The following is a 144179-nucleotide window of genomic DNA, read 5'->3' as shown; positions in this document are numbered from 1 at the left end:
AATTTGGTTGCAACTTGTGGCCTGCATGATAAGAAAAGAGAAGACATAATGGAAGTGAAGAGGTAGTGGTTTGCGACCTTGTAATTATAATTAATTATGTTGTAGTGGTATAGCCGCTAGCATTTTCAAAAATTTATACGCTTTCATTATGCATAATCAATATTGACCAAACTAATCTTTCATTACATTCATTCATTCAATCAATCTCCAATTTTCCATTTTATAATTTGTGAACCTTCATGCATCGATAATAGATTAGATGATGGTTACGTTTAGTGGTTTATAAGTGGCTGCAGTACTACTGGGATGCTGCATCACCCTGAATTACTGCCCACTTGTTAATTATATTAATTCGTGTGGTAAGTAAAAGTAGTCCACCTGGCAAATGGGCGGTTACTTCAATTTTTATATTAATTCCATGGAAATTTAAACTGTTCCAATGCAATGAGACCTGTTCATAACAAAAACTGTTCCAACGCCATCCCAACATGATATGTATATGATATGTGAGGTACCCATTTGTGAGGAGTAGATCTCATTTTCGATCTCGAATAAATCCGGCTCTCCTCTCACCCAACTCCAACTACCCTTTATATGATATGATATAATCAAGATTTATTCCTCAAAAAATGTGTCCCACAGCACATCCCACCATGAATTAGAAACATCTTCCCATAAATACCAAACACAAATATAAAAAGATATTGAATAAAACTTATGAATTACAAAATAGTCCATGAATGCACTTTCACCACCTCAGTTTGGAAGGAGTATAACCACAAATTTTTAGAATACAAAATCTTGTATTTTATATTATTTATACTATTTGTACTCGTTCCGAAGTAAGCCTAACTAATTAAATAACTTGTAAGAGAATGCAAAGCCGAAGAAGGTTCGGATGATCGGATCGGTGAGAGGAGAGGCTGAGACAGAAAGAGGGGCAGATTAATTAATTAATTAATTAAATGTTGTGGCGACTCCCACTCAACTGCAAGCTTTATATTATTTAATTTTGGAGTAATTAAAAATACAAATTACAACCGACATACATTACATGCATCGCTTACCAACAACCAACAGTATCCAAGATACTTATATTTTATTCTTTTCTCTCTCTCTCTCTATATGTAATTTTATTTAATATATAGTGGGTCGGTTACTGGATCAATCATTCCAACTTTTTAACCTTTATTAGTCATTTAGCCCTCGCCCACCTTATATTCCATTCCATCATTCTTCACGTTTTACATTTTCTTTGAATGTAAGTACTCCCAAATCCTAATCTAAGCTAATTAAATCCAATCCCGACACAAGCTTTTTCACCCCTTTGGCCATGGGTATCTTCATAGATAAATCTTGTTCAAGGTTTTCTCCAAAAGACCCAACACAATTGTTCTTATGCCATTCCTCTTTAAGTCCAACCTCAATGCTGGACTCCTCTTTTTGACTACCAATGAAATATTGCATTCGTGTCAACTATAAAATATATATCTTCTCACGTGTTCCACCTTTTTAGCAACAGCTTTAATTTTGGTTGACATGATAGCAGCACTTGCTGTCTACTTGTTTTGAATTAGACCTGGATGGGATCTATTGGTTGAATGGGGATGGTGTTAGTCCTATTTCTAGGGTTTTCGTGTCTCACTTTACTAAGCAAAAGTAATGAAAAGGACCCTCTTTTTAATTTGCTTCCAATTTCTGATCAACATCAACAACAACAACCAATCCAACACTTGGGCATTTGTAGAAGTTCAAATTTCAATCAGGACCCAGTTGGGGTTGGTCCTACTCATGACCATATATACTATGAACTGAATTCTCTGCTGATTCATGTACCTTGTGTTTGTGTCTCGTCAATGTCATTTTTTTTTTTTTTTTTTTTGTGAAAAGAGAAAGACCTTCAAACAACTTGATTACATCATCATCATCATTTAGAATAAACCAAAATAAATGTTCATTCGAATAAATATTTAGTTTACACGAGTGTCACATAAGTGCTTATTCTGAAAAATAGGAGCTTATTAGTCATCTACCCAAAATTTGGGCTTATTATTTCTTTTATAACATATCTCAACCCATTGTGTTCTTTTGAAAATACTTACATGGTGTTTGGAAGCATGTGCGCTTTTTGGGACCGATTTTCAAAAAAATAACATCTATGTTTTTAAGACCAGTTTTTCATAATAATAATAAAAAAAATGCTCCTACCATGTAGACAGTGAGCAACACTATGTTGTTTGGTAAGATGATTTTCATCGCTGTTTTTCATGCATCGGTAGGGTTCTGATTTTTGAGACATGCCCGATTATTTAATAATCGGCTAAACCAAACAATGAGATACATGAGTGTTTGTTGAAATGCCTATGTGGATCTGATGTGGCACCGTTTTTTTGAAAAACGGCCATGGTTCCAAACATCCCCCTATACTATCTCTATTTGAAATAAGTGATTTTTCATCAAATTCTTATAAATCATTTATTAAAATAAATACTTATTTTTCAAATAAATTAACATAAAAAAAATGGGTGCTTATACTATTACTGGTAGCAACAAATGGGAACTCGTCAGAAGTAGACAAAATTACAATAAAATAAACGAGGCGCGATATTGTGTGAAGTTCTTTGCATTTTTTGCTGAGTCCAAACATATAGGATTTATAGTACAGGCAAACCCCAGGCCCGCTCAGCCCAACCCAGCAAGGAAGTTTGATCTCTCTCGGGACAATCTGGCCTGGGACCTGGTCCAACTGTCAAAATATATAGGCTACAAATATGTGTGATATAAATACATACAAAATAATGTAAAATATAAGGTTTTACAGTCAATACAAATATTGTAAAATAATACAAACTGGAAAATTTTGCATTCTACATATTTATATTTATACTCCTTTCAAATTAAACTATAATATCAGATACAGATACAGGATTTGAGACAGGACAGTTCTGAATGTCTAAACTCTATTAATACCCTTGGGCCCGACGTGGCGAAGGTGGTGATTTAGGTTAGGTCGCATTTGATACTATTCCCGTTTTCAAATAAAATAATTTGAATTGACAAATACAAATTGATGAGAGATATGTATTGTTACATCATATATGAGAGTGCAATTATAGGTGTCAACTGTTCCAAAATCCCATTGACAAATTATGAATCTAACTTGGATAATTTGAATATCATAATTGGTCGAATCTGGACATTGTATTCATATCATTTAACTAATTAAATTGAATTCAGATATAATCTTATTTAATTCAATAGTTATCTGAATTGGACTGATTATTTAATTCTTATATAATATATAAAATATTTAAATATTATATATACTTCATATAAATATAATATTTATTTTGTATATTCATTAATTATCTAAAATAATAAATCAAATCAAATATTTGCATTTTTAATTAAATTCAAATTCAAACATTGATTTTCAATATTTATTGGGGATTGGATCGAATTCAAATATCAAATTTTTTAATTGGATTTGAATTCATATATTACCCAATTTGATTCGAATTTGATTCATTTACACCCTACCTAGGTGTAATTTTGTTCAACTCAAGTTGGATTTTTGTCAAAATTTGCATTAACTTGGGCCAACATGAGTTGCACCTTTCAATACATAAATTTTTATGATGGAATGGGATCTGCTCCTCACAAATGGGCGCCTCGCAGGCACATCCACTGTGCATCGGGAACATCTCCCATGAATAATAACTTATAAGTACGTGAGATGTTCCCAATGCATAGAAAGATGTGCGTATGAGATCGGTGTGAGGAGCAGATCCGGTCTTTTTTATGATATGCTTATTTCAACTATAAAACCCTTATTACCAAAAAAAACCTATAAAGGCCCTCAAATAACAGTTATTTTACCAACTTGTACTGATTAACCTAAAATAATGTTTAAAATCATTAATACAACCAAGCACGACTTTAAAGTATAATGAATTAAGTCGTGGATATATTGTATGGAATCCTGATGAGGATTGGTATCTAGCCAGTTTCAAGGGTTCAGCTACCTCTCCTGTTATGTAAGTGGATGATGTTTTCATTAATGCTTTGTCTGTTTTGTAAAAGTTTTTTTACATGTTTTTTTCTTTCTTTCCCTACCTTTTCCTTCAAACCAAAATACAACCTGAAGGGGAGATGGTGTTGACGTTGTTTGTGAAATTTGGTCACGATACGTGATTGATAGTCACCACCTCTAGAGTAACCTTTAGGACATGTTTATTTTCTAATAAATGGGGGTGGATAAGTGATGGGTCCCACAAAAATGAAAGAAACTTGTATTTGTCTTTTAGTATTAGTGGATCCTACAGAATCCCAAGTGACTCATTTAACGGGAGAAGTAATACCGTCCTGAGACTTGAGTAAATCCAAGGATTATAAGTATAGGTATCGGATATCATATTGAACACTTTGGACATAGATATGGATATGGATACGGATACGTTATGGAACACATGTATACAGACGAAAAATATGGAAACACTTGAATATGTTAGGAAAACACATACAAATTCCATAAATACATTAATAACACTAAATGTAAAATCAAATTACCACAAATAATGTATAAATACAATTAATATAATAAGATGCATAGATTTCATATAATTTTATTGATAATGCATCAATCAAGAGTCCAAGACATATAACATATGCACATACTATATTTTAATTATTATATCAATTATTTTCTATTTTACTATTTTTACTTTTTAATACTAACAAAAAAAACCAACTAAGTATTAAATTATCAAATATAAATTAAAATATCAATTAATAATTTATAAAAATAATATAATTTCAATTTAAAATATATAATGTCTACTAAAATTTCTAAGATACATATCATATGCAAAATTTTAATTTTCAATTACTAAAATAATTATTCCATTATTAATATTTTATTTCCTATATTTTTCTGAAACTAAAATCCATTTTTTGAAGTAAAAGTTGATTAGTAGATTTGATAGGTTCTACTTAATATCATATTATCAAATATTTATAAACATTTTTTATTTTTGTAAATAGTTAATATATTGTTATTTAGTGTAATTTAAATATATATTAGTTTTAAGTACTAAAATAATCATTTTGTTATTAATATTTTATTTATATAATTTAAAATCATCTTTGGATTTTAATGTGAATTTGATAGAATGTTTATTTCAAATTAAATTTAAATATTATTCTCTATAATTTTTAGCTTAAATTGTTAAACATAAATATGCATTATTTATTTAGATTACATGCAAATACCAAATTTAATAAAGGTTATTTCCTTTTACTTGTTACCATAAAAACTTAGATGGCTTAGTGGTTCAAGGCTTAGTTTAAGGTTAAGGCATGCCCTAGGTCAGGTGAGCGACTTGGGTTTGAACCTCTCTACTTTCACTTTTTGATAGGAGGGCGTGGCATATCGATGGATATTGGTTGATATAATGTGATATTGACAGATATGCACTCTCTATATCTATTTCAAGAAGGTTTGAATTAAAAAAATTTAGAAATTATTTAATATTCTAATGAAATTATATAATAACCTTAAAATATTTATTAAAAACACAAAAAATGGTTATAATAGATTTAATATTATTAATAATTTTATATTTTTACAAAAATATTGTTTTCAGACTATTTAATTTAAATGTTATCCAATAAATAAATATTTAACACTAAAAAATAAAATATTGTTTAAATATTTCAATAACTAAATATCTAAAATAATAAATTACTAAAAATAGTTAAAATAATTATATAACAAAATATTTAATACTATGTAATAACTTTAAAATAAATAAAAGTCAAATAATGAAAATTTTAGATAATATATATAATATTTAAATAAGTAGATATTTTAACTAACGAAATATTTAAAATAACTAGATTTTAAATAGTTAAAATAATTAAATTATGTAACAAATTTAAAAAATATCTTAAAAGAACAAAAATAATTATAACATAATATTCAAATTAATAATACTTTATATTTTATAAATTAAAAAACAAAATTATGTAATAATATATAAATTCTATTTTTGTTTAAATAACTATAAAATATTGTAAATAACTAATTTCACTCATATCAATTAATATTTCTAGAAAATAAGTTTCAAAAAAATTAAAGTTTAATAATAACAATACTAATAATACTAATACTAATACTAATACCAATACTAATAATAATAATAATTTGAAAATATTAATCTATATTTATTATATACTTATGTATACTAAAATCAATATTTCTTGTACTTCAAGTAATTATTTATTGTTTTCCGTGATAAATATATTTTCAATAATTATGTGTAAATCTATTTTTGTTTTGTTATTTAACAAATTTTTTTCAATAATTATTAGAGATTAAGTCAATATTATTTAACATTTTAACTTTAATTTATTGTACTTACGGTATTTTTTGTAGTTTATGTTATAATTTATTGATTAATATTTACTAGAGATTAAACTATTATTTGATATTACAATATTTATTAAATAGTTTAATAGATTTTTTAGTATTTATTGTATTTTTATTATTGTTTATTGTATTTTTATTACCAATATATTTTCAATAATTATGTATTTTTGCTATAAATTTTCAATAATTATTGGATATTAAACTATTTTTATTTATTAGAGATCACACTATGAATTTAGCTAATATTAAGAGTATTCATGAGTTGGTTTGGTTTGGTTGTAGGCTGTTTGGCCAACCAAATCAACTTGGTTAGGTTGAGGAGTTGATCAGCCGAAACTAGGGATGCAAACTGATCGGATCAAATTCAAATCAGTGTATATCCTAATTTGATACTATTAATTGCAAATCCCAGATATGATACACATGGATCTTGAATTCGAATCCGATGAGGAAGTCAGATTTTCGGATCCTATTTGATTTTAAAAAAATAGTAAATTATTAAAATGAAAATAAAATATAACAATTTAAATAAAAAACAAAAATAGGTATATACATAATTATTGATAATATATTTATCACAAAAAAAACAATAATTAATTACTTATAATACAACAAATATTGATTTTAGTATATATATATAAATATATTGTAAATATAGATTAAGATTTTAAAATTATTATTAATAAACTTTAATTTTTTGAAAGTGATTTTCTAGAATTATTAATTGATAAAAGCGAAATTAATTATTTACAATATTATTTAGTTATGTTGAAATTATAACTTAGTTATTCTAAAATCAATATTTGTTGTATTTCAAGTAATTATTGATTTATTTTTTTGTTATAAGTATATTTTCAATAATTATGTATAAATCTATTTTTATTTTGTTATTTAACGGATTTTTTTAATAATTATTAGAGATTAAACTACTATTATTTAACTTTTTAAGTTTAATTTATTGTATTTTTGTTATAATTTATTGATTAATATTTATTAGAGATTAAACTATTATTTGAGATTATACTATTTATTGAATAATTTAATATTTTTTAGTATTTATTGTATTTTTGTAATAATTGTATTTTTATCGTTATTAATTGTATTTTTTACTAATATATTTTCAATAATTGTGTATTGTTTCTATAAATTATCAATAATTATTGGAGATTAAAACCATTTTTATTTATTAGATATTAGACTATGTATTTAGCTAAAATTAAGAGTGCTCACGAGCTAGTTTGTTTCAGTTGTAGGCTATTTGGCCAACAAAAGTCGATCTAGTTAGGTTGGGGAGTTGGTCACCCGAAACTAGGGATGCAAATAGTTCAGATCAATTTTCACTCCTACCCGAAACCAACTTACCATTTGTGAAATCCGCCTAACTCGTGTTGTATCAATTTGAGTCGATTTTTAGTTTGGTTACTTAAAAAATAAATTTGAAAATTAAATTCATGATTGATGTAGGCGCACATGGCAGGCCCTAGATTGCGCCATGTGGCATCAGCTAGATGGACTCTTAGTCGTCCATCTCTAACTGCCTCCAACCTCTCCCTGGCAAGGTCAATTAAAAAGGGGGTGCCTAGCTCAAGGTAAAGTCATCTTGCTCACTCTTGCTCTCTTGCATTCTTAATCTTGAGAGACCTCTTCTGAGCTCTTCAGGACTAAGCTCTGAGCCCTTGTCTCAAGCCTCGTTTGACCCCTCTTCAGCACTTGACTAACTTGACTATCGGAGTCTCTACCCTTGGGCTAATACTCGGGGCATCTGACGTGTTCTCTTCTCTTGTTCACAGGTTGGACCCATCGGCCTCGGATGTCATTGAATTTCCCTTGTTGCCCTCAGCCCCATCTTTGGCGGCAACAATGATGTAAAATATTTTAGACTCAAAAATATGAGAATTTTCCCACTTTATATATATGGTCGGGTCGTTCAATTTTGGTCAATTTACAAATGGCCAAAACTTGGGAAATTGTTGAACCAAAGCCGATATAATACTAGAAAATTGACTGACTCGAGTCGAGTTGGTTGGTTTCATCAGTATGATGAACAACACTAACTGAAATTAATTATTGTTATTTTTGTGTCGTAAAAAATTATTAATAGTAGTATATGAGGAGAAATCTATGATGTAGGAAAGAAATGGTATCGGAAGAGTTTCGACCAATGGAAATTCGCCCATGAATTTTGATAAATAACACCTATTTGCTACCATGTTTATGATACAAGTTGATTGTTCAAAAAATTTCAGGTATCATATCTTTTCTGTCATTATCGAATTCAAAATATAAATAGTTATTAATTATTTAAAAATTAAAAAATCTATATATATATATATATATATATATATATATATATTAAAATTGGTGTATCCATGTCAGCATCCTCTCATTTGAGAGAAGCTATTTATCTATTTTCTCCATTTTTTGCATTTTTTATTTTTTTTAATTCAATGTCATTTTTGAAACAACCAATGAGATGCAGGAAAGATATGGTATCGGAAGAGTTTCGACCAATGGAAATTCGCCCATGAATTTTGATAAATAACACCTATTCGCTACCATGTTTATGATACAAGTTGATTGTTCAAAAAATTTCAGGTATCATATCTTTTCTGTCATTATCGAATTCAAAATATAAATAGTTATTAATTATTTAAAAATTAAAAAATCTATATATATATATATATATATATATATTAAAATTGGTGTATCCATGTCAGCATCCTCTCATTTGAGAGAAGCTATTTATCTATTTTCTCCATTTTTTGCATTTTTTATTTTTTTAATTCAATGTCATTTTTGAAACAACCAATGAGATGCACTTTCCCAATAATCTAAATAATCTCTTCTCCTAAACTACCTCCCCTACTATCCCTCACTTTCTCCAAAATTATCTCTAATTCCTATTTATCTTCTAAATTATCTCTAATTCCTTTTTATCTCCAAAATTATCTCTAATTTAGTAGAGAGTTTCTCTCCTAAATTATCTCTAATTCCTATTTATCCTCTCCCCAACTTTTTATCTATATCTATCTAAAGAAAGTTTGGATTAAAAAATTTAAGAATTATTTAAATATTCTAATAAAATTATATAACAACTTTAAAATATTTATTAAAAACACAAAATATAAATTTATACTTTTACAAAATATATCACAAAATTATGTACTAACATTTTAAATTTTGTTTTTCTAGATTATCAATTTAAATGTTTTTTCAAATATTTAATAATATGTAATAGCTTTAAAATATAAAATTCAAATAACAAAAAATTTAAATTATTTTATAAATTATTTAAATATTTAAATAACTAAATATTCATCATAACTAGATTTTAAATAGTTAAAATAACAAAATTATGTAATAAATTTAAAAATTTTCTTCAAAGTAGAAAAATAATTATAACATAATATTGAAATTAATAATAATTTAATATAGTACAAAATTAATAAAGAAATTATGTAATAATAGTATAAACTATGATTTTATGGATAATTATTTAAATAGTTAAATAACTAAATGTTTTAAATTACAAAATATTTGGCATAACTAGATTCTAAATAGTTAAAATAAAGAAATTATGTAATGAATTTAAAAAATCTCTAAAAAGTAGAAAAATTAATTATAACATAATATTGAAATTAATAATAATTTAAAATTTTTACATAATATTGTAAATAATTAATTTCACTTATAACAAGTAATAATTCGAGAAAATAACTTTAAAAAAAATTTATATTTATTAATAATAATTTTAAACTCTTAATTTGTATTTATAATATAATTGTATATACTAAAATTAATATTTATTGTCTTTCAGTATTTATTTATTGTTTTTTGTGATAAATGTATTTTCAACAATTATGTATAAATTTATTTTGTTTTGTTATTTAACAAAAAACTTCAATAATTATTGGAGATTAAACTATTATTATTTATTAGATATGAGACTATTAATTTAGTTGAAATTATGAGTGTCCATAAGTTGGTTCAGTTTGGTCATAGGCTATTTGTCCAACCAAATTGACTTGGTCAGGTTAGGGAGTTGGTCAATTAAAACCGATTAATCTTTTGTGAAAATGACGCACTTAAGTTGTATTGGTTTGGGGCGATTTTTTGGTTTGGTTAGTCGGTTCAAAAGATTTAAACTTAAAAATTAAATATAATTTTAAAAATTACAATGTAATTATCAAAAAAATAAATTTAAAAATTAGATTTATGATATAAAACATTTTAGACTAAGAAATATGAGAAATTTTCCACTTTTCCATATTAAAAATTATATTTAAAACATAAAATATTAATATATATCCATTGTTAGGTTGTTCAATTTTGGTCGGTTTACAAATGGCCAAAGTGAAACTGATCCAACTTGGTTGAATTGAGAAAGTTTTTAACTAAAGCCAACCTAAAATACTAGAAAATTGACCAACTTGTGTTGAGTTAATTGGGTTGGTCAGTTTCATTAGTTTGACGAATAAACTTAACTAAAATTAATTATCGTTATTTTTGTATTATAATTTTTTTTAAAAGTAGTTTATAAAATATGAATAATTATTAATTATTGAAAATTTTGAAAATATAAAACAATTGTGTACTCTTATATGTTTCTATTAGAGGCGTTTACTAGAACACACTTTTAGGGATGGCAATTTTCCCCATCCCCGACGAGGACCTGACTTCCTCGACCCGATGGGTTAAATGTTATTTATATTAAATATACTATTATATTATATATATATATATCAAAACATTTTTAAAACATTATTTATAATTTAAAATTTTTATTTATTTTAAATAAATTTATTTAAAAAAACATATTATCTGAAAACATTTTGGGAATTCGGGTCCTCACGAGGAACCCATCTCCGTCGGGGATCGGGGATGGGGGTTAATTTCAGAATCGGGGTCGGTAACAGGGAATATGATCCCCGCCCCGTTGCCATTTCTACACACCTTATAGTTTTACATATTTACTTAAACACCCCATATATTTTACAACTTATTTACTTAATCAACCTTTCATTAAGGAGTGTTTGTTTTGCCATTAGGCCCATGATTTTTTATTTCAGAAATACCCTTAACACTTTTTTTTGTATAGAAAACAAAATTGACCAAATATAGCCAATAGTGTGGTTATTCGTATTTTATTAAGGGAAAAAAGGTACTTTTATTTTTATTTTCTTTTGATTAAATGTATTTAAATAAACATTAGGATCAACATTGTCATTTTCCACTATTATCTAATGGAACATTGATTGTTGATAAAATCCATTGCAAATTATAAATGGTGTTTTATTAAAATGCTAACTATATGGTAGATTTTAGTAAATCCATGAAACTATATGGGGTGTTTTAGTAAATGACCCTTTTCTATTATTTAGCTTTCGCTTAATAAATCCCGTGCATCGCACGGGTCCCCGCTAGTATAAAGTAATTGTATACACTTATGTATTTCTATTATTTAACTTTCGCTTAACAAATTCCTTGCATCACACCGGTCCCCACCAGTTTATAGATGAAATTAAACTAGTAGGAACCCATGTGATGCATGGAAAAATTTGAAAGATTTAATAATTTTATTTTTCATTTAATATTGATTTATCAAAAATAATTATTGTTAATTGAATATGAACAAATATTTTTAATAAATTTATTTTTTATTAATAATTATCTTAGCGGGGACCCGTGCGATGCATGGGCTTTATTAAGCAAAAGATAAATAATAAAAATGGTCATTTACTAAAATACCCTTATAGTTTCATGGATTTACTAAAAATCTACCCTATAGTTAGCATTTTACTAAAACACCACTTATAATTTGCAACGGATTTAATCAATCTTCCATTAGATGATAGTGGAAAATGATAGTGTTGCCCCTAATGTTCATTTGAATAAATTTAATCAAAAGAAAATAGAAATAAAAAGTACCATTTTGCCCTTAATAAGACACGATCAACCACTCTATTGGCTATATTTGGCCAATTTTGTTTTTATATAAGAAAATGTTAAGGGTATTTTTTGGAATAAAAAATCATGGGCCTAATGGCAAAACAAACACTCCTTAATGAAAGGTTGTTTATGTAAATAAATTGTAAAGTATATGGGATATTTTAGTAAAATGAAAACTATAAGGTAGGTTTAAGTAAATATGTAAAACTATAAGGTGTGTTATAGTAAATGACCCTAATATAAACACATAAGAATATACAATTGTTTTATATTTTCAACATTTTAAATAATTAATAATTATTCATATTTTATGTACTATTTTTAATAATTTTTTTATAATATAAAAATAATAATAATAATAATTAATTTCAGTTAGGTTTATTCATCAAACTTATGAAACCGACCAACCTGATCAACTCGACCCGAGTTGGTCAATTTTCTAGTATTTTATGTCAGCTTTGGTTCAAAAAATTCCCAATTCGACCAAGTTGGATCAATTTCACTTTGGCTATTTATAAACCAATAAAAATTGAACGACCTGACCATGGATATATATATTAATATTTTATATTTTAAATATAATTTTTAATATGAAAAGTGAGAAATTTCCCATATTTCTTAGTCTAAAATGTTTTATTTCATAAATCTAATTTTTAAATTTATTTTTTAATAATTGATTTGAGTGAGGTGGTTAGGCTATGTATGGAAGTCTCCTTAAAGGACAAAAGAAAGTCGAGTGCAGGAGGTAGGCTAAAGGCTAGGGCAAATGAGGTGATAGAATGATTATCTTGTTATGAATTAGACCCCTATTTATAGGGAGGGATTCCAAGGTCCCGAAAGGAATGAGCCAAAAGTGTTTGGTTCCCATTAGGAAAGGGAATCTTGGATTTGGTGTCAGTTGTTAGGGAATACTGTTAGGGTTTCGGCATGTGTCTTATGAGATATCTGAAGGACGAACTTTCCTTCCATCTGAGGATTCTCATAATACATGTGTATGATTTCCTTTTGTGACCCTTTTAAAAAGATGTGGCATGGGTGACATCACTATTTAGCTTGTGCACCCTCATTATGCTTACGAGGTGTCCCGTCACGCGCGTTATTTAATGATGCACAAGTTTCTATTATTTGTTTCTGATCTGCAGTGAATCTGTGCTCATCGCGATTATGTGATGACTTTAAACTCATCACAAGTTTGCACTGATCCAAGCCCATCGCGGTTCTGCAATGAATTTAAACTCATCGCAAGTCCGCATGAGTCCAAAGTTCATCGCAACCTGTTTTGGCTATGAGTTTATCATAGATGTGTGATGAGTTATGAATTCATATGCGATGAGTTTAAGTGACCACCATGTACCTACAATTGCACTGTAATTTTTTAAATTAAATTAAATTTTTAAGTTTAAATCTTTTGAACTGATTGACCTTTTGTGAAAACCGACCCAAACCAATACAACTTGAGTGGGTCGGTTTTCACAAAAGGTCAGTCGGCTTCAACTGACCAATTCCCACACCTGACCATGTCAATTTGTTGGCCGAATAGCCTACGACCGATCCGAACCAACTCATGAACACTCATGATTTTAGCTAAATTAATAGTTTTATCTCCGATAAATAACAATAGTTTAATCTCAAAAAATTATTACAAATTTATAGCCAAAACACACAATTATTGAAAATATATTGATAATGAAAAAAATATAATAATTGCAATAATTACAAAAATAAAATAAGTACTAAAAAGATATTAATGTAGTCAATAAATAGTATAATCTCAAATAATAGTTTAATCTTTAATAAATATTAATTAATCAATAAGTTAAAACAAAAATACAATAAGTACTATAAATTAAATTTAAAAAATTCAATAATAGTAATTTAATCTCCAATAATTATTGAAAGTTTTATGTTAAATAGAAAAACAAAATAAATGTATACATAATCATTGAAAATACATTTATTACAAAAAAACAATAAATAAAAACTAAAATACAATAAATATTAATTCTAGTATATATAATTATATAATACATATAGATTAAGAGTTTAAAATTATTACTAATAAATATTAATGTTTTTGAAAGTTTTTTTCTCGAATTATTACTTGATATAAGTGAAATTAGTTATTTATAATATTATGTAAAATATTAAATTATTATTATTTTCAATTTTATATTATAATTATTTTTCTACTTTTCAGATTTTTTAAAATTTATTACATAATTTCTTTATTTTAACTATTTAAAATCTAGTTAGGTTAAATATTTTGTTATTTAAAATATTTAGTTAGTTAAATACTTAAATAATATGTAAAATATTAATTATTTATTGAATTTAATTATCCACTAAATCATAATTTATACTATTATTACATAATTTCATATTAATTTTGTAACATATTAAATTATTACTAATTTCAATATTATGTTATAATTATTTTTCTACTTTGAAGATTTTTTTTTTAAATTTATTACATAATTCTGTTATTTTAACTATTTAATATCTAGTTATGATAAATATTTAAATAATCTATAAAATATTTATTTTTTTGTTATTTAAATTTTATATATTTAAAGCTATTACATATTATTAAATATTTGAAAAACATTTAAATTAATAATCTGAAAAAATATAATTTAAATTGATAATCACGAAATATATTTTGTAAAAATATAAAATTATTTTTTGTGTTTTTATTAAATATTTTAATGTTATTCTATAATTTTGTTAGAATATTTAAATAATTCTTATATTTTTTAATCCAAACTTTATTTAGATAGATATAGATAAAAAGTAGGGGAGAGGATAAATAGGAATTAGAGATAATTTAGAAGATAAATAGGAATTAGTGATAATTTTGGAGAAAGTGGGAGAGGTAGTTTAAGAGAAATTTTAGGAGAAGAGATTATTTAGGTCTTTGGAAAGTGCATTCCATTGGTTGTTTAATCTAATTAAGATAAGGAATGATTATTATTTTATATTTTTAAAAGAAAAGAAAATATAAAATATAAAAAATGAAAAAAATAAATAAATAGCTTCTCTCAAAGGAGAGCTAAGCTGACATGGACGGACGAGTTTTAATATACATATAGATGATGATCATTACATAACTTTATATGTAAAAAAAAAAACACTGGCAATTACGTTTATCCATACAATTGTTTTCTATGAAACAGTTGGGCAAATAAATAGGACTTGCCGTTTAACGAACTAGGCTTTAATAACATCCATCCTGTGGTCGATGTGTCCCCACTACCCCGAGGAGGAAGTGGAGCGGGTGCATCCATTAGTTTTGAAACTTTGGCAGGTGTTCTTAACGTCTTGTGCTAATCATGCACCCAGCGTAGTTCAATGCAGACATTTCAATCAAATAGTCACAAAATGCATACTGAGACATAAAGCTTTTTCTATATGTTACAGTCAGTGTTTCAGCCACCAATATTTATTAGGGAAAATTCTTGATCAGTATCCTGTATTTTGGCTCGAGCGATAATTTGGTTCCCAAACTTTAAAATGCGACAATTCAGAATCCGAATTTTTAAAATATGACAATCCAGTATCTGCCGTAAACTAGTCTATTAATCAGTCGTTAAGTGACATTTAAAAAATTAAAAATATCATCTAATTCTCTTTATCAACCATTCAAACATTAACAATAAAATGAATAGTCCCAAATTCTAAATTCTTCTAAACAGTCACCAATTTTTCCCTATTTATTATTCTCACCGTATAGAGAGAGGCACACTCAGCTCAACCTAACAGAGATATGAGAATTGCAGTTACGTCAACAGCCAAAGTTATCTGCACTCCTGTCCTGCTTTAAATTAATAAAATTTTGCACTCATACACCAATAAAATGAAGACAGCCGTACACGCAGCTTGAAAATGCTTGAAGGTTGAATGAAGCAATATGTATGATAATTCATTTCATCCCTGCAGAGTGCAGAATCCCATATAGTCTCCGTCCTCTACCTAACTAACAACCCTTTTGAATTTTATCAAAAAGGGGTCAATGGTAAAGACTCATCGTCCACGATAATTAGATTAGCTAGGCCACATCACATCCATTTAGGTTTAGGCTTAGCCATATGCACTCCTTGGTTCCATCCAATAGGGATAGGGGCAGACCCAACCCAGACCTCAATCAATGGCTTCACTCATTCTGATTTGATTTGGCCACCTTACACTTGCCTAACATTAGGTCTAAAAGTTATTGCCTGAGCTAGCTAGCTAGCCTTTTTACTTTTAGGAGTTTTGCCTATTTTATTATTCTTTTTTTTTTTAATTTAGTGCCAGCAAATTTGGATTCGCCACCAGTCATACTTCTCGCTATCAATTAATGAATAATTTCAATTCCCAATTGGGAATTTGATTGAGTTGGATTGCTCTATTGGGCTATCTGGAATTCAATTAACCATTTCAATGTTTATCTATAATTTTGTACATGTAGAGAGACTGTTTCAATTCCCAATTGGGAATTTGTAGAGAGACTGTTTCCAAGATTTGGCACCGGTGCCACATCTTGTATTTGGAACTCCATTCCTCTGGATTATATTGTCAGATCTCTACTTGAGAGCCAACCTTGTAACCGAGATAGTTAATTTGTTGAATGAGTTTTTGCTTATTAGCTCCAAAAAGATATCATGTATAAAGTTGTAAGAATTCATCTGCATAATAACATAATTAAAGATTAAGATTTTATGTTACAATCTTTGGTTGATAAGGTCTCCTGTTAGTTATAATGGAGATTTGGGGTCAAATCCCGCCTGCACCTACGTTGGGAGGGTTTTATTTTATGGATTGTGCCCCATGTTGTGTAACCAGTAGGAAGTAACCCTTCAAAAGAAATAAACAAAAAACGAAAATTGTACCCATCGTCTAGGATTAGTCCAGAGGCTTTCGGCCCATTCTAGGGTTGGGCTTAAGTCCTCTTTTTTTTTTTTTTGTTTTGGTAACAGGTTTGGGCTTAAGTCAAAACATATCAATATCAATACTTCCCTTGAATTAAGTAAAGTTTACTAAACTCTATCTTGTAAGGACTAGTGTCATGAATATAATATTAAACAACACTCTCAGGGAACTCGTTCCATTCACGAGAATTGAAGTATATGAGAGCTTGTGAATGTATTAAGGAGGTCCCAGGTGGTAGTACTCCACTTAATAGTGGACATGGAAGTTTTATCTCTCATTTGCTTCATGAAGCTCAAAAGATTAATACGATTCAAAGGGATCAAATTGGGCAAAAAATGGTGGAACACCAATAAATTGTTGGGTTACTTTTTACTAACGCTTGCATAAATTTTTGCAAAGCAGAAACAAGGCAACTTAAAGCATGTTTTTCAGCAAAAATGTTCCAGGAGACACCAACGAGAGATGCTACATCTTATGGGAATGAAGAGGATGTCAAACAATGATAAATTAAATGCTCATATGATGAGCTAGAAAGGAAAACTGCTCTCTCTCAGTCTGGTAGAACATCATTGATTTACACCATGGGAGTTATTACTTGTATTCCACAAAGAACACTGAAGCACTTGGCGGATTAAAAGCGACGTCAGTTTTGGTGGCAAGGCTCCAACCAAAAAGACACTCAATATACTTAAATAGGAAAACATTTGTAGACCGCGAAAGCAGAGAGTGGGCAGCTCTTTTATCAGCCTAAATCATCTTGGTGGGTTCAAATCATAAAGGCTAAACATATTGCTGGAGGCATCCCTCATAAAAAGCAAGGAGCTGACTCTATTGTAGATGAATGATATCAATGCGAGTTTTTGAACTCTGAAGGACAGTGGGATGATGCCATGATGGCAAGCTACTACAGGTTTTTGAGGAAAGCGCCATTAAACATATTAAAACAAATAATCCCAAGCAGAGAAGAGAAGGAGATAACTTATTGTGGAAAAGAATATATAAGTGGAGGGTCTCTCATCTCTGAAAGAGATGATCTCTGTGTTTTGTGTTCCTCACAAAGAGACGCTTATTCATCTCTTCTTCAGATGTGCTTAACCGCTTATGCGAAAGCTATTTGGATTCAAACCCAAATCAGCATTAATCTTGACCAAATAGTAGAACAATGGTAAAAACACAAAATTAATGATAAGAGCAAATGTGAGAAGCAAAATCTCTTTTGACAGTTTTGCCATAATTATGTGGATGCAACTTGCAAGAAATGATAAATTTTATGATAAGGTGTCACTTCCTCCGCAATCTACATTCTTAGGCTACAACTACAACAACTAGAAGTTGATGCAGATACAACATTCATTCAGAGTCCGGATCTCTGCTCCTCACAAGGGGCGCCTTACAACAGCTGCGCCCTACGCATTTCTGTGTTTGTGGGAACGGGATCTGCTCCTTATACATGGACGCTTCACGGGTACATCCATCATGCATTGGGAACATTTCCCGTGAATAATAACTTATAAGTACGAGAGATGTTCCCAATGCATGATAGGATGTGCGTATGAAGTCGGTGTGAGACGTCCTGTGTGAAGAGCAGATTCGATCTCGTGTTTGTGTGGGAGCAAAATACAAAGAGGGACAATACGTCCTTAACAGTAGCAATCACATTTACGGTTTACCCCCGCATCTGCTCTTGTTCAGGTCAGGACTGAAAGCCCTTCCTCCCTCCCTCCACCGGTTGCAATTCCAATGGTCTCTAGAAACTGAAAGAGCAATGGTTGATTATATTTTATTTAATGCTCAAAATCTGTCTTTCAGCTGCGGGCAAGGTATGCAAAGTTACCAGCAGTTCACATACAGAACTATGGACAATAAAAGCAGGTTTACAAGCTGCTGTTGAATAAGGTATTAAAAAAGATTACTTATGTAGGCGTTTGGCATCGGTTTAGGGAACACCTCCCTGTTTTCTCATAAAAATGTTACTGGGCATGTGTGAGTTGTAAGCTTATTTGGAAGCTGTGTTTCCACATAGGCTGTTTTCTGGGAAAAGAGCATTGGTTTTGTTTGGTACTAGTGCTATAAAACCGTCTTCAACATTGGTCATATTATCCAACGTCCAATATGATGCCATATTGATGCCATATCATTCCACCGTTATCAATACCCAATTTTTACTCAGTCCCTTCACCCTACCTCTTTGTACTCTCCTTTTAGACCCCAAAACTAAGAATCACAACCAAATTAAATTGAGACTTTACAAAGCCAAAAAATTCCTCTTTTGACACAATCCATAAGACAAATGAAAACCACGAAATCAACATCGACATCCACTCAAATATGGCCTATAAACTTAGGAAACTATAAATTAGTCACACATCCACTAACTTCATTTCTAATGGCCTTGATCCAACGCATCCATCACCTCAAGATCACCACAATGCAACCAACTAGAGAATTCCACTGCAAGTCTACAACGATCAATTTATAAAACACGAAAATTCCATTTTGACGGCACTACACAACTAGATTTGGAAAAGTTAGACTAACCATTTCTTTTTTAGATTAGAACCATCCACTTGGCTTCTCACCTTAATCCATGTTTATGCACCAAATTTCATCACAAAATTCTCCAGTTTGACCCGCCACCAAACCTAGATCCTATTTCAACAAATCTCATCAAGTAGAACTTATCACCTATTGTCCTAATTTCATTTGACCGATCAGACCTCACAACTATGTTAAAAAAAACTCTAACACGTTAAATTTCACGACCATATTCCTCCATTTAAAACTTTCTCGTTAGTTGATAAACAATTAGCTAAAATCTTGACCCAAATCTACACCTTTGATAAAAGATCCATAACTTCCATTAGATTCAAAACATTCAAAAGTGCCAACACACCAAATTTCATCCCAAAATTCCCCCATTTGACCCTTCATTAAACAAATATTCTATTTTAGCAAATCTCGTTGATCCTAACTTGTCAGCCATAGATCTCCATCATTCCGGCCCTAATTTTCTAATTAGACCTTATTACTGTGTTTAGGGACTCAAAAAACCCCAGCACGTCAAATTTCACAACTTGGTCCATCCGTTTGAATGTTAAACTAAGAAGATGTCATTTCGACATGCCAAATTGAATCGCTACATCATTTATCCCAACCTGAAACATCAAAAGGGTCATGGCTGATGCCAGATCCATTTTTAACATGTTAACACACCTGGACTAACGAATTTGAGCCTAATAGACCCAAAAAGCCTAAAAACCCAAAAATATTCCACATAAAACTAAGAAAAGACAAAACCATTTTTAAAAGTTCATCAAATTCACATTTTCTACCACTAACAGTCCCAAATACGAGATTATCATGATAGACACGCACCAAACTCCCATTCGACGCACAAAACCCATGAAAACCACCCCAAATCAAGACAATCTTTCACCAAAGAGGAAACATTGACCGATCACCATCCTTGCCTATTTTTTTGTAAAAGTTTTCTTGAAGCCCAAGCCTTGGGATTGGGTGGAATTTCAAACCTCTTCCTCTTTGTTCCTCTATAAATATAGACCAACTCAAGCATTGAAAGGGAGAGAAAGCCTAAAGGGGGCTCTTAGAGAGGAGAGATCTAAGAGGGGAGAAAATGAGAAAGAGAGAGATCTAAAAGAGAAGAAGATGAGAGAAAGAGCATTTCCCCAACCTCTGTAATGTTTTCATTTTACCTGAAATCCCAAAGTCCTTGAAGATCAAACTTTAAATTCACCCCTCTATTTTCAGTTGCGAGATTTGAAACCAACAAGCGTACCATCCATCCTGGTATCTCATTCAAGCTTCTTTGAATTTGTTCCCACTATTGAAAAACTTCCGTCAAGGCTGCACACGAGAGGTAAGTCTCTCATTCCATCATCTTTTCTAAGTTTGAATTCGTAAATCTTTATTTTCAACTTAGTTCTAGTTTGCTTGAGGTCTATAAACCATGCGAAACTTGCATTCCCGATTTCATCCAAACTGAGAAAAAGAGGAAGAGAGGTGAGCATCCTAGGGAAATTAGTACCTAAGACCTGATAACATCACCTCAAATCAATTTTCAGTGAAGTTAGGAGCCTTTGCACTTGATTTCAGGAGCTCAGAGCAACTATTTTCAGTGGTGTTTCGTTAGAATTGAGCTTGAACAACTCCCATATTGGGCTAGTATAGCAGCTTGGAGAGAGAGGTGTCTAACACCTTCCCTCTCCCAACCCTTCTAAATTTAGAATCTCTTGATTTGGTGCCATTCCCATGGAGAACGGAGTCACTTGCAAAGCGAGTAAATCGATTTTTCAGATTTAAGGAGAGCCCATTTCCTCTAAAAAATGGGTGGTGATTCCATTTCTTTGATCCGACCATGAACTTTCCGGAGCTTACAACTTCTAACAGCAATGAGTTGTTTTCTAAGAAAACACCAAACCTGGCATTGCTTCATACCACACTTTCCCAATTTCCATAGTGTGGTCTGAAGCAACATTTTTTATGGAAAAACGGTACCAAATAAGAAGCCATTTTTTGAAGAACCACTTTTTCTTATGTGACGCCTACATGACACCGTTTTCTCATAAAACAACATTGATGCCAAACACCCACCATATTTTTTATGCAAAAGATTAGGTTGTGAAGCTTTTTAAGGCAACAAAATAGAAGGATCATCGTGGTCTCAACAAGGCTTTATAGAAAATAGTTTGCATCCTTTTACATGTTTCCAATCTGTAATAAGCATAATCCATATATCCAAAATCAACAATCATATGGCCATAAATGGGCTACATTTGCATGCTTTGGTCAAAACTCAAAAGGGTTTCATTGTATCTTCTACTCATTCCCTCTAGAGCATATAAAGTTTTTTTTTGATAAATAACATAAGGGCAAATTATAAAAACCTCCCCTGAGGTTTCTGACAATCATAAAAACCTCCTCTGAAGTTTTATTTTAACAAAAACCTCTCATATAGTTTTAAAAAATCCTACAGTTACATCCCTTCCATCATTGTCCCAGCCAGAAAACAAATGTTGGCCTAATGAATTAATCTTTTGAAAATACCCATTTTATCCCTATGGATATCAATTCAGATAGAGGTTTACTAAAATACTCCAAAAAAACTTTTAATTTTTAATGAAAAAAATTTTCTAGGTCAGATTAAAGAGTAAAGTAATTTAATTTTGTAAACTCACTACGATTGAGTGAAGTCTAAAGGGCAAATCTAGCATTTTGATTATATTGAAAGATTTACTAATAAGTAGTAATGATGCTTTTGTAACTTCAAAGTCTCTATTATGGAGTTTTTTTTTTTTTTCGTGATAATGAACTAAAACAATGACAGAAGGGAGGTAACTACAAGATTTTTCAAAACTATAAGGGAGGTATTTGTTAAAATGAAACTTTAGGGGAGGTTTTTATATTTTACCCATAAAACAATATAATTAAAATTTTGATGTTGTAACATCTAATTTTGTTTTAAAAAACAAAATGAATCATATTGTGGAACACCTGATCCTTAGACTAACACAACCTAGTGTTTCAAAGTACATTATGGTTAAATCACTATAATTTTCTCTTTACATAGAGAGGTTGTTTAGCTGCATACATTTATTTAATAAACATTTTATATTGTATTTCTCTTGAAAAATGAGAAAGTTGTTGATAAACATTTATTTGGTGATAACTAGTCACCATTAGATGCCACTAAGTGCCACGTAAGCTGAATAATAAATAAACAATTGGGTGTTGGGGGAAACATTAATAATAGTGTTTTCCCCAACAGTTGAGTCTCACACAAATAAAAAACATTTATTTAATAAATAATCTTATCATATAACATTTTGGAATCTATCTATATATATTAAAGCGGGATGGGCCTTCGTTAAGGAATTGTGGCCTTCTCTTCCTGCAAGAAAAGGTATCCATACATGAAATCATTTTTTCATGCGAAAATAGTAGGATGGGCCTTCCATATGACAAAATCGAACAATCTGATATAATAAGACAAACTGAACAGTCTGATATAATAAGACAAAAAAACATATTTGGGAAGACCACAGTTGGAACCAGAGCTCGCAGAAGAAGTGTAGATGAATCTCAGAAGACTCTATGAGAGAAATAAAAAATGGATACCACTGAGCTGTCGATCGCAAGTAGTATTGGCGTCACGTTGCTCAGAAAACTCTGCTTTGCCCCTTTATTCTAAATATCAACTGTTCATTAGGAAGAGAGAAGGGTCAAAGAGGTAAAAAATGTAATCATGGATGTTGTAAAACCCAGACTTCGAACAGAGAAGGTTAAGAGATGAAAAGCATAACAAGACAAGTGGATATTGTGAAAAAGCTACAAAAAATTTTTATTACCGAATAAATTTTTTTTGCATGTTTACAGTTGATTGGCTTATGTGTTATCTTTACTTCATTATACAGGTTTATTTTATAGATGCCCTGCTAATCTCAAATAGGTTTTAAAAATCTACCACATGCATGCTATAGATAATGAATATTAGTGTAGAGATACTTTTTATAAATATGTAAGGAGAGGTTTTTCATCTGTGTGTTTAACTATGCTGATTTTTCTTTACAAATCAATTTTGTTTTCTTGCTTTATTTATTCATATTGTTTTTAATTTCTTGATATTGAATTTAGGTTGATGTCTTTGTTTTGAACAATTCAATGCTATTCATGTAGGACATAAATCAAACCCGAATTCTTATTACTCATCGTGAATTCATTGGATTTGCTTGTTACCTTGGATTTCATACAGCATTTGTACTATCGTTTAGTTTCCGTTCTCTTTTTTGAATTGCTTATTATTCGGTGTAAAGATATATAATCGTTTAGTTTCTATTTAAGCTTGGAAATTTTGGTGTAAAGATATGTAATCGTTCAATTTTAGCATAAACTCACTTTTCATTATATAGGAATTTCAATGACAAGTAGGGGGTTAGGGCTATTAACCAAAACCAAACCCAATTCAAAGGGTTTCATTCATTTGGTAAGGAAGGAAAATAAAATTAATGAATACCAAAATTAGGCTACCTGATAATGTTAGTGGGAGGGGGACAAAATAATTTATAACATAGCAAAGTAAAAAAAATCAATGTTTAAATTTCAATCTATATATAGAAGTTTTGCAATATGTGCATTTTGTTAAGGAATTCTATCAAGTAATGCAAAAGTGCATCATCTAACTTAAATCATTAAACAAGATACTAAAACAATTTCTCCTTTTTTCTGATCAATTTAAAAGATTTTTTTTCTTAATCTATGTTAATCTTCCTTAGAAAAGAATATTTAAGTTCTTGCTATTATGACATTGAGAAAAAGAAAGCATCAATTGTTATTGTTAGTGTTTTTTCTGTTTCCTATGATGCAATGCATTTCTCCTTTCCCATTTTAATTTCATGATTCCAAGCTTATGACTGAACCAATAAAATTGAACCAACAATTTGAAAATGACATATCTGACATGTTTATATTTTCTATTATTTACTTAAACCAAAACTCAAACATTTTAAACATCCATTCTCAAGTCCCAAGACTAAACTCATGTCCTGCTAATCTCAATGAGGTTTTAAAAATCTGTCACATGCTATAGATAATGAATATCAGTGTAGAGATACTTTCTTATAAATATGTAAGGAGAGGTTTTTCTTATGTGTCCAGGTACGTTGATGTTTCTTTACAAATTAATTTTGTTTTTTGCTTTATTCGTTCATGTTGTTTTTAATTTCTTGATATTGAATTTAGGTTGATGTCTTTGTTTTGAACAAAATAATATAGGATAAATTTCTTAAACTACCCTTATGGTTTAGTTAATTAACTAAGTGTACCCCTATTGTTTGAAAATTGACTGACAGTACCCCTATTGTTTCTGACAATTGACTAATTCTTCTTAGTCATTAACACACGTTAACGGAGATGATAAAAAGACTATTTTACCCTCCATTACTCGGAGATTACTCGAATCTCTCTCTCCTCATTTTTTCATCAAAACTACCAAAACCGCTAAAACTGTCGAAACGTCAGATGATGCTTGGATCTCAGATCTAAGTATCTCTCATATCTCATATTTGAGTTCCTTGCAGATCTGAGAATCTGAGAGATAGTTAGATATGAGAATCTCTGAGAGATAGCCAAATTAAAAGAGTAGTGGCGGCTGCAATTTGGGCATCGAGAGAAGGCCCATCCTTCAGGAGCTTCAATAGAGGGGGAACCCCACCTTCCTCATTGATACTTTTCCTGTTGCAATCATTATCGCTAGCAAGGAGATTGAAGAGTTGTTGAGGAGTCATTTCATAACGCCGATGGAAGCATCAAGGAGATTGAATAGCTTGCGGAAATCAGTGGCACTTTTGATGGTGACGACTCTGCGAAGGACGCCGTTGTGCTTGCAACGTCAGCGACGATGCAACAGACGGGGCGCTTGTAGCGGGAATGAGTGGAGTTGGCAAGGCGGAGGGTAGAAAGAAGCATTTGGGAGAGACGATCAACCTGTTTCTCCACTTCTAAGCAGTCAAGTTTAAAGGACTCTGCTTCCTCGACAACTTTCCTTACTCTGTCCGCCAGTAAGACTGAGAACTAAAGGGACGGAGTGGAGTTGGTGAGGTGGAGGGCAGAACGAAAGCATTTGGGAGAGACGGTCAACATGTTTTCCCACTTCTGAGCGATGAAGTTTGAAGGACTCTGCTTCCACAACAGCTTTTCATATTCTGTCTGCCAATAAGACTAGGAACCAAAGTTCTTCAATGTTCTTCAATACTCAGAATTATGTTTTCGTCTCTCATAATCAACCAACCACACCAAGATTAATCGTTGTCGTTGTCTCTTCGGTGTTGCTGCTCCTCTGCTTCCTTCTCCTTATTTTCTTTTTCTGCTTTTCCTTGATTTTACTCCTCTGAAGTCTGAATTCTTCAATCAATATTTTATGGGTAAGAGGAGCCGAAGGTGGAGAGGGTTAACACAATGGTAGGTTAAAGACAGAACCAGTTCGGTTTGCTATTGAAAAGAAGAAGATGGGAAGGGTAAAATTGGATTTAAAAAAAATATACGCCATTTGTATGCAAAGTTAATGGAATACTAACAAATGCAAACGGTAAGGGTAGTTTTAGTCAATTATCAAAAATAGTAAGGGTAGCGTCAACTAATTTTCAAACAGTAGGGATACACTTAGCCAATTAGCTAGACCATAAGGGTAGTTTAAGAAATTTACCCAATAATATATAGTAATGATGAGAAATTACAGTTCTACCCTAACAACTATTTTTTTCTTTTTGGGTGCTTCTTATAAAAAAAAAACTTTAGTAATACTCTGACTAGAGATGACTTTGCTATTAGTTTTGATTTAGCATAAACTTCATTTTATACGACGGGCAATTTCTTTGTATGTAAATTTTTATGCTTCAAATAAAGCCTCTTAGATTTTTTTTTTTTTTGCATGTGTAGAAGTTTCTCTTTGGAAAAATGTGTACACTGCTATAAAAGATGACTTGTACATGCGCATATGTTCCTATTATTAATAGGAAAAAATTTCTTAATGTATATCCATTAAAAATTGACTTCAACCCACAACGTTGGCAAGTAACAATGATTCAACCTCATAAGAATACAAGTGTCATAATTGTTAGGATCTTTTGTCAATTTAAGTTTCATTCAAAAACATAGAAGCATTCTTTCTCAATGAGATCCATGATTAATGAATTTGATGAGGGATCACTATGGGAGGCATGACTACCAAGTGCAAGAAAAATGAATTAATCAGATATGGTTCCAAACAAGATTCAAATTGCAAGTTATTCATCAATCAAGATACTTTGCTGGAATTTTTGTGGAGTTATAAGTTCACAGAGATTACGAATGGTCTAATTCAAGATTACAGACATACTATAATTATTCTTGTTGAAACAAGGGCCAAAAAATTTGAATATGAAAGTATTATTGAACAATTGAGAATTAGTAATTGTCATATAGTTGAACCTGATGAATATTTTGGTGGAGGTTGGTTTTTATGGGAGGGTGCAGATGTCCATTTAAGTTTCACTAACATTTCTAACCAGTGTATGCAGGTGCAGATAGATTTTCAAAATTCTTAACCAAAATCTTTATTAAGAGGTTTCAGAGAAATAATGCAAAGTTGGTACGTGATACAAGCAAAAGGAGCTCTTCTTGATACAGTGGAAGAGAATGAACATAGTGCAAATGAGGGAGAAAATGAAAAGTACTCTTAAAATCTACAATTTAACTTTATCAGATACTTAAAAAGTGTAGTGTGAAAAGGAATGTAATTTGTCTACTTTTTAAATTAGGTCTAATGAATGTTGAAAGAGCATTACTTGAAAAGTGTAATTAGATGTATTGCTTATCCCTTTTGCGTGTGAAAAGAATAGTACTTTAGAAAGTGTATTTTGATGTTTTTGTATAAGGGTGGCAAATGGGTGGGTTGGGTAAGGGTTGAATATCAACCCACTCATATTAACCCACCAGCCCACCATGACCCATCATCAATCCTAGTTAAAGGGTCATAACCCATCCTAACCCTAGCCCACCCTGACCCACCCATATTGACCCACTTGATTCATCATATTGACCTTTAACCACCCTCGCCCATACTAACCCACCTACCCTCACTTATAAATACAAAAATGGGTAGGGACGACCTGTATACACAAAATAATAAATTTTGAGAGAATAATCTCTCTCAAGACTATCACGTGACAAAAATGAGTCGGGTTAACCCGTATACCCAAAAATGCAAAAATTGTAGATAAATGCAGAAAATTGAAGAAGATTTACAAAAAATACCAAAAAATTGTAGAAAATAAAAAAATAGAAAAATTATGTAAAATACAAAAAATACTAAAAAATTATAGAAAATTCGAAACTCTTTTAGAAAATATGCAAAACAATACCAAACAATTGTAGAAAATGTAGAATAATACCAAAAAATGCAAAACTTTTTATAAAAGTGCTTTCGCAAAAGTACTTCTATAAAAGTACTTTCATAAAAGTACTTTGTGTAAAAGTATAAAAGTACCTTTATGCTTTCGTAAAAGTGTTTTCGTAAAAGTGCTTTTGTGTAAAAGTACTTTTGTAAAAGTGCTTTCATAAAAGTACTTTTATAAGTGCTTTTATGCTTACATAAAAGTGTTGTAAATGCACTTTCATAAAGTGCTTTTGTAAAAGTACTTATATAAAAGTGCTTTCATAAAAGTTCTTTTCATAAAATTGCTTTTGTAAAAGTGTTTTTGTATAAAATTGCATGTGAACATGAAAGGTAATAAAATCTATTTTATTTCGCTTTTCATTAACAAAATGAAATTTGGCATAGCGGTTTGGAAGTGTAAAGAAATGTTTGCATGCATTTTTTGAGATTTGGCGAATATAGATAGAATTAACTTTGACCCAACCCAACTTGCCCCGCACGACCCAACCCATCCTAACCCTAATGGGTATCCTCGACCCAACCCACTGTAACCCTTTTCCACTGACCCTAATAGGTTGCTTGACCCATATTGACCCATCAATAGATTGGATGGGTATGGGTGGGTCAAATGGGTTGGGCTCAAGATTGCCAGCCCTATATTTGTATATATAAATGTAAAGGAAAATATAAATGTAAAAATATTTCTCTTCTTTTTTGTTGTGCCTCTTTTTCTTTTTATTTCTTTCAATTTGGTTTAATTCATGAATAATCCATATTAGGGATTGAATTAGTTTTATGTTCTATACTACCCATGCCCAATTATGATACGGTTGACTTATTAATTAATTAGTACTTTTTCCACAAGAATTAGTATGTTGAATTTGTACTAGATCAAAAAAATTGTAATGGGAGTGAGTGCGGAGGTGACTAGTAGAGCAAAGGTGCAAAGAAAATCTCAATTTGTTTATTCTCCTAAAGGTGCAGTGCAATGGATATTACCATCATAATCTCAAACTACTCCTCCAATGACCGCTGCTCCTGTGTTTCCTAGGCATGTCTATTTAAAATGTCCTAAAAAACCACCTCTTCCTAATTGGAGAAAACCCTTGATTTACTTTTACTGATCAATAACAAACAACTTTATTAATTATAAACTAGAATATTGTATGTATGTATGTATAAGCTTACGTTTAGAGATAACATCTCTTATCTACCCCTCCATTTTTTTTTTATTTTTATTTGAATGCACCCAAAACATTTAATTTCTCCCACCCCTTAGTTTGCAAAGTAATCAGCCATTTTATTGGCTATTCATTGTACCCATTGAATTCTAACTTCCACGCCTTTAATAAGCCACCTAAATTTTTTAAATTCATTTTCATAAACCCATAAATCTGCTTCTCTATTCTGCAACCACCATGTTACTAGCCTGAAGTCATGGTGATGATAATCCATAGAACAAATGTAAATTCATAATAGTGATAATCTACATCAAAAAGTTGTAATTATGTATAGGTAACATTAAATAGATAAAACATAAAACATATGTCTTGTTCTTCAATTTTTTGGGTTTTGCTACAAGTAGATAAGGTAAATACATGGCCAACTGTAGGTACCATAAGAAAACACCTCTTCTTGATTGTAGAAAACACTTTTTGACTTTTGTCTTACCATTTGCATATGCAACTTCTGTCATTTATTAGATTTCTCTATATTTGATTTGAAGAGGGAAAAAAGGAAAAAAACAAGCAAAATTTGTGATTTCTTTTTCACCTGTAAGTGTTAATTCTATCTACTGATCAATAACAAGCAACTTTATTAATTATAAACTAGAAAATCGTATGTATGTATAAGCCTACATTTGATCTCTTATCACCCCTTGGTTTGCTAAATAATCAGCAATTTTATTGGCTATTTATTGTACCCATTGATGTCTTACTTCCACATCTTTAATGATCTAATTGAATTTTTTAAATTCATTTTCATAAACCCATAATGTATTGGTACCATTAACTAGATAAAACATCAAATAGATGTCTTGTTCTTCAATTTTTTGGGTTTTGCTACAAGTAGATAAAATAAATACATGGACAATTGTAGGTACCATAAACTAGATAAAGCATAAAAGAAATGCCTTTTTATTCACTTTTTTCGATTTTGGTACAAGTAGATAAAGGAAATACATGACCAGCTATCCTTTTATCTTATAGTTTTATCCTCTTTCACCGAATAGTAAGTATTCTTGACTTTTTTTTTGCTTTTCTTAAAATAGATAAATCATGATATACTTGTTAGGTTGAGATTGTTATTGTCACACAAGTGACTGAAATAAAGTGTTTCTACTATAAAATATGTAAACCATCAAACAACTGTATTGTTATTAACTTTATTCTCTTCTTTTTCCTACAAGTGTTGTTTCCAATTATACTTAGGGGTGGAGCCAAGGGGGAACCAGGGGAGCCATGGCTCCCTCTATGATCCAAAAATCTCCACACTTAATACATTTTTTCATGCTAGTTTCTTCCCTGCCCCCACTTTCCACCCAATGGTTGGCCCCTCATGGCCCATCCATAAGTTTTGGCCCCCCTTATAAAAAAATTCTTGTCTCTGCCCTTGATTATACTTGTTAATATAATACATGACCACCTGTTTTTCTAGATATAGTTTTATCCTCTCTGCCCGAATAATAAGTTTTCTGACTATGTAACCTTCTATATCTATTATGTTTCTTGCTACTTATGTCACTCCTTTGGTTGGAATTCTATATTATAATAATCTCAATCTTATACTTCAAGTCACACTCTTCTTACTTTCTCTGTATTGGAATCAATTCATTCATGCACAGAAAATTTATTTCTCACACTCTTTTTCCATTATTAGTTCACCTCTTCAAGTATGTGCCTAATTGGTCAAATGTTATTAACTCTTGCATACTTTATTCGTTGCCCATGTTAATAATTGTTCTCTTTTTAAATTTAACAATGTTTAAACATGGACTGTATATGTGACTTTGAGGATTAGTAAATACATTCATGCCGTGATTAGCATGATTATAAATGAAAAAATATTCAAACAAATCCATAAATCAGTTTGAAGATTATCATACTTTTGAATTCTGATTACCATATTATTTCCATTTAGTTGCATCATTAATTTACATACTTTTGGGACCATTTATGGAAGAAGGAAAAAATATTTAATTCGCGCTGTCCCAATCTATTTCACAATAGATCCTAGATTGATCCATAGATGCATAGCAACTTTCTTGGAAAATTTTACTACAATCACTTAACTCTTAGTATAATCTATTCTTATCCACAACAAATAATTTATTAAGAATTGTTAGTTTTCAATTTCCCTATGAACCTTTGCAACTCCTCTATACCTGTTTTATGCAAGTTCAGAACATGTAAGCAAATGAAATCTGAAGTCAATATAGTAAGAGATTTATGCTATCTCTTATCAATGTTTTCCACAAGTAGTTTAGCCACTCAAAATTTTCATCATCTTCTTTTATTATTACAGAGACAATTCACAAAATCATTAATGATCTCATGTTGTTCTTCAATTCTTAACTAGGATAAAGAAAATCAAGGAGGACAAAATGGCTATCTCATGTTCTTCAATTCTTAACTGAGATAAAGAACAACGAGGACAAAACGACTATCTTATGTTCTTCAATTCTTAACTGAGAAAAAGAAAATCAAGGAGGACAAAATGGCTATCAATATAACTAAGAAAAATTAGTGTAGCTTCTTAAAAAAATTAATGTGAGACAATGAAATCTGTAAAAAAAATCAAAACCTAATCTATAAAAGATTAATGTTAATAGAAAAGTATTGTTTGGGTTAGATTTGCTTTTCCAATGCTCTTTTATTTATGATGATTGATTAGCAAATGTTCTGCAAGAATCTAATAGGTTTGAACTTCAATTGCTATTGTTGTCCTATAAGTTATTGAATAATGTGCTATGAATTTCTGTATCATAGAATGACATATAGATATGTGACTTGATCTTACAAACTATGAACTTCATACACATCATATCACATTCTTCCGATGTATAAAATAAAAATTGCAATGGCCTTTGCTACTATGACCTTCCCAACTACGATTTTTTATTTTTTTTGGGCATTCCCCTCGAAATAAGAAATTTTATTGATACTAGAAAAAATACTAAACAAAAAAAATAATAAATAGTGGGTTTCATCGTTTCTATGGTTACTTCTTAAACATATTTCTGTTTTGATTCATCACTGGAGTTGAATACCTCATTCAAGATTTTTGTATCCAATCCATAGGAATCAATAGAAAAGGCAAATCCCTTATGACACACCAGATCCGACTCGGTTATTGATAGAGTGAATAGATCTACCATTTCTTGAAATCTCTCTTCTGATTCAAAATCGTGGTGTAACGTATATCCCCTTTGTTCCGGTCATGGAATAGATGAAATAAATCAAAAAATGGATTTTTTTGTTCAAGAATGAAATCTTATTGGAACTATCCATATCCGGTTCATCCTTCAGAACCATATTACATCCCGAATATGATGAAATAGGATGGATTGAAATGGTATTTTGTAAATACGTAATTATCTTGAACATATAAGCCATTTCTTTATTTTTCGATCGCTTGGAAGGGACAAAAGAAACATCTTGTTGTTTCTTCAACAATTTTTGATCTCTAGTGCACCTCTTAGTAGGATTCAAACCCAGATGAAGTTTTGACCACCTGTCAGAGAAAAAAGAATGAATTGATCTTGTAGGATTCCCAAGAAATTCTTCGATTTCTTCTAGATCACGTTCTGTGAATAGCTGGGACATTGAGGAATATCCATAAAGGCATTTCGGGAACCAGTCTAATTCTATCTCTATTCGTTCCGCTTGAATAAAGGAATGATCCCAATGAATCGAGCTTTCTTTTAGTTGTTGAATCTTTCTTTGATCGATCAATGTGTGATATTCTGAATCCTCATTACTAATGGTAATGAAATCAAAATGATCTCTGAATTGATTAGAAGATCCTTTCAATTGGCTAGAATCTGTTACTTGAATGAAAATAGATCTTGTAGAATCATATTGAATATTTGATGATACATTCCGTACCTTACTAAAAAACCGATCATTGTTTACCAATCGTATATTGTCTAACCAAATCTAATTATTTCTCGATATGTTCCTCAAAAAATTTGATTCATGTGGATTCTTCCCCCAACTAATGAAGAGATCTTGGCAAAATTGCCACATATGAAATTGAGCACAATTTTGCAAAAAAATACCCTACTTGTTTCTTGAGAAGATGGGAAACATGCTCAATACCATTTGATTGAATAGTTGACTCAACTCCTTGTTGTTTGAAGAAATCCTCCACTTCAATTGATATCTTTTCACGAAAAACAGACATGAGATAACAAATCCAGTGTTTCACTAAGATTTCAAATAGCTGTCTCGAATTCAAGTTGATTATGTTTTGCTTCTTCCTCGGAGAAAGATGATCAAACAATTCCCAATCATGGTCCTTTCGGATCGGATCATCAGTATAGGATACAAAAAGAAACTCCAGATATTTAATATCTTTTTCTTTAAATGAGATCTCAATTTTATATATGGTTTCATTAGATATCTTACAACCAGAATCCCTATTTTTTTCAATCCAATTCCTCCACCACCTCGAACCCTAGTTAGATTCATGCATGATACACTTTTTAGTTATTGGGAGAACCCAAACACTCTCTTTCAGATCCATGAAACAACTCTTAGAGATCTTATTCCCTTTTGGAAGATATAGGAGTGAAACAATCAACCTATTGATATTGAAAGACCCAAAAGATTCTTCTAGTGTATCATTTCTGGGTCCAATGGAATTCATAGGTATAGGAAGAAGCCTCATCAAATAGAGATTTTTTCTTTCGACCATATTTTGATTGTTAATACGATATAAAAGGACCGCTACTGCAAGCAACACTACACCTTGATCGTGAAATATCGATTGCTTGTAAACACTTAGTATATGTTTGGCATCGATGTTGCATATAGAAAACGGTGTTGTATATGTGCAGGTTGGGAGCACCATTTTCTAAGAAAACAATGTCTTTTTTTTTATTTGGAAATGTTGCTGCCAGGTAGGACGTTTCCTGGGGCAGAACACCTTTTGTTTGGTACTAGTGCTCCATATTTCTTTTCAACACTGGTACCCATTATAGGAAGTCTACGTTACTGCCACATCATGTCCTCGTCGGCAACAATGAGCTCCAAATTGAGAAAATGTTGAATTTAGCGTTTCCCCAAACCACGCCTTCTCGATTTCCAAGACGTGGTTTGGAGCACCATTTTTTATGGAAAAACGGTTCTAAACATGTTACCGCTTTCTGGAGCACCGATTTTTTCAACGTGGCACTGCTGTATCACCATTTTCTTGAGCAATGTCATCAATGCCAAACACTACCTTACATACGATGAGCTAACATTGTTTTTCAAATAAACAACCATAGAAGCAAACACCATCTAAGTTAAAAAAAAGGGTGAATTACAAAGACCCCCTATACTATGGGGTTTGTGACAAAGACCCCCTGTACTTTGTTTTGCGACAAAGACCCCCTTGTACTATGACTATGAGGCAAAGACCCCCTTGTAATATGACTATGAGGCAAAGACCCCCTTTTGTTAGTTTTCCGTTAAAATCCACCATTATAATATTTTTAATTCCCATACTACCCTTATAAAAAGAAAAACACTGTTCATCTTCCCTGACCTCACGATACAGGAACGGGATGGAAAAGGCAACGACGAGGATGGAGTGCTGGCTTGGTATGTAAAAAACTCCTCCAATCCAAACCAACCAACATTTGGTTGACAGAATTGGCCTTAGAGTTGCTATTAATTACTGTTGTTTCTTCCACGAATACACCTTTGTGAATTCAACAATTACACTTTGTAGGCTACAACAAGAAATTAAGAGTCTAATGAAGGGCTTTTTCTATAAATCAGCTTTCTAGCTCAATAGTTAATTGCAAATCCAAGTTATTGTGTGTTTGACATCCACGAGTCAAGACCGAGATTGCTTTGATCTTTTCTAGTTCTTTTTATAGATTAATGTTCCTTACTTGTTTCTCTTCTCCTCTACTCCTCTCTCTCTCCCTCTCCCTCTCTCTCTCTCTCTCTCTCTCTCTCTCTCTCTGTTTTTATCTTTTGTTGGTTTTGGCACGAAATTCAGATTACCGTGATTGAGTTCTTTCTTGATCTGGAAGTTATGGTTTTACCAGAGTCGTAAGAACCAGGGCAGCTGGATTTAGGGTCATTATTGGCGAGGGAAGAACCATTGCTTTTCGATAAAATTAGGGTAGTTTTGATCAACGAGAGGAGACATGAGGGGCATCAATAACACCATGGACACTATAAGTGTTGTTGCGTTTGCAATCGTCACCGCTGATGCTCGAGCCTTGCCAGCTACAGTTCAGGTAAAATTTATTGACTGATTCGTTAGTTTTGAAGTTTCTTTCTTAATTATAATACTATGCGCTTGTTTCGGTTTATAGTTAACATTATTTTTGGTTGAGTTCTTTGAATTTGAATTCTTGGACTTTGTGATTTGCTTCTGGGGCTCGAGATCTGTTGAATTACTTAAGCTTGTTTTCGTTATTTGATAATCCTTTTGCCTTTTCCTCTACGTTTTCATTTGAGAATTTGGGTTCTAATTTGGAGGTGAAAGGGAGAATTCTCTTGAATTGAATTCGGTAATTAATTTGAAATCTTCCTTTACTAGTTCTTGTGTTTTCGTTGCATTTCCACTCTCAATTTCTTTAGTTCTTTGTAAGACTTCAAACTTGCCTTGCTTTCAGAAATTACAAAACTAGTTTTACTAGATTTCTTTAGTTCTTTGTAAGACTTAAAACTTGCCTTTAGAAAAACAAACCCCATGCCTCTTTTTATCAAAATCCCACCGTAGTTGAGGTTTCTGGGGTTCTCTTCATCGTCGTTGATCTGATGAAATGCTTCAAGTTCAACCTCTGCTTCCTTGTCATTCTCAATTTGATCGCTCAATTTCTCTATGGAAGGTCTCCGATCTCCAGCAAAATCTCAACGATTGGTACCAAAACCACTTCCGGTGTTTTTTCTGCATGGAAATGGATTGGTTCAGACAATGATAAAGGTTCTGGATTCCTTGCCATCATCTGCAGATGTCACATGCCTCGTCATTTTGGAAAAAAGTTGCTGCCTTTTTAGGGACATTCCATCAATGAACTCCAAGAAGTGAATTAACAACAACCCTGGGGCCAATTCTGTCAACCAAATGTTGGTTGGTTTGGATTGGAGGAGTTTTCCACATACCAAACTAGCACTTCATCCTCGTCGCTGCCTTTTCCATCCTATTTGTGTATTGTAAGGTCAGGGAATATGAACAATGATAGAGAAGATGAACAATGCTTTTCTTATTATTAGGGTAGTATGGGGATTAAAAAATATTATAATAGTGGATTTTAATGAAAAACTAATGAAAAGAGGGGTCTTTGTCTCATAATCATAGTACAAAGGAGGGTCTTTGTAGCAAAACAAAGTACAGGGGGTCTTTGTCACAGACCCCATAGTACGGGAGTCTATAATTTACCCTAAAAAAAAAAGAAAATAAAGAAGCTAGACTAATTGAACACATCCAAAATCATTGAATTGGATGAAGGTTTAAGTTTGACCTCAATCCGATCCAACCTAGTCCGACTTGCAACCCTGGACCGTAACCTTCTTTCAGAGTGGAAAGTTGCATTCATATTTATGTATAACAATACCGTAGACTTGGAGATAAGCTTGTGATTTGTGAACGATACCCGAAAATCATCTAACCGGATCGGATTTGAATTCTACTTTTGGTGAATCCGAACCGATTACAGCCCTACTTCGGGATAGTGTTACGAGTTGCTCTTTTGCAACCTTGAACCCGCGCCTCTCGACTCAACAGTCATTGGCGTTTGGCGCGGGTTCAAGATTGGCATCGTTCAAAGCCCTAAAGATTCACTTAAACCCTCAACCTGACTGTAAGCAGCAGCCAGCCGATGGTAGCATCGTTCAAAGCCAACATAAGAAGAGGAACAAACCGTAGCTACACCGGGCTATAGCAGCGTCGTTTAACGGTAACTTGCTAGAAGAAGAAGAAGAAGAAGAATGGGCAAAATCCCACCTTCATTTAAAACAGCCAGACTCCCTGTAACTACTCTACTTAGAAACCCCCGGTCTATACCTCCCCATGAATCTTCTTCCCCGTCTGTAACTCCAACTCCCCATCCCCACCATTTCCCATCCACAAAGAAAACTGCCAACAAGAAAAAACATTCATCCTCTCGTCAGAAAACTGACCCATCATCTCAAAACCCTAGTCCCATGATCTTCAAATCCCCAAACCTCTCCGACGCCAAACAGACCTTCAACTCCATCCTCTCCACCTCCCCGGCCTCACTAGATCTCCGCTTCCACAATGCCCTCCTCCAATCCTACTCCCAGATCTCCACCCCGCGCGACTCTCTTTCTTTCCTGCGCCACATGATCGCTAAACAACCCTCCTTCTCCCCGAATCGATCGACCTACCATATCCTTCTCTCCCTGTCCTGCAAGTATCCCTCCGACGACCTCTCCCCTGTCCTCGAAACCCTTGACCTAATGGTACAAAAGGGTTTCCCTCCAGACCACGTCTCTCTCGACCTCGCCGTCCGATCACTCTGCTCCATCGGTCGCGAAGACGAGGCTGTTGAGTTGGTCAAGGAGTTATCCGTTAAATACGCTCCACCTGACTCTTTCACCTACAATTTCCTTGTTAGGCATCTCTGCAAGACTAGGGTTTTAAGCACCGTTTACAATTTCATCGATGATATGCGAAATTCGGTAAATTTGAAACCCGATGTCGTTACTTACACTATCTTAATCGATTCAGTTTGTAAACGCAAAAACCTCCGAGAGGCCACTCGATTGCTCGGAGTCCTCGACGACGAGGGATTTAAGCCGGATTGCTTTCTTTATAACACAATAATGAAGGGTCACTGTTTGTTGGATCGTGGGAGCGAGGTGATTGCGGTTTATAAGAAGATGAAGGAGAATGGGGTAGAACCTGATCTTGTGACGTATAATACTTTGATTTTTGGGTTATCGAAGGATGGGAGGGTGGATGAAGCTAGGAAATACTTAGATATTATGGCTGAAATGGGGCATTTCCCTGATACGGTTACTTACACATCACTGATGAATGGCATGTGCCGGAAGGGAGATGCATTAGGAGCACTGGAGCTGTTGGAGGAGATGGAAGAGAAGGGCTGTAGTCCAAATTCATGTACGTATAGTACATTGCTCCAAGGGTTGTGCAAGTCACGGTTGTTGGAGAAAGGGTTGGAATTGTATAAGATGATGAAATCGGGCGGAATGAAACTTGAGGCAGCTTCTTATGCTACGCTTGTGAGGGCACTGTGTAGGGACAACAAGATTGCAGAAGCTTATGAGGTGTTTGATTATGCGGTGCAGAGTAAGAGTCTCACAGATGTTGTAGCATATTCCACATTAGAGAGTACCCTCAAGTGGCTAAAGAAATTCAAAGGACCAGAATTTGCTTCTTAGCTTATTCTACAAATACGGTAATTTTGTTTGTTTCCATTCTCTACCCGTTTCAATCTCCTTTTTTCACTTTGTCTTGATGAGAGGTTACTTCATGCTGAATTTTGATATCTGATAATCCATTCTCGTAATCCTGTTCATGCATGGGTTGTCCTAGTTATTTTAACTTCCAAAGACAAGATGCAGTATTGCTTATGATTTTTTTATAAACTATATTTAACAAATTATGGGATTGTCTAAGGTCTTGCTTTTTTTTTCTCCATTGTAAAGGGAGTAGAAGTTGTTTTTCTTTCCGAATAAAAAATATATATACAAAGGAAGTGGTGTACAATACTTAGTATGTCTCATCCTTTAGACGGTGGAAGGATGTAAGAGGGTAACATTGTTTTCAGGAATGATTTCATTATTCCAAATTTCTTCCCATTCACTGTTTCGAGGAAATGAAGTACAGTTGCTTGAAAGGGGCGAAGATACTGCTTTGCCAATGATACCTCTCTCTCTGCATTTGGTTTTTTTCCTTTTCCTTTTTTTAATCATTGATCTAAACTCAAATATATGGTATCTAGCAATGTTTTTTTTTTCAAATAACCTTTGATTATGCATGTGATTTATGAGTTCAGCACCATTACTGAGGCGGCTCTTAATTGTTGGACCACCAAAGGTATGTCTCGCTCAGTTATATTTTTCTTAGAAATTGAAGAGTTAATATTACTATAATTGCTTTGTCCCTTTACAAACATTAGCCAGGCCAAGCAGATACAAGGCATTTAAGGGGTGTTGTTATTGATTGGTCTTGAAGAGTTTGTTGGTATGTAAACTATAATAGTGGGAGCTCATGGTATAAAGGTATTAAGTATTACTTACATGGTGTATTTGTGAACAAAAGGACAACTATTTATTCGAACAATATGTTACTTAGCTAATATGCATAACCAATTACATGTGCTTGTGTTGAACTAATGTGGAAATAATAGAAGAAGATGGTATTTGAACAACTGGACTCTTTCATGATTACACACTTACACTTGAAAGGAAGAATGAGTTGGATAGTTTTTACTGTACCTAAGTTGTTAGAATGTATGTATTATTCAAAGAGTGAGTTGGAGATTGCATTTATTGAACTGTAATTTCAGAGTGAAAATATATATTTGTTTGTTTGCTTTGAAAATTAATCAGTTTAGGTAAACTGTGTTGATAGCAGAGGAGCTGATCTTAGGTCAGCCTTCTCATTGAAAACTGGCACATTAGAATGCAATAAAGGAATGTGTATATATATATTTATATTTTGATCAATAATGCATTCATTAGCAATTTCATTAATTCAGGATAAAGATGATTACAAAGAAGAAGACAAGCACTCTTGTCTTCCACATACAGCTAGAGCACTTAAGAAAAGAAAAGGAAATGGAAACAGTAGTTTACAAATTGGACCAAAACATTGAGTCCCTTTCTACCCCTTGTTTAGCTAATCTATCAGTCAAGGAATTAGCCGATCTTTGAACCCACCTCATCTTCACTTCCATCTCCCTCACCAGCCACTTAAACCTTTTCCTCTCATTACTGTAATTCCATAGGCTACTGTTATCTTTATTCAGCCACCCTATTACCACCTCCGAATCCCCTTCAATTATGATTTTTCTGATATTCATCTCCTTAGTTTTCTGTATCCCTCCCATAACTGCATAAATCTCAGCTCTAAGGGAGTCCCCAACTCCAATTGGACCCAAGTATAATGCAGAAATGACCCCATTCTCATCCCTGAAAACACCTCCAATCCCTGACTGTCCTAGGTTCCCTCTACTACTGCCATCAAAATTCAGTTTTAAGAATCCAGCAGGTGGGGGTGGGGGGTGGGGGTCCAAGGCACACTTATTGCTGATTTGCTCTGCGAACAGTTTGCAATTTCTCCCCACTTCCTCAGCATATCATCCACTATGTAATCTGTAAATAGCATTAAGGATTTCAGCCACTGTACAACCCTAATATGAATTGTGGCCCTCAGTTCATCAACCCCCCTCTTGACTTTTGAGAAGATCCTGGAGTTTCTTTCTTCCCATAGTGACCAACATACTACAGCCTTAGTCCCTTCCACATAATCTTTCCTCTTTTCACTGTCCACTTGAAACAAGAAGGGGAGAATAGACTCTGCATGTTTGATGGTGGATTCTAGCTACACCCAAAGAGAGCAAAGGCCCACTCCCAAACAGATTTTGCATATTGGCAAGATACTAGTAAGTGGAAACCAGTTTCCCCCTCCGCATTGCAGAGAACACACCAATGAGGAGGCAAGCAAGTATTGGGTCTCTTTTTTTGGAGCAAATCACCAGTATTAATTCTTTCCAGATAGGCTTCCCAACAAAAACTACCAACTCTGGGAGGAATTGGTTTGCACCAAACCTCCTTAACTAGGAAAGGGAGGGGTAACAGGATTAGTGGACTGGCTTAAAACTTCAAAGAAGGGAGCACAAGAAAAAGATCCAGTTGGGGTAGGGGTCCAAATTCTAGAGTCCATGTTTGAGGGGTCTAAGAAGACATTATCAAGGAGATCAAGGAGGCTCGAGATACTGTCTAGGTCTGAGTCCCTCACAGCCCTTCTCAGACCCAGGTTCCACCCAGGCCTAGAATTGGAAGAGGAAGGGGTGATGAAAGAAGAAATTGGCTCATTCTTAAGGTCTGAAAGAGCATACAAAGAAGGAAACTGATCTTTTAAAGGTACAGAACCCACCCAAATCTGTTCCCAAAATTTTATGGTATTACCTGAATTCAATTCATACCTGATGTAAGGGGAGAAAACTGGTAGCAAATCATGAATTGCTTTCCAAGGAGAGGAACTTGTGGTCCTAGCTTTGATTCCAGCATCCATCCATTTTGCTTCAGCCCATGTATGCTTGCCACTATCCTAGCCCACAACTTCTCCTGCTCCAAAGGAAATCTCCACAGCCACTTCCCCAAAAGAGCCATATTTCTTTTTTCTAATGTTCTCAAGCCCCAACCCACCACAACTTTTGCTCTTGGTCACCACCTCCCATCTAACTCTATGATTCCTCTTTTCCTCTCCCAGCTCCCAAAGGAAGTCTCTCATCATCCTCTCCAACCTGCTAGACACCTTCAATGGGACTTTAAATATTGACATGAAGTAGATGGGTAAGTTTACTAGTGTCAGTGTAGTCCTTCCACCAAGGGAGAGGTAAGTCTTTTTCCAAGATGCAAGTCTCTTTCCAAATCTTTCCACCACTGGGTTCCAAAAGCTCTCTCTCTTAGGGTTATCACCTAGAGGCAACCCAAGGTAATTTAAAGGCCATTCCAAAACTTCACACCCAAGCACTTATGCACATTCCCTAATCTCTCCCTCTTCCAAATTCACACCCACTCTACACAGCTTTTCCCAAAGTTTACCTTCAAATTTGACATTTGCTTAAAAAATTGTATCACCAATTTCATGTTCCTGATAAAACCCACATTACCTCCTTCAAAGAATAGGATCGTGTCATTAGCAAACTGTAAATGGGTGAGGGGTGTTTCCTCCCTTCCAACCCTCCATCCTCTGATAAGACCTCTAGAATCTGCCCTGTGTATCAACTTCCCCAAAACATCAGCAATCAGAATGAACAAGAAGGGAGAAAGGGGGTTTCCTTGTCTTATTCCTCTAATGGCTGGAAAGAAATCTACCACTGTCTCATTCACTAGCACTGAATAATGGCAGTTCCGAACACAACCCATGATCCATTTACACCATCTAGCCCCGAACCCAAATTTAGTCATAACCTTCCTCAAAAACTCCTAGTCCACCAAATCATAAGCCTTTTCCAGGTCCAACTTACACACCATCCCCTTCTTTTTATCCTTCTTAAAACTCTCCACATTCTCATTAGCAATGAGGATTTGGTCTGTAATCTGTCTTCCATTCACAAAGGCTCCTTGATTTTGTGCAGTGATGTCTGGCAATACCTCCTTCAGTCTTAAAGACAACACCTTTGCAATAATCTTATATAGGCTATTAACCAAACTGATTGGTTTGAAATTCTTTGGGTGGGAGGTCTCTTTCTTTTTTGGAATCAAAGCTATGAAGGTGGAGTTCATTCCTGGGTTAACAATGCCTCTCCTGTTAGGTACTGCCTAACTCGGGGACTCTTTCGAGGGAGCCTGCCTCTTGAATGAGAGAGAGAGAGAGAGAGAGATTGTATTCCCAAATCGATAATCCCCTCCTAACCTCCTTTCCTTATTTATATACTGCTGTTACAATTCCGTTATACCAGCTTCTCCACTTGTCCAGTCCACTTGTCTAGTTTGTTATTTAGTTTGTTCTAGTGGTTGGCTGTTAGCTACATTCTTTAAAGGCTGGTGTGGCCTTTTCTTGTACACTTGTATTCCCTTTATTTGTGTCCCAACATCTCCTATGAAACTCCTCGAACACCAGCAGAAGGTCATCTTTCAAAATATCCCAACAATCCTAATAAAAAGCCATTGTGAATCCATCCGGCCCTGGGGCTTTTGTTCTATCCATAGAAAACATAGCCTCTTTGATTTCTTCCAGCTCAAACCTTCTTTCCAGCCTTCTCCTATTGTCCATCCCTACATCTGGCCAATGCAACCCTTCTACCCACACCCCACCACTTATAGGCCCTCTTAGAATGGATTTGAAATGCTCAACACATGCCCCGACAATCTCCTCTTGTTGTGTTAGCTCCACTCCATCTACTACCAATTTGGATATAAAATTTCTCCACCTCCTTCCATCTGCCAAAGAATGGAAATATCTGGTGTTCCTATTTCCCTCTTGCTGCCATTTACACTTGGACTTTTGCCTCCAGCAAATTTCCTCCTTATGTAGGCAGTCCTCTAACTGCTTTCTCAAGTCTCTTCTAAGTTCAGTGTCTCCCTCTCCAAGTTCTCCCCCTTCTTCTCTAGAGTCCAAGCTTTCAATTTGGTCCATCAAAGCTCTCTTACTTTCTTCTAGCCTCCCAAACTCTAAAAGATTCTACTCCTTAATCTTTGCTTTCAAAAATTGTAGTTCAGTGTCTCCCTCTCCAAGTTCTCCCCCTTCTTCTCTAGAGTCCAAGCTTTCAATTTGGTCCATCAAAGCTCTCTTACTTTCTTCTAGCCTCCCAAACTCTAAAAGATTCTACTCCTTAATCTTTGCTTTCAAAAATTGTAATTTCTTGTGGAATCTCATCCTCTCCCATTCCACCATTGGGTTACATTCATACCACCACTCCCCAACTCTCTCGATAAACCCAGGATGAAGTAGCCACATATTTTCAAATCTAAACGGGGCAGGGCCTCCACTCCTTTCTTCCTTGCCAATTACTATGGGCCAATGACCAGAGGTCACCCTATTGATAAAAAAAAAAATGACCAGAGGTCACCCTAGGGAGAGCTCTAGATGCCAGATTTCCCCAATGTTCTTCCCAGTCCAAGGAGAACAGGAACCTATCCAGCTTGGAACAGATGGGCCTAGATTGGAGATTGGTTATTCTCAATCTTGTTGATACAAATTATGATCGGAAATAAAAATGCTGAGCATAGAGACATGAGCAGGCATTCCAAGTTTGTAACAATGATCAACCTGTAACTGGAGTAATTAGAATCTAGCTTTTACAGCTCCTGAGTACTGACATCATAAGAACGAGTAATGCATACAATATTTTAAAGCAAGATATTTTATAATTGGTTATTTAAAAGAAATATATCAATCTTGTTGATACATATTTTGATAGGAAACAAAAATGCTTAGCATAGAGACACGAGCAGGTATTCCAAGTTTGTAACAATGATCAACCTGTAACTGGTATTGGAGATAAAAGAAAAGGAATAATATGAATACGACTCAGATCTAATTTCACATCTTCCACCACCGAAGCTTACATTGAACCTTTTCTAAAAAGGCCAGGAATGAGTAAAAAAAGAACATTGCATTCGGTTGAAGAAAAAACAAAACTAATCAGGTTAATGCATTTAATCAAATGAGTATATTGTGACAAATGTCTGCCTTTTCATGTATTCAGTACACAGGAATAAAATCTTGGTATCTGACCATTTCATCTCAAGGGGTTGTGACCTATAAAGTCCGTGCATATTGTTTAACTCTTGCTAGAATCAGTTCCCCACTTGCTTATTCAAAGTATAGAACCAATTTGTTAATTTATTTGGTAGATTGTGGATTGTGATTGTCCCGGGATCAAAGGCTGTTTTGATAGTATTGTGGCTAATAAAGGACTACAGCAAGTTGAGATAACCATTCTCTGGAATCTGATTGCATTTGTCATCTGTTGCAACCTATTAAGAGAGGAATATAGAAACTATTGAAAAGAAAAATAAGAAAATATGGACTGATGTCTTGGGAAAGGTAGACCAAACAGCACAAGTTTGAACTTTTCACCTTTTCTTTCTTTTGTAATGAATAAGAGCATATGGTGTTTGAATCTTAGTGGAGGTTTCAGTAACGAGGCACAATGCTTATGCAAGTATCTGCCGATCAGGTTTGTCTCAGGTGGAGAGGTTGAAGAGTGAAGTGGTGAGATCAGTAAAGCAACGCCTGATATTTGGTGGACAAAAATTAACAGGTGGTGAATCAACTGGTGGAGCTCAGATAGATTTAAAGGAAGGGGCAGAAATGGAAAGGGAGGGTTCTCAAGTGGGTAACTAATGATTTTAGATATTCCAATTGGAGGGACAGGATGTTGACATATGCATAACTGCATAAGAATAGGGGGCAAAATGAGACAGTTAGAAGAAAGATTCATCTTCATCAAAAGTGGCAGGTTAATGATTTGAATGATTGGAATGATTCATGAATAAAAGGGCCTTCAGCCAATGCTCATCCTAGCTTTCTGAGGTCTTTGGAGTGGTAGGCTGGATGCAGACCTAAGTCCTACCCTCTGGCACTTTCTTGCACAATGTGGCCCCCCTCAGACTTGACCTGGGATCTCATTCATCTGACCCAAGATTTTACCAGTGAACAATTCAAGAATGCTTTTCTCCTTTATTTGTTGGGTGGTTGTTGAACTGTTGAATATTGTTTTTATGAAGTTAGAAACTGGTAATTGTTTCAGTATGGTTGCTTGTTTCTTTGGTTGGTAAATTGATGTAGTCTTAAAACTTGGGATTCTGATTTAAGGTTTATAGTTCAAATGGCATGAAGAAGTAACATGTTGGAAGAGCTAGGGGCAAGCTAAAATGAAAACTTAGGATTATGATTTAATCAGTCTGTTTTGTCAGTAGATTTGCTGCAATTAAACTTTGCTATTTTAAACACCAAAAGATGTTAGCATTGTCGTGTTTTGAGACAATTTGTAGTAGAAGTTTTCAGTGGGTTTTTCAAGACTTGTGTAGATTGGTTTTCTGCAGGTTGACTGATTAAGTACATGCATCATGTTTTCTCTTCTTCTTTACATCCCATGAAGATTAATTTCACAGCATTGACTTATACTAGACTCATAGATCTTCTGTTATTTTGAATTCATTTCAGATTTAGATTATGATGCTGATGAATAAGAGCTTGTAATTTTTGCAGCTTTCGCCACCTTTAAGGTAACGAAGTTTTCAAGTCCAGGCAGATTTTGCCGCCTGCATTTGCCTATTGAGAATCTGCAACACATCCCTTGGCTAAGCTGATCCATTTTGAACCATCTCAAACGTTGGGGCAATCTGTATTAAACTGAAGCCCAACAATTACCAAAGATAATTGAATCCAAGGGGCATTTGGAGTCAGCAGACTTGTGAGGGAACTTCTTTGGGGACAGTTGGGAGTGTCAACTATTCCATTCCCCACTAATAAACCGTCAGTTGACAGAAAATATTAGACGATTTTTAATTTTTTGAAAAAAGTCTATTTTATCCTTTTTTCTAGCACCTTTTATATCATATGTATAAAAAATACCCTTGTTTTTGTCAATTAAATGTACTATATATATATATATATTTTGCTGTGAACATTGAGGTGCAAAAAAAAAAAAAAAAAGTTAAAAACAAATTCATAAAATAAAATTGAGATGATAAAACTCCTGACAATCAGAGATCGCGATGTAGAACAGAACGGGGAGGGCCAAATGGTCTCTCTTCCCTTGCTTTTATATTCTTTCTTACAGTGTCTATGGTACATAGAAACTCCACAAAAAAATCAATGATCACAATCTTGTTTCGTAAATGTGGTTTTCGCTGAGACCACCTTTAGCCCACCAAGCTACCCAATCTGGTCTTAAGGGCGTTAAGGTGAATGAACATGAACCTCATAAATTAATGGTTTCCGGATTCACGAAATACCTTTTAGGCTTTTACCGCTGGTGTTGTTTGGGCTAACATATACATAGTCATTCCATCGATTCACCGTGGGCCGGTTGCTATTGCTGGGTCCACAAATCCCACCTCATCATTTGGAACATGCAAATTGCAAAACAAGGTTCTAATTCTGGGGGTCCGTGCGTCTTTTAGACAAGAATTTGGAATTCATTCAATCTGAATGGTTGAACATCAATTGAGATGTCCAAGTAGAATATGAAAATGTAGATTTCATCTGGACTGCAAGGTTAAACACATGGTCCATTCAGCCCGTCAATACCTTGGCCTTAACGGACAACAAGGCCGGATCCCATCTCCTGGAACTTTCATGAGATCTTCTTGGAAAGCTATTTATATTATAATTAATACAGACATGAAATCTTAATCTCACCTTAAAATCATCAAATGTTTTGCTTCCGAGTTACAAATTGCAACAAGGTACAGTTGTACGTGATCCCATCTCCTACACATATATATTCCCTCGTGCACAATCTCATTGTGTCCCCCCTTTTGACTTTTGACCCCCTCCCCTTGTGCGGTTATCCCCAATTGGCTAGTTTGCCACGTGTTCGCGTCCCATGTCCCTCCCTAAAAGGTTACATTACCTCTCTCCACCCCTAACAACCCATGTTGCCTACGTTACATCTAATTACACAATAATTTAACACTAATTAAGTGTTTATGTTACTCAACAATGCTGTGTGCTATGAAGACATGACAAGCTGGCACCCCCCTGCATCTCACTCGTGTATGTTTATTCCGCTATTTCTCTATTCAAGCCCACACAGATGACGAATACGAATACGATCGATCGAATCGAACAAACCCCTCATTCCCATTTGAGCGAACGGCAACGTAATCCCTCTCTCTGTCTGTCTCCCAAGATTCCTTGGCCACCTCTACCCTCCGCTGTTATTGACTTAACCGTACCAGTTTCGTATTCAGGAGAGTTCGTCGTCCTTTCCTCAACATCCAACATCCGACATCCTATTCAGAATTCTTCTCTTTAAAACAGAGGAGCGGGAAGTTGGTGATAGATCTCAGGAAACCATTCATTAACCAGGAGCCCACTACAGACTTCATCTTCATTCTTAGCTATCATTGTTGTTCCTGCCGATTTAATTTCGATAACAATAATCTTGATTAGAGATGTTGCGGCACAACTTCGAAGCGCTTAGAAGCCTGCATGACTCTGCTAATGATTTGCTTCAATCGCCCGTTACCCAACAAGCACTAGTCCACCATCGAGACGAGAAATGGATTCACGAGGTCACTGAAGGATCTCTAAGAATGTTGGACGTGTGTAGCATCACAAGGGATGTCTTGTTGCTGGTGAAGGAACACCTGCAAGATCTTCATTCTACTCTGCGGAGAAGGAGCGCCAGAGAACCAGATTTGGATGATAAAATCGGGGCTTACAACTTCTGCAGAAAGAAGATGAAGAAGGAGATGATCAAGTGTCTACAAGCATTGAAGAAGATGAACAAATGTGGGTCATTGCCACTCTCGGAAATGGACCAGAATCTCGTGGCGGTTGTCGGCATATTAAGACAAGTACGAGTGACCACCATCTCTATCGTGGAGTCCATCTTATCCTTCATGTCCAGATCAAATAGAAATTCCTTCATTCCGAGGTGTCTTCGGGCGAGACGAGTAGGCAGTGCAGTAGTGGAAGAGAATGAGGTGGAGAGGGTGAATACAGCTCTGTGTGCCCTTCATGGGAACACTTGGCGTGATGAAAAGACGGACGCTATTGGGGTTCAGACTGCAAATAAACGATTGGAGGCATTGGAGCTTGCTATTGAAGACCTAGAATTTGAATTAGAGTGCATGTTCAGACGATTAATACGAACCAGAGTCTCACTTCTCAACATACTCAGTAACTAAGGACTGGGATTTGGTCTACATATCCATTAGACCTCCCACAGGCAGTCACCCGGCCCATTATTAATATTTAATTAAACTTTTAACATAGAAACAGATGTAACGAGTCACTGATTAATTCTTGATTAATATCGACAGTTTCAACCGTTAACAATCCTGTAATTCTTTTTATTTTTATTGCGCGTGCGAGTGCTATAAGAATGTAACTCTTTCTCCAAACAGAGGCTTTATGATGGTGCATACAAAACCATGAATCTTTTGGTTTTGGTTATGTCTGCAAAAAAATAATTAATAATAATTAGGTCTCGAAGAACCCTTCAACTAAAATCTTACTTTACACCGGTGTTAGGTTAGGTCATTGAATAGATTTTTATTCTCTAACACCCTCCTTCATACAAAAACCCATTGGGATTTAAGTATAATGGGGCAACGAGGATCAAACACTAGATCATGATCATATGGCCAAACAAAACAGGCTTTGATACCATCTCGAAGAACCCTTACACTTAAAAGTTTAAGCTGTTAGGTTTGGTCTCTGAACAAGTTTTTATTCTCTAACATTAAGGAGGTCTTGAACCCAGTTGAGACTTGAGAGCAGTAGATATAAAATTGGACACACCTATCACAGATTGAATGGAAGTGCAATGGAAAAACAAAGTGCAGCCAGATTTTGATTAAATTAAGGAGCAAATTTGATTGATTAAAGATATACCCTTCTTGTTTGGCTAATAAGATGAATAGCTGAGCCACCTTGTCTCCAGTTCAGAGTTTCAGATGGTTAATTAACTGGCGCTGACCAGATAAACAGGGCAAACCGAAATTTGATTTGATACCGCGTGCTTAACATAACATAGCATTGAGTTTCTTCCATTGGAAAGCCTGAGAGATCCTTTCACAATGACTTGAGCTTCATCATTCAGCCCTTGTCCATGTGCAGAGGGAGACAATTGGAATCTTGACAGCCTTGAGTTAGGTCTATGTTAATTATTGCAGAATTAATATTCATTTCATCTAAATCTTGATAGTTACTTGTTGATTTTTAATAATTTTTAGTTGATCTATCCATCTATTCAATTGTGTAAAAAACATCGAATATAATTTCTCTGCACAGACCTTCCTAATACCTACTGCAACAACAACAATAATTTAGAGTGCTTGCTCAAATTGAAGGCTCTTCTCCTCCTGTTCAAGGCAGGACATAGCCACATTGGGTAATAATCTACACTTGAAGGTGCAAATGGCATAGCTTCAAAATTGGACGAGTCAACCCGGACTCGTACGCGTAAGCTCAACTCAACCAAATTCATGGGTTAGATCAATGTGCAGACTGGTTTTGCCGATGGAAGTAGATGGGTCGACATGGTCAAACTAGGTGAAACTCGACTGGATATTCGACTGATGAGATCATATATAATTTTGGAAAGAAGTTTGCTTTTTCTATTCTATGTCATCAACCAAAGTGGGGGAACAAAGAGAAAGATCATTAGCCAATAGACAATTTGAAATTTGAGATTGAATCCTTTTCTGTTTCATTATTTGAATACTGATTTTTCCATGAGCGTATTGTATGCATATACTTGAACATTCTACAAAAATGTATAGACGTACAAAACTCAAAGGAGTTTCCAATGGACATATATATTTAATGGTGATTGAGAATGTTTAGGAATGAGACTCTGGTTTTGATCAAACGCCTGAAGACGCAATCTAAACCATCCTCAAGTCCCTGGATATTCATCTCAACTTCAGCCAATTGATTCTGTGAGTTCTGCAGTCCGCTGCCCATACGTGACTTTTGGCAGTTGATCAGAGCATACAAAGCACCATCCAATTTCTCCATCTCACTGCAGCCATTCTCTTCTTCCCTTTCGCATTCTATGCGCTTTGGTTGCATCAATTTTGAAACCAAAGGCCAACCACTGGTCTTTGATTGTGCCTTTGGTCCTGATACAAACGACAATATGGACTGGAACACCGAGACAGTGATCGCTTCCACTTCCTGCAGTACGTTAACAATGGCCACAAGGTCAAGATCTTTGCTGATGAAGAGAGCAGAGGAGGCGTGCTTCTCCATCTTCTTCAAATCTGCTAGACATTTGTGGATAGTTTTATTAATCTTCTTCCTGAATGTCATGTAAGCACCAACTTGGGTTGCCAAACCAGATTCTCCGCCTCGTTTCCTCCGGAGAGATGATTCAAGTTGTTGCAGAGATTCTTTGAGCTGTGACAAAACATCCCTAGTGGTGCCACAGATGTCCAATAACCTGAGAGATCCGTCCAACACCTCGTCTGCCCATTTGGGGTGGGAGAGAGCTTGTTGGGTGAGTGGCAACTGAAGCAGATTGTCTACACACTCGAACAAGTCATGGAGAGCACTCAAGTTGTTGCAGAGTGATGATGATGATGAGCAGGAGGAGGATAGGGCTTCGGAAGCCCTTAATCTGTGCAACTGTTCCTCGACGGCAAGAGTAAGAGGATGAGATGCGGAGGGCAAACTGGCAGAACGAGCATGAGAAGGCGCTGTAGGAGTTGAAAGGGTGGTAGCCATCTTCTCTTATAATTAACAGATCAAGAAACCCAGCTATCTATTGCAATTGAATGTTATGTTGGAGATGTGTAGAGAGATGAAGATGTGGCCTCACCACCTTTGGGACCTTATTATATATAGGGAGAGGAAGAGAAGAGTAAGGAAGAGACACGAAGAATCTCACCCTTGAACTTCCTAACAACACTAAGCTGTCATGTGGTGGAACTTGATTTATTTTCCGGCAATGTCTCATCAGTGTTGGAAACGATCTACTTCACAGAAATTAATTATAGGTTATGCATGCATGGTTTATAAAAACAAATATAAAATGTACACACACGAGTAGCTAGAGTGTCACTATGTCTCCCAGACAGAGAGATGGTGAATTGATGATGATCACACATTATATATAAGATGGAAAGGCTAAACTCCATGGGGACGCAGCAATGCATCCAAGGTTTTGATTAGTGGTTTTAGCGCAGTGGTTTGGAATTGAATGGATTGTTAGGGTCAACCTTCTGTTATGGTTGTTTGAGGGATGGTTTAATTTGTAGCAGGTGTGTGTATGAATAGGGTGAGTGCATTATAAATGGACCATGTTCAATCCAATTCAATGAATGTTCTGGATCAATTGGAATGGTTCAATTCAATGTCTGGACCGCCCAATCTGTTTAAATTTATTTTGATTTAGATTGGTTTTAACCAAAAGTCTGGTCCATTGACACATATATTCTTATCTTATATCAATGGACCAGATATTGGCTTAATCCAATTCAATCCAATATAAATTTGTTACAGACAGACCAGGTCCAATCTAATCTAATAAATATTTTGGACCCGATTGATCCAATCCAATATGTCTTATTAGTCCATCCAAATCCAAAACTGATCCATTGACACCCTTAGCTAGTGATCTATAATTAATTTACTGAGTGATGTATCCTCTGCTCTGCTCTAGTGATTAAGCAGGACTACTTTGAACTTGGGGAGGCAAACACATTTGGTTGTATGTAGTAAATCAATTAATTAGTTGAATAAGATTATACTAATTAGCTTGTTTTAAAGCACAAAATTTTGAATGCCTTCACATATCTGAAATAATGTTGGGGGACCAACGTACCCCCACTGGGCCACTGGTATTAGTCGCTTGAAATGATACAATGTTCCATTAGTGTTGTTGCAGAATTATTATCTTCAACTTTTATGCTTAATTTTTGTTTGCTAATTCACGATTACTTTGTAGTGCCATTCCCCCGCCCTCCATACATCACGTAGACACGATTTAAGAATCTAAAGGTTTCCTTGTCCCCAAACAGAGGACGACATATATTCTGATTTTGCCTAATTCCATTTGTCCTTACTAATAGATCAGAAGTCTGTAACTATTGGTATATGGATGATTAATGCTATTGTGTCCTACATTTACCTTAAACTTAAGGGTGTTCTTGATGATATATGCCTGATGACTTCTGTTTATATGGTCATTAATTTTCATAAAGAAATTTGATTTTGTGGATGGGAACCCGATTGAAACTATTAATTATACCCAAGGAGATAAATGACTCAAATTAGGATAGAGTGATAGTGAAAAGCAAGAAGAAGAAAAAGAATTTTAAGTGTAAGAAGACCGAGGAGATGTTTCATTCAGGAAATGTTCATAGATATATCCTCTAGATCAAACAAAGACTATCACCCCATTATTCTTAAATTACGTTTGGTCTTTAATTTGTTTTTCTTTTTCAGATAAAGTTTTGCGAAAATTGCAAAAAAAAAAAAAAAAAAAACTCGCTGTTTGCTAGCATTGATCTCCTTGATCAGGGAATATATTGGTGAAATACTTCAATGTCTTGAAGTAAAAAAATAAAAAATAAAAAAGGCTGAGGACTTCAATAATCCACCATGAATACCCAATTACCAAACCCATCGACACCGGCCATTAGAAATTTTAGAATCATGGAAGAAGAGTTGAAAACAGAGCTGCAGCACGGCTGCAGGGAGTTGTTTTGATAAAAATTAAATAGGGTATACAGTAGAATAGTCACGTTTCATTTGCCAGTGCAGACGGAGAGAAATTTGTGATGGTTTGTCACTTTTCAGGCAGGCTTCTCTGGCTCTGGCCCGATGGAGTTGTACAAATGCTTCTCATCAACTATTAACTATATATGTTGTTCAGAGATGTGTCATTCCCGTCACAAGCAATGAAGCAAACCATCGAACATGAGAAATGGGTACTGGGTAGTCGACATTAATCGACATGTTTGATGCATATAATCACTCAAATCATCAGACATGAGACACAAATACATCTTGCTTTCGGCTGCCAACAAAACATACAACAGATGCAACAGCCCTCAGCCACTACGACTACTATGATGCTCAGACGATGGCCAGATCCATGTTTCCCTCTTCTGGGTCTCCCTCCCATAGTCCCATGTAATGTGATGGGTTGCTTCATCAGCTTGCGACTATGAATGCCGTCGCAGTATGCATCAGATCAGAACGCAGATGGATGAATTGTTCATGCTCCAACAAGGCAATGTATTGAAAACATAACTAGACGTTCAACCAAATACAGCCTCATCTTGTGGTTCAACCGGTTCAATTGTGATGTCTTTTCTTTTTGTTTTTTGGGTTTCTAGCAGATAAAGGCAACCTTTTGCCCTTAATATCAATAAAAAAATAATACTTTTATATAATAACCAATACGGGATAGGTTTTTTGGAAAAATATCAAACAAGGGCAGTGCGTACTGTTGCTCGTCTTCCTCCCCTGCCTCTCTATATTCATGTGAATGGAACTTTTAAGAACAATGAGAGAAAACAAGAATCAAATCGCTGGGTTTTTTTCACGTGTATAATCGAAAAAAACGACAGCTCTCGGCAGGATTCCAACAACCTTTGCAATAAAAATGAGCTGCAGAAAAGAATCTTTTTTTTGGCATTATATTTCTGACAGTTTTTCACGAATCCGTTTCCCAAAACTCTTTGGATTTCTGGTGAAAGTTCCGTTTGCATGAATACAGAGGAGGATTTTTTGTGGGGGAGGAGAGAAGGGGGGGTTTCGATGAATTAAAGGCGATCTGATCATTTTGTTTATATGGGAGTTACAGTTCAGTTAGGATGGTGTGTTACAGTGCTAGGGAACAACGAGGGAGCTGACACCTCACCATTGCATACAGAAAGCATTTAAGCTGTTTTCTTTAATAGCCTGAGTAGATTTTGCTAACCAAAATTGTGACAGCATAACCATAGAGAGAAGACCATACTTACCGCATTGCCATTTGCCAGGTTGCCAAGATTCCTCCTGTCTCTTCCCATCTTCTGTAACTACATACAAATATTGATTGGGGGTTTCAGCTTTCTTGTGTATCAAAAAGACAAAGAAAAAGTCTGGTTCTAAGAAGCCTGAAGGCAGTCATCATGTTTAATCGTTCCATTAGCCTTCCACCATGCATGTAGGCATTGACAATTTTATCATCAACTAGCTGATGGACACAGAAATCATTTGCATTAATCGGTATGGACATAGATATCATCAACTAGCTGATAGACACATCCTTCTCTTAACAATGAAAAAGGGCTCTACTTCAAATGGGTAACGACCATTTGTTATTAGACAAGCATGGGGTGATGAATGGAAGAATTTCAAAAAGAGTAAATTGCAGATTATTACCCAACTTTGGGACTGGTCTTATTTTAATCCTCGAATTTCAAAACGTATCATTGCAATACTTAAACTCTAACTGTCAATTTAGTCCAAAACCGTTAATCGATATTAAGTGACATGTGAAAAAAATACAAATTAAATAATCTTCGAGAAAAACAATCGTGCAATTTATTCTGTAAATTTACAAAAATGGATAGAGAAAAACAATTTGTCAATTTACAAAAAGCCTTCCAACAACCACAGAATATTAAACAATCGTGCCAACTAAAATAAATCCAGAAAAGGATTAATGATTAAAGTGAGACTAGTCCTAAACTATAAGATATTAATCTGCAATTTATTCTGTAAAAAAAAACAAATAATTAAAACAAAAATTATCAAAAAACATTGTGTAGGTCAAATGGGTTGACCATTCAATCGCCTTAGTCATTAACTAGCTGATCAAGTCAACGGTTTTTCACAAAAAAGCATTCAAAGATGAAACGGAACTAGAGGTGATCATGAGTCGGGCCGGGCTTTGCACTTATGATAGGGGTTATAGCTTAGACCCGGGCCCAGCCTGTAGGGTTGTTCACGGGTTGGGTTGGGTCGATTTACTGGTGTTTTTCCAACCAACTCGACTTTACCTAGAAATGAAACCAAACCGACCCAGTACTAAGTAAGACTGACCTGGTCGGTTTGAATCGGTTTGGGTCAGTTTTGTGAATGATTTTCTCGGTGTAAATGGTAAAGGATTCAAGTCTAACAAAGCAAAGGCTGGATGCCTGAAAACTAAAAATGATTTAATGGATTAAAAATAATATTTTATATATCAGAAATTTTATATATAATATGTATATTTCTGAAATAAAGCTGAAATATTTCCACAAATATATATTAAAACTGAAATATATATAGTAAAGTTGAAATATATCATTAATATATAATATATATCTGAAATATATTATATATATAATATATATCTAAGTCGGTTCGGGTCGGTTTGGTTTCGATTTTCATACATGAAAACCGAAACCGAATCGAACTATCGGTTTATGTTTTTTTGTAACCCAAAACCGACCGATACTGAAGAAAAACCGACCAACTCGAATTGGATCAGACCGGATTGGTCAGTTTGATCGATTTGGGTCTTGTTATGAACAGCGGCTGGGCCTGATTCCGGGCCAAATGATAAAGCATTGGAAAAGGAAATTCTCTTTCAAGAATTGATCAAATTTTCTAGAATTAACTAATATTAGATGAAAAAAAATCCCTTGGAACCAGAAAAATACTCAAGAAAAATAATATTTAAATAGAGAGCCCAAGAATCTGGGCATAATGATTCCCACCTTTGTAAACAATGAATGCTGTTACAAATAGCGTAACAACATGCTAACATGGATCCCACCTATTAAAGTTTTAATTAATTCTTGATAATTTTGAAATCTTTGCGTTTTAAAATAGTATAATAATTAAAATATAAAAGAAAATGTCTTATCTATATTTAGATTTTTCTAGAGGAAAGGATGAAGAAGTAAAGACCAAGATTTTCTCTATAAAAGACATTTCTAGAGAAAATGTCTGACTAACAAACGCTTAAATCTACGAGAGAGAAACTCAGAAAAAACATGGGAAGGCCCAAAACTCATTAAAATTAATGCTAGGGCAATTAGGCAACTACAAAGTCATACATATGGACTCACTCAAACTTTGATTTATCTCGGCAAATCAGAATTCAAAAACCCCATTAAACCAACCCCAAAAGTTAAAACACCACTAAACACAACCTTCTGAACAAATCAGAAATTAAAAATTCTAAAAAAGCAGAAAAATAAGAAATTATCAAAAATAGTAAGTTTAACCAAGGTTTTTAAAATTGAATTGAACAACGAATAAACCGTTGTTCAAATCGATGATTCGAAGACAGAACCGTCTTTTGGCCAGGTTGAAACTCAGAACAGAAGTGTAGCTTAAACTGCAATGTTTGGACGCATGCATCTGAGTTCAAGGTTGATGGCCAACCACGAGAGCGTGGGCTCCAAATTTTTAATCCTACCACTGCAAGAAACATTACCTAGGCAGGACAATCTTGATGAATAGTGCTGTAAGATCGATTTATACTGGCTAGTGGCTGCAAGGTTCAAAATATAGATACGCCTGATAAGCTGGTAGAGGCGTATCGGGCTGTATCGATAGTTTTTTGGGTTTTATTTATTTTTTTTTAAAACCAAGGCTCAGCTACCATCTGAACCAGTGACTGACCCAATACAACCTCTGGAGGGGTGTATCGGCCAATATGGGCCAATATGTATTGATACTTTGAACCTTAGCTGCGAGTTTTACCAAATCATCCACTAAATTTACTTCTTATCACCAATTACTCCCAACATTTGCATCCTAAATTATGGATCATTTTCTTCATTTGCATTCATTCAACTCTTGGGTCCTTTTGATTCTCAGTTGAATTTGAACCAAAATCCTTTGAAATTGGAATTGGAATGGTCTATTCCCGTAACCTGTTTGGTTCAAACAAGAATTGGAATCAAAATGAGAATCAACTGGAATGAGATTTCATTCCCAAGGGACAGGAAAGGAATGGCCATTCCCTCAAATGGGAAATGCCATTCTACCAGGAATGGGGAATCAGATTCTGACTCCATCCAACCACTTGGTTGGAATCAAAATGAACTATTCCGACTCCTATTTCAGACCCCTATTCCCATAAACCAAACAGGCCCTTATTTCTACTCCAAAGACAATGATTGGATCGGCTGCCCACACAGTGCACCCCATAGCCGATCCCCTCCGTGCACTGGAACATCTCCCGTTCTTGTGATGGGGACTAAGGAGATAATTCCAATGCACGGAGGGAAAGGGCGGTGGGATGCGCTTTGTGGGCAGCCGATCCCGTCTCAAGCTAAACATCTAAGTATGTAACAATCTGCAAAATGGAGATTCAGCCGATCCCGTCTCAAGCTAATCCATCCCGATCATAGGACCATAATATGCTACGAATATCAAAATGCAGTTTGTAACCTGTGACCATTCAAAAGTCAATCCATGACCATCAATTATATTAAAAATTGATCCTGAAACATATTTACCAAACCAAAGCGAGATCATCAGTATGTATTCCAAAATCCCAGTTACTCGATTAAACATAAATCCAGAAAATCTTGGGTCCATAATTGACTTTATTGAGGTCTGAATACATTGCAGCATGGCACTTGTACATGGAACACCCGCTACTGAATGGTTTCCTGCCTTCACCTTTCAGCTCTTCAATGAGAAGCCTGAACAATAAGATAACGGAAATTAACATTCAGCCGAATGTGTTACATCTTACATATGTATGATGCTTAAACATTAAGAGAGGACAGTGCATTCACGTGCTATATTCAAAATAATGTCATATACGCTTTTATTTTGTTACGTTTATGTATGCTTTTGGCAGATAAAAATGAGTTACATGGAGCAAAACACAGGCGTAGGAGCCAATACATGTACAGGAAGTACTGACACAGAAAGATGGAAGAAAACATGGGCTAGGGGAAACATTAAAGATCAGTATTTACTATAAAAAAACTTCTCTATCCTGCAAATTCTGTCAGCATATACCTATACAAGATTGGATACATCATCTAGAAGTTTATGTTTGTTGTCTATAAATTATAAATATTTTATCAGAGTTCATTATGTCAGATAAAGGAGAAAGAGGATAACCATATGAAAAGTGTCCCTCAACCCATGGGGTGTTGGAACTTGATGCGTGTCTGAACACTTTGCCCATGAGTATGATGACATGGTTGGCTGATGGTACCAAAGAAAAAGGGACTGCAACAGTCAGCTTGGCACTCTTTCTTTAATACACAGACTGTCACTCCCTATCTGAGCATATCCACCACCTTTATGAAGACTGCAAGCTTAACCTTATATATCATTCTTTTATTACTTATTTGCAATTTATATCAACCGATATGGCATTGCATCACTATCTTAAATTTATAACTTAATTTTTTTTGTTGATCAATTAGTCAGCGCTTAGGCACTGAATAGCCACATCATCAAAGGACATTAAAATAACTTGGTCATCATCTCACTGCATTTTTTTATAATTGAAAATTAATTCATTAATCAAAGGATAGATCTGTTACAAAAAACCCAGAGAGGCTCGAGGTGCAGCATCACTATTAAAAATAAATATCAGAACTATGTTAAAATACAAGTAACCCACAAGAAGAGAGATTAAAAACAATTACAAAGCTGCCCAGAACAGAGAATCCCTGTTAACAAGAGTCATCATCTCACTGCATTAGTAGCATTGGTTCTGGCTGCCAAAATTCTGCCACCATAATTTGATCTGGAAAAGTTACCAAAGGCCTTCAAGGCATGATCTCATCCAGCCTATTACCATTGATGAATCTCCTTTGGTCTCCCTTGGTCCCAGCAAGGCCAGAGTATGCAGCACCAACTTCTGTTGAATGTCTTGGTAACATTCCAAAAATTCCAAATGGATCATGGGGACCAAGATCCCTGAGCAATGAGCAATCATCAAAGTTGAGTTTAATTCAATCCTACAGGGAAGGGGGACATTCCCTTTCTACTAGTTGGCTAGAATGAGCAAAGGATGCAATTGTCTGTACCCCCTCAAAGTGGAGTTAGTGGGAACTCCTCTAAAATTCCACTTCCGTAGAGTTTCAATGAGCTACTCTATTTTTTCTATGAATGCCAATGAGCTACTCTAGTAGTGAACAAGTCTATTGCGAAGTTGGCGTCCATCCCTTTGTTGTTAAAGATTATTGTATTCTTTCTTCCCATATACTCCACAAGGTTGCTTCTCTGGTGCATCTTTACATAAATTTCCTCCTAGTTATTGCAAAAGGAAAACTGACTCAAAAGGCTCAACGATGCATGTAAGAGGAATCCACGTAGCACCAAACAAAGACAAGAAATGGTTGTTATTTTTTTTACTTTTTATTTTTTGAAGTAGAAGTAGTTGTTAAATTAATAGCATGAGAATAAGATAAAGATGTAATTAGCAATTTCATCACTATTATTGCATTGCACAAGTACAGACAAGTACCACATCAATAGAAGGCTCTAATCTTTGGTGGAGTAGAACCTAACCAGACAGACTTAATGGGTAATGATGTGTCTACCCTACCCCACCATAAATTCTTTCAGAATCCAATCCACGAACTTGAGACTAATCATACTTAAGGAGCTGAAGACAATGTGACCAGTCATAGGTTTAGCATCCATCTATTTATGTTCATACTATATTTGCTTCTGATCACTGAAACCCAAAGGTGATCTTCCTCCCTCGAGAACCAGGTATTCCATTTTATTGTTTCCCAGCTCCCATGAGTAGGAGTGCAAGCTGGGCACCCGAGTTAAAGATTTTACACTGCAACAGCCTCAGCCCAAGCTTGTTCAAAATTTAAGAGCCCGCCCAAGTTGCACCGCTACTCACACGAAACTTCTCATTATCATCTCATGTTTTTTTATAAACTTTGTTGATGCCTCGTAACCTGAAAGGTAGTAAGAGTTGCCTTGATCAAAGTGATCCTTTTGTGATTAAAGTGATTAAGGAAGAGGCTAGTGACAGTTGCCTTGATCAAGTGATCCCTCCACCAAAGGATATGTAACTCATTTAACAAGCACTTTTTTATCATTGCGCTTTTCCCTCCTAACCTTTAAAGATATTCTCCCCTTAATTCAAAAATAACTCATGCTCCCAGTTTTTTATCAGATATTCAATTTTTGACAATACCAGTCCAAGATATAGCTCTCAAAAAGTTCATTTCTTCTTGAAGCCTACATTTTCCTCCCTAATCTAATTCATATAGAAACATGTGATTAAAAGCTGTAAAAGGTCTAATTTTTCAGTTACATTTTCCCAAATATAATAATGTTTTCTTACATAAAGTAGCTTAGTACATACGAACAACAAAAACAACTGTATTAATTCAGGTGCAAACTGAAATTCTTTAAAAAGTTAGGTGCCTTATAATTATATATTATTATTTAATCATTAGTTGGTATCTTAATTATCATATGGATGCGCTTTTACCAGCATCAGTTGCAGTGGCATACCTCATGTTCATGAGTGTGACCATGGGAGTGATCTCCATGGCCTTCCCAAGGATGTCTCCATCCCTATCCAAAAAGAAAGTGCTAAATGAAAGCCAAGACCTGAAATGATGAACCACACACACACGCAAAATAAACAAATAAACAAATGCTTACCAAGACTACAGGACCATCTTGTTTAGCCCTGTAAAGCACCCAGAACCTACAAATGGCAGAAAGAGTTTTAAAAGTTGGTTGTCTGCAGTTTTCCTAAAAGATTTTAACAATCATATTACATTTAAATTACCAAAAGTATATATATATATATATATGCCTGTAGACATGGACAAATTCGTAACTATCTCAAACAGGGAGATATTTGTACTCGCAATGTTACAGTTTTCACCAAAAAATAAGACTATGTTTCAGTGAAATATAGATTTTAGAGATAGGAGAACCTATTGACTTTAAACATTCTCTTCCTTTAAGCTCACTGCTCCATTCTTCTCCTTTTACCTCTTCACTCAATTTCCTTGTATTTTGCTACTCCAACTTCTATCATGTTCTATCAAGAATATTTATTACAACTCATTATGATTTATTCATCAAAAGTATGAGATCATCCTTAGCTCACCAAGCCCAACCCTCAATTGTCCCAAGTATTCCCTTTAGCCTTTGATATATTGCTAACATCATTCTATTTCTTGCCATCCAATCACTACCCAGCTAAAAAACTAATTTCTCAAGTTCTGCAAAGGGGTGAATCCTAGTTGCTTGAGATTATCAATTTGAAGGATGCCATACTCTTAGGCTATATCTAATCAATGTGTTTGCTTTTCTATGGCACATAGCAAAGAGGCCTTCTGTTCTTTGGAAGTTCTTTTGTTCCGCTTTCCATGTTGTTTGGTGCTTTCCTCCTTCAAGTAAAGGTCTGGTATGTCGTTTCGTTAGCACTGAACCCAACGAAGTAGAGGTTTTGTGATGGGTCAGATCAGAGTGGAGCTTAAAAGAAGACGTTCAGGTGAGAAAAGCTAAATGCAGATTTCTTTCCTTTTATTTTCTGTAGTAAGGAAGAGGCAGATGAAGTCCTGGAAAGTGAAACAACAAAGTTTAGGACGCCAGATCTCTGGCTGGGTAGATGGAATCCATTTGTGGGGGCAATTCAAGAAGTAGGGAGCAAAAGCCTTGTTTGGATTAATGTCTTCAGGATTCCTATCCATGCCTGGAATTTGAATACATTTTCTGCCATTGGAAATGCCTGCGGTTGTTTCAGAAGAGTTGATGCCTATACATAAAACTACATATAAGTTGAAGAGTCTGGTTGTAGAAAGGATTCTGGTCGAAGCAGAGAACTTGCACTTGATCCCCCTGAGCTTAGCATTAAACTTTGCTGGGGAGTGGTACGACTTGAAGTTGGTGATTGAAGGATGGTTCCCGCTACATTGGCTTCAGGAGGATGCAGTGGTTTTGCCTGATTGAACTCAGGAGTTCAATTGCTTTGCAGAGGAAATAACAGAGTCGTTTGAGCGGGGAATAGAAGTCTAGAGGAGGAAGACGATGGAAGTTGAATTCTAGACCAGGGGATAGTCATGAGAGAGAGAGATGAGAATCTGGAAAGGTGGGGGTAAAGAAGTAATTCCTCAGATGGGAGATGAGAGGTCTTTAGTGGAGGATAGACATGTCGTGGGAGCTTTTAAGAAGGGGGTCTATCTCGATAAATCTAAAAGTACCTTCTTAAGAACGAATATGGAAAAGATCAAGAATGGGACCCACACATTTAGAGAGGTTTTGAGTAACTTTAAGAGGTGCAAGGCCCTGCCTTAGGTAAAGGTAAGTTGGGAATTTGAAAGGGGAGAATTAAGAAAAGAATAAGGAGAAGGCATGGGGCAGCTTACAATCTTCATCGGAAGAAAGCTTCATTTACTGGTTCATCAATGGATGTTGCTTCTAACATTTGAATATATGGGTGTGGCTCGGGGATATGTAGGGCAAGGTCACTCCCATTGCTCTGTTGCTTGAACCAGTTGAAGATACACAAGAACCGTGCCCTGTCTCTACTTGCTAGAAGATGAGACAAGAGAATGGGGGTTTTGTTTCTAGTTACCAGGAGGAAGCCTCGGAAAGGGAGTCAATAGTAAGGGATGTAAGTGAGGCTAGGGTGGAGAAGGTGGAAGAAGGGGTGAACAATGAAACCAAGGACAGGGAGGAGGGAGGTGACAATGAAGAAGGAAGTGGCTTAATAGAAGTTGAGGGCGAGAAGGGGATTGATTTAGAATTTTTTAATCAAGTCGCATTGCATAGGAACGATGTCGATTATGTGGTATCTGAAGTGGTTGTCGGAAGACTAGGAGTGGACTTGGGCCACAGGGGCAAGGAGACGAGTTTGGCTAGAAGTGGTGAGGTTTCGGTGACCCCAAAGAAGACCAAAGTTTCAAGCAAACTCAACATGGTTCATGTTACCAAGGTTTTCTCAGGGTTGAAAGATGGTTTGGTGGGAGCTAGGCCGACCAATAAGTGTAAAAGGATTTATAAAAGAAGAGGACTTGAACTCAGATCTGAGTCTTGAGAACCCACACCTAGATTCTTCACTCTCATCCAAAGGGGCTAGAAAGATGACCTTCCAGTGGATTCTCAAAGCATTGAGTTGAAAAAGTTTGAACATTTCAAAGAAATCAACTAGGGTTGATTCTGATTCGAAAGAGGTTTTTTGTTGAAGTGACGTCGGGGGAAAAGGAAATAAAGAAAGGAAGCATGGACTTCTCAAGGTTACGGTTCAGGTGCCACTTGTACCTGCAAAGGAAGTCAGTCCAATAGTTCAGGAAGAGCAGGATATGATGCTGGTAGGAAGCACTTCTCACGCTCTGACCTGTAATGTAACACTAGAAGAAGGGCAGAACTGGAAGAGTATTTCACCTGTTAAAGCAGACAGGGTATTGATTCACAGTGTAAACTCTCTCACGCAAGCTCAATTACAGGGAAGGAACAGCTTTAGGCCCATCTCCTTACGAGAATCCCTCTCCCTTGGAAGACGTCCCCTCAGTCCCAAACAATACAGGTATTGTTGTCCATTCGGTTTTGGTTACTAATGTGCCTTCTGTGCTTGAAACAGATACACCAGCATCCTTAGTGGAAGTTCCAGTTGGGGGGAAGAGAAGAGAGACTGGCAACTTGGAGTGTGAACTGAGAGAAGGTGAGGTAGCATTGGAAGAGAGACAGAAGGAGGAATTAGAGAGAATTTGGGAGAGGATCTGCGCATTGTTGGAGGAGTATAAAGAGAAGGAGGAGGAATTAGATCAAAGGGAGAGAGTAACAACTTCTCAAGAAAAGGACTACTACAGAAGCTCCAATCTAGGGGGAGAGGTAAACAAAGCTAGTGCCTCAACGAGGAAGACTGAGGGTAATAATAGAAGAAAAAAGAAAAAGAGATCTAAAGTAGAGAGATTGATTTCAGATATTGAGGGTGATATTGAATTTAGTGGGAGAGTGGAAAGAAGAAATACTCTGCTGTAAGGTGGAGTCTTTGAGAAAGGGTTTTTTTGAAAGAAGTGTTTAATGAAAATCATTAGTTGGAATGTGAGAGGCTTGGGAAGTGAAAGAAAGAGAATGGCAATTAAAGATTTATTAAGAAGAGAAAAACCGGATATAGTTTTGGTACAGGAAACCAAGCTGGTAGGATTGGATAGAAGATCGATCAAAAATGTATGGAGATCAAGAGGAGTTTGTTGGACTTCGACTTCGTCTTATGGAGCCTCTAGAGGTCTAGTAACTTTATGGAGGGAGGATGCTGTAGAATCAGTGGATGAGCTAATAGGGAGATATTCCGTGTCTTTAAAGGTTAGGAATGTGGGGGATGGTTTCACCTGGGTTTTAACCAATGTCTATGGGCCAAACTCGTATAGAGAGAGGAATGAGATGTGGGAAGAATTGTATGCCATACGAGGTCTATGGGAGGGTCCTTGGTGTCTTGGGGGGCGGGTTTTAATGTAATTAGGTTTTGTACTGAATCTAATAACCCCCAAAGAACAGTTACAACCAGCATGAAGAAGTTCAATGATTTCATTAATAAATGTGGTCTAAAGGAGTTACCCCTCTTACAAGCCAATTTTACATGGTCTAATTTCCAAGAAAACCCCCTTTGCTCGAAATTAGATAGATTCCTCTTTACTGAAGAGTGGGAGAACCATTGGATGAACTTGATGGCCAGAGCTTTACCTAGAGTCACCTCTGATCACTGCCCTATCTAGTTAAGTCCTGAAACCTTAACATTTGGTCCACGGCCTTTTAGATTTGAGAATATGTGGTTAACTCACCCAGATTTTGTGCACTTGATTGGGGAATGGTGGAAAGAAGACTTAAGAAGGGTGAACTGGAAGGAAGATTCCACAAAAAAATTGAAAAGGTTGAGATCCAAAATTAAGGAGTGGAATAGGGAACACTTTGGAATGATAGAAGAGCAAATAATTAACTTGGTGTCCAGGATTGAGGAACTTGATTCCAAAGAAGCTCAAAGGATGATGAGTGAGCAAGAACGGGTTTTGAGAGGAAACCTAAAAAAGGACCTGGAAGAGGTCCTTTTGAGAGAGGAAATCTCATTGAGGCAAAAGTCGAGACACAAATGGATTAAGGAAGGGGATGGAAATACTAAATTTTTCCATGCGTTGGCTAATGGGAGGAGGAGAAAAAATTTTGTGGCTAAATTAGAGGTGAATGGGGAGGAAATCACAAATCAAGATGAGATAGCTAGATTGTTTGTGGATCATTTCAAATCAATCTATAGGAAACCGTTGAATAATATGCCAACTTTGGAAGATTTGGAGTGGACTAGATTGTCTGAAGAACAAGTAAACTGGTTAGAAAGGGACTTTAGTGAAGAAGAGATCAGACAAGCGGTGTTTCAATGGATAGATCCAAAACACCTGGTCCAGATGGCTTTACAATGGCTTTTTATCAGGACTGTTGGGATGTGGTCAAAGAAAGACCTTGTTGGGGTGTTTAAGGAATTTGCAGATAAAAAAACGGTGAGCCCTGGAGTTAATGCTACTTTCTTAGCCCTAATCCCAAAGAAGGCAAATGCAAAGAACCCTAAGAACTATAGGCCAATTAGTCTAGTGACAAGCATCCATAAAATATTGGCTAAAGTGTTGTCATTGAGAATTCGAGTAGTACTAGCCTCCATCATCAGTCAAGAACAAGGTGCTTTCATGCAGGGAAGGCAAATAACAGATCAGATGGTGCAATTGGGTAAAGGGTGTTGTGGGTTGGATGATCTTGTGATCTTGTGGATTGGAGTTTTTTACTAGAGGCCCTAAGGTGCTGTGGATTTGGAGTTAGATGGTGCAATTGGGAAAAGGGTTGTATTAGCTCCTACCATTACTCAATCTTGGTTAATGGGATGGTTAAAGATTTTTCCCCAGCTTGTAGAGGCCTTAGACAAGGTGGCCCTCTCTCCCCTTTTCTTTTCACCCTAGTTGCAGATGTCTTCAGTAGATTAATCTCTAAGGTAGATAGGGAAGAGGAAGGTAGAGGTCGGAGGATTGGAAGAAATAATGTCCGGGTAACCCACCTACAGTTTGCCAATGATATCATAATATTTTGTGAAAGGGGTGACAGGCGGGAAGTGAGGAATCTCAAAGCATTGCTACAACACTTTGAGAATGTCTCCAATTTGAAGATAAACCTGGATAAGAGTTGTGTGGTAGGGGTTGATTTGAATGAGAGGACTCTTTAGTCTGTGGTAGATTGTTTAGGTTGTCCCATTTCTTCTTGGCCTTTGTAGTATCTAGGTCTCCTTCTAGGGGCTAACCCAAAGGAGAGTAGATTTTGGACCCCAATTCTGGAAAAGTTTGAGAAAAGATTAGCTTCTTGGAAAAAAGAATTACATCTCCATAGGGGGTAGAGTGACTTTATTGAGAGCTACCCTAGCAAACCTACCGGTCTATTTTCTCTCTATCTTTAGGATTCCTAATAGGGAAGCTAAGAAGTTAGAGAGGATAATGAAATCTTTTCTATGGGAGCCTGGGGAGGAAAAGAAAGATCACCTAATCAATTGGGAAATAGTTTGTAGGAGTAAAGAGGAGGGTGGACTGGGAGTAGGAAGGTTAGCTCTAAAAAATAAAGCTCTCTTAGGAAAGTGGTTGTGGATAAGAGTTGTGTGGTAGGGGTTGATTTGAATGAGAGGACTCTTTAGTCTGTGGTAGATTGTTTAGGTTGTCCCATTTCTTCTTGGCCTTTGTAGTATCTAGGTCTCCCTCTAGGGGCTAACCCAAAGGAGAGTAGATTTTGGACCCCAATTCTGGAAAAGTTTGAGAAAAGATTAGCTTCTTGGAAAAAAGAACTACATCTCCATAGGGGGTAGAGTGACTTTATTGAGAGCTACCCTAGCAAACCTACCGGTCTATTTTCTCTCTATATTTAGGATTCCTAATAGGGAAGCTAAGAAGTTGGAGAGGATAATGAGATCTTTTCTATGGGAGCCTGGGGAGGAAAAGAAAGATCACCTAATCAATTGGGAAATAGTTTGTAGGAGTAAAGAGGAGGGTGGACTGGGAGTAGGAAGGTTAGCTCTAAAAAATAAAGCTCTCTTAGGAAAGTGGTTGTGGAGGTGGCCTAGAGAAAGGGAGAGATTGTGGCATGAAGTGGTAGCTAGTATACATGGCAGACGGGAAAATGGATGAGATGCGGGTGTATCACGTCAAGCTACATTGGCATCTCCTTGGAAAGCAATTCAGAGTGTCCTCCCTCAATTTCTCAACTTGGTCAGGTATGATGCTAATTCTGGTGACTGTTTTATTTTGGGAAGATACTTGGGTGGGTACTGTTGCCCTTAAGGATAGGTTCCCATCTCTCTATTCGCCTTCCCTTTACAAGGAAAAAACTGTCTCTCATTTTCTTCCATCTGTTACTTCACCCTCTTCCTTAAGCTGGGACTTTGGTTTTAGGAGAGGTTTGAGGGATGTTGAACTTAGTAGTGCTTTAGAATTGTTGTCTCTTCTTGGCAGTGTCTTTCTGGACCCTCTTCGTACGGATGTGAAACTATGGTCCCCTCATCCAAAAGGTTTTTTCACTTGTGCTTCCTTTTTTAAGCCCCTTTGCTCCTCCATGGGACAGTTGGGTTTTCCAACTAAGGAGATTTGGTTTAGACCTGTTCCTCCTAAAATTGTAATTTTCTGCTGGGAGGTGTTTTATAGAAAGATCAATACTCTGGACTGCTTGCAAAAGAAAAGGCCTTTCATGTGCTTGTCCCCTAACTGGTGTGTACTTTATAGGGCTAGTGGTGAGGATTGCTCCCATCTACTTGTATCTTGTTCCTTTTCTAGTGCTATTTGGAGTTGGACTTTTTCTTTGTTTGGGTGCAAGTGGAATCTGTCCACAGAATTAACTCAGTTGTTCGATCCTTCTTTTTTTGTGTGGCCTACAAAAAAGGAAAAACAATGTGGAGATGTATTAGAGCAGCAGCCTTGTGGACAATTTGGGAAGAAAGGAATGCTAGGGTATTTAAAGAAAAGGAAAGAAGCATACAAACTATTGAGGATTGTATCCTGACTAGAGTCATTCATTGGCTAAGAACTATGGACTTCTTTCATACATTTTCCTTTCATGATATTTGGAGTAACTGGAAGGCAGTAGCCAGTAGTCATACGAGGAAGGACAAGGCAGCTGCAGTGTGGAAGCCTCCGCTTGAAGGTTGGGCACAGCTGAATTTCGATGATAGCAGCCAAGGAAACCCAGGCCCTTCGGGGATAGGAGGGTTGCTGAGAGATAAGGAGATCAACATTTTAGCATTGTTTTCAGGCCCTGTGGGAACAGGAGACTCAAATAGAGCAGAGATTTTAGCGGCTGTACAAGGCATCCAGATTGCTGAACAACTAGGAGTTTAATACTGGATAGTTGAAGGAGACTCCAAAATTGTTGTGGGACGGCTGACCTTCAGCTATGTGGGGATATAGAGATTTATTAAGGAAAGTCAATTGGCTCACAAGAAATATGACAGTTACCTCTCTTTGGGTGGAAAGATCAGCAAATTCCTTAGCGGATGGACTAGCTAAGCAAGGGGTTTCAAGGGATCATTTGTTTTGGGCTGCTATGTAATTTTGTTTCTGTTTATTCTTGTTTTTAATTGATGTAATACATTGTTAGAAGAGGTAACAGCTCGTGCCTCTTCATGGGTTTCCTGTATTGCCTTAATTTCTGGATTAATAAATTATTTTCATTCATAAAAAAAAAGGAAGCACGGAGTTGAAGACTCTAGTTGACAAAGAGGTGGAAATGGCAAGTCTTTGGGCTTGTTCTTCTTAGTAGGAGAGAACTTTGCTAGAAGATTTGAAGCGTTCTAGATAAAGAGCAAGAAAGAAAGCTTGAGAAAGGTTCCTGAAGCATTAGGGGGAGAATTTTGGGATGAGGATGAAGGCCCAGAAGAATTTGGTGAGGTGGAAGATTGACTTGCGCATAGTATTTGCTCTGCTGGTCTAGTGGTTGTTGTGCAAGAGTAATGTTATCTCTTGTTTCCTCTCCCTGCTCTTTTTTTTTTTTTTAATTTTAGGCAGTTAGTAGAAGTTGTTGGGTTTGGAGGGTGTTATCTTAACACCTGCCTTTAATTTGCATTCAGTTTTCTCCTTTTTAATAAAATTTTCTTGTTACTTATCAAAAAAAAGGGGAAACCACTAACCTTGGCCTTCTATGTTGGGAGGTATAGAGTCCATTGTTTGATAGGTGGTCTCATTTGCCATTTGTTGGTCATTTAAGGGGAAAGGGTGTGAGGAAACTGCTGAATTTTTTCAAGGCTTCAAATTGTCTTTCATTTTTCATTGTGCAGATGTCAATAGCTTCTTGGAGTATTGATCTTAGGATTCGAAAGGGTCCAATAGGCAAAAAACAAGGGAATTTGTGTTTAAATGGAACTTTTATGCATCATCTATTTTTAACAACTTGATAAAGCGAGCCGGGTAAGGGTTGAACCATCTACATATATACAACTAATGAAATAGTTTTGCTTATTTATCAAAAAAACAACTCAAGAAGGGGGGGAACTACAACAAAGCTACCATGACAGCCATTCAAAATTTTCCTCAGAAACAGCCTCTCTATATGTTCAGGGGTAAGGCCAGCGTACATCTGTCCCTCCCCAGACCCCACATTGGTGGGAGCCTCATGCACTGGGATGCCCTATTCCTAAAGAAGGGGGATTTCACTATGGCAAACTCTTAGGTGCTTCTATCTTCAACCTCAAGGTTTAATAAGACAAAGGACCACCTTAAAAGTATTAGTGTTAAGTAAATTATAGCAGCATCTTTTCAACATGATTTTTTAACATCTTCATGAGAACAATGCCAAGTGTGTTTGTTTCTTCTCACCCCAAGGAAGATGTGCACCCTCACATGCTTGGTGAGCTCCTCACTCTACTGCAAAAGAAAACCTATTCCTGCCATCAAATTTATTAATAGATTTCTTTTCCATGCATACGGACTCCCCTCTGACCCCTAATGAAAGTATGAAACAAGCTCCCATTTGAATCCTGTAAGATTTAGAGGCCTTGCAACCTTTTAATCTCTAGAATTCTAGATGATAATTGCATTGAGCTTACACTTTCTATACAGGATAATTGACCCTTCTTTAAGTGAAAGTAATCCTCTTATGTCCCATGACAGTGAGATTTCACTTTTAATATGTTCATAGTGCATACCCCTTAAAACTGCTAACCAGGTCCTCAAGTTCTCCGACCTTCCTCACCTTTAGGTTAAAGGTTCATTCTCTACTAGCATAAAGGTTTATCTTCTTGTCAACAGTAATGAGAAATGTTATCTCCTCTTCAAATGCAGGTTGCAAAAGGACTGGGTATGACCAATGAGCTTTGATGCCTGGTTCTCTCTACGCTAAGCTTGGAATGGAAATTATGCCCTTGAGCTTGGAGTGCACTTCAACTTTAGGCTAATCATTTTTCCCACTAGGTTTGGAGAAGATAGAGCTACCCAGCAGATTCTAGGACTAAGGTAGCAAAGGGGCAAGCCCAATATCATAACTGATTGATGGACCAAAGATTGGTGCAGTTGTAAAACTGCGTCCAGACAAGCATGAGAATATGTGTTTGAGTTTTGCAGCAGCCACTTTGTGCACGATAATGCCAAAGGTTATGTCTGTAAGATTGTAACAATTCACCTCTTTCAAGACCCCAGATAGCTGGGACCAACCCTTTTGTTGATGGATACTGAGTATTGACTTCATTAAACTCTATTTAAAGAGGGAACTGAATGATTTCTAAGAGATACCACTAGGACTACTGACCACTAGATCTGATACTCCTCAGTCCATGGATGTCATCTCCCCCTCAGATTTGAAATTCATAATCACGGTTGAAACACTCTTGGGTAAACTTTGGGGGTGGGGGTTGAAGGTGGCATACCATCTCAGGTCTGTTCGTAACTAAATCCACCAATTTTACAAGCTGAGACAGCTTGTAGTAGCTTCCAGTTAGATCATCTTCTCATGTGCTAGATTGTATCTGTCACCAGTTGGCTGATGTCAATGCAACTTCTAACAGTTTTGGTACTTCTTGCAAAGAGTTGTTATAATATACCATATAAAAGTGTCCATGACATATCTAGTGTCAGTATCTCATCTTTTAGATACGGGTATGCTTAGCATGTCACTTATCTTCAAGCACATTATTTCTTACAAATCTAACTTTCAATTTTCAACCGCCTAGAACAAACTCTAACTCTGAAGCTGGGTAAGATAACCTCATCCTGTTGGAGACATGGGAAATGTTGGCATATTGAAAGAACAAATACTTATCAAGGGGGAATGGCGGCTTATTGAAAGGAGAATTCACTATTACAGGCATTAGAAGTGAACAAGGATGTCACTGTTCTAACTTCTAAGAAACTGGCTTCAGAGACTCAGTACCAAACAGGGATGCGACGTGGGTCAGGTTGGGTTAGGAATTCTTTAAATTTTCAATGGGTCTGACCCTGAACCCTAACCTGAGCCTGGTGTAGTTGAAACCCTTCATGTTGAGCAGCCTGACTTGCATCCCTAGTACAAATCCAATAGAACTTTTGGAAGAGCGATTATAGAAGAATACGTTATAGGGAACAGAAATAAGCTAGAGATGATATTTTTAATATCCATGGAGTTGATTTAATAAGGAATTTTCAAGTTTTTGAAAATGTCATCAAGGAGGATCGAAGTCAACGTTTGTGTTGGACAAAGGATGACATTTGAGAGGTGCATTGCTGTGGACAAATCCCCATAAAAACCAAACTCCAAAATACAACAAGCCGGTACCCTAACAGAGGGTCATGGAGCAACTTTGTACTAGTCTTAAGATGTATCCTAACAACTCAGAAGGAATTTTTGGAGATAGAGAAAATGATGAGCTTTCTAACAAATGGCCGTAGTTTAAATCAAGAGAGCAAATTCCTTCTATCAATATAGAAGCTATGGAAGTATCTAATGGAATACTAATGGAGAGATGTCAATTTAGTCATTTTCTCTAACTTGTTGCATGCTACGGAAACCTCTCATTGCCAAGCAAAGCTTATTTGGGGTTCTCTGGTTCTCTAGACTTACCCATTGCAAAGACTTTGCTCGAAAATTATAATGTTTCCTGAATGTAGCAAATGAATCCAACACTCAGATTTCAACAGAAAGCGCGATTATCGAAGATATAATGCAAATGACCGGTAGTGAAGGAACATTTCAAGGCATTGATTGAAATAAATTCCAAATCAGGCAACCAATAAATTCAGAATTAGAACAGAGGGAAGATGTTAATAATTTTCAGAAAAGAAAGGGGGCAAAGACCCATTTTTCGTGAGAATTATGAAGTTGATCCATCAATTGACCAAATTAAGAAGAAGAAGAAGAAGAAAATGTGAAGTACATTAGGGATATGAAGATAGAGGAAGGAGAAATCAGGAAGAAGGGTAGAGTGAGTACCACATGATGGCGCACATGCCCTTCCCGGTAAGGACATGCCATCGCTTTGGGTGATGCACGGTGAAGCCCTTGTAGGTCGTACCGTGTCCATCTCCACCGTGTCCTCCTCCCATCTCTTTCTCTCTTTCTCTGAGACCGACGACGACGACGAGAGCCCCAAATTCTGAGTTTTACGGAACACAGAAGTGAAAAGACTTCGGATCTTTACCGTATACATTAAAGATGATGTTGGTCTAACCAGAAATTGACACGTAGCCCTTCCGAGGAAGGGTTGAGATGCACGACTCCTTGAGAGGAAAACCCGGAGTTGTACTCTTGAAACTGAGACTGTTGGATTGAAACTTTTTTGGTCGGATTGTGAGATTCGAGTAAGTATTGCAAGTACAATGGTTTTCATATGATAGCCTACAGTTCTTAGTCTGGATTCTCATGCACTCTATCAGTTATCCAACTGAGAAAGTTTCAAAGGGGAAACGTGGGAATGCTCAGTTACGGGTTTGAGACTTTGAGAAAAGCTACCCGAACAATTTTAACCACCCCGCCTTTAATCGGGTCGGGTCAGGTTTATGTTGTATAATATCAATTGTTTCTATCTTTTCCGTTTGTCATTTTTATTATAAATTTATTTATTTTTCTATTTACGTCACCCTCACACTTGGTAAATCTATGTGAGGCATAAATCGATTAGTTATGCATTCATGTTCTCATTTGTTCTCGTTTAAAAGGTTCAAAGTAAAAAGTTTGGCACATATATAATTTTATATGTAAATATGTGTATAAGATATTAAATATATAATGTAAATAAAATTTCAAATTTAAAAAAATGTATATGTAATTAAAAGTTCTCAAAATTCTGTGCCCATATTTTTCAAAATCTGAACTATTCATCAATTATACACTTTTTTTTCTAAATTATTCGTATGTTTTTCCATATCGTTGAAAAGTTTACAACTCGAGACATTTTCTTTTAAAACTGTTATTGTGCATATAATTTATGTATTTATTACACAAATTTACTAAATATTGTCACCCCCAAACAGTCAGACCGGTGACCCGGTTACAATTTTTTGTTATTATTTCTTTTATACTTACATGGTTTACTCAATCTCTAACTTGTCATACTACACAAAAAAAAAAAAAAAAAAAAAACTGTTGGCTTTTGATGACCCATCAATTTGTTGATTGAATTGGTGGCCCATTCATTAGGTTATTAGATTTTAATTTTGTGAAAACTTTTGTTTTAATGGTCGTGGGTTGATCTGTTGACCGAGGATTGAACCAACGATCCATATCAAACTGGAGGGGAAAATAGTTCATCCCCCGGGACAGATTTTAAAATACTAGTAAGCGTGTATGTATTTTGTATATGGCAATTGTAGATGACGATAATGATAGCAATAATGTATCCAAAATTTTCAATAATATGTATTTTTTATTTTTTATTTTATATATATATATATATATATATATATATATATTTAATATCAATTGGATATTACAAAATCCAAATCTGATAACAAAAACACCTCATCCAAATATGTAATAATTGAATCAAGTTGTGAAGTTTCAAGTATCATTAACAAGCCTACCTGCTTGGCTATATTTTTGTACTGTTTTATTTTTTATGTGTATCTTTTTTTATTTATTTATCAAAAAAATGTAAGATTTAAATATAAGGAATTAAATGAGGTAAAAAGTAGTAGTTCAATTTACAATATAAACTTCACAATTAAATAGGGACTAAATTAAAAAAAAATGAGTATTTTAGGCAAAAGAAAGTTGCATAATCTTATTCATATTTTTAATAGTAATATAAATATATAATTATAGATGTGTTCAATTTTTTCTATAGTTTTTTTATTTCTTTTTGTAACAATAATTTTGATATGTCACACTTTTTGTTTAATATGATATTATACATGTATTTAAATATTTTTATTTTTTTGCAAAATTTATGTGTTTTTTTCATTTTTATATTTTATTAGTTTTTATTATTTATTTATGAAATCAAATGTTAACACATTTAACCCAAAAGTTGAACTATTGATCTTTGCCAAACAGTAAAAGAAATTAATTTTTGGCTAGTTCTAAATTATGTATTTCATTTTCATTATCGATAAAAATAATTCTTTTATATTACACTTATTTTTTAATTTGATTAATAAAATATCACAAATGTGCCTAATTTTTTCTACATTTTTCGTAACTTTCTATATTTATTTCTATTTTAAAAATTTTATTACCTAACTATGACTTCATAGGTTGATCAATTTGATTCAAATGGTTGAATTGCTTAGCCACCACTTGAATAAAAAATGGTTTTATTTTTGAATCAGTTTTAAAATATATGACTTTATATTGTTGAAAATATTAACATAAATCTAATTATAGTATTTATTAGTGAAAATAACTTAAATATAAGATTTAATAAGAGAAAATGAGAGTTAATACCTTCAATATAAGACTTAATGAGAGGGGGTTAAATGAAGTGGAAAGTATTAATTGAAGTTACATCTTTAACCCTTGTGATTAGAGATGGACTAAATACATAAATATGGACATTTTAGTAGCCATTAAAGCTGTAATAAAATGACTTTTATACATTTTATCAAACAAAGAAATAGAGGATAATTTTAATTCAAAAAAATTTCACTCTCAATTGGCACTTTTATATATAACTAGTAATTAAGTACATGCATTGCACGTGAGAAATTTTTCTTCATATTAATTAATTGAATTTTAGATACCTCATAGTTAAGATAGAAACTGAAAATTAACAAAAGTAACAATATGATTAAAAGTAAACTTAAATGTTTGTAGCAAATAATAATAATAATAATTATTATTATTATTATTAAATTTTGTATTCTATTTTTATCATAAATAAAAATAACTTTTATTTTAACAATTATTTTTATTTAATATGATGAATATATATAACATTAGAAATGTTCTCAAATGCTTCTGACAAAATGTTGTACATTTTCATTATCTTTTTTTAAATATTTATTATTCAATTATGACCTCATGGGTTTCTTTGAAAAGTTGGATCATTGACCTACCATCTAGATAAGAAAATAGCTTTTCTTTTAGATTAGTTTTAAATTAAGGAAAATTATAATTAGAACAGGTTGTTGTACATTTAAAATTAGGCTATAAGTTGGTCCAAAAACCAACAAAATTCTAACAAATGGCTCTACATTTCAAATTATAAAAAGCTCACTATGTCTTCAGAGGCTTATGTGGCTGTTGCCAACATGGGACTCTTAGTCCATGTTGGAAACAACAAAAATCTTATACCAAAATTGCCCTTTAATGCTAGGTGATTGGAAATTAAAAAAGAGTTTTTAGTCTCTCTCCCTCTCTTTCTCCCTCCCACTCTCTCATTCTCACAATTGTCTCTCTTTGCTCAATGATTGTGCGATTTGAAAATAAATAAAAATGGTTTTTGGTTTCTGTATTACGTTCTCTCTATCAATTTCTCTCATTCTCTCTACCTATCATTCTCCTTCCATCTCTCCCATTCTCTTTCTTGGTTGATCTCTCCTTCTCCCTTATTTTCTATCGCTCTCCCTCAGTTTCTCTCCCATTCCCTCTCTTATTCTTCTTCTTTTTTTTTAATTTTCTTACACACGTATATGGTATTAATCAGATCATATAAAAGTACATGAGACCAACTTGGTATGGTTCAAAAATCATTACACCAATTTGATAAAAATTCATAAGAAACTCTTGACTATAAAATTTACACCAACTTGGTAGAAATTTATAACTTGTTTGTACAAGTGGTTGGTCCCTCTAATTCTTTTATATGGTTTGATTAATATTGTATAAGTTTGTAAGAAAAATAAAAAAAAGAACGAGAGAGGGAGTGGGAGAAAGATTGAGAACAATAGAGATTGAGGGAGAATGAGATATTGACCGAGATGATGAGTGAGGGAGAAAAATGAGAGGGAAAGAGAGAGAGAAAGGTTTTGATTTGGCTACAGACCAAAGCTAAGAGAGTGGGAGAGACAGAGGGAGCAAGAGATCGAAAGATGACTATGAGAGTGAGAGAGAAGGGAGGGAGATCAAGAGATAGAGGAAGCGGAAGAGATATTGAAAACTTATTTTCGGTATAGGCTTTTTGTTGTGTCCAGCATGGATTAAGAATCTCATGTTGGAAACAACCACATAAGCCTCCAATGACATGGTAGGGGCTTTTATAGTTTGAAATGTAGATCCGATTGTTAGAGTTTTGTTGGTTTCTAGATCAACCTACAACCTAATTTTAAATGTATGACTTTGATTATTTTTAAATTATATATTTCATTTACATCATATAAAATAACTTTTACTTATCACACTTGATTTTTGTTTGTCTATGATATGATTTGACCCAAACCACTATCCCACCACAAAAAAAAAAAAAAAACGTTTGATTTCTAGGTTGACATTAAATATTGTATTATATTTCTATCATTGATAGAATTATTTCTTATGTATAATACTTATTTTTATTCAATATAATGTATGCATAATATTATAGATGTACCCAATATTTTATTTTTTATAAATATATAACATTAATTATGTGCCCAAAATTTTCTTTATCATTTTGTTTATTTTTGTGATTCTTTGTATTTTCTATTTTTAAAAATTTTACTATTTGACTGACATCATTTCATTTCTAGGTAGATTTTAAATTTGGCGTTCCATTTTCATCATTAATAAAAATACTTCTTACATTTTATACTTTATTTATTTTAATTATTATTATTTAATTATGACATTATTTATTAATCCATTTGACCTCAAATGTTCGAATTGCTTGCCCACCACCGGGAGGGAAGAAAGTGGTTTTATTTTCAAATTACTTTTCAAAATATTTATTTTTATACTATTAAAATTAATATTGTGGATTTAATTACAAGAATTTAATGATGAGAAAAATATATCTTAAATATAGGATTTAATGAGAGAGAACAGAAAAATATTTTCATTTCCAATTGGTTTAAAATTTTATATTCCATTTCCATCATTAATAAAAACATTTCTTATTTATCATACTTATTATTGTTTAATATGTGTTAAAAATGTTTCCATTTTTTTTTCATTTTATTATTTAATCGTGGCAACATGGATTGACTCATTTGACCTATAGTGGTTTAATTTCATACCACCACCTAGATGAAAACACTATTTTTTTCTAGGTAGATTTTAAAAGTATAAGCTTTTATGTTATTAGAATTATTAATTTATTAAGTATGGATTTAATTAATAGAACTTAATGATGAGAAGAAACAAAAATGACTTAAATATATGATTTAATGAACACGAATGCAAGTTAATAACTTAAATGTTGGATTTAATGAGAGGGAATTGAATGCATTGAATATCTTAAAATCACATTTTTTCAACTCATTTAATATCAATAACCTATTACCATATTTGCCCTCATTTTTTATAAATAAATTTCAATATAAAGGGGTAAATTTTGTCCTAAAAAAATTTCAAAAATATTCTTGAGGCCATTCATGCTTTTTAAAGTAGTATAGATATAGGTTTATTTCCAAGACAACAAATTAGGCAAGAGGAAACCCAAACCAACTTTGTGTTTCACACTAATAATCAAGTTGGAAAAAAAATATAAAACAAGACATATAAAGGAGATAAATGTTTAAAAAGTAAAAGGTTGCTATTGAGTAACTTTAGGAGAGCAGCCACTTCAATGAAAAAAAAAGCGAAAAATTAGGTTCTCCCATTTGAGGGAATGGACATTCCTTACCCCTCTCTTGGGAAATAAAATCCCATTCCTACTGATTTTAATTTTCATTCTCATTTCTGTCTGAACCAAACAGATATGAAAATAGACCATTTGGATTCTGATTCCAAAAGATTTTGATTCCAATAACCAAACGGACCATCAATGTTCTTTGGATAAGGTAAACACTGTTACACTTAAGTGAATGGGAGATTTTCATGAAGGTTGACGATTTGAGTTAAACTTAGAAAATATACTATTTATTCAAATTGTTTTATAACAATAAGTCACAATTGATGCTGTAAGCGGTAGCCCATGTTACCTGCGCTAGGAGCTTCCAACAAAACTTAGCTGAATGATTTCTTCCTTTACAAATCTAACAGGGATTATTATTAATTATATTTTGACGGCTTTGACGAGGAGCCAGTCTGTTGAAAGGGAATGTCAACTTTATTTGGTTTCTATGCTGGGTTGGCATCTCGAGAGTGAGCTGCAAGATTTGCTGTAATATCTGGCAAAGAAATAGTGTGAGCTTGAATAATACGAGCTAGATTCATAAGTCATCAACATTCCTTGAAAGGTAGAGAAAGGGATTTCATTAGTTTGGGCCAGGATATCAGTTATGAAGGCATCATATGTAGATGGCAATCCATTGAGAGTATGATGGATAACTGTTAGTTGGTCAATGGTTCATGGCTGATAATTTATCACTGTATACCTTAAGCTTCTGTAAGTAGATTGACATGTTCATGTCGCCCTTCCGGAGAGAGCCTAGTTTATTGCGAATCCCCACTGCATTTGCAGTCCCCCGATCGAAGAGAATACAATTTTTCGAGAGTATCCCACACTTCTTGTTTTACAACCAACGATTTGGGTGAGTATAGCCTCATTGAGTGAGGCCAGTAGGCCGGCTAAATATGTACCTGTCCTGCAGTCCTGCTTGATCCATTGACGATATTGTTCACTCGAAGATGATGATGGCAAGACCTCTGATGGAGATCGAGGAGGACAAACAGGATGAATGTGGATTCAAACCATCCATGAAACCAAGGAACTTATGACTCAGAAGAGCATTTTCGATTTGAAAACGCCAAACAATATAGTTTTATTTTATTTTATTTTTTTCCGTCTGGACGGACTGAAATAAAGTGGGGAAGTTGATTTCCCGGTGATCCAAAACTGATATGAATAAGGGTGGTGGATTCAACTGAGTTTCCAAGTAAAACGAAGAGATGAAGACGTTAGTACAAACCGGTGTACAGCTGACTTACCTCTCTTGTATTCTTATCCCATTAGGTGTTCGTGTAACACCATAACTCTAATTGCATATATCCCATGTACATAAGGGTGTCAATGGATCGATTTTGGATTGGACCCCGTCCAGTCCAAAATCAATTTGGTCGGATTGGATGCACGAACCAACAAGATATAATGGATTGGATCAATCCGGTCCAAAATATTTATTAGATTGGATTCGACCTGGTCCATCCATAACAAATTTATGTTGGATTGGGTTGGATTAAGCCAATATCTGGTCCATTGATATAAGATAAGAATATAGGTGTCAATGGACCAGATTTGGGTTGAAACCAATCTAAATCAAAATGAATTTGAACAGATTGGATGGTCCAAACATTGAATTAGACCGATCCAAAATGGTCCATAATATTCATTGAGCTGGATTGGACCTGATCGATCCATTTACAATGGACTCACATTGGACTGGATCGGATTGGACCAAATCCAGTCCAATTGACACCCCTACATGACTGTGAACATTCACTACAGAGAACCTGTGTTTCACTTTTATTATTAGTGTTTGGTTTCCAAATTGAGGCGTGTTTGAAGATTGTTTAAATTTCTTGTCCTGAAAAGATTGTCAGCTTGTGCAAAGAGAAAAGAAAATGGAAAATGGTATTAAATTAAGTTTCAAAAAAAGAATTAAACAAAAAAGTAGAGAAGAAAAGAAAGGGAAGAGGACATTCAAAAACAAACTAGATAGACGTGCATAAATAAAATTGATATTGATTTTGGTTTTAGAAAAGATTTGTGCCTAAAAATAGATTTTTCTTAAAGAATTACTATCAGGAAGCTAATGTCATGGTTATATGGATTAATATGTAGTAAGAAATCTGCACTGCAAAAGTTTGTGAGGCCAACAACCCCCACCCTTGCTCCACCCTTAAACTAACAGAATAACAGTTTGGGGAAGAACCATGCTAATAGCGATTTAGGCTGTGTTTGGTTTGAAAGAAAATAACAAATTTTTGTTCCTCTCTTATTTCTATCAAAGATGCACTAATATTGAATCTCAGATTTAACAATTAAAATATAAATCGACCAACCCTTTAGGTACACTTGATCCCAGCTTTGGAGTATCAAAGTGGATCTATACAATCTAAATTAAGCAGAATAATTTGGAGGTTTTAATAGCCTCCCAAGTCCCAACTTTTGAGGAATTTCTTAATGCAATGTGACTCTTGCTCTCTGCAATCTTAAACACATTGATACAACCTACAATTCTCTCGCTGTGAAGTAGAAAGACTGAACTGTTGGTTAAGAAATGCTGCTCTAGTTGTCTTAATAAAAGGTTAAACGGATCCATCTTAAATTCAAAGACTACCCTTGTAAACAAATTAAATACAGTTGAGAGAAAACGATGTTTGTTTTTTACTATAAATAATAAATAATAATATTGTAAGAACTATAATTAGTATATTATTCTCAAGAATGATATTAACGAACTTATCCATTAATATATGGCTTGTGACATGGTCAGTGGATTTTGCTAGATGATTCCAATAAAACCAGGGCCTATAAAAGAAAGAGCTGGGTGGAACCCTATGTGGTTCATCTATGCATGTGAACAACTTTTCCAGCTAATCAATGTAAACAACCCTATGTGGTTCATATTATCAAATCTTGAATTGGCCCGGCCCAAGCTACAGTCCTAGATAAGACCCATGATCCATCCATAGTTACTAAAAGTCTTGAATTTGACAAATTCACAGAAGAAAAAGAAAATTTGAGAAATTCATTTGAAAGGACAACCATACCATTACAGATAAAAGAAAGGAAAACAACTTGTAAAATCTCTAGAACAGAGATCACAGGGGAAAGTCCCATGATTCCAACTGGCTAGAAGAACCTAGAGCCCGCCAACAGAGGGGAGGTCACCTTAAATTTTATTAATTAACTATTATCAAAACGAGAAGGATAGATAAAGGGGAGGACGTAGCCCGCCTTGCCTCAAAATCGAAATACAAAACACACAATCTCACCATCTCAACCCAACCCAAAAAGCAATAAAAAGAAAAACAATACATCATAAACAAATTAAAGCAAAAAGACCATTTCTTAATATGAAGAACAGAGGAAGTCTTCTTTAAGTAGCTTCACAAGATCACGGCACAACTTCAATGAAACAGTTTTTTTTTTTTTTTTTCAAGGGACGATGGCCTAGTGCTATTGCAAAATCTCAGTCTAAAAAGCATGAGAATGTAGATTCGAGTGATTTCATGCCAAGAAAATAGCCAAGGTTAGGCCCCGTATCCATTCTCATAAGCATGGTTTTAAAAATCGATCTGAAAACCGAACTGCATTGACCACCAATTCTTGGGTTAAACAATACAGTCATCCGGTTTGAACCACAATCAAATGGTTTTAGGTCTAAATCTGAGCCCAAAATCATGAACAGTTCTCGGGTCAAACGATTCAATCATTCAGTTTGAACCATGCATGGTCAAACAGTTTTGGTAGCCCGAATCTGGCCTGAGACAGGCTTCATCATTAATTTTATTAATCCATATATAATATCGAATCTCTCATTAATGTCGTTACTCCTGAATTTAATTCTAATTTTTCTTTCATTAATTAGTCAATTATTCTTAGATAAATTTAAATTTAAATTTGAATTTTAGCACTTAATTCAAATTCTCTCATTAATTCCTTTAATTAATGATCCCCTCTCGTTAATTTTGTTTTATTAGTGTAAAACTTCAAATTTTAGTTATAGCAAGATTTAAACCTTGGTTACTTGATTTTAACAACCACAATTTCACCAATGAGCCACACATATTTACTTGCTATGATTATATGTATTTTTAATTTTAAGTAAATTTTCGCTTTTCTTAATGAGTGATTAATAAATGTTAGAATTAATTATTAAAATTTATATACAAATAAATATTAAGATTAATTATTTTGGTTTTCTGAAAACTGACATTCACATTTTAGTTTTTTTTTTTTTTTTTTTTTTTTTTTACATTTTAGTTATTCCATCATTTTCAACGGTTACTAATTGTGACACTTTATATATCACACTTTATGGTCTTTTACATTCAAATGACTTATTTACAATCATTTAAAATTTATAAATATTGTTAGTAATATATTTTTTAGGATTTATTTAAATTTTCTACTATATTTATGTGTATCTTGATTTTGTCTGTATCCACAGCGTATCCCAATACATCTTTTAAAATTGTCTTTGTAATACACCTTGCATTTTCGATACATTTTACCTTGGTTGTCGCTGCTGTTGGGGTGTTGAATCAAGAAGGTAAATTGGTCGTGAAACCTTCCCAAAGTTCTTTGTGATAGTGTGAATATGATCTTCAAATGGTTGGTTTTGATTTTAGCGGATAGGTTGATAAAGAAAATTAGATGATACTTAAAAGGCATTTACGTCTTTTCATATGACATTTAACAATTGGTTAACACAGATACCGAATTGTCACATTTGGGAACCAAATTGTCACTCAAGCCAAATACAAGAGTTTTCTCTAAAGTTTAATTAAATGAAAGAATCAATTATATAAACTAACTTAGTGAATACAATTTTAATGTAATTTAAAGCATATATATGGTGATGAGACATGGCCCACATGGGTGTGTGTTTTCCCGGCCCCAAGGTAATTAAAACCCCACAACTTATCTATGAAAAAACAGTAACCCCTTCACTTCCAGTCTTGATCATCGCAAGGCCAACAACCCTCTTGGGCAACATCACTGATTTGAACACCAGAATCGTAGATCATCCCAGCCTTCCAGTCAGAGGGGAGCACATTTGGTGCCCATATCCACTTCCCATCAAACCCTCCCGTCACCACCAGCCGAAACTGCAGCGGTCCCATCGGAACCCGATTTGTATCCCAAACTGTTCCATAATTCCGGCTCATGTAATGCCAATTTGAAGAACCAACCTATACCAGTGAAATCATCGTTTATTAAATGTATATTAAACGATGATAGGGAAATTAATAATTTATTTAAAAACAATTATTATTAATTATCAATTTATAAACATTTAATTACCTGAGCTACATCAACCGCGATAATATCGGTCTGGCCACCTTGATACAGAAATTTAATTGCTAAGTAGTGTGGCCTTTGGCTTGTCTCTTCCACTCGCACAGCCAAATTGCGGCTTTTGTAATTACAGGGTATTCTGCTCCATACAACAAAAGAAATTCATGCCCATTAATTTATGGATTACTGAGAAAAAAAATAAAAAGATTCATACAAATTGGAACAGTTGTGACGACAGCAAGAATCGACCAGAAAAGACCTAAAATACTGGGTTAGGTCAAAGATTGTCTAATTTCAATTATGTTAGGGTTGTGTACGGTTTTGACGCTTTTCCATTCCAAGTTGGTTAGTTGCCATTTTTTTTCTACAAAAGGTTGGAAGTTGGCAGCTGAAACCATCCATGTCTGTCTGATTGTCCCTAACATCTATTTTGGAAGACAAAGAGGAGTATGATCGGTGACCATCATTTAATTTGGTCGGTTCCATATCATCAATGGCTATTACCTCTTGTATTCAACGTCGACAACCCCAAGCTTTAAAACGTTGCTAGCCATGCCCCGATTAGCCATCGCCATAAAAGCTCTTCTACTGAGAACGAAATCCGTCTGGTTGTTTCGATTCAGGTCAGCCAATATCACTTTAGTCCCTGCTCTGCTACACAAGGTCTCGTTCTTGCACCTTATCTGTCATGTCAAAAATCAAATTATGTAATAATTAAAGAAGAAGAAGAAGAAGAAGAAGAAGAAGAAATTCCTGATCAACAACTACTCTTGCACACAAACAGCACATACCTGAAAGCAGGCCCCACAACCAACGCCATCTCTATAAAGCGAAGAAACACCGGCTGCAAGGTATCCGCCATTAAAGCCCAGAGCCAAGGAACCGTACCCACAAGCCCCAGCTGCATTTAAGCAATAAGATAATTTGTACCCATTAAATATTTCAGAAAGATATAACCTGGGTATCAGTTAATTGATAAAAAAGAAATGGATGAAGAAACTTACACGAGAGTGGAGCAGAGGAGGAGAAATAAGCAGCCTTGGTTTGATGCACGCATCGATCACAAGCTGTTGCAGAGGAAGACAGGAGAAAGAAGAGGAAGCATAGAAAGAGAGCCATCTTTGTGCGAGAGCGACTTGACGAAGAAGAGTGGAGTAGAGGTTTATTTATAGGCTCTAGTGGCGGACAAAGAAAGGGAAGTGGAATACAGATCCTCACTACTCACAAGCCACGAAAACGTGGATGTTCTTTAATGGATTGGACATTAATGGAGACTACAAATTTCTAAATCTTGGGGATGGAAGATTGGAAAGGAAAGCGACGGACATCTGCACCAACGCGGCGACACAGGGAGAAATTTGCTGGGCGCACCCCCACCGACTACTTGTACGCGCACAAAACAGCTCCTATCTTTTACCTTTGAGAAACGACCTGTTGTATATGACTTTCCAGCAGATCCTGAGTCTCGTCCAGTCCATGGATCGAGTTGTTGGATGGATATATTTCGCTGTTGGAGACTTTTCTGTTTCTGATGGTCAAAGGTGCTTTTAATTACAATTTACAAAGCAATGGCTTAGCCATTAATATGGCCGTATGTAAGAATGGAAGAATCATCATGTATAAAAATGTGCCTGCCAGTGTACTGACTGTGGAATTCTATTAACCGGATTTGGACCATATTGCAAAACTAGTGGGCACCCTCTGCCCATTGGGTTTCCTGGGAAAACTGGGGGGGTGGACATGATGTTTAAGAATTGAAAAAAAAAAAAATCTGAGTGAATTCAATGAGTATTTATTGGATGGAGAGAGAGGAGATTAGGGGACTGTTTATGGGGTTAAAGTATTTTGGTCATATTTCTTAGCCTTTTTCTGGTTGAAAGATATTTCTTCTCTTTGGATAAAGAGTAGAAAGATATTTCTCAGCTTTAAGTTGCTTTCCTATACAAAAAAACAGAAAGGGGCTAGGTTAGGTGATCATTTTGCTGAATTGATAATGGCATGTCAATGAGTGGAGTGATAAGGAACAAAGTCCACATTCCTTTCTTTCCAAGAAAGAAAGGCGTGGGGTGATCATTTTGCTGAATTGATATGGGAAAGATAACCCTCTCTCTCTCTCCTTGCACTTGCAGAGAGTACAGAGACAAATAAATGATGCAATGGAGGCTGAATCTCCTGTAGCCACCAACCACCATTGATAAAACCAGTTACTAGCTTGGTCTTATGTGGGCTTTACTACAATGTCCTGATTTCATTTTCTAGTTGCAGTTACAGGTTACTGTAGATGAGTTGATGGTTTGTGATCGGTTGGGTTACATGAAATTGGCTCCTTTGGGACAACGAATAAAGTACAATACAAGGCACACGGTTATGTATCTTGCTCCCAAACCAAACTAAACGATGTTGCACATGGGTTAGTCTGTCTTGGAAATAATTTTGGCATCAGAAATCAGATCATCAATTACAGCTTTGGGCCTAGGAGGGATTACATGTAACAACTTTTCCTTTTACATCTATTTTACAAAACTAGATGCAATCCATAATTTGGTATTTGTACTGTACACTGAATGGTTTATTATTTTCTCTTTTAATTGATAAAGCAGTAATATAATAAATTTTTAAGGGTTTAGCAATCAGCCCAACATGCCATTCACAGCTCACAATCTATATTAAAGGGTTATCCGCTTAAAGACAAAGCAATAAGCCAATCAGTTCAGCTACTTCAGCCGTTGTCAAATGGCCAATAGATTTAATAGAAGAGCATTGATCAATCAAAACCATCCGTGAATTCTAATGAAAACCATCCTGATGCTGATGGTTACCACTTTCATGATGCGCCTCTCGTGCATGGGGAACATCTCCTGTATTTGGCATGGAAGATATTCCCAATGTACGGTTGGGATGCGCTGTAGGATATGCTGTCGATTAATCAATAAAATTGTCGTTTAATCGGAACCCGGAAAGGTCAGTGGGTGACCATGTAATTGTAACGTAATCACTTCAGTCGTCTGGTCTGGTGTGGTTCAACGTTCAAGTCTATAATTGCGCTTCAACAAAACAATCTTGGCTTGGGGTTGCTTTCAAATCCAAATCCTATTACGTACAATGAACTCCCTTAGTCTTTACAGACGTATAACCGTGTGTGGGGTATATGTATTGTCATCTTCCTAGGTATACAAACATAAATAAAGCCCTTGAGTTTGAGAGGGCACAAGTGGACAGATGGATGGCTGGATTTTTTTTTTCTTTTTATTTTTTGCAACAAGATAGATATTCATATTAATAATTGTATTTTGATTTAGATAATTTTTGTGAAATATTAGAGTACATAAACGGATGTCGGGGTTGGGCTCAGGCCTGGACATTCTCTGTTATCGTTTGGTTTACTACTACAATGGAAGTATGATAAAGATTATAGAGAAGTGAGAAGCTGAGAACAGAGCAAAATATAAGTAACCCTCCCAGCCATTTTGCAAGCAGGAGTACAATTTTTACAAACTGCATAGCAAAGCTGGTTGGAGTAAAATTAAACATGGTAACATGCTCTTTACAACTTCACTATTTTCACCTACTGTTTTAATGACAAAGAATGATCTTATATAAACTTCATCCATCTTCTGTGTGTATGACAGGAAAAGAAATTTGCTTTCTCTAGCTGTTGCTATGATATGCTTTTAACGCTCCTAGAAGCCACAACTGATCCTTTTCAGTACTTTACCTTATTCAGTAGGCTCAAGTCGCAAACTAAGATGTCACAAAATAAGACTGTATATCACCCTGCTTTCTCAGATAAAGCAGCAACAAGCTCTGTTCGGGCTTTCTCAAGGGCCATTGACAAATTCTCAGGCTCTCTTCCGCCTGCTTGGGCAAAATTAGGCTTTCCACCCCCTCCACCACCACACAACTTCGCTATGGGCCCTATAAATTTTCCAGCATGTATTCCCAGACCAACAACCCCTGGACTAAATGCAGCAATCAAGCTCACTCTCCCTTCACCCGGGCAAGAGCCCAAAACCACAGCTACTGGATCTTGTAGTGTATCCATTAGATGCTCAGCAGCACCCCTTAGGGAATCAGTATCAACATCATCCATATTCTCGACAAGAACCCTGGCAGGCAAATACTATTTTATTAAAAAAAACAAGCATAAAATGAGCCAATATTATCAGTCAAAGAAGCAGTTGCAAGTAAATCACCATATTTTGGAAGTTCATGCATCTTTTATTACCTTATTTCTTTTATTATCTTATTTTGAAATCTTCAGAAAATGGAAAATGAAACATCAATATAGCCTGTCTAGATGCCATGCCAAATGAAATCACTTTATTGTACTGTTCCTTAGAATTTGAACTTGCACTATAGCCATGCAAAATGCAGTTATGCTTCTTAAGTAAAACTGGAAATGTACTCTTTTATTTAAAAACCTGAGATGCCCTCATTCTAATTTTTTGTTAATAACCAGGAATGGTTGCATTTTTGGTGTTGAACTTTGCCTCAACTGTAAAGGCAATTAAAACAACTTTTTCTTCTTTCATTTTCCCATGGCATCAAAACAGGCTTTAAGTCGGTATAATACACTGTATACATCCAATAGTTCAAACTTTCACTTCCCTAGAAAACTACCTTGACATACCATAACATCTTTTCACTTATTCTATATTGAGATGCCAAATTACTTATGCCCCTGCTATAGAAAGGGCTTTCTAGCAATAAGAACTTGAATTTTGCTCAGAGGAAATTAGATGATTATTACTTGATCCTTTTAGAAGTTCCAAGTGCGAGTGCCTTGCCAGCAATAGTTGCTGCTTTGAATACTGCTGCCTTTGCACGTACAGCTGACACTTCGTTCCTCGCCATCCGTAACTCCTCCAAAAGGTTTTCAACTCTGTCTGTTACCTTTTCAGCTTTTACCTTTGACAATGACATTTCATATAGTTTAGAATCACTTGTGATGTTTCCAAATACTCACACATAAATATAACAATATTCACAAGCCAAATAATACCATCGGAATAGAGATACTTTTGTAATAGATAAATACACTTTTATTTAGGTAATCACTAATTAATATGCTTGAGATTTCATTTCTCTAATTGGACAAGCTCCAGAGAAAACAATACGTTATGCATCCTTTTCCTTCTTTGACATGTCAATATATGCAGGCAGATTGATTTTCTTGAGATCTTTGACCAAAACCCATTATGCAAGATAGAGAATGATAGTTCTGGTGCCTTAATCAGACAGGACTGAAGCAGTTAAAAACTATAGATATGTCTTCTCTTGGCAAATAGCAGATGGGCCTTCATCTTATCTTCTAATAGATGTATATACTAATAGAAGAAGAGAAGATCTGATGTAATTTTAAAATGATGGAAGAATTGTGTGAAAATAAGTTCCTAACCCAGCTCAGTTAACAACTAGAAGAGGAAGAGAGTGAAGATAAATTTTAACATGAATACAATATAACTATATATTTCAGATATAGAAGGGAACATTGAGTTTAGTGGCAGAAGGGGAAGAAGAAAGACTCCCAAGTAGGAACCTTTAACCTTAGTTGGGCTCTAAAATTTTGTTTCCCATGAAAATCATCAGTTGGAATGTGAGGGGCTTAGGGAGTGCAAGGAAAAGGAGGTTAATTAAAGACCTGCTCAGAAGGAATAGGCCTGATATAGTGATTGTTAAAAGACTGGTTAAAGTGTGTTTTTTTCTTGTGTTTTTATTTCTGTTAGTGTCGCAGAGGTACTATTGTAATTCCCCTTGTCTTTATGTTATGTTTAGTCGCCCTTATATAAATATTAAAAATCTGGCGCCACCAGCATCTTTTGGTGCTCTCAAATCTCTCTTCTCTCTCTCTCCTCTCCCTTCTCTTCACTTCAGTTCTGGACAAGATGGTACCATAGCAGGCTCATCGAATCTGAAAGGAGATCAAGTTCTCTACTTTCTTCCCTTCTCATCATGCTACTGAATTTTATTTTGAAGAACCAAGGTATTTTCTTTCGGACTGATCTCAGAAGCTTTGTTCTCCTCTTCTTTATTTTTTTCCTGATCGTGTATCAGGACAGACCTAAAAAAAGGAAAAGCAATCAGATGTGAGGTGAGCAGCACCTGTACCTTCCTTTTTTGTAGGATCGAGTGATCCTTGTAGTGGTTGTAGGTCAGAGGTGACCTGTTTGTGCTGCGACAGCAGCTTTGTGAAGTGTGTGTAGGTCGGAGATGACTTGTGTGTGCTGTAACAGCAGTGCAGTGGGTAATTTGTAGGTTGGTTATGACCTGTAGGTACTGCAACAGCAGAGAAAATTTGTTTTATTTCTGGTGCAGAATTTTTTTTCCCAGAATTAACACAGCGTGTGAAAGGGAAAATAAGTTGGACAGACCGGTTATTCAACCTCTTCTAGTGTGATCTAAACCAGCTATCATGAATAGTGAAGACTCAGTCACTTCCAGTGTTTCGTCAATGCAAAATGGACTGAGTGGGGGTATGGATTTATCCTTCCCCATGGCTGTCATACCTCTTGATGGTTTGAATTATTTAGAATGGTTGAAGGGGATTAGACTATACATTACTGCAAGGGGAAAAATAGGCTATATAAATGGCACAACTAAAGAACCTAGTTCTGGGAGTGCTGCGCATGACAGATGGAACTAGGAGAATAGCATGGTAATGTCATGGCTCCTAGTGTCTATGCAACCTCAAGTGAGAAGAAATTTTATGTGGGCTGAAACAGCTTATGAGATTTGAGAACAAGCCAAGTCAACCTATTCTAAATTGAGACACTATGCAAAGATCTATCAGCTATAGGCAGAATCCTACTTGCAAACGGGGGGAGAGGAGTCTCTCTGTGTACTACTTAGACTTGTCTTCTTCCATATGGAAAAAGTTAGATCATTATCAGAGTGTAGATTGGAAGTGTGATGAAGATGCAAAATCATATTAGTCTCTTGTTTCTTAGTAGAGGGTCTTTGCCTTCCTCCTTGGCTTGAATCCTATATATGAATCCATTAGAGTACAGATCTTTGGAAGCAAGGATCTCCCTTCTGTTCAAGAGGTATATGCTCTAGTACAGTCAAAGGAAAGTAGAAGAAATCTGATGAATAATTCTGGGGGAGATGCAGTTGTGTTGGCAGCAAAAGGAAGTGTTGTTACAGGTGGGGGGAATTCTTTTAAGAAGGGAGACTCTCAGAAAAGGGTGGATGACAAAGAAAAATTATGGTGCACCCATTGCTAGAAGCCTCGACACACTCGTGACACATGTTGGGACCTTCATGGGAAGCCGAAATGAGCTCAGGAATTGAGTAAGAAACAGGGTTCAGATCTGAATAAGAAGCTAAGTCAGCAAGGTCCAAGAAAATTCACTACAACAAAACATGGCCACTCAGGAGACTCAGCCCCCTACTACTACTACAGTTTAGACATACACCATTGGTTCTGACCCTAGGGAGGATATCATTAATTCCTTCCGCAATCATTTAGACTACTACAGCTCTCCATGTATCGTCTCATTCCTCTGACTCTCCTTGGATAATTGATTTTGGAGCATCAAAACATATGACCGATAAGTCTACCTACTTTCAGACCTATCATCTTCTCTCTAGAAGAGACAAAGTCAGACTGGTTGATGGTTCATTCGCTACCATAGCTGGTCAAGGGACTATTTCTCTTCCCTTTGGTCCTACACTCTCTAATGTTTTACATGCTCCTCAATTCCCTATTAATTTGTTTTTTGTTAGTAGTATAACCAATTCTTTAAATTGTTCAGTAACCTTCTTCCCTTCTTATTGTGTAATTCAAGATTTGGACTCAGGGAAGATGATTGGTAGATGGTGTATGGTGGATGATGTCTACTTGTTGGAGAATAAGGCTAGCCTTGCAGTCACAGAGTCTAAGAGTCAGTCTATTAAGAGTCAAGCCTATTTATGGCACAGTCGTATTGGTCATTTATCCTTTGATTCCTTAAAAAGATTGTGTTTCCAGAGTTGTTTAAGTCAATGTTAGTGTCATAGTTGGTGTGTCAAACTTGTCAATTGAGTAAACATTGTAGAACTCATTTTTCTTCAAAGAATAATAAATCTGAATTTCCTTTTCATATTGTTCACTCTGATGTTTGAGGCCCAGTTACTTTACCATCTGAAAGTGTCTACAAATATTTTATTACCTTTGTTGATGATTATTCCCAGTATACATGGGTATATCCCATGCGAACTAGGGATGAAGTACAAAAAATTATCCAAGATTTCCAAAGAATAATTTTCACCCAATTTCAAACCGAAATCCAGATCTTCCAATCTGATAATGCCAAAAAATACTTTCATAATGATCTTACGAAGTTCTTTGCTTCAGGTGGATCACTCCACCGTAGCTCCTATTCTCAAACACCACAACAAAATGGTGTTGTTGAAAGAAAGAACCGTCATCTTCTTGAAGTAGCTCGGGGACTATTGATTCATTGATTCATATGAATGTCTCCAAACGTTTTTGGCTTGAAGCTATCCTTTGTGCTACCTATCTCATTAACCGCATGCCCTCTCGATGGTTAGAGTACAAAGCCCTGCATCAACTTCTGTTTTCCAAGGCTCCTCTTTTGTCTATTCCTCTTTGTGTTTTTGGTTGTCGTTGCTTTGTTCAAAACCTATCACCCACTCGTGGGAAATTAGATCCTCATGCTATTCCTTGCATATTCTTGGGATACCCTACAAATCAGAAGGGGTACCGGTGCTTTGATCCCGCTTCTCGAAAATATGATGTTTCCAATGGATGTCTCCTTTTTTGACAGTGAACCTTTCTTTCTTGTTTTTCCTCAGGGAGAGTGTAGGCATGAGGACAAATAGGTTCAGAATCCTCCTCTACCACAGATTGTACTCCCTCCTCTACCTGATCCTCCTTCCTTCCGTGTTTTCTGGCGTCGTCATGAAGGCCAACCAAGTTCAAGAGCTATGGAGCATCGAGAAGCTGTACCACCAATGCCATCACATTCTCCGGGGACGGATTCTACCCAGCCAGGTACCTTAGTTCCCATTGATATTTCTGACCCTATTGCTATTGATACCTCAAGTGTTGATGATCTTAACCTTCCTATTGCTCTCCAGAAGCATGTTAGATCTTGCACCACCAAGCACCCCATTTCCCACTTTGTTTCCTATGAAAACATTTTACCTTCCTTTCGGGCATTCCTCTCTTCCATTGACAGTGTCCCTACTCCTAAGAATGTGGCAGAAGCTCCCTTAGTGCCTGAATGGACAAATGCAATGAATAAAGAGATTAATGCATTACATAAAAATGGTACATGGGAATTGGTGGATCTTCCTGAGGGAAAAGAACCAGTTGGATGTAAATGGGTATTTACAGTGAAACATAAGGCTGATGGCACAATGGAAAGGTATAAAGCTCATCTAGTGGCTAAAGGGTTCACTCAAGTGTATGGGGTGGATTATGCAAAAACTTTTGCACCAGTTGCTAAAATGGACTCCATTAGGGTTCTCTTCTCTTTAGCTACTAATTTCAATTGGGACCTTCACCAATTGGACATCAAGAATGCATTTCTAAATGGTGATCTAGAAGAAGAAGTTAAAAAGGTATGCAAGTTAAAAAGGTCTTTATATGGCCTGAAACAATCACCAAGAGCTTGGTTCAGCAGATTCCAGGTAGTTGTACAACAAAAGGGCTACAAGCAATGCCAATCTGACCATACATTGTTTGTGAAAAGAGAGGAAGGGAAAATTGCAGCCCTAATAGTGTATGTTGATGATATAGTTATCACTGGTGATTGGAAAGATGAAATTCAAAGATTGAAGGGATTTCTTGCTACTTAGTTTGAGATGAAAGATCTAGGCCCTCTGAATACTTTCTTGGAATTGAAGTTGCTCGCTCACAAAAGGGTATCTTCATTTCTCAGAGAAAGTATGTCCTAGATCTATTACAGGATATAGGAAAGTTGGGAATGAAACCAGTTGATTCTCCTATTGATCCTAATCACAAATTAAGTGATTGCTCAGGTGAATCCATCAAAGATGTGAAGCAATTTCAAAGGCTTGTAAGAAGACTGCTATATCTCTCCATGACTCGGCCAGACATTGCTTATGCTATGGGTGTTCTTAGTCAATTCATGCATGCCCCTAAGACCACCCGCCTTGAAGCAGCTGAAAGAATTCTCAGATACCTTAAGAAATTCTCAGGTGCAAGTTTATTGTTCCAAAAGCACGGACTTCTGAAGGTTGAAGTATATACTGATGCAAGTTGGGCAGGATCACTGAATGATAGGAAGTCTACCAGTGGCTATTGTACCTTTGTGGGAGGAAACCTAGTCACTTAGAGAAGCAAAAAGCAAAATGTGGTGGCTAGATCTAGTGCTGAAGCTAAATATAGAGCAGTGTCTCATGGAGTGGCTGAAATAATGTGGTTAAAAAATCTATTGAGTGAACTGGGATTTATAGTTGATGGACCTATGACTTTATATTGCAACAACAATGAAGCCATAAACATTGTTGCTAACCCAGTACTGCATGATAGAACCAAGCACATTGAAGTAAACAAGCATTTTATCAGAGAGAAGGTTGTCAAAGGGGAAGTATGCGCTCCCTATGTTAGGTCCGAAGATCAACTTGCAGACATCTTCACAAAAGGGCTACATCATCTGCGGCACAATGATCTATGTGACAAGTTGGGCATGATTGACATCTATGTCCCAACTTGAGGGGGAGTGTTAAAAGACTAGTTAAAGTGTGTTTTCTTGTGTTTTTATTTTTGTTAGTGTCGCAGGGGTACTATTGTAATTCCCCTTGTCTTTATGTTATGTTTAGTCGCCCTAATATAAATATTAAAAAGTTGGTGCCGCCAACATCTTTTGGTGCTCTCAAATCTCTCTTCTCTCTTTCTCTCCCCTCCCTTCTCTTCACTTCAGTTATGGACAAGATTGATGCTACAGGAGACCAAATTAGTCGAATTTAATAGAAGATGGGCTAGAAGTGTGTGGAAGTCAAGAGGAATAAGTTGGGCCTATGCACCCTCTTGGGGGGCTTCAGGGGGTATTGTCACATTGTGGAGAGAGGATGTTGTAGAGGCAGAGGAGGAGTTAATAGGAAACTTTTCGGTGTCTGTAAAGTTTGAAGAAATAGTTGGTTAGCCACAAGTGTGGGGTTCCATACCCACACTCAGGCTCTAGTGTGTGTGGTTTCATACCCACACCTAGTTGTTTCTAATTTCTATTTTTTGTTTATTTCCTATTCTTGTAAGTAACCTAAAGCTATAAATAAAGAAGTGTATGGGGTGGCAGATCATTAACCACCGAATCCCTTCTTTCTTTTCTCCTCCCTTCACTCTTCTTCTTCTTCTTCTTCTCTCTCTCTCTCTCTCTCTCTCTCTCTCTCTCTCTCTCTTTTCTTCTCTTCGAACCTGTATTACTTCTCTAATACAGTAAACAATTCTTCTTCTTCTTCTTTAAAGTTGGTATCAGAGCCTTCGATATAGGGTTTCTCATGTGGATTTAATTCAGCCAACCACATGAGAATTGTTTAGGGCTGAAAGTTCAGAAAGATCCTTACTTCGGTTGATTCTTGGAGGTTACAAGAAGGCTTTAGCAGCTATCCTAAGATTGGAGAGAGCTTCTTGTAATCAGGAAGAATCAGGCAGGAATTGAGTGATCAAGATCGATTCTTGATCAAGATTGGAGGTGCCGATCAGCTTTTTCTTGGTTCTTTGACCAAGATTCGAGGTGCTGATAGTAATCGATTCATCAAGTTTGAAGACTAAAGGTAGCAATCAGTTTTTTGGGCATTTTTCTTCATAAAGTACATTTTCTTGAGATTGATACTCAAAAGGACTTTGTTATTCATTCAGAGAGGTATAAATAGAAAACCTCAGGACTAATATCAATCCTAGGACAGCAGTTGACTGTTATCTAACTGCAAAATCATTGTCCTAGGTCAGCTGTTATCAGCCTTGAAATACAGTTGTTCTTGTCACAGTAGTTTAAAGCCTCTTCTTAACTTAGAATGGAGTACAAGAACCAAGGGGAAGGTGCTTTTGGGACTGGTGGTTCAAGTAACATGACTGAAAACACCTTTCAGATTACAACTGTTAAGTTTGATGGATCAAACTACTTGGAATGGGCCCAATCAGCCATGATGGCTATTGGGGGTAGAGGAAAATTGAACTTCTTTCTAGGGGATGTGAAGGAACCCTCCAAGGAGGACCCTACTTATGCTAGGTGGGTCCAAGAGAATTTTTTGGTAATGACATGGCTGTGCAACTCTATGCAGTCACACATCAGCCGAAACTACTTGCGGGCCAAAACAGCTAAGGAAATATGGGATGCTATGAAGGAAACTTACTCTCAGCCCCTTAATGTTGCTAGGGCTTATGAGCTAAAATGTGAGGTTAAAAAGCTGAGGCAAGGAGAGAAGCAGGTCTCTGTTTACTTTTCAACCTTAAAATCCCTAGGGCATGAAATTGACCATCTTGAAACAATTGAGTGGGAGACCAAAAAGATGCACAAACAAATAAAAAGCAGGTTGAAACTAACAGAGTTTTTGAGTTCCTAGCTGGTCTGCATTTTGAATATGACATTGTGAGACAGCAGTTGTTGACAAGAGATAGTGTGACTTTATCACATGCCTATTCCCTAATGCATAGTGAAGAAACTAGGAGAAAGGTTATATTACAGCAACAACCCTCCGAATCAGCCTTGGCAGCAATTAGACCTAAATCTTGGGGGGGGGGGGGGGGGGGATAAGGAGAAGAAGGAAGCTAAGAAGGACTTAGTATGTGAACACTGCAAGAAACCTAAACATACTAAGGACACCTGTTGGAAGTTGCACCCTCATCTAGTTCTAGCAAAGCTCAGAAATAAGAAAGGGAATGCTAATATGGTTGTCAACACTGATAGTACAACTTCATCAGGCACAAGAGGCACTCCTCTAGATACCCTAGCTACAATCCAAGTTGCTCTGACTCAACTAGAAAATGAATTTAGTAATTCAGCTCAGCCTACTTCAGCCCTTGCTCATACAGGTACAAGAGCTACTGCTTGCCATGTTTCTGTCCCAGGTAATACTAGACCTTCCTAGGTAATAGATTCAGGTGCTTCAGATCATATGACCAGCAATATCTACTCTATTTAGCACCTATTGTTTATCCTCTGGGAGAAACAAAGTTTCTATTGTTGATGGCTCTCTTGTACCAATTTCTGGCAAGGGAGATGTCAAATTATCAGATACCATCACCCTATCCTCAGTTTTGCATATTCCCAAGCTTAGTGCTAACTTACTTTCAGTTAGTAGTATTACTAAAAATCAAAACTGTTTGGTAACATTTTTCCTTGATCGGTGTTTTTCAGGATCTGGAAACGAAGAAGGTGATTGGGATTGGCCGTGAGATGAATGTTCTGGACTTATTGGAAGCAACCTTCCTTTTGAGATTGTGCATACCAATGGTGGGAGTATGGTATTTTCATCTCCTAAAGGAAGTATGTTTTGGATTTATTGGAAGAAACTGGCAAGTTAGGAGTGAAACCTGCTGATTCTCCCATTGAGCCTAACCATAAGTTAAGTGCAGAAAGTAGAGATCTCCTTAAGGACAGGGCTATGTACCAAAGGCTGGTTGGGAAACTTCTTTATCTCTGTCTAACCCGACCAGATATTTCTTATGCCGTTAGTGTTGTTAGTCAATACATGCATTCTCCTAGGATCACCCATCTCCTTGCAGTAGAAAGGATCCTTGCCTACTTAAAGAGATGTCCAGGGAGAGGTATACTCTTCAAGAATAATGGTCATATGAAAATAGAAGTATATATAGATGCGGATTGGGTTGGATGTGTTGATGATAGGAGGTCCACCTCTGGGTATTGTGCATTTGTGGGGGGAAATCTTGTTTCCTAGAGAAGCAAGAAACAAAATGTTGTTGCTCGCTCCAGTGCAGAAGCTGAATATAGATCCATGGCTAGACCTATTCACGGGCCAAGCTTCGGGCCTAACTTTACACTATGTTGGGCTCAGGCTTCGGGCCAGGCCCATTCAAAATTTGGAAAAAGCCAAGCCCGAGCCCGGCCCATGAACAGGTCTATCCATGGCCAATGGTGTTACGGAAGTGTTATGGTTGAGATCCTTGTTTAATGAGTTGGGGGTTCATTATGAGAAGCCTCTGATGTTGTATTGTGATAATCAAGTTACAATTAATATTGCCCACAACCCAATACAGCATGATAGGACTAAGCATATCGAGGTTGATAGACATTTTATCCGAGAGCGAGTCACATCTCAAGAAGTATGCCTTCCTTACATTGCCTCAGACATGCAGTTAACTGATCTCTTCACCAAAGCATTCACGAAAAGCAAAATAGTTGGTTAGCCACAAGTGTGGGGTTCCATACCCACACTCAGGCTCTAGTGTGTGTGGTTTCATACCCACACCTAGTTGTTTCTAATTTCTATTTTTTGTTTATTTCATATTCTTGTAAGGAACCTAAAGCTATAAATAAAGAAGTGTATGGGGCGGCAAATCATTAACCACCGAACCCCTTCTTTCTTTTCTCCTCTCTTCACTCTTCTTCTTCTTCTTCTTCTTCTTCTTCTTCTCTCTCTTTTCTTCTCTTCAAACCTGTATTACTTCTCTAATACAGTAAACAATTCTTCTTCTTCTTCTTTCAAGTAAGTTCAAGTCGGTGAACGATGGTTTCGTTTGGGTGTTGACCAATGTGTATGGCCCTAATATCTATAGAGAAAGGAATGAATTTTTGGAAGAGTTATATGGAATCTAAGGGCTATGGGAGGGTCCTTGGTGTTTGGGTGGTGATTTTAATGTATTACGTTGCGTTATTGAGACAAATAACCCCCCAACAGCTCATTACAACTAGTATGAGAAAATTTAATGATTTTATTAATTGTAGCGAGCTCAAGGAGCTTCCTCTTGTGCAGGACCTTTTTACTTGGTCCAACTTCCAAGAAAGCCCAACTTGCTCGAAGCTTGATAGATTCCTTTTTAACGAAAGTTGGGAAAATCATTAGAGAGACTTGCTATCCAAAGCTCTACCTAGAGTTACCTCCAACCATTGTCCCATTGAGCTAGGACAAGAACCTTCAGGAGTGGACCCAAACCCTTTAGATTTGAAAATATGTGGCTAACACACCTAGATTTTGTAAAAAAGATTGAGGAATGCTGGAATCAAGAAATGAGGGGGGTGAAGTGGAAAGGGGTAAGGTTTCATAAGAAGTTGAAAAGCCTAAGGGTGAAGTTAAGAAAATGGAATAGGGACCTTTTTGGGAGGATAGAGGAATAGAAATCCAATCTGATGACCCAAATAGAGGACCTAGATGAGAAGGAATCTCAACAAACCATGAATACTCAGGAAAGAGAATTAAGGTGGAGGTTGAAAAAAGGAATTAGAGGAGGTTCTTTTGCGAGAAAAGATCTCTTGGAGGCAGAAATCTAGGCATAAATGGATAAAAGAAGGTGACAGGAATACCAAATTTTTTCATGAGATGGCCAATGGAATTGGACTCTCAAGAGGAAATAGCCAATTGTTTTTTAGCACACTTCGAATCTATCTTAAGGAAACCTCTAGCTAGTCGAGTGGAGTTGGCTGGTTTGGATTGGCCTACACTGTCTAAAGAGATGAAATTGTGGTTGGAAAGGAGTTTTGAGGAGGAGGAAATCCAATAAGCAGTTTTTTCAATGGATAGATCTAAAGCACCAGGGCCAGATGGTTTTACTATGGCTTTCTTTCAAGACTGTTGGAACATAATTAAAGGAAACTTGTTAGAAGTTTTCAAAGAGTTTGAGGAACAACTTGTCATTAGTCGTGGAGTAAATGCCACTTTCCTAGCCCTGGTCCCTAACAAGTAGCTATAAAATACTGGCAAAGGTCTTATCTTTGAGGATCAAAAAGGCTCTTCCCCCCATCATAAGTCAAGCTCAAGGTGCTTTTGTTCATAGTAGACAAATAGTTGACCAAATTTTAATAGCAAATGAAAGTGTGGAAGAGATGAGAAGATTGGGTAGGCAAGGTTTTGTTTGCAAATTGGATCTTGAAAAAGCCTATGATTTAGTGGATTGGAGTTTTCTACTAGAGGTGCTCAGAAAGTGTGGTTTTGGGGATAGATGGTGCAAGTGGATAGGTGGTTGTCTAACATCATGCCATTACTCAATTTTAGTAAATGGAGTAGTAAAGGATTCTTTCCCAACATGTAGGGGATTGAGACAAGGTGATCCATTGTCTCCTTTCCTTTCCACATTGGTTGTTGATGTTTTTAGTAGACTTTTGTGAAAAGCAAACAGGGTTAGATTGATAAGAGGATGGAGATTAGGAAGAAATCAAGTTTCAGTTACCCACCTTCAGCTTACAGATGATATCATAATCTTTTGTGAGGGATGTGATTTGTTGAGGACAAGGAATCTAAGAAATCTAATATCCCTCTTTGAGAGTGTCTCAAACCTGAAAATAAATCTTGAGAAGAGTTGTGTAGTGGGGCTAAATGTGGAGGGAAGGGAGTTGGAGTCTATTACTGCCTACTTAGAATGCCCTATTTCTGCTTGGCCCTTGACCTGTTTAGGACTTCCCTAGGTGAAAATCCAAAGGAAAGTAGGATTTGGAACCCAGTGGTAGAGAAGTTTAAAAAAAGGCTAGTGACCTGGAAAAAGAACTTTATCTCTCTAGGGGGTAGAATAACTTTGACTAGGGCCACACTTGCAAACTTACCCATCTACTTTTTGTCTGTTTTTAGGATACTTGTTAGGGAAGCCAATAAAGATAGAAAAGTTGATGAGGGATTTTTTGTGGGAGCCAGGTGTAGAGAAAAAGGACCATTTGATTAGATGGGAGGTGGTGAGTCGAAGCAAGGAACAAGGGGGCTTAGGGTTAGGGAACCTAGTAAATAAGAATGAAGCTCTTTTGGGCAAGTGGTTATGGAGGTGGCCTCTGGAAAGAGAAAGATTGTGGCATGAGGTGGTGGCTAGTATTCATGGCTGTTCTGAATCTAGTTAGGATGCCGGGGTATCTTGGCGAGCCACACTCACTACACCTTGGAAGGCGATTTTTGGCATCCTCACAAAATTTCTCAAGTTCGTAAGGTATGATGTCCAAAGTGATAGTTTTGTGCTTTTTTGGGAAGATGTTTGGGTGGGCAACCAACCATTAAAAGACCTCTATCCCTCTCTTTTTTCTATTTCCCTCTATAAAAAAGGAGCCTATTTCGAGGTTTTTGTCTCCCCCCATTCTCCCATTGTCTCTTAATTGGGATTTTGGGTTCCGTAGAGGGTTTAGGGATGAGGAATCGGTTTCTACCTTTGAGCTTTTACTTTTACTTGATTTTGTTTGTTTGGAACCTCCTAAACTAGATAGAAGAATTTGGTCTTTGACCTCGAGTGGCTCCTTCTCTTGTTCTTCCTTCTTTAAGTCCCTATGCTTTACTCCTTCCCCTTTGTTGTTCCCAGTTAAATTAGTATGGTCAAGGCCAATTCCACCTAAAATTGCTGGTTTTTGTTGGGAAGTGCATTGTGGTAAAATTAATACTGTGGACAATGTACAAAAAAAGATACCTTATTCATGCTTGTCCCCCAATTGGTGCATTTTATGTAAAGTACAGAATGAGGACTGTTATCACCTACTGATTTCTTGCTCTTTTATAGTAAATATTTAGAATTGGGTTTTTATGCTGTTCGGGTACAGGTGGAACCTGCCTCCTGAAGTAAATATGCTTTTTGATCCATCTTTTTTTGGTTGGCCAACAAAGAGAGGGAAAATAATGTGGAAATGTATTAGGGCAGCCCTCTTATGAACCATTTAGGAGGAAAGAAATGCTAGAATTTTGCAAGAGAAGGAGAGAAGCATTGCTGAAATAAAGGATTGTATACTGATAAGGGCAATCCTTTGGCTAAAAACTACTGATCTTTTTGCGGATTACTCTAGTGATGACCTTTGAAGGAGTTGGGCAACAGTGGCCTCCACCTCATCCAAGAAAAAAAATTACACCAACAAGTCAGTTACCCCCTCTGGAAGGAGTTGTAAAGTTGAACTTTGATGGGAGCAGTCAAGGCAATCCAGGACCTTCGGGTATAGGAGGGATCTTGAGGAATAAGGATGGCAACTTTCTGTCCTTATTCTCAGGTCCAGTGGGTTATGGAGACTCTACAAGGGCTGAGATATTAGCTGTGGTACAAGGACTACAGATTTCCAACCAACTTGGAGTGACTAATTTGATAGTTGAAGGAGACTCTAAGGTGATAATGGGATGGATGTCGGACCCAAAGACTGTTGTTTGGGGATATAGGGACATCATAAAAAAAGTCGAATGGCTTACGAGAACCATGTCAGTTAGTTTTCAATGGGTTAGTAGATCGGCAAATGCTTTGGCAGATTCTTTAACTAAACAAGGGGCTTAAGGGATTCTCTGTTTTTGGCAATTTTGTAACTGTAATCTGAAAAGAGTTGGGTTTGGAACCGCCTTTAAGGGAAGGTAACACCTCGTGCATCCTCTTAGGGTGCTTCATGCTTGTATTTTTTCTATCTCTATTTAATAAAATATCATTCATTCATAAAAAAAAATATGTATAACTATATATTTCCATACATACACTTTTGGAAACATGAATCGGGACTAGCATTCAGTTCAGTCATGCTTAGGTGGATGTTAAAAAACACAACAAAAAAAAAAAAGGAAATATCATAGCTATTTTGTGGAGAATCTGGAAAAATATAGTAGCTATTTAAAAATACAACGTGGCCACCACCAATCCTAGTGGGAAAAGCTAGAAGTGATGTCATTGAATTTAAGGCCTTAAGTGTGACCAAGGATCAAAGTATCGATACATATCGTGCCAAGTGCTTCTCGATACGCCCCTACAAGGATTGTATCAGGTCAGACCATGGTTCAGAGGGTAGCCAAGACTTAAACCGACAATGGTCTGCTTAAGTCCATCTCTAATTATGATGGTTGACAATGTAATTTCAATTAATGATTTTCACCTCATTTAATCCCTTCTCATTAAGTCTTATATTTAAGGCATTAACTCCCATTCCCTCTTATTAAATCCTTCGTTTTAAGTTATTTTTTCACTAATAAATGCTACTAATTAGATCTATGTCCAATACTTTTAGCAATATAAAACCATATCTATTAAAATTAATTAAAAAACAAAACCATTCTTTATCTAAGTGATAACTAAGCAATTTAACCATCTAAAACAAAATTGGTCAACTCATGAAGTCATAGTTAGATAATAAAATTTTTAAATAGAAATAAATATAGAAAATTACAAAAATTTAGAAAAAGTAGACATATTTATGATATTTTTATTAATCAAATTAAAAAATAAGTGTAATAAACATGAATCATTTTTATTGATGATGAAAATGAAATACATAATCTAAAACTAACCAAAAAATGAAAATATTTTCCTGTTTGGCAGAGATCAATGGTTCAACTTTTGGGTCAAGTGTGTCAACCTTTAATGCCATAGTTAAATAATAAAATTTAATAAAATATAAAAACATAAATGAAAAAAATACATAAATTTTACAAAAGATCATTTGAAATATATAATCTAAAACTAACAAAAAATGAAATTATTTTCTTGTTTGGAAGAGATCAATAGTTCAACTTTTGGGTCAAGTATGTCAACCTTTAATGTCATAATTGAATAATAAAAGTTAATAGAGTATAAAAACACAAAAATGAAAAAATACATAAATTTTACAAAAAAAAACCATTTGGGCACATGTATAATATCATATATTTATCGTATTAAACAATAAATAAGTGTACATAACAGAATTATTTTCACACATAGAAATAAAAAAAAATTATAGAAAAAATCGAACACGTCTATAATTACATATTTACACTACTATTAAAAATATGAATAAGATTGTGGAACTTTATTTTGATAAAATACCCATTTTTTGTATTTAATCTCTATTTAATTTTGAGGTTTAAAATGCAATTTGAACTACTACTTTTCATCTCATTCAATTCCCTCTCTTTAAATCTTACATTTTTTTTATAGATGAACAAAAAAAGATACACTAAGAAGATAAAACATTACAAAAAGAAGGTCAAATCAAGTAGGTAGGCCTATCAATGATACCCAAAACTTTGCAGCCCAATATGAGGTGTTTAGGTAATCGGATCCAGATTTTGCAATCTATATCCAATGAATAATGAAAAACAAAAAGAATAAAAAATACATGAATTTTATAAAAAAAAAATTGAATACATTATTACTATCATTATCATCATCTAGAATTGCCACATGCACACTTGCTAGTATCTTAAAAAAGAGGGAAGAAAGTATACTTTGAGAGTGGAACACAGATGTTTCATGTAGTTATCTCGGACATTGATATAATCAATGAAAGCATCACCAGCTACAGCTTCAATACGCCTTATCCCTGATGCAATTCCTTGCTCTGAAACTATTTTGAATCCACGTATTTCTGAAGTATTACTGACATGGGTCCCACCACAAAGTTCCATTGATACACCGGGGACCTCTACAACACGTACCTAAAACATATCATGGTCAAAAAAGATGTTAAAAAACTCTTTCTGTTTTTGATGTAAACATCCTTTTTCATCAAAATGGAAATATTTGTTGTTGTATGTAAAAAATCATATTCCATAGTGTTCAGAATATGATTGTATTTAATGATTTTGAATTACTTTTGGGCTGTTAATTGATTTTTTTTCAGATCAGATGTGAGGTACAGGGTTTTAATTAAAAGTTGAAAATAGTTTAAAAAGGTGAAGATGAGCTCATTTTTACACTTAAAACCATTTGAACATTGAAAAGTTCCACCCATATTAGCACTTCTAGTTTTGATGTTTCAAGCCTCAATTATAAGCAGGCCGTTGGTGATTGGCCAATACAAAGCACACTAGCAAAAAAGCTGACTTTTAGTTCTGCTAATCCTACATTTTTTTATTCTATCCAATCAAATTCATACATGCAAGTGGATTTCTCTATAAATGTAACCTCATGCATCTTTACTCTTTAAGTGTGTGTGGGAGGTCCTCATAACTTATCCGGCCTATGTTTCAAGCATTGGGACTGAAATTTAATCCTTTGATTTCAGCAATATATGTAGGGCTTCTTTTCAACTGCAATAGAAACTTTTCTCCACAATCCAATTAAATGCAGCAAAATCAGATGGAGATAATCTACTGTATAAGCTGATTTTTTCCCTAGCTGATATACAAATAAGACCCATCAGATGGTGTCCCAATGCTTGCAGCATGAGAGGTGGCAAGTTATGGCTATGGACCATATATCCCCAGACCCAAGTTAGCCTTCTAGATATGCCATTTTGTAGAACATATCCAGAAGAAACTACAAATGGTCCATGATTCAAAGGAAACTTTCCTCATCGTTTTTCTGGAAGTTCAACAAAAAACTGACCAAGGTAAGCTCATAAATTCAATATTCACAAGTCTTGACTTCAACATTAGAACCTAAGAAAGGACACTTGGTTCTGAATGATGGCCATGTCCAATCAGTGTTAAATTCATGTTTTAGAAGTATATCTACATTTCTACAAACATAAATATCTCCTTAGGTCGCCATGCCCATGTCAGATATCTTCAGTCACTGTTGGACACCAATACGCCAGTGTCCTTATTAGATTGGTTAGAACTATATAAGGCTAGAAATTTTGACTTAGATGTTCAAACCTGTTCTCCATATTTTTCACCAAACATTGCAATAGCTCCAGCTTCTTTGGCATCATTAAGAGGCATCACTTTAGTTTGAAGATTTGTTGCATCACCAATCCATTTATTAATCAACCCTTCAACTTCTATTATTTCATGATCTGGTAGTGGTCGGTGGAAGTTGAAATCAAACCGGAGTCGATCAAAAGCCACCAATGAACCAGCTTGTGATGTTTCATGGCCTATTACTTGTTTAAGTGCAGCTTGTAACAAATGTGTAGCAGTATGATGAACCTGCAGAACCCAAACAAAATTTTGTAATAAGAGATAATTGTGATTTCAACACTAAGAATAAATTTTATGTTAATGAGCATATAAACAAGTGTCAAGTAATGGTCAATATTAGAATAAATATAGTGATGTTGAAATGTAAAGATTGGAAGTATTTTAGTATTGTATTTGTTTTAACATTAAGTACAAGGCAGCTGTGGTAGAAGAAATGAATGCTTTATTGAATAATCAAACTTGGGAGTTCGTAGATCTTCTGAGATGAGATGCAAGTAAGTTTTCACTATCAAGAACAAGACAGATGCTTCAATTAAGAGATACAATTTATAAGGCCAAACTTGAGGCAAAGGGTTCTACCAAAAAAAAGAAAAGAAAAGAAAAACTTAAGGCAAAACAAAAGGGGTATACCCAAAAAAAATGGATAGGCTACACTTATAATATTGTTAAAAGAGCAGCTTAGTGCATGAGGCTCCCGCCAACGAGGGTGCAATCGAGCCAAGCTGAGCCAAACTTTGGCATGTCTTGGCTTGGCTTGACTAAATGCTACTAAGTTCGAGTTCAAGCTCGAGTTCAACTCGAACTATATTTTTCAGCTAGAGCTCGATTCAATTAAATATTCATGAGCTCAAGTTTGGCTCAAAAGCTCGAAAATAAATATATTTGTATATTATATATATATGATATTTTTATAATATATAGTATATTCTTATATTATATAGAATCATGGTTCTAAGTATCGATACGCCCCTGTGTATAGGCAGAGGCGTATTGGTACTAAAAAACATCCACTTTTATATTTTTTTAGTTTTTTTTTAATTTGGTTTTTGTTTACATTTTTATATATTTTTTGTATTAAAAAAAGAGGGGTCCCAAAACACCTATTTTGTTTTGGGACCCAAAAGATGCGATACGAGACGCCCAATACAGGGCATATCATATCGAAATTTTGATCCTTGTATAGAATATAAAAAATATATTTTTATTATATATTATAAAATCTATTTTTATATTCTATAATATACATGTATGTATGTATGTATTTTTATATTTGTATATTCTATAATATGTATGTATTTTTACAAAAACATATTTTTATAATATATGTATTAATCGAGCCAAGCTTACGAGCTTTCAGGCCAAACTTTTTATTGGTCAAGCCTGAGCTCGAATAACTAATCAGGCTTACTCCAAGGTTTGAACTTGATTCAAGCTTGATTAGAATCGAATTTGAATCGAGCCTAACTGAATTTGAGCCTGAACTATTAGAGCTTGATTCAAGTGCAACCTTACCTGCCAATACGTGGTCTGGGGAGGGAGAGGGACAGATGTACACAACCTTACCTCTACAGATACACAGAGAGGTTGTTTCCAAGATTTGGACCCTGGTCACCTAGGTAGCAATGGAGCAACCCAACTGTTGCACTAAAGCACACACTCACACTTAGAATATTGTTCCTATTGCTAAAATGAACTCCACACGGGTGTTTCTCTCCATTGTAGCAAATTGTTCTTGGCCATTTTTCAAATTAGATGTCAATAATGCATTCATGCATGGTAATCTTGATGAGGAAGTGAATACAATATATCCTCTAGGTTCCCTTTCCTTTTAGAGGTAAGTCAAAAAAGAATATCCAATATATGGGCTCAAACAATCTCCTAGAGCATGGTTCAACACATCCAGAATGATGTTAAGATTAGATACTCTTTAGAGTCATGTAGATCATACTTTATTTTAGAAGCATAATTGGAAGTTGACTACAAACTCTTATTGTATATGCCAATGATATAATGGTGATAGGGAATTGCCACTTTGAAATTCAACATCTCAAAACTTTTCTAGCTTTTGAATTTGAAATTAAGGACTTAGGAGACTTGAAATATTTTTTGGCATTTAGATAGCCCAGTGCAAGCAAGGTATCTTTGTTTTGTAAACAAGTCATGTATTAGATTTGTTAAAAGATAAAAAAAAAATATTGGGATCTAAATGCACTGATACTCCTAAAGATCCAAACCACAAGTTACAAGATCAAAAAGAGGAATTATTGGCAGATAAATAGAAATTTCTGGTGGATCTTCTTTCTACTTGTCTTTGACAATGCCTTATAGAGCCTATGTTGTGGCTGTAGTTAGTCAATATGAATGTATTCCCAATATTGACATATAAACATTGGTAGTGCTTAGACATTCTACCTTTCTCTAAAATTGTGTATAAATGATAATGAGTGGTTCAACCAATCTTAAGTTCTTTTTCCCCCAAAGTATCTCTTCCTGTCTCTTTAACATCCTATATTCCAGTATAAATTATAATCAGAATTTTCAGGATGTTTTTAGTTTCCCCAAATCTATATGCAGTAATAAAAATAAAGACCAAGATTTATGTCAGATATTTAGACGATGTAAAGATGGGACCATAGGCCTAGAAATTTTTGAGAGGGATCAAATATTGCAATGACAACTTTACCTTAGCTCTCTGTCGCAGTTTTGCATCAACCATCGCTTCCACTTCATTTCCAACTTCTATAGCTCCCTCTTTAATAGTACCCTTGTGAACAAATATGTTTCCAAGAGATTTTTGGACATCTTTGACCTCCACAATAGCTTTGCATTCTTTTTCAGCTTCAGAAACATATAAAAAACCATGATCTCCTATTTGACCACCTGATTCAGCATAAAATGGTGTCCTATTCAGCAAAATTTCTACATCACTTCCCTCAGAAACCTGTGTTACTGAGTTCCCACTCACCAATAGGCCCTTAACTGTTGCTTTGGCAGAAAGGGTGTCATATCCTAAAAATTCAGTGTCTGGAATGCTCTCGGTAAGCTCTGATGCATTTTCAACTGCAAGTTTAACAACACTATGAGCAGCCTGAGATTGACGCCGTTGATTCTCCATTTCAATATCAAAAGCATTCATATCTATACAGACACCTCGTTCCTCAGCAACTTCTGTAGTTATTTCTACTGGAAAACCAAACGTGTCATACAAAAGAAAGGCATCTTTTCCAGACAGACAAGGTTTGCTTCCATTCTCAGAAGCACTTAGTAATGCACTAGTTAGTAACTGCTCAAGTAACTTCTCTCCTCTCTCTAGTGTCTGCACAAACCGCAGTTCTTCCCTTTTCAACTCCTCAAGAATACGGGGTGCTCTGGTTTTAATATCTGGGTCTATTTCAGTGCTTAATTCTATTACTTTATCTGCAAGCTCTGGTAGAAAAGCTCCTTCTGGATTCCCCTTTCCATCACCGTTTATACCTAGTAACCTGCCTGTTCGAACAACCCTTCTGATGAGCCGCCGAACTACATAACCTCTCCCAATATTTGAAGGAACAACCCCATCCGATATGAGAAAAACAACCGCACGCATATGATCTCCAATTACCTGGAAAACAATAAAAAATAGATATCACTAAAAAGTGTCATTAAGTATTTACAAATATGTTACATCACATTAGGTACTAGGTAGTAGCTTACAGATATTATTAAATAAATAGCAGAATGTTCAATGACAACATACTTTAAGATAGGTCTTTACACGATCATCAGCTTCAGCATATGAGACCAGTGCCAACTCTTCAGCCTTCTCTATAATGGGATAAATCAAGTCTGTCTCATAATTATTTGGAACCTGCAAAATAAGTAACACATACAGAAAACTTCTTATTGAGAGAGACTTATACAGTATAAAATAATAAACCAACAAGAAGAATAGCATCATATCTCCCTTTTAAGCAACAGGGGTCGTTTGATAACAGCTGAAGTAGCTAAACTGAAAAGCGTATTGATTTTTAGTGAATAAGTTTTACAAGACAAAGCAATAAGTCTTTCGGTTCAGTAACTTCAGCTGTCATCAAACAGCCCCACAGAACCTAAGATGAAGCAGACTATCTTCATAACACTGGACTTTTAAAGAGCTAATATATCAAATAAAGATACCTTCTGCAGGATGCGAGCCATGCGTTCAAGGCCAAGCCCAGTATCTATATTCTTCTGCTTTAAGGGCTCAAGGGACCCATCTTCCTTTTTGTTATACTGCATGAAGACGAGATTGTAGAACTCTATAAACCTACTGTCATCTCCCAAATCCTGTGAATGCATTTTTCCAAATCCACAATAAGTACAAGGAACAACAGTGAATGGAGAGAGAGAGAGAGAGGGAGACGCACTACATCAGAATATCCTCTCTCAGGAAGGAAATCATAATAAATCTCAGAGCAAGGACCACAGGGACCAGTAACACCACTAGTCCAGAAATTGTCATCTTCACCCATACGCTTTATACGCTCCACAGGAACTCCTACCTGATGAAAGAACCACATTATGCAAATAATTAGACAATGAAACACGTTTTCTTTCTCTTATTAAAGAGAACATTTATTTAGAACTTTTGGAAGCAGAACATGGCATAAAGATGCACATGCTGGCTCTTAACTAGAATTAAAATTTAGGAAAGTTTCTGGTAGAAACATATAAAGGAAATAAGCCGCAGAATTATCAGTGAGGAAACAAGAAAAAGAACAGGGGAATACTTTATTATGAATTCCAAATATGGTATCAGTAATGGATTTTATTGAATTAGCCCAGTACAACTAGTTTTTAATTAATTTGCATTTCACCTTTCTGAGCATCTCTCTTTTCTTTTTCTGGAGAAAAAAATGCTTTGGTTGAATGTACTGTTGAACCAAAATTTTCTACAAGTTTATGTTATGCCACTAATGCAACCATCTGCATCACACACAAATTTACAAGCACAATAGTCGCATAAGAGATTATATTTGTGATGAGGTTGCTTTTGAAGAGGTGTAGTACCATGTATCATGATTTAAAATGCCCAAACAAGAAGAAAGGCATTTTTCTTGCCAAAATTTTGAGGTTTAGCATGCCTTCTCTAGAAAATAAGGATATAAAATATAGTTGATCTTTCTTTCTTTCTTTTTCCTGTGTATTTTAGGGTTTTTTTGTCATATACCCACTAGTGTTGACTTACATTAATCCTGCCTGGATTTGAGAGTTTAAGTAAAACATAAACTTAAGATTGACATATTTTTGAACTTCTGCATTTTTATTGAAGTAATGTGATATGTTTGTAAGACAAGCATCCAATCTGGAGGTTTGAAAAATACATCTGTCCAACTTATGTCTAATGGACATGTTATGCTTGTGCCCTAAAGCATTTAAGACATGATTCACCTAGCCTAAAGGCTTATGTATAAAAATCCCTTCTAAGAAGAGATAGATAACAGGTCAGAACTGAAGATCAGCTGATGAAGGTTCTTACAGACGTATTTGGAAGCACTCACGTTTTGAATCTTGAGTGGTTTGGCTGATATCCACCTATATAACTTAAGAATCAAAATCTAATTTCAGAAAAAGATATTGGACTTTCCTCTTAAGAATAAACATGTTATTGTGAAAAATGACAATAAGGATTGTACTTCCAATAATGAGAAAGAGTGATTGATCTGATGAACTTGAAAATGAATAAAAAATGAAATATGAACACAACCCATATGCAAGGCTCTAGGCAAAGAAAGACAATTGCAGAAGGCCATAAGAATAAACTGACAAGAATAGTGGTTTACCTCATTATGCCATATAGAGAAAGCTTCATCATCATCTTTGAAAACACTAACCCACAATCTCTCTGGTGGCAATTCAAATCTGTAAGTAAACATGGTAAATAAACAACATATTCAAATAAGAGCAGCTACCATGGTAAGGAATTTTATCACATTTGCATCTGTTTCTAGCCTAAAAAACTAATATTCTTAATGATACAGAAAGTAGAGGATGCTGTTTGGAAGTTCCTGAAACACTAGACATGTTTTGTAACAGGTCATGGACAACACAGTTATGCAGTTCTTCTAATTACAGATATACCAAGTTAGGCATTTATTTTTATTTTAAAGAACATGTAAGACTAATCATTAGTTATATTTTCTTGATCAGGAGCAAATGATAAAATGGTTACAGAAAATTTTTTCTACGAGACCAAAGTTGACAAATAACTCAAAGGAAATATATAAGTAAATGTGTATCCAACCATTTCTTGCCAACATCATACTATCCTGGTAGTAGTAGTAGTACATCAATCACCAAGCCAGCGAAAGAGATTGATAAATTCATTTCAGGACCAAAGGTGACCATATTTACCTTACTAAATCCAATGTTAAGGCATGCCTAGGCTCAAAAGTGAGACCCATTTTGCGGGGCACCTGACTTTTGCCATGTTTTGATAAATTAACTTTGACATAACCTATGTAGGACTTGAATGTACATGGTGATGAACAACCTTTATGTTAATAACATGACACTCTAACCAATTGAGCTTTTGAAATATTCTATTTCCTTTTAGAGTGTAGAGAAGATGGGCCGAATGGCCCATAGGCTGTTTATTCTTTTTATTCTTTCTTACTGTTTATGTTCTTGTCTGTAATGGGCCTTACTCTGGGCCCATCCTTTCTATGTTATGTTCTGTGTAAATTCTTGCCCAACTAAGGGCCTCATTGTAATTATTCAAAGTTTATCTTAATAAAATGCTGTTAGGGTGTTAGAGAGAGAGCAATGTTCGAAACTCTCATTCTCTACACCCTCATTGCCAAACTCTCAAGGTCTGTTTTCTTCATGGTATCAGAGCAGGCCTGAACTTCAGTATTCTAGGGCTGGAAGATTCAACTCGTGTTGCCTGATTCTTGGAGGTCATTGGAAGTTGCCCAAGACTCAAATTTCTTGGAGAAGTGATTCGGTGGCCAGGAAGAATCAGAGAAAAAAAGGGAAAACAGCTCGGTTCCTGATTTGAAGCTTAAATATTGTAAGTTGTGCTCAGACTTCTGGGTTATTTTTTTCTTGTTCTGCACTGTTAATCTCCGAAGTTCCTTTGGAAACAGTACAGATATTCAGCTATCCTCTGATCAGGTTTAATTCAGAGATTTCTGGGTTGTTTTCATTTCTTTTCTGGACTGTCAAGTAGCCGAAATACCTCTGAAATCAGTACTGCTGTTTATTGTCCTTTTTGGATTGTTTTTGGGCCCCTGTACGGACTGTTCTTTGGGGCTGTTTTCATCTTTGACAGTGTGGTCTTCTATACTGCCCACTCTGTGTTTGTAAAAAGGTCTCTTCGACAGTAGGGACTGTTCTCTTCCCTTGTGGGGTACTGTTTGGAAAGTATCTAATTTTTTTGTTTAAGAAAGGGAGCTTGGACTAGGTGCACAGTGTTTGGTAGTTTTCTGATTTATTCTTGAAGGCCGAACCAAGTTTGTTGGTGTCTCGTGCTGTCAACAAGGTGCTGCCTCTGTTCTTGGGGCTCTCACAGCTTAGGTGTGACTCAGCTTTGTGTATTGCTGCTTGAGGCTGGTTTAATACGGCCCTTGTTCATCCTCATCCGGTGTTGTTTTGGTTGAAGTTTGCTGAAATCTTATTTGAAGTGGTTAAAAGGATGGACTCATTAGAGATTGAAAACAAGAATGTGGCTGAATTCGGATAGGTTCCGGGAGCTCCTGTTGACTTTTATTGACTGTGACCACAGTCAAGCTAGATGGAACTAATTATCTAGCATGGTCACAATCAGTAAAGATTTATATATGTAGTAGAGGAAAGTGGGGGTTTATCTCTGGGAGCAAGAAGGCTCCCCCAGAAGATGATCAATCTCATGAGAAGTGGATCCAAGAGAACTACACTGTTATTGAGTGACTTGTGAACTCAATGCAGCCACAGATCAGCCAGCACTATCTATGGATGAATTCAGCAAAGGAAATCTGGGATACTGTTGCTGAAACCTATTCCCAAAAACTAAATGTGGCTAGAGCCTACAAGTTGAGAAGTGATGTGAAAATCTGAGATAGGGGGAGAAACCATTATCTGTATACTTCTCAACCTTGAAGTCTTTGTGGCAAGAAATAGACGTGATAGAAGCTGTAACCTGGGACACCACTAATGATGCAAAGACCTACAGGAAACTGGTTGAAAGTTAAGTTTCGAACATTGCTCTCTCTCTAACACCCTAACAGCATTTTATTAAGATAAACTTTGAATAATTACAAGGAGGCCCTTAGTTGGGCAAGAATTTACACAGAACATAACATAGAAAGGATGGGCCCAGAGTAAGGCCCATTACAGACAAGAACATAAACAGTAAGAAAGAATAAAAAGAATAAACAGCCTATGGGCCATTCGTCCCATTTTCTCTACACTCCCCCTCAAGCTGAGCATAGATGTCAATCATGCCAAGCTTGCCAGTATCATGCTGAAGTTTTCAACCCAACTCAACCCTAGTTTTTTTCAGGCTGAGTTTGGGCTAACCCAGGCCCAAATTGCAGCCCTAGTTCTAAGCCTGGATAAAGGAGGAAGGTTATGTCAAGTTAGTAGCTGGTGTTAAAAATTTTGTCAAACTCTTATGAATATGTAAGTGTTATCATGTTTTAATTAAATATAGCACAAAATTTACCAATAAAAAGTTCATGTCCATCAGCAATAAAAGTATTATTCATACTCCTTGGTTGTAAGCTCCCATGCCCAAATAATTGCTTCCCTCTTGAAGTAATCACCAAAACTGAAGTTCCCGAGCATCTCAAAAAATGTATGATGTCTAGATGTTTGGCCCACGTTTTCCACATCATTTGTCCGTATGCACCTTTGAGCAGTTGTAGCACAAGCTACTTGTCTAGGTTCCTACATAAGATGTCAAAGCACTTCCAAATTAATGCAAATGTTTAGTAGCATTAGAAAAAGTAAAAAAAAAAGGAAAACTATCATAATTTACAATGCAAGGGTGTTGATATTAAAGTATAAAATCAACTAGATTAGAACTTTCAGTCAAGAACTGACAGTTTACTAATTTCCAGCATCCTACATTTGGATACAAAAATTATACAATTTTTAATGTTAATGAAATATTCAACTTTGTATGAATCCCCTATGGATAGTTTACTTTTGCATGAAATATTATTGTTCAAATATGTCAATTAGTCTGCACTTGGTTGAAACTATTCCAGGATTAGCTTGTTTTATCGTGTTGATCCCAAGACTGGAAAGGAAGAGTGTTGTCTCAGGTTGGAAGCTGGCATAAAAACCTTTAACCAATCTAATATGAATATGAATCCTGAGTTGAGCCTCAACTTGGTTGAATAGTTTAAAGGAACTTCAATAGAAAGCATGCTCATCCAATTTGGTATTTTTCAATTTTAGAAAGAATTCTGACACAATTCTTCTTCCTTCCTCCCTTCCCCCTTTAAATAGTTCACTTTTGCATAGTGATGTTCAAAAAAGTGAATTAACCTAAAATTGGTCAAATAGTTTAAAGAAACTTAAATAGAAGGCACGCTCATCCAATTTTCTATTTCTCAATTGTTAGAAAGCATACTTATGCAATTTTTCTTTCTTCCTTCCTTTTTTTCTTCATTTTATTATTTGATTGTTACTCTATGATCTTTTTTCAAGGTGGATGATAAGGTTGTTATCTTCACATTTTAGGTTGCCTCAAATAAAATTAGATTGTAAAAATTTCTACTCTTGCAATATAGAAATATTCTTGTGATGATAGATCATTCCTTGAGGTAGTGGGAGTGAGACTCCTCATGTTGGAAATATGATTTCCATGTGCCCATTTAAAGTCACTTTGTATCTTTGTGCTGATGTATTTATAAATAAAAGTGAGACTTTTCATACGAGGCATTCTATTAATGGCTATGTTTATGTATGATTGTGTAGTCCATAGGTAATATTGTAGGGCATTTAGGTGATGAGTGAGACTCATCATGAGAGATCTGGATAACCCAATTCTTGTGAACTTAAAACATCATAAATAAGGGTGAGCTTGGGTAGTTCACTTATAAGGATTGCACACGGACAACTTCCATTATACAGTGTGGTGATATCTCGACTATTGGGGGTGAAACTCCAGACTACCATGCAGGTGTGTATTGGATGCACACTAATTGTTATGGGCCCGGGAATAGGATCTCGTCACGGGTCGGTCCACGGGGAAAACCTCCTATTTTCCCTTGTTCTTCCCTTTTCTTAAAGAACCTATCTTGCCGCCCTAAAAGGTGATTTGTTCAAGAGATCACCAATTCTCCTTTGCTCTCTTTCTTGACTGAAATTTTCGATACCTTTATTGAATAATATCAACTCCTTAAATAGGAGATTACAAGAGGTAGAATTCTACTTGTAGGAGGACTCCTTGCTAATCTATTACTCTATCCTATTAAATTGATAAGATAAGACTAAACTGATAAGATAAGATAAGACTTCCTTAGTCCATCCTACCGAACTGATAAGATAAGATAAGATAAGAACTGTAATTATATAAGATAAGACTGTATCTAGCTGGAATTAGATAAAATGAGAACTAAGAACACCCAATTACTACTGCTGTTGGCAGCTATACTTCTTCCCAATAAACGCATCCACATCATTACTCCCCTCCTGGACTAAGAGCTTGTCCTCAAGCTCAAAATCAGGATATGTGTCTTGAAACTCAGTCAAAGGAATCCAGGATAGGTGGAATAATTTTGCCCCCCTGGATCGGGTTCCAATGAAGAGGGTTCATCCTCAGACAACTGTAGTGAGATACCAAGATTTGACCATGCGTAGATGCATTCTTTGCTGCGGGAAACTGCAGCCTTAAGGTACTTCTGAGATGTCTTGAACCGTAGAGTACAAAGATTGTGAAGGCCAAGCTGGTGCCACTGAACTACATCATCTGGATCCTCTTCTATTGCCTACTTTAGTGTGTACAGAGCTCGCTCTTCCACTTTCGTTAAATCATTATGTCTAGTTTCAAACGTTGCTGCAATTTCATGTTGAGCCTTGTGAACCATGGCAAGTCCTGCCCATGCTATCCGAAGCTCAATTGTTGCAGGGTCCCCTTCTCTGAGTATTGAAGCCATTTCATTTGCAGCCCATGAAAGTTGTTCAGTGGGATCTTGAGACCTTTCTGCATCCTTGATACGATGAAGCGCAACAGCATATCGAGTTGACATGCAATTAGGCTCTAGTTTTGCTGCCTTCTCCAGGCACTTTCCAACACTTTTATGATCACCAGCCAAATAGTATGCATTAGCAAGATTCACCCAGATATGTGCAGCCCTAGGATCTGATTTGACTGCAGCTAACAAACACTCTTTTGCAACATTTGCAGCCGCAACATGAGGCATACAAGCTCCTTCACCAGCACTTGCCCCCGCACCTGCAACAACTGAACCATATTTACACAAAAGAAGAGATGCATAATTGATTAGGGCCGCAAGATGGTTTTGATCTTTTAGAATCAAATCTTGAAAACATTTCATTGACAGCTCCAAGCTACCACTTTGAAGATAAGCAATCCCAAGATTTGCAAGGGAGTCCAAGTGGTTAGGAGCAATAGACAACAGAGAGGATAAAACCGATATAGCACTCTGTAGACGGCCAGTTCTAATAAGCAATAAACCAAGTGTATTCCAAACAGATGCTTGTCTAATATCTGACTGCACTGACTCCTTCAACTTAGAAATAATTTCTCCAAGTTCTTCATGCGTGAGTTCTTTATCGGCACAATGATCAATTGTACTTCCTAGTAGGAGGCACTGTGCATGATGAATTTGAACCAAAGAAAGTAACTCAGGCCTGTCAATCTCTTCCTCACCCCGAAGTAATATTTCTGCTACCTTTTCATATGCTGGCACTGCCTTCTGTGGCTGACCCAACCTCTGGTGCATTAGGCCAAGTATAAAATGTGCATGGGCATCTTTGGGCATCTTCCTTGCAACATTAACCAAACCAGTTTTAAGGTTGCTGACTTTTTCCTCACGGGATGCTGGAGCCCCTTGACAGTGTTGATCGGCATCCGTATCAGGCCCACATTCAAGAGAACATTTTCCCTGCGCTAGGGCAACGACCTACTGCTCGTCGGACGATTCTTCCATGTCTGGTCGGCGGCCGGTTGTGGTTGCAGCCCCTTCCAGGTTCCTTTCCTTGCTGGAAAAGTACAACTCCATCAAGCACCTTAATTTTCTGACGTCGTCCTTGATCTCGCGCACCTCCGTGTTGTTTCCCACGATCTTGAGCTCTAGTTCATGAACCCTAGTCGTCAACTGCTCAAGGTCACCCATGACGCCTTGCTCTGATACCAAATTGTTATGGGCCCAGAAATAGGATCTCATCACGGGTTGGTCCACGGGGAAAACCTCCTATTTTCCCTTGTTCCTCCCTTTTCTTGAAGAATCTATCTTGCCGCCCTAAAAGGTGATTTGTTCAAGAGATCACCAACTCTCCTTTGCTCTCTTTTTTGACTGAAATTTTCGATACCTTTATTGAATAATATCAGCTCCTTAAATAGGAGATTACAAGAGGTAGAATTCTACTTTTAGGAGGACTCCTTGCTAATCTACTACTCTATCCTATTAAACTGATAAGATAAGACTGAACTGATAAGATAAGATAAGACTTCCTTAATCTATCCTACTGAACTGATAAGATAAGATAAGAACTATAATTAGATAAGATAAGACTGTATCTAGCTGGAATTAGATAAGATGAGAACTGAGAACACCCAATTACTACTGCTGCCGGCGGCTATACTTCTTCCCAATAAATGCGTCCACATCACTAATATTGATCCAGTTTAGACTTTTCTACTATGTGGTGTGCAATGGAAATGATTCACTCCAATGCAAAGACTTTTCTCCCCTTGGACCTAAGGAGTTTTCAAGATTGTGGTGTCATGATTAGTCATTTTGATATACTACAGGTGAGGTTACTATTAGATTATGACTAACATACTCTATATGTTAGGAGGTTAAAAGTGATATTATGGTTCTAGGAATGTCCAATAAGGGATCTACACCCTCAAACAAGAGGAAAGTTTCATATCTAAGAATTTGATCTACATCAGGGCTCTGGCCAAGTATCCTAGTTAGACTAAGACTCTAGCAGTGGAATCCCAGTAGCAGGACTCCTATATAAGTCTTAGGGTAACACCAGAATGAGTATGGAAAGAATCATAATTTAACTTGAACTCCTAGAGCAGAATTCTAGATGCATTAGAACTCAAGTATACTGGTTTCACATGATGAATATGGAAAGAGTCCTTGTGGCACTAGACTCACAAGAAAGAAAGTTTCCTAGGGCTTATCCTACAGTGTCTTGATTGAACTGGGAATCCCTAATATACCCAAGTTATCATATGATAGCATCCACTTTGGAAGTACTTTTGACCAAGTAGGTGATATTCAAGTGGTTTGTCTGTCTGAGCAGAACTCTTGGATAAATCCCATTTAGATGGTGGTCGGGTACAAATAGTGACACATGTGGTTTCCCAACCAGAATTAGACACTATTGTGTGGAGGGGCAAAACTATAATCTTCTTTGCATGAAGAGGCCTAAGTGAAAATTTCCAAGGACTTAAGAGCAATTGTAGAGGAGTTGTTGGACTTGGATATAATATTAAAATGATGTTTTAATCTTGACCACACATTATACAGAAAGGGATGTACATTGCTATCTCAAGGTGGAGAGAAATTCTTCTCCTATTTTAATTAGCACTTTTAAGTTTTGGAAACCCTAATAGATCTCACACCCCCAATATGTTTACCTCTCTATATAAGACATAGAAAGCTCTAGAAAAGCAATTTTATCAAAGCCTAGAGTGAGTGGGATGAACCCTAAAGAGTGGAGGTTGAACTACATTATTTGGTGCCTAACAAATCCAGACTAGAGAGAGATAAAAGTTAGAGACAAAGGGAACAGTGTGATTTCACATAGAGGACATCTTGGGCAAATTGGAACATGACATTCAAGAGAGATTCAGAGATCTCTTTCAGCCATAAACGTGGAAATCTGCCCTTTATAGGTATGATTAGGTTAGAGAACTAAAATAGTTAGATTTCCCATGGAGATTTTGGGCAAATAGTGAACTCAATTTGTTTAGTTTGTTTAAATTTCACTTTTACCTTGACATTTGAAAACCTTCGTGCTATACAAAACACATATAGAAAATGTTAGCAAGAGTACAAATTCAATACGTGGGTTCACTTTTAGACATTAATAAACTTTCAATGTTTCTGACTTGGTTGGTTACTCTTTTCTTTTTCTTCCTTTGATAAAAAGAAATATACCACCTAAAGTTTATAAAAAAAATTAGCATACCTTTCCAAGAAATATAGGCTTGAACTGTAGCATTCCTGCAATTGTAAGTAAAACAGTGGGATCTTCTGGAACAAGTGAAGCACTTGGAAGGACCTTGTGGCCTCGAGAAGCGTAGAATTCAAGAAACCGACGGCGTATGGAATTCCCACTCACTAGGGACTCTTTAGACTTATCTTTTACTAGTTCTTTGCTGATAGGCTGTGTTGGTGCTGAAAGGAAATATATGAAAACTGAGACAAGATCAACAAACTTAAAAAGCTATAAAATCAAACAGAACAGTATATAAATTATGAAACAGACCTGATGCATTTCTTATTATGAACTCCTTTTCCCATGATCCTCTCGAATTAGAATTTTTGTAGAGCCATCCACTTGGAAAAACTTGAGTAGGCACTCTTCCTCTAACACCCACGAATTCCCTGCAACCTATAACCAAACCTTAATTGTTCAGCCAAAAGAATGCATCTGATATACAAGCACAATTTTATGAAATAGGAAAAGAAAATCATAAAACCATTTTATATTACAATGAGGACTGTGAAAGTTGCTTCCCACTGCTAAAATGGGCCATCCAAAAACAATGGATTGGAGTTATCTATTCAAGTATTCCACAACTTACGATTAAAGATCTTTAAATCTAAGCTTTCTTTCTCATTTTGCATTTATATCCAATTTGGAAACAAATCAGTGTTTTCATGATTTGCTCAGTGAATGACTGACAAATGCGCCTTACATTTTCATGTTAGTCAGTACAATAATTGAATTTCTGATAAATTTACATTGTAAATTTTTATTAGGGATTTCAAAATTACCATTTTGGGGGCTTGTTTCATAGTTCAAACTGTAAGCACGATCATGAGGAACAAAATTACCACTTTGTTCTATTCCAGCATACCTCACAGGGGAAAATTTACCAATTTGCGAACCATTAGGCATACAGTATGCCATTGCCAAAATCCGACCAGATTAAGGCTCCATTTGATTGCACATAAAATGAAAGAAAACCGATGATTTCCAGAAAATGTTATTTTATGGGGTAGCTTCTCATTAAATGGATAAGGAAAACGAACACTTCCCAAAAGTGAGTAGTAATTATAGGAAGAAAGCATTCCTTCTTATCTTCCACGAGTCATTTTCTAAATAGAGGTTGGTCGTCTTGGTTCATATCTGACAGCATTCATGTACTTCCCAACCATTCAGATTCTTTTTCCAAGTTAACGAGGAAAATCAGGAAAATAAGTTAGCTCCCTATTCAACATCATTTTGCAGGAAACTATTTGTTATGTGCAGACAAAAGTAGCCTAAAAATTTAGGAATAGATTGTACCATTCTAATGAGATTCAAAAATTGTCCCTATAAAAGAGAACAAGGGAGCACCATGACCTTTTACTCGTGCTCTCGTCTTGATTGGTTTGCAGAGGATGAATAAATCTACAACTTTTTCTTTCTAGTTCATTTTCCATTTACTAAGATTAAACTGGACGCAAAAAAAAAAAATTAAGCACCAATAAGATGAAACTCACCAATGGTCAGAATAAACCCTAAAGGTTTCCAATTAGGTTCTAAAAGAATGAAAAATTATAAGTAAGAGCAAAAGAGAAAAAAAGTACCAGTTGTGAAGGAAAGACTGCATTTTGCTGGTTTAAGAAAGCTAGCTCTGGAAGCTAAGATTGAACTGGAGAGTCGAATCAGAGGTTTCCCACTCTGGTTTCCATGCAGAGAGTCCACCAGCTTCAATCCTTCCATGGCAAACAAGGTCCTCTCTCTCGCTCTCTCGCTCGCTCGCGCGCGCGCGCTCGGTCTCTGTTTATCTCTCTAGCTGCTTTATACTTCAAACAGGTAGAGATTTAAATTGGCGTTACAAACGTTGGCGTGAAGATAAGCTCCCGATATTCACACATTCGGTCTTTTTAAGCCTGTTTGGTAACGGATCAAGTTGATTCCAAGTCAGGACAAAATTTAGAATGGGCAAAATTTTTAAATTATCCTTATGGTTTAGAAAATTGACTAACAATATCCTTATTATTTTACATATTGTCTTACGGTACCTTTAGGCTTCGTTTGGTTTGTGAGAAGATTTGGGTGGAATGGAAAAAGATGGGATAGGATGGTGTAAAAATTTATCTTTCCATTGTTTGGTTTATATGAGAAAATAGTAGGAAAAGTACCAAGAGAGATAGGAGTTCTAAGAAAGCAGATGCCGTTGCCAAGAGTTGCAGCGGCGATAAGAGAAAGAAGGAAATTTAAAGGGGTGAAGAAAATGGCGATCAGACAAAGAAGCAGATTGCCATGACCTTGTTCTCTTGCCATTGCACTGATTCTCTTGCCACTGCCGCCTCCTCTGTTTGAACAGGGAAGGCAATGAACAGTATTCAGTTCGTCGCCACTGTCAAAAGGAATGGGGATTGTTCGTCGTCGTCGTCATTGTCGCTGATCCATGGTAAGGAGACTCTTCATCGCTGGTTCGTCGCTGCTGTCCAAAGGAAGGGAGACTGTTCGATGTCATCGCTAGTTTGTTGTTGTTTGCCGTCATCGTCGTTGCCGCTGGTCTGTGGTAAGGAGACTCTTCATCGTTGTTTTGTCGCCGCTGTCAAAAGGAAGGGGGACAGTTCGCCGTCGTCGTTGGTCCATGGTAAGGAAACTCTTCATCGCTGGTTCATCGCCTTACTCCAATTGAAGAGAAGAAGAAGAAGGCACATCCCCCTTCCTCAAGTGAATGAAGAAACTTAAGTTTTTCCACCAAGGCCACATTGTTTTGGTGCGACCCCGATTACACAATTTTGGGATCCCACATTCCACATTTTTCTCATCCCATCCCCCTGTTTTCTTCAAAACAAATAAGAGAAAAAATAAATATTTTTGGAATAATCTCTTTTTCTCACCCTCATCCCACAAACTAAACGGACCCTTAAGTTTCTTAAGGTACACTTTGTTGGAATTGACTCAAAATAAAATTAGTTACAAAAAGTGGCTATTAATGCATGGTAACCATAAAGTAGTTATAGAATGTGGCTATTAGTGCATGGTAACTACAAAGTCAGATATAAAAGGAGTGGCTATCTTGTATCTACTACTTCTTCTTATTCTTCTACAATTTTAATGAAAGATCCCTCTTTGGAGTGTGTTCTCTTCCCGTGGACGTAGGAGGATTTTCTCCGAACCACGTAAATTCTTGTGTCTTCATCTCTATTTGCTTGATTTTTTTTTGTTTACTTTGTCATTTTGTGTGTTCTCCATTTTTCTTCACAGGTTGATTTAGGATACGTGATCCAATGCTTCTACACCAACAAATGGTATTAAAGCCAGGTTATTAAATCTATGAAATACTTACGATGGCGAAGATGTCGACTATAAAGTTTGAGGTGGAGAAATTTGACAGCAATATGAATTTTGCATTGTGGCAAAAGACGGTGAAGGTAGTTTTGGTACAACAAGGTCTTCTCAAAGCTCTCATTGGAAAGGAGAAGGTAGAGAAGATGACAAGTGATGAGTGGGCTGAATAAGATCTAAAGGCATTGAGCATGATTTAGTTATACTTGGCAAATGAAGTGGTGTACAACATACTTGATGAGGAAACCACCATTGGCTTGTAGACAAAGTTAGATAAATTGTATATGACAAAATCTCTTACCAATAAGTTATACCTGAAGAGGCAATTATACAGTTTGCATATGGTCGATGGAACCAATTTATTGGATAATTTGAATATACTCAATCGGTTGATTACACAATTTCTCAATGTAGATGTGAAGATTGATGAAGAAGATAAGGTGATTCTTCTCCTCTCATATCTCCTAGAATCGTATGATCATTTGGTGGCGACCATCTTGTATGGGAATGATACATTGGTGATGGGTGAGGTCACAAGTACTTTGTTGTCAAACGAGATGCGGCGAAAGCCTACCTTTAGTGATAGTGAAAGTTTAACTGCAAAAGATTTGGGTTATGAACGGGACAGATCTAAAGAGAAGGGAGAGAAGAATAGAGACAGATCAAAATCCAAATTGAAGAAAACACAATGCAAGTGGTGCAAGAAAGATGGTCATTGGCTAAAGGATTGCAAGAAATTTGCAGAGGCTCAAAAGAAGAAAGGCAAAGTTGCAGACAAGGTAAGTGTTGCTTTCGATATAGAGAATGATGGAGATCTTCTTACAGTCTCCTCAGGTTTGGATCCCTTGGATACTTGATTTTGGATGTTATTTATCATATGTGTCCTTATAGAGATTGGTTTTCTACATATGACTCACATGTTGGCGACACAGTTCTTATGGGAAATAATGTCGAGTGTAAAACTGTTGGGATTGGGACAGTTAAAATTAAGATGTTTGATGGGATTGTTAGAACATTAACAAATGTTAGACATGTCCCAGATCTTAAGAAAAATTTAGTCTCACTTGGTGCTTTAGATGATCTTGGGTGTACATATAGTGGGGCTGATGGAGTCATAAAAGTTAAAAGGGGTTCCGTGGTTGTCATAAAAGGAGAGAAAAATGGATCATTATATAGGTTAATTGGAAAAACTATCATTGGGGATGCAATTGTCACATCCACTTTAGATGATGATTTTAGTTTGTTATGGCACTTGAGATTGACATACATTAGCGAGAGAGGCATGATAGAACTACACAAAAGGAAATTACTTGATGATGTTAAATCTTGCAAATTAGATTTCTGCAAATATTTGTATTTGTGGAAAGCAATGCAGGGTCAGTTTTACAACATCTACTAAAAGAAACAAGGAGATTCTTGAGTATGTGCATGCAGATACATGGGGTTCATCGCTAGTGACTTCTAGTGGTGGAGCATGATATTTTGTTAACTTTGTTGATGATTATTCCAAAAAGGTTTGGGTGTACTTCATGAAGCATAAATCTAAAGCTTTTGAGAAATTCAAGATTTGGAAGGCAAAAGTGGAGAAGAAACCGGAAAGAAGATAAAATATCTATGAACAGATAATGGTGGAGAGTTTACCTCTGCAGAGTTTCAGAAATTTTGTGCAGCAAAAGGGATTACTCGACATCTTACTACTCCAAGCACACCACATCAGAATGGGGTAGCAGAAAAAATGAACAGGACACTGCTAGAGAAGGCAAGGTGCATGAGAATCTTTGCAAATTTACCAAAGCAGTTTTGGGCCGAGGTAGTTAATATGGCCTGTTATGTGGTAAACAAATCACCTTCCAAAGCATTGGGACTCAAGACAGAAGAAGAGGTATGGACTGGTAATTCTGTTGATTACTCAAATTTGAGAATTTTTGGATGCCCTTGTTATGTCTTATTGCAGGATAGAAAGAGGAAAAAGTTTGATGCTAAGTCAAAACCTTGCATTTTTCTAGGATACAATGAAGGGGTGAAAGGATTCAAACTTTGGAATCCTAACACCAAGAAGGTTGAGATAAGCAGAGATGTTGTATTTGATGAAGCTTTTATATTGAAAAAAAATCAGCAGCAAATCCGAGATGGTGAGAAGAGCAGTACCTCAATTCTGGTGGAGCTAAGTGAGGAAGAGAAAATGGGTTTGGAATCCTAACACCAAGAAGGTTGAGATAAGCAGAGATGTTGTATTTGATGAAGCTTTTATGTTGAAAAAAAATCAGCAGCAAATCCGAGATGGTGAGAAGAGCAATACCTCAATTCAGGTGGAGCTAAGTGAGGAAGAGAAAATGGGTAGTGAACCAATCACTATAGATTCTTCTCATCAAAGCCAAGAAGTTGCACAATCCCAAGAGGAACCACCAAATTCCATTGCTGCAGGTAGGGCTAAAAGGAACATCAAGAGACCAGTTAGATTTGATGATACAGTTGCATATGCATTAACAATTAAATGTGATGATCCAATGACCTATAAGGAGGCAATGAAAGATAAAGACAGGTCACTATGGATGGGTGCTATGAAAGAGGAGATGACTTCTCTTTGGAAGAACGAAACTTGGAAGTTAGTAAAATTGCCTAAGGGTAAGAAGGCTATTGGGTGCAAGTGGGTGTACAGAAAGAAGGAGGCTTCATCTGCAAGCCAACCAGTTAGGTACAAGGCAATGTTAGTAGCAAAAGGATATGCACAAAAGGAAGGAGTGGACCTTAATGAGATTTTTTCTCCAATAGTGAAGCATTGTTCCATTAGAATCATGTTGGCAATGGTAGCTATGTGGGATATGGAGTTGGAGCAGCTTGATGTTAAGACAACTTTCCTCCATGGGAGCTTAGAAGAGGAAATTTACATGATGCAGCCCAATGGGTTTGTTGAGAAAGGTAAAGAACAACTGGTATGCAAGTTGAATAGGTCGTTCTATGGCCTTAAGCAAGCACCGAGGCAATGGTACAAGTGCTTTAACACTTTTATGACTTCACATGGCTACACCAGAAGTAAGTATGATAGTTGTGTTTATTTTCGTTTCCTTCATGATGATTTCATTATACTATTGATGCTTTATGTTGATGACATACTTATTGCTTATAAGAGTTTGCATGAGATTGTTAAGTTAAAGCATGAATTGAGCATGGAATTTGAGATGAAAGATTTAGGTGGAGCAAAGAAAATATTGGGTATGGAAATTCAAATTGTGGTTGACCCAAAAATGGTATATTGAGAAGGTATTGACCAAATTTAATATGAAGGATGCTAAGGCAGTGAGCACACCATTAGTTCAACACTTCAACCTATTTCTTCAACATTGTCCAAAGACAGAGAAAGAACGTGAGGAGATGATATATATATATACCATATGCCAGTGCAGTTGGATGTCTTTTGTATGCTATGGTATGCACCAGACCGGACTTATCTCAAGCAGTTAGTGTTGTGAGTAGATTTTTGGCTGTAAAGTGAATTCTCCGCTACTTAAATGGTACCCAAGATACAGGTTTACTATTTCAAAATGGTTTGAGAGGAAACAAAGTGGTTGGGTATGTAGATTTAGATTTTGCAGGTGACCTTGATAAAAGAAAGTTTACTATGGAATATATTTTCACTCTTGGTCAAGGTCCTATTAGTTGGAGATATACATTACAAGATACGGTGGCTCTGTCTACTATAGAAGCAGATTACATGACGACAGTAGAGGCAGCTAAGGAAGCTGTATGGTTGAGAGGATTGGTTCAAGAGCTTGGAATTGATCAGAAAAACATTTGTGTTCACTGTGACAGTCAGAGTGTTATATGTCTTGCAAAGGATCCAGTATACCATGCAAGGACTAACCACATAGATGTGCGGTATCACAGGCTTAGAGATTTTGTAGCAGATGGTGATATTCAGTTGGAGAAGATTTCTTTCCAAATGAACATAGCAGACATGATGACCAAGCCATTGCCAAGGGAGAGGTTCAGGCATTGCCTGAATCTTTCAAACATATAGCAGTGCTAAGTTGTGAAGGCCCCAAGAAGAGGGGGTAATCTAGATAGAGAAATGGAGCAGGGTGAAGAAGAGAGTTGAAGAATTATTTTTTTTTAGTCAAGGTGGAAAATGTTGGAATTGACTCAAAATAAAATCAGTTATAGAAAGTGGCTATTAGTGGTATTTATAATTTTAATGTTTCTTCTTCTTGTATTTACCGTTTCTTCTTCTATAATTTTAATGAAAGATCTTTCTCTGGAGTGTGTGTTCTTCCCATAGACGTAGGTGGATTTTCTCTAAACCATATAAATTCTTGTGCCTTCATCTCTATTTGATTGATTTTTTTTGTTTATTTTGCCATTTTGTGTGTTCTCCATTTTTCTTCACAGGTTGATTTAGGATACATGATCCAACCCTTCTACACCAATACACTTGAGTTTTTCTCTGACAATTGTTTACAACCTTCATTGCCGTTAACTTTCCGTCACATTCTATTAATCATGTGACTAATATATTTATTAAAATTCCTAAAATACACTTTATGAAAACGGATAAAATATTAAGTGGCGCCAGGAGCTACGAACACGGTAAACACAAGAGCACAGCAGATATTCAGAATGAACTGCTTTTACTGAGAGTGGTAGTGAGAAAATTCCCATTGGATCTGACTAGGAGTGTTGCGAGAAGTTCCCTCGGTTCTCTCTCTCTTTGTCTCTATGGTTTCTGATGGTCGATCAATAAAATACTAATAACAAGGGAGCTTGAGAGAAATCCTTCAACCTCAAAATCTTATCTTTATGGTTGAACACAGGTTTGTATTTTATATACAGTATTTTGTACAGAAGCAGAGTTTTTTAGTGAAATACGTTAATTGATTACAATAGCTATTGAAAGAGTTTGTGATTGGGGTAATGACGTGGGTATAGTTGCAATGATGTTTATCCTGAATCATTATCAATCAATCCATCGATAGAAAGAAGAGTTAATTTGGATTTTGGACCAGGAACTTTTCTTTCTGGCTTATTAGTTCTCATGGATCGAAATAATTAACAATCTTCTCACGATGATGATTCTTCGAAAATGGAGCAGAACAAGAAGCCTACTTTCAATGAAGGTCCTGAGCAGTAGAAATAGAACCAATGTCAGATCAGGCATCCTACCTTCGTTTCGTATCTGGAAATCTCGAATTTGCCTCCCAACACCAAATTGCTCTGCAAAATCGCAAAACCATATCCGACACACCTTCTCTAACTGTTGAAAAGGTCCTTTGGAAGAGACAGGAGTTAAGGTTACGACGGAAGACGACGAAGGGGTTCCGAAACTCTCGTATGGCTACCTATCTATTGCTGTGAAGTTCTTCCGTTGGTCCAACTGGCAGCTCAACAACAAGCATATAGTCCATATGTAGGAAAAAATGTTTTTTTTTTTTTTATATGATAAAGTGATGAAGTTTTTTTATATGATGAGATTCAAGGCTGCATTGGAAGAAATGGTTGTAGACATGATACGGCAAAGAGGGAGTGAAGAAGAAAGTTCAGCAGATGGCCGCTCCATCCATGACAAGCTACTGAGAGGTCTGGTCGTAAGTCCGATGGACCGGATCTGCTCCTCACACCGACCTCACGGGTTCATCTCACTATGCATTGGAAACATTTTTTGTAGCCGATGAGTAATCAACGGCATAAACTTGGTAACCTGAAACTCCCAGACAATTGATTGGGTACAACCCATCTCTTGATTCTGTAGCCGATGAGTAATTGAATAAGGAGTATACATTAAAACCTTGATACTGTTGAAAGGGAGAAGATGATAGATTGAGGTTTAAAAGCCATCTAATGATGCAACCATCAGGATCATAAATTTCTATATGTCAGAATGTATAATCAATGGAGAAAATTCCTGAAAATGGAAGCTCGAACACTATTTCATTCTTCTCATAAAAAGATAGCTCGAGCCCAAGAAAGTTATAGGGAATTAGGGATTTGGCTATGAAACTCTTAGCCAGAATGGGAATTTGACGGCAGAGCCACGATGTTTGCACCATGAGTGTTGGCTTCCTCCAAAACTTGCTGAGATGTGTACGAGGAAACCGATGAAGATGAATAACTGCACATCAATGGCTAGACCCATTTTCGATGGTCCACTATTTACTTGTGAAAGATGGATATGTAGCTTGAGTGAGAGAGATGCAGATCCGGTTAAGTATTAGTTGCAATCCAACTGTGAAAGATGCCGGGACGGGGTAAAGTAAGGTAAAAGCAGGACGGGGCCGGATGGTAAGAAAAAGCGAAGGCAATGAAAGGAGGCCTTCTCAGAAGTTCATGTCCTATGTTGGATCGATTGGAGTTCTCTCTCTCTCTTAACTACTGAAGGGAAGAGGATGGGGATGGGCAATTGGACATGAATATGGCCTTATCGTCTGGTTTTTCTAGTGTCTTTCGTTCGCCAGGTCGTTTTTTTGTAAAATAGCATTTCTAATAAGAAAGCAACCAGCCACAAGGCAGACGACAGAAAAACATAGAGAATAAATGCCTAAAGAAAAATTGAACACAATTTTAAATTTAGGGGTGTTTACGGTTTGGTTAACTGAACCGAACCGATGCAATTAGTTAATCGGTTCACCGGTTAACCGATGGATCGGTTAATCGCGGTTCGGTTTTTTGATTTTTTTATACACTTAAAATAAAATAAAAAATCTAAAACTATCGGTGGACCGGTGGTTGTTGTCGCCTATTGGTGCCAATCATCCATTACTCTCCTGTTTTTTGCAAGAACTGTTTAGCTGGCTAGCTCTATGAAATTCAGACCTGCTGATTTTAGGCCTTTACAAATGCCGGATCTCTAACTTATGTGATGCAAGACACACACCCAATCATGGCCGCCATTTGTTGGGAGATTTGGAGGGTTAGAAATGACCTCATTTTTAAATGGGGAACATCGTTGCCGCTTGGTACTGGTGGTTGGCGCCGGCTACGCGGCGGAGATGACATGTGAGATGCCGAGAAGAGAAGTAGAGAACTGAGAACTGATACTGATAGAGGTTTACTGGTTTAGGTTTTGAATTTGAAGTTGAAGAGACAAAGTGAGAACAGAGAGAAAAAGAGAAAGGCTGAACGTTCAGATTTTCGAAAAAACAGATTGGCAGAGTGGCAGTCACCAGTTTGGCAGTCAGCAGACTTTCAGCCTTTTTCTTGAAACTTTTTAATTCGATTTTCAAAAAAAAAATATATATATATATATAATATTATATTATTGTATATATATCGATCAATTTGGTTAACCATCGGTTTTTTTAAATGGTTAACCGAAACTGAATCAAAACTGTCGGTTTTTTAAGAATATCAAACTAAAACCGAGCCAAGCGGTTCGATTAACCGATTTTTTGATTCAATTTCGGTCGATTTTCTCAGTTGGTTCAGTTTTTCGGTTTTTTTTTCTCACCCTTTATGAAAACACAAAAGAAAAACACAGAACAAGTTGGTATTTTCAGTTTTTGATGTTCTCCGTGTTTTGTCTCTCATTTGCCAACGAAATTGGTCATTGTTGCTTCGGTGATAACTGAAAACTACATTCAAGAAAGAGATCATTGAAAAAGCACCCCAAGTCTTCTTTCTCCACCTGTCACCTCTCCTTAGCAGGACCTCTCAAACGAATCATAAAGTTGGAATATTTCCACCAACAACAGCTAAGATACCAACACCAAGAAGTCCTCCCCGACATACTGCTTCTTCTCCACCATCGGACAGCCTATCTCCGAAAGCTGGATTCCTGCTTTCCTTTGACCAAATGATCAATTACTAGAGAAGCCCAATCAACCTCTGTTGTTGGTCAGACTATGGAAAGCCTGAGGGAGATTTCTTGTAAATGTTAATAGATTTCTCTTAGAAGCGGAAAGAGTACCAATCAATTTTTTATCAGTTAGGTTTTATTTTGAAAATTTAAAAAATAATGAAAGATAAATTTGACATTTTGTTTTTTCCATCAATATTTAAAATCCATGACAATTGCCAGAAAATTTAAGGATACTTTAATATAATTTGTAAATAGTAAGGATAGAGTTAGTCAATTTACTAAACTATAGGGGTACTTCAAAAAATTTGCCTTATTTAGAATTCAGAATATTGTAACTTGGGCTAAACGAATGGAACCAATTCCGGTTTGAGACATTATTATGGATTAGGTCTGGGCCAGATGATGATTCACCCAAAAAAAACTAGGATATGGGCCTTAGTCCATTCAAATTTTAATAAACCCTCGATACGAGCCCGTTGAAGTTGCACCTAAAATGACCAAATCCAAAACTCCCGTTTGGTTTACAGGGATAGGGGTCTGGAGTTGAAATTGGATCATTCCCATTTCAGCTTGGAATTAGAATCCCATTCCCATTCCAGGTAGAATAATATTTCCTATTTGTTGAGAATGAAATCCCATTTCAGCTGATTCAAATTTCAATTCTGATTGTTGTCTGAACCAAACAAACTTTGGGAATAGATCATTTCAATTTCAATTCCAATCTAATGGATTTTAATTCTGATTCGGATTCCTGGACCAAACAGAAATCAACCTAGGGTCTAGATCCATTCAATTACGGCTCCGTATAAATTGGGATTTAAAAGAGAGACTCAGACCCTATATAATAGGGTTGGAATAGTTTTAGTCTATCAAATTGAACTTGAACATTGACTGTCATAGCTTTTGTTAAGAGAATTCCCTGAAAACACAATCCGGTAATACTGGCTGCAAAGGAAAATGCTATTTTAATAGGTAAAAGACTGATTTTCCTAGAGTTTAGCTGGACGAGGAAAACAAATTGAAAAATATGGGCATTACAAGAATTGGGAGAGAAGCAATACTTTATTCGAAAAACGACTTATGAAAAATTGGATGAAAATGTCATTTTCCCCGTAGCTGATATTCATCTTTTGGAAATTGTTTATGTTCTATGACCTTCATGCAATCAGATACTACAAAATAGCATTTTGTTTTTATGAAAACACTTCATTTTCCTTGATTGCATAATGCATATAAGGCTCCATTTTTTTTCAATAAGTTATTTATCCAAGTAAATGCATTTATCCATGTTCTATTATTTCCCAGGTAAATAAATCAATAACCATTTTAGCTATAAAAATCCATTATTAAAAGGGTCAGTTTTAGGAAACACTTACTCAGGTAGGTAAGTGCATTTACCCATGTTCTATTATTTCCCAAGTAAATAAATCAATGGTCATTTTAGCCATAAAAATCCATTATTAAAAGGAGCATTTTTGTCCCATCCAAGTGTTGGCCATTTCCCCCCAGGTGGGAAAGTTATTTACCCACCTTGGAGATGGGTATCACTCTAGGAAAATAAACTTTCTCTGGTTCCCACATAAATTTGAAAAAAAACATAGGTTTCTTGGTCAATGAGATTCACCACTTTCCCACCTCTCAAAATCCAAAAAGCGAACGACCCTAAAGGTAAATGGAGTTTATAAAACATTTAGGTCATGTTTGGTTCGCAAGAATAGGGGTCTGGAATAGGAATCGGAATGGCAACTGTTTGATTGGGTGGAATCAGAACCCCATTCCCTTTCCTGGTGGAATGACATTCCCCCATTTCCCCCTCCCTTGGGAATGAAATCTCATTCCAACTAATTTCAACTCCCATTTTGATTCCTGTTTGAACCAAACAGACTATGGGAATAGATCACTCTGATTCTGATGCTGAATTTGCATCTACGCCCCATAGCACATCCCACCTGTGTATTGAAAACATCTCTCAATGGTAAGTGCGAGAGAGGTTCCCAATGCACGTTGAGATGTGCATGTGAGGCGTTTGTGGGGCACACTATGTGGGGTGCCAGTGTGAACTCGTTTTGACTACACTATGTAGGGTTCGACTATGATATGGAAAAGATATGATATCTGACAAACAACTAACCAATAAATTGAAATTATAAACGTGGTAGCGAATAAGGTACTATTTATCAAAATTCATGGGTGGGTTTTGATTGGTCAAAACTCTTTCCATACCATATCTTTCCTGCATTATAGATTTTTCCATTGTGATGAAATTCGGTTTTAACCTCAATAGCCGAAAACCAAATTGAAAATTTCAGTTTCAATTTGATTTTTCATTTAAAATTTTAATTTTAAAAATTTTGATTTATTCAATTCGATTTTTAACCGAATAACCATTTCCTCACCCCTCAATACGCTCTATGGGGTGTCTATGGGAAGTTTTCGATTCATGGTTCATTTCATGTTTGTCTAGTTCTGAACCTCATTATCATTTTGGGGGGCTACCTTATTAGCATAGGAGGGCCATTTAGGGAAATGGGCTTGGGCCTTGGTGTTGTATAAAGGGCTTCATGTAAGCATGTTAGCCTGGACCTACCTACACACCAGGCTCATATCTAGCCCTACACAGACCCGGGGTGGTTGCATAAAACTTTTGGGCCTAGCCCCATAAAATTGTGAGCCAAACGAGCCAAACCTTCTTATTATTTATACTAGTGAATGACCCTGTACTAAGTACGGGGAATCAGTAATGTTAAATTTACATTATGGAATCAATATTGTTAAATTTATATTTATTATTATTTTAAATAATTATTAAAATTTTAAGAAATATTTATTTAAAAAAATAGCTTTTCAATAATTATTAGAATATTGATAGTTTTTTTTGTTATGATACATAGAGGGTTAATGATTAACTGAGATTGATAGAATGTAGGCAGAAGTGGTTGTGGATAACTACTTTTGCATTTTCTGCCTTTTTTTAGGAATGGATTGAAAATGGTGGTAATTGGTTGTGGACTTTAGCAGCAACTTCTCAGAAAATGCCATGTGTCTAGATTTCTAGAAAAATGAGAAGGCCATGTGTCTAAATGGTGGGGAGCTGTAGCAGTAGTAGGTTGTGAGCTTTAGTAGAAATTTCTCAGAAATTGCCATGTATCTAATTTTCTAGAAAATGAGAAGGCCACTTGTCTGAATGGTGGTAGTGGGCTGTGGGCTTTAACTTCTTAAAAAAATGTCGCATGTTTGAATGGTGGAGGCGGTAGCCTGAAAGCCTTCATTTATATATATATATATATTATATTCTTTATCGATAAGCACTTTAACATGATTACCATTCCCCAACTTTCTACCCAAAAAGTTAAAAAAAAAAAATACAAATCTTAAAATGCAATAGGTTAAAAGTTTTTCAGGTATCATAGTTGAACAAGTTAATTCAAGAAATACATAGGCTTATTGTCAGTTGTTACTCTTTTTTTTTAAGTAGTTGTTAGGCTTGTTCATTCAACTTGATGCAGTGAAAAAAAAACTGGTTCTGTTCATTTATTTAATGGTTCAGGATTAAGTCAACCATTACCCGGACCAAACCTGATGCAGTGAAAAAAACTTGGATCAATGGATGTTCCTGTTCATCTCCAATGCCCACAGCAGTAAGGAAGGCTATTTTCTCTTACATGCCATGCGCCCTTTTTTCAACGGTTGCTTCCTTTTCTCCAGTTCACTACAGATGCATCCTGTCTCATATTCATTAGTGGGTCCACCAGCCTAAGTATTAGGGAGAGAATAAAATATTGTTAATTGAAAACTTTAGGCACAAGGATCTTGAATTAGTTAGAGTTTATGCAGTGCATTCATGTTTGAGTCTTGTGGGGTCTATGTCGGTAGTTACTTAAAGAGTGGTTGGAGTGAGTAGGATGGTGGATTATAAGAGTTTGGCTTCTGTCCCATTCGAACAATCTTTATTGTCTTGTTCCCGTAATTATGTATTTTATTTTGTGGGGAGATATTTCTAATGCAAAGTTGCATGAGATTGTTTGAACGGTGTGAGCACGAGCTTGCATTAATCGAAGCCGAACTTGAATTATAATGGAGATCAAGCTTTTAGGAGTCAATTATTATTCAAGAGTTTATTTAAGTCGTAGTTCTCCTTTTAATTAAACTATGAAAATTATTTCTATTAATTGAGAGTAATCTTAGGAGCATGGTTTTCAAAATTGGACTGGATCGGATGGTTGGACCGAAAAAATCGGGAACTGGTCAGGTGATCAGTTCTATTTTACCCCAAAACCATTATTTCGCCAAAAACCATTGATTTGGTTAGCAAATCGCTGATCCGGGCGATTGGACTGTTCAAACTGTCCAACGGTTTTGACTATTTTTAATTTTTTTGTCAAAATGGGATGTCCATTCGGTTCGAACGGTCGAACCATTTGACCCAGGAACTGGATCCCTGACCAGCTCGTTGTCTGGTTCGATTTTAAAAACCTTGCTTAGGAGGTCTTCATCTCCCTTGAAGCAGACGAAGCTACATTACATCTTACCTAGGATTGTAACATATCTCCAATCGAACCAACACTCTAGGGTTGATCAATGAATCAACCAAAACCAACCAGAAAGGAAATAAAACCAATCTTAACTTTTATTTCCAATTAGATCGATTTAGGGGGCATTCTACAACATGAATGTATTTGTTTTCATTTGTTTTTGGAATTACCACATCAACAAATAATCAAAAACATGTTCTTGAACTACGTTTTTGTTTTCAAAGAGAAAAACAAGTTGGTTTTATTTCAAAGAATAACACATGTTTTTGAAACCAACAAAGTATTGGTTTTTAAAACAAAGACAAATTTTCTAGCACAAAAATTATATGATTTATGGAATATGATGCACAATAATCAAATGAAAGCATGTTCTTGAAACCAGATTGAAGAACATATTTTTGGTTTCAGTTTTGAAAACAAAAAATACATGCACAACCAAGAACATGTTTTTTTTGTTTTTATTTTAATAAATAATCTATTTTCAAACAAGATGATTTTGCTTTGTTTTTAGAACCAACAAGAAGAAAAACAATTCACGTTGTATAACACTCCAATCAATTAATAAAAGAATGATAAGGCATTTGAATTTTCACAAGTCCCAACATTACACATTTTGATTGTTGTATTTAATATGTATTTCCCAAATCCCAACATTCACTTTTAAATTTTCTACTTATATTGTATGGGTCCCATCAACTTTTGCTTCTTTTTTGGAATTCCGGTTGTGGCTGAGGAGATGGAGGCATGACAAAAGGCTTTAATGATATATATAACTAAAAAAAAATAACCAAAACGGTTGTTCAGGTCAAATGGATTGTTGACCAAGTCAACCAATTGCCTGAATGGTTTTTGGGCCAAATGATTTGACCATTTAGGTCAACGACGTTTTAAAAACCATATATATATATACGATTCAATTGAAAGTTTATATACACATAACCCATAACCAAATTGAATCATTGGGTTTTATTGTTTACTAAACTAAAACTGACCAATTACATTTTAAAATTGTGATCCAATTTGGTTGGTTTGAAAAATTTTGTGAACAACCCTAGTGAAGCCATTGAAAATATATAGTTAATATTATTCAATTATTCATTTCTTTGTACTTGGGAGTGTAAAGAATATTTGATTGAATTTGATATTTAACATAATTGAATCGGATTTATAATTGAGATAAATATATATATATATATATATATATATATATATATATATATATATATGCATGACCTCTTTTTAATATTATTTTATTAATAGAAGAATAATGAAAAGTATTGACATAAGTAATGATTAGAAGTATAGCGGGCCCACCACATACACAAAGCTTGCCGAATGGATAGATTCATCATCACCAATATACTCCACCTACAGCAAGTGTCATTTAGGAGGAGCAATTCTCCACGTGGGAATTAATTTGTTAGGCGGTTGCCTATTTGTTACATCATTTACAATTAGCACAAGCAAGTTGCTACTATATCTATAAATATTACTCTGGTCTTCGAATAAAGCACTTTTCTATCTTTTGCATTTACAAAATTTAGATGGTATTAGAGTAGGTTAAGCATGCCTCTGTTGGGTGATAAAAAAATCCTTAGTGTTTTAGTATTGAAATCCATGGTGTTGAACAAGTCTCCAAAGATCCAACCAAAGTTGATGCAATAGCAAATCTGAATTCTCATACTACTTGCATCATTCAAATAATCCAGGTCCAGGAGCTATACTCGTTTCAACTTCTCTCAATGTTGAGAATTATCCAACTTGGTGCAAAGCTATGCTGAATGTTCTATGGGCTAAGAATAAGGTCAGACAACTGAATTATGGACATGGAAACACTATGATGCCATCGTCATTTCATGGATTTACAATGCCCTAACTCATAACCTCCATGAAAGTATAACATTATTAAGGTAATGACCCAAGGATCTTCCATCTCAAGCGTGAATTAACCCTTTTCAGACAAGACAATTTATCTATGATAGTTTATTTCACAAAAATGTAAAGCTTGTAGATGAATTGAATGTTTATAACTTCGTCTCTTCTTGCACTTGTGATCTCTGCACATGCGGATCTTCTAAAAACTTTCTTGCTAAACAAGAAAAAAGAGTGAATCTACCAATTTTTTATGGGATTGAGTGATGGGTTCAAAATTGTCCAATCCAATATTCTAGGCATGGAACCTTTACTTAATGCAAGCAAGATTTATGCTCCTGTGTTACAAGAAGAAAAGCACCAATTCTTGGTTGAGAGTCGAACTCCAATACCTAATGTTGCAGCATTTCAAGTTTCTAGTTCCATGAAGAGCTATTCAAAGAATTCTAAGGATCGTTCATGTTATTGTTGCGATTACTACAAAAATAATGATCACACGACGGAGTGGTGTTATGAATTGATTGGATACCCTTCAATCCATTGACAATAAAGGAAACAAGTGGTAATTGGCCAAGATCTTGACAAATCAAGTAGAAAATCCTCTACCTCTGCTTAAAACGTCACCACACCTAATGGTTTTCCAATTGTTGGCTTAGCTATAAAGCATACCAACAATTTATCACTCTACTTAATAGTTTTACACCACCAGTACAACTTTTGCAAGGCCTCTATTCATCTATCTTGGACTATTAATCCTTCAATTTGGATTCTTGATAGTAGGGCCTCAAATTATTTGGCTTAACTTGTGACCATCTCACCTGACCTTGCCTTATACAATGTGCTCTTCATCCTACAAGTTCAATACAATCTAATTTTTGTCAGTAGATCGTCATTTGATTATAATTGTGTTGTATTATTTTTTTGCACCTTTTGTATTCTACAATGATGACGCACGATCCAGTCGGTCTTAGCTGCTGGTAACCTAGCCTTTGGCGGATCTGAAGATGCCTAAAACAAGGGAGAAATTGGAGATTTCCGGGGAGGAACCCGGTGGGAATACTCCAAAGCTCAAATTAGTATTCTTGAAAAGGCAAGGGAAATAGAAGATTTCAAGACCAGAAAGCACAAATATCACATACCTCTTTCTCTGGGGGAAGAAGGCCTTTTATAACCACCGGGTACACTCACTCCCAAGTTTTTGCCAAGTCAGGTATAACCGCCTCTGTGGGGGGCAGACATAACCGCCACTGTCCTCTCTGTCAGGGTCGTCTCTGCCACAACTGAGATGGCGGTAGCAGGTGGCCGTTACGGCGTGATTGCCATCTGTCAGATCCAGACCAGTCAGACATGCTACCTCAGAGTACGAACCTGTCAGGTACGGTTTCACAGTTGCGCGACCTGGAGCCGAGGTGCCGGAGTGGTGCACGAGGTGAAGTCTTGAGTTCGGATGAGAATATGTCCTGTCCCGAGGTGCCGGCATATGGTCCGGACTGACCTGAGGTGGGCTAGTCCGGGCTTTTCCCCTCGCGGGCTTCTCTGTTAGCCTCGGGATTCTTAGGGAGAGCTCGGGTTTCTCCTCCCAGGAAGTGTGGGCTCCTTTTGGGGAGCTCGGACCTTTTCTTGGGAAGCTCGGGAGCTCGGGCCTCTTCTTGGAGAGCTCGGGAGCTCAGGCCTCTTCTTGGAGAGCTCGGGAAGCTCGGGCCTCTTCTTGGGATATGGCCGTGCTATGTCATCGTGCCGAGCTGGCATTCCTACCAGGTCACCCCGTTTTCTTCCACGTATCGCATAGCCAAAGGGTTGGGCCGAATCTACCTCCATCATATAGGACTTGATACAAGAAGTTGATTGGGGTGGAACATAGGTGTGATGGCCTCTACTATCTGTCTATAACTTCTACTATAGCTTTGCATACTATTAGCAATACCAACATTGATTACTCTAGCATTTGGCACCATAGATTGTCATGCTTCTTATGATCAATTATCACAAATAAAGGATTTATCTACAGCAACACGTACTCATAAAATTTTATGTAATGTATTCTTTAGATCTAAATAGACACATAACTCATTTCCCCTTAGTTGCATTCATACTTCTTCACCATTTGAATTTGAACTATTTCATTGTGATATTTGAGGATGATATTGTACACCTTCCAACACAACTGCACATTACTTCTTAACAATTGTGGATGGTTTCACTAGATTTACATGGGTTTATTTGTTGAAATGCAAATCAAATGCAACTTCCTTTTCATTATGTTTTGTGCAATGGTGAACAACCAAATTGGTTTTCAAGTAAAAGGAATATGATCTGACAACGGATTTGAATTTGTTTATGCACCCCTAAAACAATTCTTGTGTGATCATGGGATTACTCATCAATGATCTTATGTTGACACTTCTTAATAAAATGGGGTTGCCAAACGCAAGCACCACCACATAATAGAAGTGGAAAGAGCTTTACGGTTACATGTTAGCCTCCCAATCAAAATTTGGGGTGAATGTGTACTAACAACTGCATATATCATCAATTATCTTCCAACACCATTACTCTTGGGATAAAGTCTTTATGAAGCCCTTTTTGGAAAATCTTTGGATGCTTTTTCTATGCTAGTGCATCTCAATGGGCCCATGATAAATTTGCAACATGTTCTAATTGTTGCATATTCATTCACTACCACATGGACAAAAGAGATAACGTTTATATAACATGGAAATAGGAGAAATCTTTGTATTAAGGGACATGTTTTTTGAAGATAAGTTCCTTTACCGTGATCTTGAGAACATTGACTAAGACCATGGGCCACTAAATCATTCCACTAACATTCCTGGATGTTCATCACACACCAAAGGCATCAAATTAGCAAATCACCACTTTCTCTGTTCTTGACTCTTCTTGTCAATAGTCCAACATTGGAATAAGTACAATTATACCCATTGTCCAGTATAGTCATGAACCAAATAGTCATCAACAGCTCACATCCATTGTTCCCATACAACCAGGTCCATCTTGGCCCATCCACACACGCTAGCCTTCATCTCACTTGGTTGATTACAATTGTCCTACATTGACTACTTCTCAAACCAAGTATCCCATTTCTCATTACCTTACTTAAGCCTATTCAGCTATAGCTAACGTTCCCAGTGAGCCCACTTTGTTTGTTCAAGCCAACAAACACCAATGTTGTTGACAAGCCATGACAACTGAACTTTCAGCTCTTGAGGCAACCAACACATGGACTCTTACAGATCTACCTCTAGGAAAACACCTAATGGGTGTATACGATAAAGCTCAATCCAGACATTTCCATTGAAAGATTTAAATCCCGCTTTATTGCCAAAGGCTCCACTCAATTGGAAGGAGTTTATTACAATCAAACATATGCTTCCATTGCCAAACTCGTCACAATACAATGCTTACTTGCATTTGCTACAATTTAGAATTATGAACATCACCAAATGGATGTTAATAATGCATTTTTGCATGGTGCTTTGCAAGAAGTCTACATGCTTTCCGCCCCTAGGTCTATTAGCCCTAGCCATAAATGGGTATGTTGTCTCAATAAGTCCATTTATGGCCTCAAACTGACCCCTTAGAATTGGTTTGATACTTTGGCACATGCTTTCAAAAGTAGGGGTTTCACTTAGTCTAGGAATGGAAACAGGGCGGGTTCAGGGTGGAGACCATATTTCTCGTCCCTAACCCCAAATGTTTTTATAGATAACAATATTTTTTTTGAAAAAAATATTTAAAATAAATAAAAATTTTAAATTATAAATAATGTTTTAAATATGTTTTGATATATATATATATATATATATAATCAGTGTCGGGGTGAGGCGGGGACCTCAATACCCATCCCCAACCCCGACCTTGATTGAGGATTCCTATTAATCACCGTCCCCATCCCCACCCCACCAAAACAATTCCCATCCACAACCTGATGTCGGGGAAGCCGGGTCCCCATTAGGGATGGGGAAATTGCCATCCCTAACTTAGTCCTCAATTGACAACACATTGTTCAATTCTACTCAATTGGGTAACTCATTTGTAGTCCTTGCTTATGTTGATGATATCTCAGTTTTTGTTTTCCTATAAAGGACCTTGGGCACCTATAATATTTCCTAGGCATTGAAATTTCTCATGTAGCAATTGAGATTTTTCTTTGTTAATGTAAATAACTAAATATACACTTAACATACTCATCGGTGTTGGTATGCTCAACTGTAAACCTAGCCCATTTCCTATGTTAGAACAACAACACTTACAAGTTACAACCTAACTTAGGGCCTCCTATAGCCCACTTAGATCAGTACAGAAGATTAGTGGGTTGGCTGGTTTATCTTACCATCATTAGGCCTGAATTGACATACTCATTGCATGTTTTGAGCCAATTTATGAGTAATCCTTATCAACCTCACTTAGATGCAGCCACGCATGTCCTTCGCTATCTTAAGGCATCCCTAGACAAGGCAGGCATCTTACTCTCTTCCAAATGCGATTTGGTTTTAAAGGCATACTGTTACTTGGATTAGGCTGGATACTCCACTAGAGGTTCCACCACAGAATATTTCACCACTCTAGGGCACTCTCCTCTTTCTTGAAAAACCAAGAAACAAGCAAAACTTTGATCTATAGCTGCAATCAAAACTAAGCACATAGGTTGAAGCAACTCTTCTCTGATTTGGGCCTTTGGCATTTTGAGCCCATGCAATTTTGTTGTGATAATAAATCCACTTTACACATTACAGTGAACCCTGTATTCCATGAGAGGGTGAAGCACATCGAAATCAATTAGCACTTTGCCCATGATTACTTACTAGCTAAAAGTATCATTACAATTCACATTCCGACTACACAACAATCAAGTTCTAGGTTAGGACAAATTACATAGTCTTTACTCCAAGTAGGGCATTGTTTCACACGTTCCAACTTGGAGGGAGGGCATTAGGAGAAGCAATTCTCCACGTGTGACTTAGTTTGTATCTTAGGAGAAGCAATTCTCCATGTGGGAATTAGTTTGTCAGGCAATTGCCTAGTTTGTTACATCTTTTACAATTGGCACAAGCAAGTTTTCGTTGAATCTATAAATATTACTTAAGTCTTCGAATAAAACACTTTTTTCCATTCTTTTGCATTTGCAAAATTTAGATCATTAAGGTAAATGTTGATGGTTGTTTAAGTCCCTAACAATTAGGCCTTAGAGTTGTTTTGAGGGACTCACAAGGGCTTTTCTACATGACTTATGCTATACATGTAGAACGTTGTGATCAAGAAAAAACTAAAGCCCTGGATTTCTTCAAGAAATTAATTTTGCATTAGAAGGGGATGTGAAAAAGATAGTTTCTCTCCTATTAAATCCTAATTCAAAGGTTGCTTAGCCAATTTATCATACAATCATTGATTGAAAGAGTCTTTTAATTTTTCTCATGTAACGATCTCTTTCATTCATCATAGAAGTAATATTGATGCAGCTCATGTCATAGCCAAGAGGTCTTGTTCTTTAATTAGACCAAATGTTTTGTCCCTCTTCCAACTTTCTTATTGCCTCTATTGTGCAAAGATTCATTGCATTGAAATACCCCTTGGGCTTTGGTAGAAAAAAGATAAAAGTAATGATTACTTTTTGGAAAGAAACTAATATTTTGATATTTCAATGTGAAAAGAATTAAAAAACGTAGCATACCTTTCTTACTTTTGAAAGATGCCAATGGACTAATTGGTAAGGTCTCCACTTGGTTAGCGGAGACTTGCGATTGAATCCTATTGTTTACATTTTGTTTCAACTTTTAAAGGCACTTTCAAGTTCAAAGAAGCATGTTCTCAAATGTAAAGGGATGGAAGGTTTTCCCTTCGTCTTTGGCACACCCCATGCCCATGGCAAAGATAGGAAGCAAGAAAAGCATTGGCTTCTACTTCACCTATTTTTTGATTCTTCTCAAACTCTTAAAAGAAACTCTTCATCTCTATTGCACCACTAGCCATTGTGACCTCTTACTTAGGTACAACTTGGGTGGATCCAACTTGAGCCCAAATTGACTTGGCCTGAAATTTTACATGGGATGGGCTTGAATTTTCAATCTTCAGGCTGGGCTTGGGCCTAAGAATTCGGGTTTTTTTTTGGGGGGTTGGGCCCAGGCTTACCCCTTAGGTAGCACGAAGTCAGCCTGTCTATAAAAATACATACACACAACACACACAGGAAAAAAATGTTATTTTGCATCTTCATTTAGTGTTTATTTGATAAAAAGACACAAAAGTACCTCTTTTGTTAATAATTGAAAAACAAGCTATAGCAGAAATGTCATTTTACAATTTTTTATTTAATGTTTATCTATACTACTATTAAAAGTGTAAATGAGGGTGTGAAACTTTTATTTGATTAAATTACCCTAATTTTTTATTTAGTCCTTCTCTAA

At 35.9% G+C, this 144179-nt stretch overlaps 6 protein-coding genes and 1 pseudogene across 12 annotated transcripts; 2 read left to right on the top strand and 5 right to left on the bottom strand.

Moving 5' to 3' along the window:
• The first annotated feature begins 37127 nt into the window (after nucleotides 1–37127).
• LOC104587088 (Tetratricopeptide repeat (TPR)-like superfamily protein) lies at nucleotides 37128–46735 on the top strand. 5 transcript variants are annotated; one of them, XR_002022093.2, is made up of 2 exons: nucleotides 37128–39464; nucleotides 46317–46735. XR_002022093.2 is itself a non-coding variant. In XM_010244542.3 (2 exons), exon 1 carries the CDS (start codon nucleotides 37370–37372, stop codon nucleotides 38804–38806), a length of 1437 nt encoding a protein of 478 aa, XP_010242844.1. In that variant the 5' UTR covers nucleotides 37128–37369; the 3' UTR covers nucleotides 38807–38823; nucleotides 46317–46735. The 5 variants fall into 5 exon arrangements, 2 of the variants coding, with proteins under 2 accessions (XP_010242844.1, XP_088746739.1); XR_016077803.1 differs by having other exon boundaries at nucleotides 46272–46735; XR_016077804.1 differs by having other exon boundaries at nucleotides 37128–39649.
• A 1494-nt stretch (nucleotides 46736–48229) lies between these two features.
• On the top strand, nucleotides 48230–48967 carry LOC104587087 (DUF241 domain protein, putative (DUF241)). Its single transcript, XM_010244541.2, has one exon. It carries the CDS (start codon nucleotides 48230–48232, stop codon nucleotides 48965–48967), a length of 738 nt encoding a protein of 245 aa, XP_010242843.1.
• A 1522-nt stretch (nucleotides 48968–50489) lies between these two features.
• On the bottom strand, nucleotides 50490–51721 carry LOC104587086 (uncharacterized). Its single transcript, XM_010244540.2, has one exon. The coding sequence runs from the start codon at nucleotides 51510–51512 to the stop codon at nucleotides 50607–50609; it is 906 nt and encodes a 301-aa protein (XP_010242842.1). The 5' UTR covers nucleotides 51513–51721; the 3' UTR covers nucleotides 50490–50606.
• Nucleotides 51722–58175: 6454 nt separating this feature from the next.
• On the bottom strand, nucleotides 58176–73340 carry LOC104587085 (NADH dehydrogenase [ubiquinone] 1 beta subcomplex subunit 2-like). Of its 2 annotated transcripts, none has more exons than XM_010244539.3 (4): nucleotides 73143–73339; nucleotides 61386–61431; nucleotides 61233–61295; nucleotides 58176–58429 (listed from the first exon to the last, which is right to left on the bottom strand). In XM_010244539.3, exons 1-4 carry the CDS (start codon nucleotides 73253–73255, stop codon nucleotides 58418–58420), a joined length of 234 nt encoding a protein of 77 aa, XP_010242841.1. In that variant the 5' UTR covers nucleotides 73256–73339; the 3' UTR covers nucleotides 58176–58417. The 2 variants fall into 2 exon arrangements, with proteins under 2 accessions (XP_010242841.1, XP_088746946.1); XM_088890820.1 differs by lacking the exon at nucleotides 58176–58429 and adding an exon at nucleotides 59314–59669 and having other exon boundaries at nucleotides 73143–73340.
• A 10298-nt stretch (nucleotides 73341–83638) lies between these two features.
• LOC104587084 (expansin-like A1) lies at nucleotides 83639–85965 on the bottom strand. The gene is made up of 5 exons (XM_010244538.3): nucleotides 85200–85965; nucleotides 84987–85096; nucleotides 84700–84878; nucleotides 84202–84334; nucleotides 83639–84089 (listed from the first exon to the last, which is right to left on the bottom strand). Exons 1-5 carry the CDS (start codon nucleotides 85312–85314, stop codon nucleotides 83844–83846), a joined length of 783 nt encoding a protein of 260 aa, XP_010242840.1. The 5' UTR covers nucleotides 85315–85965; the 3' UTR covers nucleotides 83639–83843.
• A 1648-nt stretch (nucleotides 85966–87613) lies between these two features.
• EMB1030 (Alanyl-tRNA synthetase, class IIc) lies at nucleotides 87614–122107 on the bottom strand. Of its 2 annotated transcripts, none has more exons than XM_010244535.3 (13): nucleotides 121845–122107; nucleotides 120535–120660; nucleotides 120235–120443; nucleotides 114599–114777; nucleotides 111693–111771; nucleotides 110277–110411; nucleotides 110047–110196; nucleotides 109628–109738; nucleotides 108575–109492; nucleotides 105847–106119; nucleotides 104473–104682; nucleotides 88946–89103; nucleotides 87614–88301 (listed from the first exon to the last, which is right to left on the bottom strand). In XM_010244535.3, exons 1-13 carry the CDS (start codon nucleotides 121978–121980, stop codon nucleotides 87965–87967), a joined length of 3021 nt encoding a protein of 1006 aa, XP_010242837.1. In that variant the 5' UTR covers nucleotides 121981–122107; the 3' UTR covers nucleotides 87614–87964. The 2 variants fall into 2 exon arrangements, with proteins under 2 accessions (XP_010242837.1, XP_010242838.1); XM_010244536.3 differs by having other exon boundaries at nucleotides 110280–110411.
• Nucleotides 116521–118199, bottom strand: LOC148791140 (uncharacterized; annotated as a pseudogene).
• Nucleotides 122108–144179: the final 22072 nt, after the last annotated feature.

The sequence above is a fragment of the Nelumbo nucifera genome, chromosome 6 (genome assembly GCF_055504915.1).
Source record: "Nelumbo nucifera cultivar China Antique chromosome 6, China Antique-T2T, whole genome shotgun sequence".
NCBI lineage: Eukaryota > Viridiplantae > Streptophyta > Magnoliopsida > Proteales > Nelumbonaceae > Nelumbo > Nelumbo nucifera.
This window is presented reverse-complemented; position numbering and strand designations above follow the sequence as displayed.

Bases quoted from the DNA above. Each gene is read 5' to 3' on its own strand.
- LOC104587088 (XM_010244542.3), top strand. From the start codon at position 37,370: ATGGGCAAAATCCCACCTTCATTTAAAACAGCCAGACTCCCTGTAACT.
- LOC104587087 (XM_010244541.2), top strand. From the start codon at position 48,230: ATGTTGCGGCACAACTTCGAAGCGCTTAGAAGCCTGCATGACTCTGCT.
- LOC104587086 (XM_010244540.2), bottom strand. From the start codon at position 51,512: ATGGCTACCACCCTTTCAACTCCTACAGCGCCTTCTCATGCTCGTTCT.
- LOC104587085 (XM_088890820.1), bottom strand. From the start codon at position 73,255: ATGGGAGGAGGACACGGTGGAGATGGACACGGTACGACCTACAAGGGC. The intron at 61,432-73,142 runs GTACTCACTCTA...TGCCATTTGTAG, and splicing joins GGCATGTGCGCCATCATGTG to GTTCTGGGTGCTTTACAGGG. The intron at 61,296-61,385 runs GTAAGCATTTGT...CTTTTTGGATAG, and splicing joins AAGATGGTCCTGTAGTCTTG to GGATGGAGACATCCTTGGGA.
- LOC104587084 (XM_010244538.3), bottom strand. From the start codon at position 85,314: ATGGCTCTCTTTCTATGCTTCCTCTTCTTTCTCCTGTCTTCCTCTGCA. The intron at 84,879-84,986 runs GTATGTGCTGTT...TTGACATGACAG, and splicing joins GTTGTGGGGCCTGCTTTCAG to ATAAGGTGCAAGAACGAGAC. The intron at 84,090-84,201 runs GTAATTAAATGT...TCACTGGTATAG, and splicing joins TCGCGGTTGATGTAGCTCAG to GTTGGTTCTTCAAATTGGCA.
- EMB1030 (XM_010244535.3), bottom strand. From the start codon at position 121,980: ATGGAAGGATTGAAGCTGGTGGACTCTCTGCATGGAAACCAGAGTGGG. The intron at 109,739-110,046 runs GTATCTTTATTT...CTTATTTTGCAG, and splicing joins TGGCTCGCATCCTGCAGAAG to GTTCCAAATAATTATGAGAC. The intron at 104,683-105,846 runs GTTTGAACATCT...GATATGTTTTAG, and splicing joins GTGAAAAATATGGAGAACAG to GTACGTGTTGTAGAGGTCCC.